The 132,181-nt window shown below is 40.5% G+C and overlaps 4 protein-coding genes and 1 long non-coding RNA gene across 9 annotated transcripts; 3 read left to right on the top strand and 2 right to left on the bottom strand.

Annotated features, from left to right (window-relative positions):
* The first annotated feature begins 21,769 nt into the window (after positions 1-21,769).
* LOC125762537 (lysosome-associated membrane glycoprotein 1-like) lies at positions 21,770-25,965 on the top strand. Its single transcript, XM_049424734.1, has 4 exons — positions 21,770-22,139; positions 24,115-24,423; positions 24,488-24,721; positions 24,801-25,965. Exons 1-4 carry the CDS (start codon positions 22,076-22,078, stop codon positions 25,133-25,135), a joined length of 942 nt encoding a protein of 313 aa, XP_049280691.1. The 5' UTR covers positions 21,770-22,075; the 3' UTR covers positions 25,136-25,965.
* Positions 25,966-26,073: 108 nt separating this feature from the next.
* LOC125762533 (alpha-taxilin) lies at positions 26,074-29,145 on the top strand. Of its 3 annotated transcripts, none has more exons than XM_049424727.1 (5): positions 26,074-26,345; positions 27,477-27,996; positions 28,077-28,223; positions 28,296-28,476; positions 28,553-29,145. In XM_049424727.1, exons 1-5 carry the CDS (start codon positions 26,339-26,341, stop codon positions 28,943-28,945), a joined length of 1,248 nt encoding a protein of 415 aa, XP_049280684.1. In that variant the 5' UTR covers positions 26,074-26,338; the 3' UTR covers positions 28,946-29,145. The 3 variants fall into 3 exon arrangements, with proteins under 3 accessions (XP_049280684.1, XP_049280686.1, XP_049280685.1); XM_049424729.1 differs by lacking the exon at positions 26,074-26,345 and adding an exon at positions 27,030-27,053; XM_049424728.1 differs by lacking the exon at positions 26,074-26,345 and adding an exon at positions 27,049-27,165.
* A 40-nt stretch (positions 29,146-29,185) lies between these two features.
* LOC125762525 (probable serine/threonine-protein kinase clkA) lies at positions 29,186-128,364 on the bottom strand. 3 transcript variants are annotated; one of them, XM_049424715.1, is made up of 8 exons: positions 127,636-128,364; positions 120,861-122,554; positions 38,280-38,386; positions 37,882-37,978; positions 31,949-32,648; positions 31,576-31,867; positions 30,982-31,484; positions 29,186-30,899 (listed from the first exon to the last, which is right to left on the bottom strand). In XM_049424715.1, the coding sequence occupies exons 2-8, from the start codon at positions 121,038-121,040 to the stop codon at positions 30,787-30,789; spliced, it is 1,992 nt and encodes a 663-aa protein (XP_049280672.1). In that variant the 5' UTR covers positions 121,041-122,554; positions 127,636-128,364; the 3' UTR covers positions 29,186-30,786. The 3 variants fall into 3 exon arrangements, with proteins under 3 accessions (XP_049280672.1, XP_049280673.1, XP_049280674.1); XM_049424716.1 differs by having other exon boundaries at positions 128,044-128,364; XM_049424717.1 differs by lacking the exon at positions 127,636-128,364 and adding an exon at positions 62,806-62,854 and having other exon boundaries at positions 120,861-120,975.
* LOC125762549 (uncharacterized) lies at positions 67,347-68,530 on the bottom strand. Its single transcript, XR_007418229.1, has 3 exons — positions 68,049-68,530; positions 67,513-67,616; positions 67,347-67,395 (listed from the first exon to the last, which is right to left on the bottom strand). It is a non-coding gene; the product is annotated as an uncharacterized LOC125762549 (long non-coding RNA).
* Positions 128,365-129,554: 1,190 nt separating the features above from the next.
* On the top strand, positions 129,555-130,821 carry LOC125761629 (coiled-coil domain-containing protein 43). Its single transcript, XM_049422952.1, has 3 exons — positions 129,555-129,885; positions 130,079-130,288; positions 130,353-130,821. The coding sequence occupies exons 1-3, from the start codon at positions 129,724-129,726 to the stop codon at positions 130,590-130,592; spliced, it is 612 nt and encodes a 203-aa protein (XP_049278909.1). The 5' UTR covers positions 129,555-129,723; the 3' UTR covers positions 130,593-130,821.
* The last annotated feature ends 1,360 nt before the right edge of the window (positions 130,822-132,181 follow it).

Below are 132,181 nucleotides of genomic sequence, written 5' to 3'. Positions count from 1 at the left end.
TGGATAGTGTTTCGTGCATCTTTTATAGAATCGATGAGAATACCTTTCATTTTGACGAAAACAAGTTAAACTACTTTCTCCCATCTTGGAGCAATGTTGACGAGCATGAAACAAATATTTTAACCGGTGTATAGGTTAACATAAAAATTGTTGGTCCATCCAACCTGCATTAAAACGGTGTCGTTAACTGACCTTAGCGATGAAATCAAAGTGAGTGCTAAAACTCAGTAGCTGCAGTATCAAGTGTGGTTAATGGGTGCGTTAATATGAAGGATGATCAAAACGCATGATAAATCCGCATAAATGACTTTAAGTTATGTTAGTGGTTTGTTACATTTTATCTTATTTATTTATTTTGTTTCATCGACATAATCAAGGTGTATAATCTATTCTCTAAAAGGTGTTATTTTAAATAGCTAATAACGTATGTTGAAATCTGACATAAATTTTAATTGGAGCTTACTTGAAGTACAAAAACCTGTTTCGTATTGTTTAGCTTGAATTACTATTATGCTTGAAATGACCATGATCAATAAAATTACTGACCTACCTTAATCAAAATCCAGGAAGGATTGACAAGCGTACGTAAGCAGGACGAAACACATGCAGATAGAAATATAAAGCAGTAATAAAAGTTGCATTCGCTGACAAGAGCATTACAAATTGATTAAACATGAATGCGTGTTTTCATCATCATCGTAAAGAGCTTAATGCGCTACATTTATCGTGCCGTGCGTGTTGATTGCAATATTGAATTGCAGAAAGTGAAATTAAAGATTCCCATTCTATTCTCGTTTACAATGTGAAAAGTATTAAACATTATAATTACGTAACGGTTTCACAGCATGCATTTGTTGGAACACTATCGCGAATCTAATATCTATTGTCAGTCGAGTTTAGTTTGCACATGACCAAATAATGTTCGATGCACAGCAATAATTCATAAATGATGCAGGTTCGCGAGACAGATAACTCTGTAATAAACATATCGCCAGAAATAGCTCTGTAATAAAAAGAGACAGCAGTGATACGGTTTATATAAATAGATTTTGTAAAATTCTTGCCCATGCCTTTCACCCTATATGAAACTCATGAACCCGCTTTCTCTTCAATGTAAATTGTCAGCAGCTACACCTTGAATGAATAAAATGAATGGAAGAAAAATGGTTCGGTCATGTTCGGTTTTGTATTCTTTTCAATACGAATCTGGATGATAAAACTATGTGTAAAGATACGGTCATTTTATGAAAACGGCAAGTGTATTACCTTGGTCAAGCAGTTTTTGTTACTAACAGTGGATTTGAGGGTTTGTGTAGTTCAGTTCATATTTTTGTACGTCGCTATCTATTTATGTTATCCCTGTTGTCTGCAGATTTATTGTGTACTTCTTGAATTTGCTAACCATGATAACCATGTTTTATACTTTACCAAAACTTCAGAAGATTTAAGTTTTAGTCAAGTTACATACAACAATGATGTACAATGATGTAAAATTGTAGCCACTCTGCTACATATAAATTGATTTATAGTGTTATTATGTAATTTTAAACCACCATTGCGAATGCCTGGACCTCCAGAGCGGTTTTGAGTCATTGCTAAGGGCATTTGTATTTGTATTTATTTATTTAAAATTGTACGCCTGAAGAGGTTTAACAAAATGACTTATAAACTGAACTTATAAATTAAAAGCATGACTAAAGCTCCTATTAACGCGGAAGCAAGGAAATGGGAGGATCAGATAACTGATAGGATAGGGATAGGAGAATAGGGAATGAAAGGATGTAAAGGAGGAGTTAAAATCGAAGAGTCAAACATAAGCCTTGTTCTAAAAACACGGTCCTGTTGTACGGAACCGACGCCGTTTATCACATACATCACCGGCCCGTACCCTGCGGCAAAGGAATTATCTAAACCGTTATTTAAGTTTAATCAAAATGAAAGAACAATTTCATACCTTAATTAGGCGACGACAAGGTTAATGCAGGATACCAATGCGGAATTCTTTTAAGATCGTTTTTTGTTTTAGTCTGTTTAGTGTAAAGATTAAAGTGCTTAAAATTGTTTGAAGATGGTTTGACAAAGAAGAATGGAAACACAATTTGTGGCTTTGTACGCTGTGGGTTAAAATCCGAAAAAAAGTTAGGTTTTTTTGTCGCATTTGCAAATGCTATAAATCCTGGCGCTAAAATTGGATTTGGTTTATGATGAACGAAGGGTTTCGTTAAGGAATTGTAGCTGTTAAAACTGTTTTGAACGAAAAGCCCAGGCAGGGCTGAGGTGGAGCTATTCTTCTGATTCACTAACGTTTCAGGTTTTCTTGAGGAAGTAGAACCTGTTGTTGTTCGCAGAGTCGATGTGCGAATCGAAACTGTAAAGCCAGGTGTAGTAGGATGTGCTGTTGTTGAAATAGTGGTAAAGGTTTGTTCGCTGGAAGACGATGCCGTAGTAGACTCGGTAGATGAAGATGTTTCTGTAGGTGCTGCGCTAGAGGACATAGTGGTGGTTGATTCGCTGGAAGACGATGCCGTTGTAGACTCGGTAGATGAAGATGTTTCTGTAGGTGCTGCGCTAGAGGACATCGTGGTGGTTGATTCGCTGGAAGACGATGCCGTGGTAGACTCTGTAGATGAAGATGTTTCTATAGGTGCTCCGCTAGAGGACATCGTGGTGGTTGATTCGCTGGAAGACGATGCCGCGGTAGACTCTGTAGATGAAGATGTTTCTGTGGGTGCTGCGCTAGAGGACATAGTGGTGGTTGATTCGCTCGATGATGATGCCGTGGTAGACTCGGTAGATGAAGATGTTTCTGTGGGTGCTGCGCTAGAGGACATAGTGGTGGTTGATTCGCTCGATGATGCCGTGGTAGACTCGGTAGATGAAGATGTTTCTGTAGGTGCTGCGCTAGAGGACATAGTGGTGGTTGATTCGCTGGAAGACGATGCCGTGGTAGACTCGGTAGATGAAGATGTTTCTGTAGGTGCTCCGCTAGAGGTCATAGTGGTGGTTGATTCGCTGGAAGACGATGCTGTGGTAGACTCGGTAGATGAAGATGTTTCTGTGGGTGCTGCGCTAGAGGACATAGTGGTGGTTGATTCGCTGGAAGACGATGCCGTGGTAGACTCGGTAGATGAAGATGTTTCTGTAGGTGCTCCGCTAGAGGACATAGTGGTGGTTGATTCGCTGGAAGACGATGCTGTGGTAGACTCGGTAGATGAAGATGTTTCTGTAGGTGCTGCGCTAGAGGACATAGTGGTGGTTGATTCGCTCGAAGATGATGCCGTGGTAGACTCGGTAGATGAAGATGTTTCTGTAGGTGCTGCGCTAGAGGACATCGTGGTGGTTGATTCGCAGGAAGACGATGCCGTGGTAGACTCTGTAGATGAAGATGTTTCTATAGGTGCTCCGCTAGAGGACATCGTGGTGGTTGATTCGCTGGAAGACGATGCCGTGGTAGACTCTGTAGATGAAGATGTTTCTGTGGGTGCTGCGCTAGAGGACATAGTGGTGGTTGATTCGCTCGATGATGATGCCGTGGTAGACTCGGTAGATGAAGATGTTTCTGTGGGTGCTGCGCTAGAGCACATAGTGGAGGTTGATTCGCTCGAAGATGATGCCGTAGTAGACTCGGTAGATGAAGATGTTTCTGTAGGTGCTCCGCTAGAGGACATAGTGGTGGTTGATTCGCTGGAAGACGATGCCGTGGTAGACTCGGTAGATGAAGATGTTTCTGTAGGTGCTCCGCTAGAGGACATAGTGGTGGTTGATTCGCTGGAAGACGATGCCGTGGTAGACTCGGTAGATGAAGATGTTTCAGTGGGTGCTGCGCTAGAGGACATAGTGGTGGTTGATTCGCTCGATGATGCCGTGGTAGACTCGGTAGATGAAGATGTTTCTGTAGGTGCTGCGCTAGAGGACATAGTGGTGGTTGATTCGCTGGAAGACGATGCCGTAGTAGACTCGGTAGATGAAGATGTTTCTGTGGGTGCTGCGCTAGAGGACATCGTGGTGGTTGATTCGCTGGAAGACGATGCTGTGGTAGACTCGGTTGATGAAGATGTTTCTGTAGGTGCTCCGCTAGAGGGCATAGTGGTGGTTGATTCGCTCGATGATGATGCCGTAGTAAACTCGGTAGATGAAGATGTTTCTGTAGGTGCTCCGCTAGAGGACATAGTGGTGGTTGATTCGCTCGATGATGATGCCGTGGTAGACTCGGTAGATGAAGATGTTTCTGTGGGTGCTGCGCTAGAGGACATAGTGGAGGTTGATTCGCTCGAAGATGATGCCGTAGTAGACTCGGTAGATGAAGATGTTTCTGTAGGTGCTCCGCTAGAGGACATAGTGGTGGTTGATTCGCTGGAAGACGATGCCGTGGTAGACTCGGTAGATGAAGATGTTTCTGTAGGTGCTGCGCTAGAGGACATCGTGGTGGTTGATTCGCTGGAAGACGATGCCGTGGTAGACTCGGTAGATGAAGATGTTTCTGTAGGTGCTGCGCTAGAGGACATAGTGGTGGTTGATTCGCTCGAAGATGATGCCGTAGTAGACTCGGTAGATGAAGATGTTTCTGTAGGTGCTGCGCTAGAGGACATAGTGGTGGTTGATTCGCTGGAAGACGATGCCGTGGTAGACTCGGTAGATGAAGATGTTTCTGTAGGTGCTGAGCTAGAGGACATAGTGGTGGTAGATTCGCTCGAAGACGATGCCGTGGTAGACTCGGTAGATGAAGATGTTTCTGTAGGTGCTCCGCTAGAGGACATAGTGGTGGTTGATTCGCTCGAAGATGATGCCGTGGTAGACTCGGTAGATGAAGATGTTTCTGTAGGTGCTGCGCTAGAGGACATCGTGGTGGTTGATTCGCTGGAAGACGATGCCGTGGTAGACTCGGTAGATGAAGATGTTTCTGTAGGTGCTGCGCTAGAAGACATAGTGGTGGTTGATTCGCTGGAAGACAATGCCGTAGTAGACTCGGTAGATGAAGATGTTTCTGTGGGTGCTGCGCTAGAGGACATAGTGGTGGTTGGTTCGCTCGAAGACGATGCCGTGGTAGACTCGGTAGATGAAGATGTTTCTGTAGGTGCTTCGCTAGAGGACATAGTGGTGGTTGATTCGCTGGAAGACGATGCCGTGGTAGACTCGGTAGATGAAGATGTTTCTGTAGGTGCTGCGCTAGAGGACATAGTGGTGGTTGATTCGCTGGAAGACGATGCCGTGGTAGACTCGGTAGATGAAGATGTTTCTGTAGGTGTTGCGCTAGAGGACATCGTGGTGGTTGATTCGCTGGAAGACGATGCTGTGGTAGACTCGGTAGATGAAGATGTTTCTGTAGGTGCTCCGCTAGAGGACATAGTGGTGGTTGATTCGCTCGATGATGATGCCGTAGTAGACTCGGTAGATGAAGATGTTTCTGTAGGTGCTCCGCTAGAGGGCATAGTGGTGGTTGATTCGCTCGATGATGATGCCGTGGTAGACTCGGTAGATGAAGATGTTTCTGTAGGTGCTCCGCTAGAGGACATAGTGGTGGTTGATTCGCTCGAAGATGATGCCGTAGTAGACTCGGTAGATGAAGATGTTTCTGTAGGTGCTGCGCTAGAGGACATCGTGGTGGTTGATTCGCTGGAAGACGATGCCGTGGTAGACTCGGTAGATGAAGATGTTTCTGTAGGTGCTGCGCTAGAGGACATAGTGGTGGTTGGTTCGCTGGAAGACAATGCCGTAGTAGACTCGGTAGATGAAGATGTTTCTGTGGGTGCTGCGCTAGAGGACATAGTGGTGGTTGATTCGCTTGATGATGATGCCGTAGTAGACTCGGTAGATGAAGATGTTTCTGTGGGTGCTGCGCTAGAGGACATAGTGGTGGTTGATTCGCTGGAAGACGATGCCGTAGTAGACTCGGTAGATGAAGATGTTTCTGTGGGTGCTGCGCTAGAGGACATAGTGGTGGTTGATTCGCTGGAAGACGATGCCGTGGTAGACTCGGTAGATGAAGATGTTTCTGTAGGTGCTGCGCTAGAGGACATAGTGGTGGTTGATTCGCTGGAAGACGATGCTGTGGTAGACTCGGTAGATGAAGATGTTTCTGTAGGTGCTCCGCTAGAGGGCATAGTGGTGGTTGATTCGCTCGATGATGATGCCGTAGTAGACTCGGTAGATGAAGATGTTTCTGTAGGTGCTCCGCTAGAGGACATAGTGGTGGTTGATTCGCTCGATGATGATGCCGTAGTAGACTCGGTAGATGAAGATGTTTCTGTAGGTGCTGCGCTAGAGGACATCGTGGTGGTTGATTCGCTGGAAGACGATGCCGTAGTAGACTCGGTAGATGAAGATGTTTCTGTGGGTGCTGCGCTAGAGGACATCGTGGTGGTTGATTCGCTCGATGATGATGCCGTGGTAGACTCGGTAGATGAAGATGTTTCTGTAGGTGCTGCGCTAGAGGACATCGTGGTGGTTGATTCGCTGGAAGACGATGCCGTGGTAGACTCGGTAGATGAAGATGTTTCTGTAGGTGCTGCGCTAGAGGACATCGTGGTGGTTGATTCGCTCGAAGATGATGCCGTGGTAGACTCGATAGATGAAGATGTTTCTGTGGGTGCTGCGCTAGAGGTCATAGTGGTGGTTGATTCGCTCGATGATGATGCCGTAGTAGACTCGGTAGATGAAGATGTTTCTGTGGGTGCTGCGCTAGAGGACATAGTGGTGGTTGATTCGCTCGAAGATGATGCCGTGGTAGACTCGGTAGATGAAGATGTTTCTGTAGGTGCTGCGCTAGAGGACATAGTGGTGGTTGATTCGCTCGAAGATGATGCCGTGGTAGACTCGGTAGATGAAGATGTTTCTGTGGGTGCTGCGCTAGAGGACATAGTGGTGGTTGATTCGCTGGAAGACGATGCCGTGGTAGACTCGGTAGATGAAGATGTTTCTGTAGGTGCTCCGCTTGAGGACATAGTGGTGGTTGATTCGCTCGAAGATGATGCTGTGGTAGACTCGGTAGATGAAGATGTTTCTGTAGGTGCTGCGCTAGAGGACATAGTGGTGGTTGATTCGCTGGAAGACGATGCCGTGGTAGACTCGGTAGATGAAGATGTTTCTGTAGGTGCTGCGCTAGAGGACATAGTGGTGGTTGATTCGCTGGAAGACGATGCTGTGGTAGACTCGGTAGATGAAGATGTTTCTGTAGGTGCTCCGCTAGAGGGCATAGTGGTGGTTGATTCGCTCGATGATGATGCCGTAGTAGACTCGGTAGATGAAGATGTTTCTGTAGGTGCTCCGCTAGAGGACATAGTGGTGGTTGATTCGCTCGAAGATGATGCCGTGGTAGACTCGGTAGATGAAGATGTTTCTGTAGGTGCTGCGCTAGAGGACATCGTGGTGGTTGATTCGCTGGAAGACGATGCCGTGGTAGACTCGGTAGATGAAGATGTTTCTGTAGGTGCTGCGCTAGAGGACATAGTGGTGGTTGATTCGCTGGAAGACGATGCTGTGGTAGACTCGGTAGATGAAGATGTTTCTGTAGGTGCTCCGCTAGAGGGCATAGTGGTGGTTGATTCGCTCGATGATGATGCCGTAGTAGACTCGGTAGATGAAGATGTTTCTGTAGGTGCTCCGCTAGAGGACATCGTGGTGGTTGATTCGCTCGAAGACGATGCCGTGGTAGACTCGGTAGATGAAGATGTTTCAGTGGGTGCTGCGCTAGAGGTCATAGTGGTGGTTGATTCGCTCGAAGATGATGCCGTAGTAGACTCGGTAGATGAAGATGTTTCTGTAGGTGCTCCGCTAGAGGACATAGTGGTGGTTGATTCGCTCGAAGACGATGCCGTGGTAGACTCGGTAGATGAAGATGTTTCTGTAGGTGCTGCGCTAGAGGACATCGTGGTGGTTGATTCGCTGGAAGACGATGCCGTGGTAGACTCGGTAGATGAAGATGTTTCTGTAGGTGCTGCGCTAGAGGACATAGTGGTGGTTGATTCGCTGGAAGACGATGCTGTGGTAGACTCGGTAGATGAAGATGTTTCTGTAGGTGCTCCGCTAGAGGGCATAGTGGTGGTTGATTCGCTCGATGATGATGCCGTAGTAGACTCGGTAGATGAAGATGTTTCTGTAGGTGCTCCGCTAGAGGACATCGTGGTGGTTGATTCGCTCGAAGACGATGCCGTGGTAGACTCGGTAGATGAAGATGTTTCAGTGGGTGCTGCGCTAGAGGTCATAGTGGTGGTTGATTCGCTCGAAGATGATGCCGTAGTAGACTCGGTAGATGAAGATGTTTCTGTAGGTGTTGCGCTAGAGGACATAGTGGTGGTTGATTCGCTCGATGATGATGCCGTGGTAGACTCGATAGATGAAGATGTTTCTGTGGGTGCTGCGCTAGAGGACATAGTGGTGGTTGATTCGCTCGAAGATGATGCCGTGGTAGACTCGGTAGATGAAGATGTTTCTGTGGGTGCTGCGCTAGAGGACATAGTGGTGGTTGATTCGCTCGATGATGATGCCGTAGTAGACTCGGTAGATGAAGATGTTTCTGTGGGTGCTGCGCTAGAGGACATAGTGGTGGTTGATTCGCTCGATGATGATGCCGTAGTAGACTCGGTAGATGAAGATGTTTCTGTAGGTGCTGCGCTGGAAGACGATGCCGTGGTAGACTCGGTAGATGAAGATGTTTCTGTAGGTGCTCCGCTAGAGGACATAGTGGTGGTTGATTCGCTCGATGATGATGCCGTGGTAGACTCGATAGATGAAAATGTTTCTGTGGGTGCTGCGCTAGAGGACATAGTGGTGGTTGATTCGCTCGATGATGATGCCGTGGTAGACTCGGTAGATGAAGATGTTTCTGTGGGTGCTGCGCTAGAGGACATAGTGGTGGTTGATTCGCTCGATGATGATGCCGTAGTAGACTCGGTAGATGAAGATGTTTCTGTAGGTGCTGCGCTGGAAGACGATGCCGTGGTAGACTCGGTAGATGAAGATGTTTCTGTGGGTGCTCCGCTAGAGGGCATAGTGGTGGTTGATTCGCTGGAAGACGATGCCGTGGTAGACTCGGTAGATGAAGATGTTTCAGTGGGTGCTGCGCTAGAGGGCATAGTGGTGGTTGATTCGCTCGATGATGATGCCGTGGTAGACTCGGTAGATGAAGATGTTTCTGTAGGTGCTGCGCTAGAGGACATCGTGGTGGTTGATTCGCTGGAAGACGATGCCGTGGTAGACTCGGTAGATGAAGATGTTTCTGTAGGTGCTGCGCTAGAGGACATAGTGGTGGTTGATTCGCTCGATGATGATGCCGTAGTAGACTCGGTAGATGAAGATGTTTCTGTAGGTGCTCCGCTAGAGGACATAGTGGTGGTTGATTCGCTAGATGATGATGCCGTGGTAGACTCGATAGATGAAGATGTTTCTGTGGGTGCTGCGCTAGAGGACATAGTGGTGGTTGATTCGCTCGATGATGATGCCGTAGTAGACTCGGTAGATGAAGATGTTTCTGTAGGTGCTCCGCTAGAGGACATAGTGGTGGTTGATTCGCTCGATGATGATGCCGTGGTAGACTCGGTAGATGAAGATGTTTCTGTAGGTGCTGCGCTAGAGGACATCGTGGTGGTTGATTCGCTGGAAGACGATGCTGTGGTAGACTCGATAGATGAAGATGTTTCTGTAGGTGCTCCGCTAGAGGGCATAGTGGTGGTTGATTCGCTCGATGATGATGCCGTAGTAGACTCGGTAGATGAAGATGTTTCTGTAGGTGCTCCGCTAGAGGACATCGTGGTGGTTGATTCGCTCGAAGATGATGCCGTGGTAGACTCGATAGATGAAGATGTTTCTGTGGGTGCTGCGCTAGAGGTCATAGTGGTGGTTGATTCGCTCGAAGATGATGCCGTAGTAGACTCGGTAGATGAAGATGTTTCTGTAGGTGCTCCGCTAGAGGACATAGTGGTGGTTGATTCGCTGGAAGACGATGCCGTAGTAGACTCGGTAGATGAAGATGTTTCTGTAGATGCTGCGCTAGAGGACATAGTGGTGGTTGATTCGCTGGAAGACGATGCCGTAGTAGACTCGGTAGATGAAGATGTTTCTGTAGGTGCTCCGCTAGAGGACATAGTGGTGGTTGATTCGCTCGATGATGATGCCGTAGTAGACTCGGTAGAGGAAGATGTTTCTGTAGGCGTTCCGTTAGAGGACATAGTGGTGGTTGCTTCGCTAGAGGACATAGTAATTGTGGTTTGGGTGTTTGGTGGTAGAGTTGTTACAGCGTTGGGTGGGATTGTTTGAGTGCCTATGGTTGATGGCGTTGTTGTTTGTGTTATCGGTGTTGTTGTCAGTATGTTACAATATCCTGAAACTTCCGCTCCGTTTCGAAACCTTCTTGTTGTTTTATCATATATTTTTATTGTTATATCTGATTCCCGCAAAGCTCCAGTGACATCTACTGCAGTTGTTACTCCTTGTGCATTGACCATTAGGAATGCTATTCCTTTATTGGAATCCTGTACTTGGCAGATATTAAATTTGTAAAACATAAATGAAGAACAATTATGTTAAAATTTTAATGTTTGCTTTATTCGTGTTTTGCTATTGGTTTAACTTAAGAATGAGGCAAATTTTATTGTATCAATTTTGTGAAGGTACTAGGAATTTGTATAGGTAGATTATTTCGCTTACATAATTCAGATAACTTTAGCTTGGTTTGAATCTCCTTTTTGTCTCATTATTTTTGGTTTTACTTTTTGGGTCGTTGTTGAATAGTCAGTCTTGCTTTCGGAAAATATGCTCAAAGTGGATTTTGTTTGGCAACAAAATTTGCTTGGAACCAAGTGAATTTATTTGCTAGAAACAAATCACTTTTACAAAATGATCAAAGCTCTTTGGTAAAGCATCTGGCAGTTTTAAATTTCTAACAAACGAAAAAATAATTTATGTAACCAAATCGCTTCTATTTTAATGTGTGATTCTATCAAAACTAACATCAATACTATAGCACCCAATTTCTGTTGTTTTGTGGCCAAAAATGTATAAATAAACAAAAGTATTTCGCTGGCAACGAATTCATCTCTTCTATTCGTATAGCATATGTTGTATTGCTAACTTTTTTTTGATAATAATTTTAATTTTTTATCTGTTTTGGAACGGCCAAGACATTAATTTTACGACGTAGCAAGGTAGTCAAAGCTTTCCTACGGAGGGACGGTCCAGATGAGATTTGATATCCGGTTCTGTCTTGTGGAACAGGCGCTGTTCGGCTATATGGCTACTGACTGTCCGGCTATATGGGAAAAGCAAGTCTAGTAAGCCAGAAATGACCGGCATGACCTTAGGGGTCGTTGAGTCAAGAAGAAGAAGATAGTCCTCTGGTACATGGGCTTTGTGGAAAACTGACGAAAACCCTCTTAGCCACGTTCGAGAGGAAGATGCTCGGAAGGAGTTTTTGGCTCAGTATGTGTTTAAGGATAACGAAGGAAGGAACAGGAAGGAGCCGCTATAATGACGACCGTTCGTGTCAAAACAGCATTACATTTCATTCCGATTATACGATCATAGGGATTTTTCGATGGTTATAGAATAAGCACTATAGTTTCTTTACACATGTTGGTATCAAAACATTTCCATTAGAATGTTGAATAAATTGAAAAGAAAAAAACAATTTTAACTATTATGTAAACGCTTCCAGTATGATACATGATTTCTTTTTTTAATGCAGCATAGCATTTCAAACACTTTGCTGTAACAGCAATTTATATTAGGTTCTTCTTTGTCGAATTTAAGCTTACATGACTGGACCTGTATCAAATCCATACAGTACCTTCATCAGCAGGACTGACTGCTCTGCTATGGATACATAAAGTCAAGGAAAGCCAGAAATGGCAGGCTTGAATAGCTTTGAAGCGTATTACATATTTCACAATAGGCCGCACTACACCTATATAATGAGGCAACGCAGGGTGCGATAAGTTCGGTTCACCACGATCACATTTTACTCATTTTGCTTTCAGCTTGTAAAACTATTAATAGCTACTTGCACTCATATCACTGTACATATATTTTCATCTTTTGCGTACCTTTTTTATTTGTACGACTTCCGGGCTAATAGCTCCAGCAAATATTCTATTGTAGTAGCACATAACTAATTCCGTATCATATACACCGAACGTAAACACTTCAGAGGCCACCAATCGCAAACAACAAACTGTAACAAAAATCGCTGTAAGCATATGCTGCATGATTCGTTGCTACTTTACACATTGAATTTTCACGCTTAACTGATATTCCGAAAACATTTCATCGGTCTTATAAAGCTTTCTTGCGTCCTACGCCTTTCTAAGGCTAAGGATTCGTTTGCAATCTAGAATTCGTCGCCAGAAAATGAAATATGCCATAAAACGATTTTTTTTCTGCCACAACTGGATAAAATTATTAAACGTTCTTTCTTTTCATACGTACATTTTTACAGATCCTCAAGAAAGCGTTGAAGAAAGTCAAAAATAATTATTCCACCATTCCTTTCACCTTTGGCTGGGAATTAAAACAGCAAACGCAAACTAAGTACTATGACATATTTTAAAGTATTAAAACTGCAATATTAACATTATGCTTTGTAGAGATTTACCTTAATTTTCATATTTAAACTGCTCGAATTATCAACCGTCCAATTGCTTCGTTCTCAATACATATTTCGTTGTAACGCTATTGGATTCCAGCCTCACACATGGCTGCCCCTTCGGTATTGCCGAAACGTTACTTTAATTACAATTATTTTATTGATCGCGACACGGTAACAGATTCTGATTTTCAGATTGTTCTTTTTATTGTTTTCTGCATATTCTGAATGCACGTGTTTCGGGCGGCAGCATAAAAATGTAGAACGATATAGTCTGAAACGAGTAAGGTTATGCTTGAGTCGTTAAGGGTTTTTAAAATCAGTTATAATTTTGTTTATGTCTCATTAATTTCTTACAGTACGGTTATGAGCCTTTCGACTCATTTCGAAAGATTGAGCGAATTTAGGAGAAAAGTCAGTTGGGAGAAATGAAAATTAACTGCAATATTCACCGCATTAACCAGTTTACTTGTTCTTTATTTTGAATTGTATACATTTTTTGTGAGAAAAAGTTGTCCAAAGATTTGTTTTATGTTCTATTTTTTATTTTGGTAACTAAAATTTTTATCAGTGCTAAATATCTAGGAAACTTAATTTAATAACTTTGAATAATTAAATATGTTTTGCTACATTTCATGGGTTTTAAAATTCACAACGTTCACTGCAAAAGTAAACATTTTCTCGATCGTTTAATGTTTTATTGATTGTACTTATTTGGTTCTACCATGTGTCCATACATGTGAGACAGAATACAGCCAAAGGAAAACACGAAAATCAGGTTGAAAAACATATGAAAGACCTGCCAATAAGATAGATGCGAACGATGGAACAATACATTGCAATGGAATAAAGCAATTGAATTAATTGTTCAGTGAATGCTTGGCTACAAGAATCATAAAATTTAAAGCAGAAAACTAACAAAAATGTATTCGGTCGTACAAAAGCGAAAATTCGCAAAGAAAAACTGATAATGGATGTGGGAAACATACTTCGGAACTGCGTTACGCAATCTGCTGATCTCGTGGCAAGGCGTTCGATATGATACAGCGATGATCAGGGAAATATTATAAGAGTGAATTGTCCCTGAAACCTGTGAATATTTTACAACTTTCAACGTATCAAATGGCCCAAATAAGGATAGATATCTTTGAAGGAGATCCTAGAGAAGATCATAAGAACGAGGAATCTTTTATGTATCCTATCAGCACGAGAGTAATATTTCCAATGGTGTTAGTATTTCGTTTAGTGTTGGGTCAAGTAGCTCTTTTGCAAGAGCAGAGCGCACCGCTCTCGCTCTCTGAAGTGTGCGGTGCGCTTGAGTTAGCTCCACACGGAGCGCTGCACGCAGGAGCGATTGTGGGATCCGCTCCCAGGAGCGAAGTTTAGCATCACAAGGAGCATTGCACGCAGGAGCGATTTTCCGATGAATTCTTAGGAAATTTTCAATTTTTTTTTTTTATTTTTTTATAATTTTTTATTCTTTTTTTATTTAAAGCTTTATTTGAGTGAAAAAAAAACTTATTTCTACCAATTCGCTTTAAAATAAATCAATTTATAAAATTTAGGTAAATTTCCCCAAAAAACGTAAGGCCTTAAGAAATTTTCAAATTTTTAGAATTTTTTATTGTTTTATTTTTTTTATTTTTTTTTTATTGAAAGCATTATTTGAGTTAAAAGAAATTTATTCGACCAACTTCCAAAATTCCCTAAATTTCCCAAAAAAAAGCTAAGGCTATAGCTAGTGTTGGGTGAAGTAGCTCTACGAAAAAACGTTGTTGTCATTTAGAAAAAGTCGAAAAAAGCAATAATAAACAAGTCAGAAAACAAAGAAAACTAATGTATGTAGTGTGTACTAAACTAAAAAAAATAATATTCACTACAGCCTGAGTTATTACAGTTTTAAGGCGAAAAAGTTCCATTCGCCATACAAATTGTATGGCATACCGGGTATGCCGGTCGTAGACTTGAGGATGTAAATTTGGTCGTAGACATTACGGTTAAGCATCACTCCAGGCATGCTAACAGATTGAAAACACAGGTAGCTTTGAGAAAAACTGTTCTCGACTGCTTAAGCGCTGAACTGAGCCAAGGCTGATCTTGTGAAGACTGGTCTTGTAGATGTTGGTCTCGTATATCAGTGGTCCCCAACCTATGGTCCGCGGACCACTTGTCCGTACGAGTCCGTTCATAGGCGGCACATGTGGGCCGCGATATACTTACGTCGAACAAAAAGTGGTCCGCGGTACTAAAAAGGTTGGAGAGCACTGTCGTAGATGATCACACGATGAACTGAAGCTGTTAACTAAGTTTTGGACGCAGGATGATCTCCTTTTATACGGGAAATCTGGAATTTCCGGAATCCTTTTCGGATCAAGCTCGCATAGTTTTTTCTGTTTTCCTCTTAATATTTTACAGTACTTATTTATAGGTTTTAAGAATTGTAAGAAAAAACTACGTTATCTTTCGTCGTTTTTTGCTAGGATTACATCTATGTTATTACGTATTTTGTACAAAATTCTGTCCTCATTGTAGTCTTCGCAGTCTGCTAGGAGATGCCATATTGTTATTATTTTCCTTCACTAGTGTAGCGACCGTGGCCGCAACGACTTGTCGCTACGTGTAGACGCGACATAATTTGCTATACACGAATGAGCGATCGGGACGACGGAAGGCGGCTGATAGGCGAACGAGCGATCGGGACGACGGAAGGCGGCTGATAGGCGAACGATCGATCGGGATGATGGAAGAAGGATGATGGAGATTTATTCTGGTGTAGGCATAGCATGCGTGTAGAGGTATCCGAGTAAAGAAAATAAAGTAAAGTTGTGTAGTGGCCTATTCATATGGTGACAGCGGTAAAGCGCAGAAATTTAGCGCATATTGCATTTCTGGCTGGTGTTAAAACTAATAATTGGTGGAGGTGTAAATTTATTAATTATAAACGTAAGTAAGTGGTGAAGGTAATCGCAGCGTCATACACAGTGGTAACGGACAAGTGAAATTTGGTATATAATATTTTTTTTTATTTTTTATTAATATTGGTTGCATGTTAGTTTTCAATTCATTAAATAGTGTCTTATAAGATAGAATATAAAATACGTAAATAAGGATATATAGGTATACGTTTAAATTGATATATTTTTTTATAATCCTCCATTTGTTCTTGACCTCGGGGTAAAAGGGTAATGAACGACAGGGTGTTGGCACTTAGAAACAGAGCTGTTCAGATTAACACTGGTAGCAACAGTCTTAACAATATTCGTGAAATTTCTAAGGAACCAAATTTTAATTCAACCGCACACAGCGAATCTGCCTTAATCAAAGAATATAATTACAAGGAACGACTGGAAATACTTAAGGCAGAATTTTTTAATCAAAGTATTGAAATAGATAGAGCCTTAAACGCTACAAACTTCAAAATGGCGTATGAATTTCCACTGAAAAAGGCTATGCTTGGCATTCCGGAGTATAATGGGAAGAGTAAAAATTTAGACGGATTTCTTTACCAAGTGGAATACTTTGCGAGACAAATTCCTGTAGGAGAATCTGAAGAGGATTTAATTCGGGTCGTGCTATTAAAATTAAAAGGCGATGCTGCGGGATTTTTTAATCGCATAGTGAGTGACACGTGGGAAAATGTAAAATCAAATTTAATAAAGCAATTCGGTGAAAAGATATATTTGGAAGATATTTTCCATAAAGTGGAAACGTTGAAACAGGGAATAAATGAAACGTTTTTAAAATACAAAGAGCGAGCGTTGGAGCTTAGGGATCACATAATAGAGAATGATTCGAAAAATGAGGATGATTCCTATGCGATTAAAAATCTAAAAATACATTTTCTAGCCGGTTTGAAGAATACACAATTGAAAACTCTAGCAAGAACAAACAAGCACTTGGAATTCATTGATCTCTTAGAATATCTCGAAGAAGAAGTCGTCCACATAGAGCACATGCAGAAAATCGAGGAACGATTGAAAGATACGGATACATCTAACAGTGTGGAAAATCAGAATTTGGAATTAAGCAATAAGGCAAATAACCAAAATGCATGTACAAATATTGCAAATTCGACTAACAAACACGTGCAAAACGCGGAATATGGAACAAGTTGTCCGAATGAAAGTTTAAGTGATAACGGTAGAACGCGCTGCGATAATGGGATAGGTAGAATTAACACTTTAGATACTAGTAATTTTGGTCCACCACAGCACAATAGCACTACATTTAATCCAAATAATACTAACTTTAATAACAATTTTTCTCGGCCACGAAGATATTACACTTATAGAAACAATTACGCACAACAGTCACCACATTTTGTAAATAATTCTTCACAAAGGCCTTCACAACAAAACACTTATAATCAACAAAATTCACAACAAAACACATACAGCTCGTACAGAAAAAACTAATAAATGGAACACTGGCTAAGACAAATAAAAATGCTAGTGTTCCCACGCAGTATAAAAATTTATATCATTTCAACCAACTTGAAGCAGAGGTAAAGAAAAACCAACCTATGGGCATTAGTGAAAGTATAGAAGGTTTTGAAACCTTGGAGATACATTCAACCAAAGACGGTAAATTAATGGTTCAAATATTATCGGGAAATTCAAACAAAAAGTGGTTGAATTATTTGATCGATTCGGGAGCCTGCTTCAATGCCTTGAGTTGGGGTGCAGTAAAAGAGCTTGGGGTCTCTTCAATTAATTACAACGAAAAATTAACATTATGTAGTTTTGATGGGAAATTGTCAAAAACAATGGGATCTGTTCTCATTAACATGTATGTTGGAAAAACGGTTTACAGGACAAAGTTCCATATAGTAGAAACTCTTTTCGTCCCAGGTATAATTGGTGCAGAATTTTTAAGGGAATATACGAGTCGGATTGGTGAAAGATTCCAAAGCATAACTCTAAAGGTACCATCAAATGAAAAAGAAGAGGAAGTTAAAGAAGGAAATGAAAGCGTGTTGACTGAAAATTGCGAATTACAAGAAAATTTGGAATTGCTTCCACACATGGAGAAACAATACACTGATTGTGATTTGATAGAAAGAAGATTGGAAAGAGAATTGATAGGAGATGAGAGATATATGGAGCTAGTTAGCAAAATAAAGATGAAGCATTTAAATACGGAAAAGTCGAATAATATGAAAAAAATTATCTCTGACTTTAAAGATATTTTTTACTTGCCAGGTGATAAACTGACGTACACTCCTGTGGCATCACATGAAATAGAGACGACTTCGAATATTCCCATTTACAAAAGACAGTACAGATTTCCGGCAGCATTAAATCAAATCATGGAAGAACAGATAGAGGAAATGCTTAAACAACATATAATCAGACCAAGCAAAAGCCCATGGAATGCACCTGTAATGTGTATACCAAAAAAATCAGATCAGGATGGGGAACGAAAATATAGAATTGTGGTTGATTTCCGTGCACTTAACCAAATAACTAAGCCATTTATCTATCCCATTCCTAGGATAGATGATATAATGGATAACATTGGAAATAGCAAATATTTTTCCACGATAGACCTCAAGTCAGGTTTTTTTCAAATACCCATAGCTGAGAAAGACGCAGATAAAACAGCATTTTCGACGTCGAAAGGGCATTATGAATTTTTACGCATGCCCATGGGACTTAAAAATAGTCCATCTACTTTCCAGAAGCTTATGAATACGGTTTTGTATACAATTCAACCGGTTAATGCATTCGTATATTTAGACGACATTGTGGTATTTGGGGAATCTGAGGAAGAGCACAATGAAAATTTGGAAAAAGTACTAAAGGGCTTAAAGGAATATAATCTTAAAATAGAACCATTAAAATGCAAGCTTCTACATACGGAGATAAACTATTTGGGACACACTATTAATGAACACGGTATAAAACCAACACAGGCAAACGTAAAGGCAATATTAGATATGCCAACACCACAAAACTTAAAAGAGCTACGTTCATTTTTAGGAACAATAAATTTTTATGGAAAATTTATTCCAAATGTTTCGGAAATTCGTAAACCACTTCATGATTTATTGAAGAAAAACGCTACGTTCGTTTGGAACAAAAATTGCGATCAGGCATTAAGTACATTGAAAAACATTCTAATTTCTGAACCAGTACTAGTCCGCCCAAACTACAAAGAAGTTTTTGTAATTACCACAGATGCAAGCGATTACGCTCTTGGTGCAGTGTTGACAAATGAAACATCAATGGAAAGACCAATCGCCTATGCTAGTAGGTCACTTGTAGGAGCAGAAAAGCGATATCATCCAATTGAAAAGGAACTATTAGCGATCGTGTGGGCAGTAGAATATTTCAAGCATTATATATATGGAAAAAAATTTATAATATACTCCGATCATAGGCCTTTAGTTTCAATATGGCGCCTTAAAGAAAATTCACCAATTTTATCTCGATTAAGGCTAAGATTGCAAGGTATAGAATGTGAAATAAGATATAAGAAAGGAAAAGAAAATGTAGTTGCTGATTTTTTATCACGCCTTCCAGAGGTGAAACAAAGCAAAACAGAAGATAAAATAAACAATACAGTCGCAGTAGTTACACGCCAACAAAAGAAAACTTTTGAAAAGGAGAGGATAGAAGAAAATACGAAGAATACTACACAAGAAGATCACTGGGGAGATTTATTAAACATAGACGTTGTGAATGAAGCAAGCGAAAAAGAAGTAAAAAGAAGAGAACATTTAGAACGTATGAAACAAGAAACAAAGAATAAATTCAAGAACTGTGAGTCAGATTCTGAAAAAGTTGAAGTTGATAAAAACGAAGTAGAAAGAGTGTTACAAGAATTTCACGATGCCCCTTTAGGAGGTCATGTGGGAGTAAGAAGAATGAAAAAACGAATCAAAGAGCTATTCTTTTGGAAAGCAATGGACAGGGATATAGAAAGATATGTAAAAGGATGCACATCGTGCCAACTAAATAAGATTGGACGATATAACAAGATACCTATGAAAATAACGACAACCTCAAAAAGTCCATTCGAAAAAATCTACATGGATATTGTCATTTTACCCGAATCAGAATCAGGGAATAAATATGGACTTGTTATGCAAGATGATTTAACGAGGTATTTAATAGTTACACCAATGGAGAATCAAGAGTCCGCAACTGTAGCCAAAGCGTTTGTTCAGGAATTGGTCTGTCTTGTAGGTGCCCCTATGGAAGTAGTAACGGATCAGGGTACTAACTTCATGAGCGAAGTTATGAAGGAAACATGCAAATTGTTGAAAATAAAAAAAATTAACACATCTGCTTATCATCCTCAAGCAAACGTAGTAGAAAGGGCAAATAGGGAACTGAAAATATATTTAAGACAGTTTGTTGGAAAAAACTACTGCACATGGGACAGTGTATTAAAATATTTCACTTTTGGCTACAACACAACGGTAAACTCCTCGACGGGATACACTCCATACGAGTTGATTTTTGGTAGGAAAGCGAGGATACCGACTTCGGTATATAATCAAAACGGCAAACGGACGTATAGCGATTTTTGCGAGGAATTAAAACATAAACTAACGGAAATGCACATAGTAACAAAAAGAAATCAAATAAAAGCCAAAGAGAAAAGAAAAGATAATTATGACAAAAACGCAAACGAATGGCAACCCATGTGGGGAGAAATGGTGTTAGTAAGAAATGTTCAAACAGGGATAGGACAGAAATTACAAAGTATTTGGAGAGGGCCGTACGAAGTAGTAGAAATACCCAGTGAGCAAACTTGCGTAATTAAAAATGGAAGAAAGTTGGAAAAAATTCATAATAATAGATTGAAGAAATTTGTAGAGTAAGTGAAGTATGGTAAAAACAAAAAAAAATAGTATGTAAGTTCTAATGTGAATTTATAGATTTAAGGAAAGATTAGTATGTAAGTTTCTCATGCGAATTTATAGATTTTAAGGAAAGATTAGTATGTAAGTTCTTAATGTGAATTTATAGATTTAAGGAAAGATGAAAAAAAAAAAAAAAAAAAAAAAAAAATGAAAGGCGACTTCACGATAATCCAATGTAATACGGATGTTACACTAAAACACTATGCACTAACACTAGGATGAATACGCTCCACCATACACAAAACAAAGCTGCAAACACGACATTGTACCGAAGAGTTGATGATAGCAGGGGGTTGAATTGAAGAAACAATTGAATGATGATGAGAGACGGACCCATAAATAGATATAGCCGAAAACATCGTTGAATGTAGACGAAGGTGGCATGACCACATCCACACGATAATGACGGAGTTCAGGCGGAAAGTACACGCATCGCAAACGCCTGGTTACCAGCCGCTACAGCTGAAATCTGCAATTATATAAAGGCAGTTAAGGGCGACTGATACTATTGTTGCAAGACGGAATCGGAGTGTACAGACGGTGTTGATTACAAACCAAGACACGATAGTGCTCCGGCGGAGGTAGAACCTTATGATGTAATTCAGGTAGAAGGACACAATTGTAAACCTGCGGAAGTGAGTTTATATGCGCGTGTGATGGAATATTCTCTCTTGAAAAAGAGAGGCATGATGCGACTTGCTTGCAGCAGATCAATAGAAACGAATAGGCAGTTGAAAAAAAAAAAAAAAAAAGTAAAAGGAGATGTAGCGACCGTGGCCGCAACGACTTGTCGCTACGTGTAGACGCGACATAATTTGCTATACACGAATGAGCGATCGGGACGACGGAAGGCGGCTGATAGGCGAACGAGCGATCGGGACGACGGAAGGCGGCTGATAGGCGAACGATCGATCGGGATGATGGAAGAAGGATGATGGAGATTTATTCTGGTGTAGGCATAGCATGCGTGTAGAGGTATCCGAGTAAAGAAAATAAAGTAAAGTTGTGTAGTGGCCTATTCACTAGGCACATCTTACAGGATCTGGTTCTGGTATCCGATAGCTGTGTACAATTCGTGAATGACTAATTCTAATCCTGGTGAGAATCGTTTGCTCATTACTATTGGATTCTTTAACCTTCAAAAGAGCTTATAGGTATGTAAGAAATTTGGCGAACATCTCCTTTGCCGCTACAATAATTAATACCGGGCATTTCAAATAGCGGTATGACAGACATCGACACCGAATAATGACAACCCGGTCCCGCTGTCAATAGTAAAAGATGTATGTGTGTGTTGGTGATTTCAAACCTCCGATTCCTTTGTTGTAGATGTGCATTCTGCATGGTGAATAGAAGCTCATTTATTTTATTTGGATTACAGTCAGAACCAGCATCGAGTAGTGCGTACGGCTACAATCAGCATCTTCACTTTGATAAGAAGCTACTGGTCATCCCTCTGTGAGACAGAGCAGAATAGAAATAAGAAGCCTGACTAAAACACTTGTTTGTGAACCGCGCTCGCAGCGATACTGCAGTGAAGATTTTTCCGCGATTGATTGTGATAGAGGCAACGCAGCGTTGCGCAGTGCATAGTGCAATATTTGTTCTCATAGAAACAGGTCTACAAAATGCATTTGCTTCGAAATACTGTCACCATTTGCCTGCTGCTGCAGGGACTAGCGATGTGCAGCGGTAAGTACGCCCATCACTGACTCATCCGACTTGAGCTACCGTGCCGCTACCGAAGTAGGGAAAACATTTCACGATGGCGTATTGAAATTGTGTAATCAAATGCGGAACTACAACGCAAGTACGCAATATGTCCGAGCTGAATCCCTTCAACTGCAAAATTCCCTGTAAAATATGTTTCGCCTGTTCGCCCGTTGGTTGGTGTTTCAAATAAATATGGCTACCACAATTATCACTCGTATGCATCTCATCTCAACACAATCCAATGATGATCCGTATAAGCAAACAGCAGCTAGTAGGCTGGGTTGAACAAAGAACATGTTCAGCACTATCTCGCTAATATCGCGAGAAGCTAAACAGTGAGCCACGTTAAGCGAAATCATACTACAATGTTGCGATTAAAACAACTTTGCCTTTCTGTATCGCGTACAGACCGTAGAAAATGTTTTTCTTAATCCTTTTTTTTTGCAGTACAAATGGTGGATAATGGGTCATGTTTGATGAAGTCCCCGAAGCGGTTTCACGCGCACTACGACGTACAAGTGTGCGTCAGCTGATTTTTGTTTTGTATACGCTGACAATACGAACCATTAGCAAGGGCGTTAAATGCGTTGAATCGCAAATATGTTTTCTTTTACATTTTTACATTGTGAAGGTTGCAAGTAAACGCAACAAGCATTAGCTCTACCTATGCTTTCTATCAATCGAATCACACGGACACATTGACAGATTTCATGGCATTATTCACTCTATAATGCTTTACACATGAAACATGCTTACAAGCAAGCATCGTTATGTGATGATTCAGGAAAAATGAATGAAATGTTTGCACACAAAGAACCGTTGAGTAAGCTTGCAGCATAGAACAAGTGCTGCATTGTTTTAATATCAGCTAATTGCAGTTGTAAACACCCACTTGGTGAACGTTCGGAGAGCACTGAACGCATGCAAGCTGTTTTTTACTGATAGTGGATATACAGGGTTTCGAATCATATAAGGGAACAGTTCAATCGGTAAGGAGAAAGATTCAACCGCTCAGGGGATGTTTGCAACGCTGTGGTGGAACTTTTCACTCGCTTAGGAGAATTTTGCAAGCATATAGGGGAATGTGTCAAGCAGTTAAGGGAATCGTGCAATCATAGCAGGGAATTTTGCAACCGCTGAGGAGAGCAATCTGTCAACCTCTAAAATGTCATCGTTGGCCGTCCGTTGTTTGTTTATATTGAGCAATTATCCGTAATCAAAACGTTTGCGAAAGCAGTTTATTTTATTAAGCTTAATATTTTGTGTAAATTTATGAAAGTAATTCGTTCATTTTTTCGTAATGCAGCTGCTCAATGTAAACAAACAACGGACGGCTAAAGATGACATTTGAGCGGGTGACAGATTGCTCTCCTCAGCGGTTGCAAAATTCCCTACTATGATTGCACGATTCCCCTAACTGCTTGACACATTCCCCTATATGCTTGCAAAATTCTCCTAAGCGAGTGAAAAGTTCCACCAAAGCGTTGCAAACATCCCCTAAGCGGTTGAATCTTTCTCCATACCGATTGAACTGTTCCCTTATATGATTCGAAACCCTGTAATACATTACTAACATGCTCTTAATTAAATTAGCACATTTCTTTCCAAAAGCGCACCATTTGCTTCAAAATGAATGAAACTCCAAGCAACTTCAAGCTATATGCTCGTAGAAGTATTACAAACGCATTTTTAATCGCATCATTTAACATTCCACATCACTTCGCAGAATGTGCAAAAAAACAACACTCCAATGTTGTTCTTTGTGACAATTTGACATGGCGGTCATATGGCATATGATAATTTCAATCCAAGTATGTCGCTTATCAGTACAGTAATGCGATAGATGATGCTATACTTTCCGAGTAATGCGGCGATGAACATTGCCTTAATGATTCGGTGTTTATTTTCTTTTCCTTTATTGTATACCGTTTAAAACCTTCTTTTTTCAATACAGCGCAATCGGATCCGAATCCAACGGATTCCATTCCATCCCAAACTAATACGACAACCACAACGACAACAGCAGTTACTACGACGACGACGACGACAACAACAACAACCACTACAACAACACCAAAACCGACTACTACAGCCCCTTCAACTACTACGGAACCAGCCCCATCTACCACGACCGTTGCACCAAGCCCGAAACCCATGCCGGAACCGGACATGGGCACCTGGAGCTACACCAACACGACCAAGAACGAAACATGTGTCATTGCTCAGATGGCCATGCAGTTTAACCTGAGCTACTTCGATGCAAGTGAGTAATACCATGTCCATAGCGAAGGCTTTGGAATATTTATTTTCATTCTTCCGTCTTCCAGATGACAAGCTTGTGAACGTTTTGTACAATCTGCCGAAAGATGCGATTGTAAAGTCCGGCCAATGTCAGAACTTTACCGATTACATCGAGCTTAGCTGGGCCATGGACAAGCAGAGTAACAATTACAGCTCACTGCGTATCGATTTCGCACTAAATGCAACGGAGCACGAGTTTGCTTTCACCGGTTTGCTGCTACAATTGCCTGTTGTTGGAGAATCATTCCCAAATGCTAAACGTAAGTGGTGTACACACGGAACCGAAGCATGAGTGCAAAAGAATTTAGTAATCTTATCATCTTAATCCCTGCGTTACAGCGCTGCAGCAGCTTGTGCTAAGCAACAACCAAACACTGTTTAAAACTCCGATGGAAATGTCCTACCACTGTAATAAGGCTCAGCTGTTGAATCTGACCTCAGCTACCGCTGGACTCGGTCAGCCAACCGTGACCGTTACCAAGCTACAGCTGGAAGCGTTCCATAAAAAGATCAATAACAAATTTTCGATCGCCAAGGACTGCGAGGCTATCGATACACCGGACATTGTGCCGATCGCGGTCGGATGCGCCCTGGTAACGCTGATCATTATCATGCTGATTGCCTATCTAGTCGGACGTAACGCCGCTACCAATAGTGGATATCTGAGCATGTAAGCGTATTTTCGGATCGTCCTGGCGTCTTGGCGGTATCTTGTGAAGTGGATTACCATCTTCAGAATCGTTCCACAGTGGAAACCCCCAAACGATGAACCATCCCGACATGTGCACCGTTTGCAAAGGGGGGTCTCTAATTTTTTCTTCTTTTTTTTGGTTACAATCCTGTCCTCACAATCTCTGTTTTCCTTTCTTTTTCCCCTTTGTCGGAATGTCTGTGGTATGTGGAGGAGGCGCAAGAATAGTTTGGTAATCGACTTGAGTTGATAGAAAACAACGTGATAAAAGGCCAATTGAAGCATATGCTAATCGCTACATCCGCAACTTGCTGGATCATTTTTCTTTTGTGTGTGTTTTTCGGTGTGTGTAAGTTGTTGGTTCTGTTGGGAATCTATTGATTTTCCAACCTTATCAAGGGAGAGACAGCACGCTTATGTGTCCGTACCACTGAAACGATAAACATGTGAATTATTTTCTAAACGGAAATGTGGCATTTTGCTTAAAGTATCCGTCGACTGGCTAATATGCAACTAGAATGATAAATAATAAAAAAAATAACAACAAAAACACAGTACAACAGAACACATACTTGCACGATAACATGGCGGTAATATACTGGATTCGGGAGATATGCATATTGGAAAAAGCGCATTTGTGCAATGGGTCTCATCGATTGGAAGACGAAACAATGTAAACAAAAACAACACACATCCAAAAGTTACAACACAATTCACGTCAAATTTCGCCTATTACAAGTATAGTAGAGTAATTTTTATGAAACAATAAAATCGTATTGAAACGAACGTTGACGAATTGGAACAAAAACAAAACATGCACGTCGTTATAGGTAGTTCTTTCTTAACTATTTTGTAGTGTTTATTAGCGTGGAATGGTGGTTGACCACGGAAAAAACATAGCATGCTGCAAGACAGAAACGACCGGGCGATGTTATCTATTTTTAACGCACAAAATACGAGAGTCTTTTCAAGAGCGCCGGCATATGGAGCTAAGCGAAGTCAGATTCTACACATTCTCGCACACTTTCGGGCTGAACAGAGCGCAGCAGAACGGAACTGTTGTGCGTGACACGGTGCAAACTCGGTCGGTCGTGTCAAAAACCGCGTGAGAAAAAATCAATCGGGAAAATTGTGAAAGAGTTTGTATGAAAATCAATCTACTGAAGGGATAAGAGGTGATATTAATATGGCAGGTAAGTATCGTTCTAATTTCAACTGTTTTTAATAAGGCAAAATCTGACGATTTGTATTTGCACTTTCGTGAATACCTCGTGCGTTTAGTGGAACCTCCATGGTTGTGTGATAATCAGTTTTCACTGCTCGTCCACACAGCGCAATTAGTCTTTGAGTTAATTTACATTTCAAACGTAATGTGAATGAAATGATATTGCAATTTCGATGAGTATGGATAATTACACAGAATGTTTCTAAGAAAATGCGGAACTAGAATGTTGAGCACTGTTTAGTTAGAAGTTGTTTAAAAATAGAATGAAATTTATGTCTTCAAGCGGTCTAATGCACATTTTGTCACAAAAACAAAAGAACCACCCATAAGCAACTGATCGTATTTAGGTGATCGTCTGATGTAACTTCGATCAATTGACGTTATGGTGTTTCCATACGCTTTGAAGGAAAATTATGAAAACGGGGTGGGCAGATTGTGGCAAGTGCATAAAATATCTGAGCGTAATTTAATGTTTAGTGAATTCTGTTTTGTAATTTTGAATCCATCTGGATAAATTATGAATTCTTCCAACTTTGAACCATGCATCATACACACGAAGGCTTGTAATGTCACGAACTGTCAAAATCGTGTTGTTTGTAAACATTGCTGCCGCAGGCGAGTGGATTACGTTCAACAAAAAAGCAAAAAAACTTTCGGCTAGTAAAATTTGTGCAATGTTCGAATGAGTTTTATTCGAGTGCAACATAATTTAGGGAAAACATTTGTATAATAATTTATCTTCATCTACAGTAGGCCATTGCCAACTCTGTGCCTCGTGTTTAAATAAGGTTTGTTTGTCTTTATTTTGCTTTAGTATATTTTCATTAGAACGGCCGGGTCGAGTAGTTCAGGGCTTTTTGCTTGTTACATACAAAATAAATTGAGCCTTTTCTTTATTACTTTAGCTCATATTAACAAATACAACCTGTATTACAAGAACGAAGGAACTATAACAAGAAAGTTACATTCGGTTCGAAGTAAACCTGCTCGTTACCGGGTGTGGGTTATTCTTTTCCTGGGTTATTGATTAAATAGTATCCTGCTGGTGGAATGAGGGAGTAGACAAAATATATCTATATTGGTGTTTTATGATTTTTAGACGTTACTTCCAATAACCCCACCATGGATGTGCAAACTAGTAACGGAGAACCGCGAACCCATGCGGAAGCGAAGAAACTTATGCGGGAAGACAAGCAGCGAGAGGCAAAAATCGAAGAGCAGCTGTCCAAAGCACTCAGTGGCATGACAGTGGAGGAAAAGTATGCTGCCGTTCACAAACGGTTGGTCGATTCGGAGAAAGAAAACCGTCGCCTGGTAGCACTGCACAAGCAGTACGATCGTACGCTGGAAGCGTCCAAGCGTGAGAAGGAAAATCTCATCCTGGAGCACGATAAAATGGCCATGACCAAGACGAAACTGGAAGGGCTATGCAGAGAGTTGCAGCGCCAGAACAAAACGATCAAGGATGAAAGTTTGGCACAGATTCATCAGGAGGAAGAAAAGCGGAAGCAGACGCAAGAAAAGTTCCAACAGTCGCTTAACGAAATACAGGCAGTGATGAATGAGAACAATGACAAGAACATGAAGTTGAAGGAAGACAACATGGAAATGGCCAAAAAGTATGGAAAACTGTGCTTTAAGATGATATTACCAAATGATTAACATAAGATGTTTCGTTTTTCCTCCCTCCTTCGCATAGGTTTAAGTTCATTCTCGAGCAGTACGAACTTCGCGATCAGCAGATGGATAAAATGAACAAACAGATGGAACTGGTAACGCAGCTGAACGATGCCAAACTAGCCAAGCTACAAATGCAGGCAAACAGTGAAAAGGAACAATTTCTTGCGTAATATAAATTAACACTCAGCTTAGCAAAAATGTAAAAATCGTGCTATATTGTATGTATCCCATTCCGCAGAGAGAAGCTAGTGCTGATGACTGAGCTGCAGAAGGTGAAAAAACAGTTGGCCGATATACAGACAGTTGAGACGCATCTACGTGGCCAGGTCACCATGTATTCCGACAAGTACGGAGAGTTTCAAGACTCGTTGAAGAAAAGCCGAAGCATTTACGAAGGATATCAGGAGGACATGAAAAAGGTTTGAAGCATTTCCGTTTACAACCGATAGGTGGATGTTTGCGCGCATAACATAACGACTGCTATCGCCATTTTAGATGTCGAAGAAAATGAAAACCCTCGAGAAGGAAACCATGGCATGGAAATCGAGATGGGAAACTAGTAATGCCACCGTGCAGAAGATGCTGGATGAACAGATCGATCGCGAAAAGCATCTAACCAAAACGACCCGCCAGCTGAATAACTTGCAAAAGCTTTGCCGCACGCTACAGGCCGAAAGGGCTACGTACTTGGCTGCGCTAAAGGAAGGTAACATACCGATACCGTCCGAAGTGCCAGACCAAACACAGGAACAGGAGAAACCGGTCGAGAAGAACGAAAGCGTTCCGGAGGTAGCGAAAAAGCAGCAGCAAACCAATGACAATCAAGTGAATGGGCATGCGACAGACGCACCCGTAACGGAGATGGAGAAAACACCCACGTCAACGTAGTCTAGGCACGGTTTGCCTGTGTACAAGTTGCCAGCGCTCCTTTACAATCCTTCTTGTCATTGAAATGTTTTAATTTATCGCACACCATTTCGTGTTTCATTTTTGCAATTTAATCTACTATTGAATGTGGAAATTTTGTATTTCTTTCTTCAAAAACCATATACGATAATGGAATAAATCTTAATCCTCACCAAAACAAACATCACAACAATGTAATAACGCCAAAAAGGATGATAACGATTGTTCTACATACATTTCTCCATCGATTTAGTTTATTTTCCTATAGTTTTATTTTTCTGAACACGTACTTTTACGAAATGGTTTTGTTCATTTACAAATACAATGTCGTACGCACTTAATCTTTAAATAGTTTCTTGCTACCACTGCTGCTACCAGCTATTACTACTTTCGTATATACTTCGTTTAGCTTCGTCGTGCCTAAGAGCAAGCGTTTGTAAACTAAATCACTAAGCCAAATGTGCGCTAGTTTTGCATATAAAATCGTTTAATAAGTTTATACGGGATGCTACTGTTGGTTACGATATACGATTTTCGAAAAAGGAGTTTTGTTAATCGCTTTCAACAGTGTATTTATACTACAGCCACCGCGCGCGAGTGGCAAGTACATGGGTTCGATGTGTTGGGTATAAAATTTTGCTAACATCGAAACATATATTTTTGTTTATCACTGTAAGCTTTTGCGCTTAAGAAAGATTTAATTTATCGTTTATAATGAGTCGAGTCGTACCGAGCATGATAATTAATTATCGCAGTTAACATATAAAACAAAACAGGTGGCTATCGTGTGTTTTTTTTTATTATTACGCTAAGCTTAAACCACATACAGCCATGTACAGCGAGCGCCAGTGTTGTGTTTCGATATAAATTAAGGCTCGGTTTTTCGTTTTGGAACTATTGTTGAGAACGCCAACGTTTGGATTGTTCCTAATTGTCCAAAAGTTTCAAATATTCTAAATAGCCCTTTTTCCTCTACATGTTTACTTGTATTGAAGGCTAATTCGATAATGCCCGATTTATGGGATAAATTAAGCCAAACGAGCTACACCCTAACACAGCTTGCTACTCAATCGTTCCACACACGCAAAGTACTACAATCAATACTAATGCTACTATTTGGATATTCGTAAGAGCTCATTACACGCATTATACACTAGCAAACAAACGATGCACTATTCCGAAACGTTCTACGTCTAACGGACCGAAGAAGGGAGATTTGTTACTAGTCGAAATCTAAACGATCTAAACATGCAAGCTAAAGCTCTACACGCATGCACTACAACGCAACGCAACGCAACAACAACAGATGAACGCAGATGAGGATTCGAAATTTTAGCAACAACAAAAAAAACAGTTTACTACCGGGAAACCACCCCCCCTACTTACAATACTACTGGATGCTCGCGCTTGCTTCGGAGATAAAGCCACAGTCACTTGCAGAACTGTGCACGGAAACAGAAACTAGTGCTAGACAACAGCCAGCCGGATACACAGTGCATTTGTGGCCAGTGTTGTACTAAGATAGATGTTCGAGCATTGCCTTCACATGTGCCATTACATACATGCATGCTTGCTTCTCTCGTAAAATAATCTTCGTGCACGAAGAAAGAGAAACACGTCACTACTAATTGCTTGTTACGGATGATGAGGGAAGGAATTTGGAAAAAAAGGTAAGGAATTAAACTATGATCTACTGTGTCGTTGTCGTTCGCTCTGTCGTTGCATCTTGCCTAACACGCGTAAGCCCTCTCCTTTCGCTCGGTGGATTGATCGAGTTTCGTTGCTAAATTGCTAACCACGTGTGGAAGAAGGGTGGAACATCATTACACCCTGGTCGGTGGAGTGCCCAAAAACGGGATACGCTTCGGGCTTGGTGTATTGCTGGTCCATTGGCGAGCACGGGGAGCCGCCTGCTGACAGTCGGAATAGGAACGATCTACAAAACAAAACCAAAGATTAAATACTCTGTTAAAGTGATCCATCTCTTCCTCTTCTCCTTCTCCTCCCGTTCTACGTACCTCTGAATTTCATTCCCTGCGATTCGTTGATGATAGCAGCCAGGGCCGGATGTTGCTGATAGCGATCGCGCTGCGAACCGGTCCCATTGCCATTAGCAGACAGAAACGGGGCGGCACGATCGTTAAGGGTACCGATCCCACCTCCTCCACCACCATTACCATTGTTGTTGTTGCTGTGGTTGTTGTTGTTGCTGCTGCTACTGTTGCTGCTAGTGCTGTGAATGTTGTTGTTCAGCCCATTGAAATGCTGATGAATGTTGCCATTGCTACCAACACCGTTCGGATGCTGCGCCACATGTTGATGATGATGTGGATGATAGTGTGCCGCATGGTGGCCACTACCATTGTTATTGATGTTGTTATTGTTGTTGGCAATAGCACTGTTGCTACCGTTGCTGTTATATTTGCTTTGCTCGAAGAATTCCGCCCGTACGGAACGGATCGAATTTTTGTTCTCCTCGGTATTGCGAGCACGGAGAATCTTCTGCTCCTGTACGCTGTAACTGTAATGGGAAGGGACCGATTAATACGTAAGGTTGATACGTAAGTGTTGTTGATACAAACAATTTAATAATTATTTACGAGCTTTCTTACCGAGATCCATAGCTATTCAGATGGTTGTTGTTGTTCGTGGTGTTGTTACCGTTGAAGTTCTGTACATTGACGTACCCATGCCGAATGCTGCTGGCCGGTGAGACAAGCGTTCCACGGGACGAACTGATACCGGTGTCGGTTGTCTTATCCTTGCCCAGGAATCCGGAACCGTGACCGTGATTGTTGTAGGCCGAACCGAAGTAAATATTATCCCGGCAGCTCGATGGACGGTGCGTTGATGGTGGCGTATCGAGTCCACTATCACAACCAGTGTAATCCAAATCTGTGAGAACTGTGTAAGCGAGCAGTGTTGGTGAGGTCAATTTGGTCACTCTTGCGAAATCAATGATGTTCTGTTGTAGTAAATACTTACACGAATGACGACTACTATCGTTCCCACCCGGACCGAGCGGTCTTCTGTACAGATCGTCATTCTCCCGGTAGCGTCCACCGCGGCGTAATTCAACCTCCTCCTCGAGATCGTCGTGCAGCGTGTAGCTATGGTTACCATTGACAAAGTTGTCCGCCAGCTTCTTCAGCGGTGAGTACGGGAACCCATTGTACAGGCTACCGTTGTGGCTGCTGTACCCATTGCTCGATCCACCGCCGCCCGATAGATTGTGGCGTGCATTCGGCACCTTTTTCGGGGTCGAATGGTTCGTCAACAAACCGCTACACAGCCCATTCTCGTTGATGGAACTCAGGTCGGGCACCGAGTCCGACAGCAGGATGTGGTTGAAGCGCTGTCCGCCCGGTTTCTGATGCCGTGACATTAGCCAGTCCTCGATCGCACCCGAGTAGGTACCGCCGAGCCCGAGGTGGTTGTTCTGCAGTGAAGCCGCCGATACTGGGGCCGCTAGCGAGGCGCGCGATCGTGGCCCTTGCGTCAGCCGAAGAGCACGACGCCGCTCCTTGCTGCTCAGCGTACACTCCTCTAGCAGCTCGAACCAATCCTCCAGGCCCTGGTCGCTGCGCAACAGGACGCGTCCTTCTCGTGAACCGAGAAGCAGGCCTATCGCGCTGTACGACCGCCGATTCAGCCATTCCACCTTTTCCACATCGACTAGTTTGATCTGTGGAAGACGGAATAAGGGCGCAAGGGGTTAATTTGGATAAGTAAAGCTTTTCATTACAAGTAAAGCTGATCGTTTGCGAATATTTGTTCCCCACAATAAACCCCACAACGAAGGAACACAGTGGTGGATCTAATGGTAGGGGAAGTAGGTAGCCGCCTGGGGTCTCTTCGGCCAGGGACGGCCTCGAAGAACGGAATTGTGAATGAAAATTGGTAGCAGAAGTAAACCTTTCTTCTACCCACGGCACACTCATCAACCAACCTGATTAAACCAATGTCCTTTTAAAAAGTTTTCCCACTAATCACAACAACAGTGTTTTATTTTATTAAAAAGTATGTAATGTAAAAAATTAAGAACGAATTTGATCGACAGGAGCAAAGAGTTTTTGTTCAATTGTTTTTTTACGAGGCGTTTTGCATTCGTCTTTCAACGAGGAGCGAAGTGTGTGTGAAAGATGAAATCGGGCGCGTCCGTTTCGTCAATTACAGGTGTGTAGGTGTGTCGTGATAACCAAGCAGAAGAGCTTATGATCATGAGATAACGGGAAATTGTGATCAGTAGCGATCGGACATTAAAACGCGTGAGTTGTGGAAAAAAAGCTCTCGGGATATAGGAAATTTAGCAAAAGTAGTTATTTTTGTAGTTATTCATTGTATTCATTTGTAGTTATAGAAATATTGTAGTTATTCAATACATAGTTACAATGTATGGTTAGTACAATAATTCGTTATCTTAAACAGTAAAGATTTTGGCTTGCACGTGTATAAATTGTTGCCAGCATCCGCTTGGTTTGTGTCAGCGTCACCCGTTGACACCTGTTAGTAAGTGTAAGTGAAAGAAGAATACCAGTGTTACTCCAACGTTTGTCCTACTCCAACGTTCAAGATACATTGTGGTCAGCACAGTTTGCCGCACGCTAACGCCGGAGGGTACGTGTGTGAGAGTAAGTAAATTAACAATGCGTAAGTGCGTTTACTAATCAGGCAAATTATTTGCATTTGTGTCTGTGCAGTGCATTTTGGAAATGTGTTTTATCATAAAACCTTGCCATAAACGTGTGGTGTACGGTTTTTCTCCGTGCTAGCTTAGGCTAGTTAATAAAATTTGGAATAAACGAAATAAAAACTTTTGGTACGTGGGATAATCCAATTATTAGTTTTTTTTTTTGTGAAAAAGTGTCTATTGTGTAGACGGCTTATGAGCGTGCAGATGACTTATTGCTTATTGCGTGAATTTGTGTATTTTAAAATGTGCCCATTGTACGCAAGTGTGATGTTTTAAAATGTTGTCAAAGCGCAAGTGTGTATGTGCCTTTGGGCACAGAAAAAAATGCAAGTGTTGGATGCTTTTTGAAGAAAAAAGTAATGTCCTTTTCTCAAGGAGCTAATTGCTTATTACGTGAATTCGTCTATTTTAAAATGTGGCCATTGTAGGCGAGTGTGGTTTTTTTAAATGGGCCAAATGGGCATTTATGAAAGTAAAGTGTCCTGCGTACGAAGTATCGTTTATCTCGGTAAGTAAACCACATTCAATCACAAATGTCTGAAAAAAATATTTTACTATTTACGGCGTTGCAAAATGTCCTGCATTTCGTGTAAGCGTCAAAAACCAAAATTTGCCTCAAAGCTCGAGCCCCCTCCCGGTTAGCAGTTTTTTATTGATAGGGCTGGCCCTTCATATACTATTCCGCCTAGAGGCCTCCTAGCGGCTTGATCCGCCAACGGGTTTGCACAAGCAAAATCAATTACGCCATTCAGTCAGAATCGGTTCGACGGCTAGCTGTGGATAATTCTGGAGGCTAGATTTTTGTAGCCCTATGTTCTCATTTTTGCTTCCTGTTCGAACACAATGGATGACACGATTAATTAGGCCTGGAATTAAATTCCATTGTTGGCAGCAATTGATGGTGTTTTGGCTATCTCTTGTCTAATTCTCCAGTCTGTATAGACACAGAAAGAATTGGATTTTGTTTGTTTTAACTGTGAATTGAAGCATCGAATCGACGAATGTCAAAACGACAAATGGAGTACAATTAACAACGACCAGGCATGATTCGAACAATAGTAGAAACAATGCCAATTATTTATGTTGTGTTTGATCTATTTTCCTACCACAATTGACTCTATTTTTAGATATTGATGATTTTTCATTCAGTTTAAAACTTGACTAAAGGAAAAAGTCATTTTTAAAACAAAAGTGTAGAAAGTGGTGCAAAATATAAGAAAGAGTTATTTTAAAAAATACTCTTCTTATATTTAACATTAAACTATCTGGTTTCCGATTATTCCTGTAGAAATGTAGCATTTTCGGGCAAATTATTTCCCTATTGCGTATTTTTCAATCTATTCTCAGGACTTTTTGTAAGTAGGAATTTTTAAATAGTTTTGCATTTTGAAATAAATACAGCTTTCTTTATATCAGGCAATTTGAAGTAGAGTCTACGATTAAAAAAACTAATCAAAGTACATACATTCAACATACATGAGAAAAAAAAAATAGAAATAAAAATAATAAATATCAAACAATAACAATAACATCAGTTAAGAAATCGGGATGAAAATAAAATTAAGCAAATTCTGATAACATCATTTCCTCAAACATTAAGTAGCGAAGTACCGAAAGCGTCTAGTATTGAAAAATAAACAAACAAAAAAGCAAAAAAGTCCATCAATAGAATGTTCAAAACAAATTTTAAGAAATGTGGAAACCATGATCAAACTACGGGGGCGATCCGGTGGTGCATGTGATAAACGGGGCCGGTCCACCCGGCAGGACCGGGTTCAAATCCCATCCGGATCGTTCCCCCGTAGCAAGGACTGACTATCCGGCTACGTGGTAAATATAAGTCTAGTAAGCCAGAAATGACCGGCGTGACCTGTAAGGTCGTTAAAAGCCAAGAAGAAGAAGAAGATGATCAAACAGCAAAAGGTAATGTTTATTCAATTTTTGAAATTAAAAACTCATAAGAAACGTGAAAGGTTACATGTAAAATAGAAAATACTTTTTCGTATGAAAAAAAACAGTCACGGAAATCCAATTTAATCGTTGAGAAGATTGCTTCAGAATGGAATCAGCATGTCACAAAAATCCTTCGAGGTTTTGGGTAACACGCGATTCGGATAATCGTTAGAATTATGTTCGAAACGGAACTTTCAGCAGTTATCATACAAAAATACTAACAACGATGTCGTTAATAAACCCCATCTGCTACGTGTTTGATTAACGAAGGCGTGGAATCGAATATGGACACAGGCCCCGGCGAGAGTTCATTGGATTTGCTGATTGAGTTTAAGCGTTTATCCGCTTTGGTTTAGTTCCGTCCATATTCTACACTACTTGCGACTTGCTGACCTATGTAAGGACGCAGGTAAGCACCCGTTTTTTGAATCCCACTTTTTTTCACGGTTCACTTCTTACAACGACTCATTGCCTGCCGTAAGCTTACCTGCTGTTAAATGGTTTAACCAGCCCTTAATCCATTCTTTGTGTCGGCAGTACGAGGACGAGCCTCTCTCTCAGACGGCTTGTAAAAGAAGTGCTCGATTATAGTAACGACGCTCCATTCTGCAGACTCGCTTACCATATGCACTTGAGAAGTCAACCCTAGCGTGCCCCTAGAGTGCAGACTGGGTGAATCAATTAAAAGCAATTTATATGCACTCCATTGAACAAACATTTGATTTTTGCAAAGTGCAAAGCGCACTTAATTGCATTTCCACTCCTTCGGAGAACGATTTTTCCACATACTCTGGGACTAATTCTTTTTTTTGTGTGCACCTTTCTCACCATCATAGCCATCCAAAGCATCCTCAGGCATAGAGCAGAGCTGTACTTTCCAATCCACTGGCAGACTTTCTTCGATGCAGTTTTGCAAATGCAACGGTTCATTGTTTACATATCGCGCGTAGCACAACCGAGGAAAGCCTTCGGCATACGCAGCACAACACGTTTCACTTAACGTGGCATTCGTCGGCTGTTTCCGCTTCCGCTTCTTGAGCTGACATACGCACACACGCATAAAGCAAGTCGATCGTGAAAATGTGCGAAAATGAAATTTTTCCAACTCACCTCCCGCCCTGTTAGCTAAGGCATGCCACACAGTCTGTGTCTTTAGTGAGGAACCACTTTCTCTGACTCGGAAGCTGCTGATAGGCGTTTCAGCGAATATATTTTGTTCTCTTTTTACCACCCCGTACGTGATGCAGTTCTTTGCCTCGTGGGGTTCTGATGCATTGATTCTGTTGGACCAACCACAGAACCAGGCCGGATGATGACAGTGAACCACCGCATTTGCCAGGATAACAAACGCACGGCGACAGAACGTGGTGTAAAGTCCTTAGTAGACGACGATGCCGAACGATCGTCATACAACAATTGTGTGTGCAACCGTTCTTTCGCATCGACAGACGGAGTTCGACGTTCTGGGCAAAGATGCCAAAACAGCACGCACTATGGACGCTCATTTCGGTTTCCGTACGATTTGTGTGGAATTTCATTAATTACGGAAATGCTTTTAGGTGGTAAAATTTATTTACAATCCATGTTTAAGAAGATTCACGTCCACAAAGAGTGTGTAGACGTTTTAAAAATATTATTATTTTCAAATATTTTGATTGCAATGGATTGTAATTTTTCATTCCATTGTGCACTAAGGGGATGGACTTCTGTTCAATGGTCACATTCGAACGATCATTCCAGTTCCAACCATTAACTCCCGGCTGCATTCTGATGCGTTTTTAGAGCAAAAATCGGATTCCGAGAGAATGCTAACCATCGTACGGCACGGACAAATATTTAGCCTTTCTGCTTTCTGGACCGATTGCTGATCGAAGTGAGTAAACAAGGGACTGTGAAGTTCCCTACCTTTTGGAAGTGCATTTTTGAGGCTCATGCTCACTTGTTAGGGAAATACGGATGTCGATTTACATTTTGCCAGTTAACATTAACTGCCCAAGTAGTGCAGAAATGTTCACTCTTGCAGCAAAAAAGCCAACGGCTAAAGGCAGTTTTATATTCTACGCCTTTTATTATGTTACGCTTCTCGTCCTGTTCATTCCATCGGTTTTGGTGTAACCATAATGTTGCACATTTCGCACCTGACACCGAAATCCGGTCCGGTTAGTCTCGTTCTAGCGGCCATTAAAAAAGGTTTAAACACACCGACAACGTGTTGCTACATCCCGAACAAAAAACCATCGCGTTGACTGACACGGTGGACGATCGTACTTACCTTAAATATAAACTGTCCCATGTCGGAAATCTTCTCCGACGCAGATCCGGTGGCTCGTTTGAAACAATTGAGATAATCACGTGTTAGGATGAAGTATCTGAAAATAAGTATCAAAGTTAACGTCCCATCATTAGTATCGCATGGCAAAAAAGCATTGGAAAATGGAAACCGGAACCTAATGTGCCGGCCTCAGAACTTGCCATAAAAGCGGAGTGGTGTTTTTCTAGGGGGGAAATTAATAAAAAGGAATCTAGCGAAACAAGTGGCTGTCTGGGTAGGAAAGGATTAGAACGCAAAGTGACATTGGTCACGGGATTTGTCTATGGATCGCTTAAATTTGTACCGACATTTATCGTATCAATAAATTGAGGAAGGTTTTCTAGAGCGTGTTTACGTACCTTTCTTTCCAGCGGGAGAATAGCCGATCACGCTGCTGCCAGAGCAGTCCTCGCTTAATTGGACCAGTCATTTGTGCTACTGGAATTCGCCCAATTAGTAGAGATTTCTGAAAAAGAAGAAAAAAACAGTAAGAAAACTATTTATTAGTTACACAAAAATATATAATGACATATTTAAAAGTAATTTTGTAACATTTTTTAAAATTTTTGGTGAATTTTATTTAAATTTATTCTATAAATATTTAATTGCTTATAATTAATATGACTTCCTTATATGATGTTGAAAAATTCAAATAGATAAAAATAACTGTAGAAATAAAAGCATCGGATCGTAAAGAAATAATTTCTTAATTAATATCTTAACTTAATGAATAAAAAAAATATGTATACATCTTCTAAAAAACAACTTTGTCCTGCCCGAAAAACTACACGAAAAAGTTGCATTCTACAGTGATTGTTTCATCACCGCAAAGCCCATCCTCCACCCTCTGACCACGTCGTTAGTCGTTACAAAACATTAGCAAAAGCTTAACACAGACACTCCGTTTGTTGTGATAAGTGGAGGAGAAAAAAAACACACACACAGTTGCAAGTGCTTCCACCCAAAAAAGGGCACAGCGAATCACGTCCTTTTTGGGGTTTGGGGAACTCTCGAATGAATCCATCCGCCGTTCCTGGCCACCGAAAACCGAAAGTAAATATTGAAATCAAGGTTAATTTGCACATTCATTTGGGTGTAAAATTTAAGCAAAGACGCCACTGAAGATACCACGATAACGTGCGCAAAGTGGAAAAGTTCGTCCGTCCCTGTGAGGATTTTATGTTTGCCGGTGGGTGGGAACCACATCGCCTTCCCTTTCGTCTTCCCCACCGGTACAAATGCCTCTCGATTAGACCGGCGGATACTATCAGTTGACAAGGGTGGGTTTGCGATCTCTTGGTTCATTATTTTAATTTAAATTACTTTTTCTCGCTTGGACGATGATTGGAGTGAATTAAATCATGTCGACGAGTAGTATTTTTTTCTTGCTGCTGTACAATCTTCCTAACGCCACGTTTAGGTGTAAAACCATCGTGGTGATGTAAAATTATGATGATTAATGTGTAACTTTTTCTGGTGCCGGCAAAACTTTGATAGGATTTCATTCCATTGAAGCCTTTGGAATGAAGTAGCTCATCCTCATAATAGCTGCTAACTATGGGGATGCGAGGGAATCAACCATGGGAAATGTAAATATTTTACATACAAAAAAAAACATACGTACATTCAAATTAGTAATATTAAATATTAAATTTAAATGATGGAGAGAAAAAAATCTTTAGTGAAAAAAATAAATATTTTCGTTGATGGAGACGCATGGTGTTTTGTAAAGACAACTTGTTCATTGAACAGAAAAACTATACAGAGCGCTAAATATATATAAAATAGCGCTAAACAGAGAAAATCAAACCAAAAACAACAAACTTGCGCTTTTGGTTCGTTATTGCGTATCACCAAATGGCTTCATGTTTTCCACGGCTATACCGTTTAAAGTTCCCAGCCAAAGGCATTGGGATTCAAACACGAAATGGAAATTCACACACATGTCCAAAAACCAGACAGAGAGAGAGAGAGAGAGCCGAAGGGTCTGGTTCGGTGTTTCTAGCCTTCGAAAATGTGTAAACGACACCGTCCATACGTTGCCCATTACGACGATGTAAACATCGCCATGCTCCATTAATAACGGACCGTTGTCGGGGTGAGAAAAAGGTGCTCAAGTCCACCCCCGGCCTTAACCCTCAAGCCGGCCGTGTGCAAAAAGTCAACGTTTTACAAAAGCGCCAAAGATACTGACGCACGGTAAGGATCGCATGGAGCAAAACGTTGGTGTTGGATGTTGGAAAGTGATAATGTTGTAACATGCCACACGCATGACACTGGGATGACACACGGTGTTTTTGTTACAACACGACAAAGTGATACTAGAAAAATGGCATAAAGAAGAGAAGAGAGAAAGAGAGAGAGAGCGAGAGAGAGAGAGAGAAGGTGAGTTCATTGCCAATTCATTCACCGGTGGTATGGTGAACGCGTCATTCCCTAAATGTAGCCAACCACGTGGGAGAGAGGAAAATCCTTTTTGTTCTACCTTTCAGACGAGAAGCTTTGACGTAGGGAATTTTCTACGAAAACACAAACGATTCAATGAGATTTACGCGATCAAAATAGCAACATCTCACAAACATGCGATTAGTTAAATATTAACCCAAAAAGAACATTACATTGATGCGCTGTAACGACATTGTTAACGGGCCTATTTCCCTGGTGCACCTAGGGACACGCAATCAATTTGCCACTTAGCACTTCCTACGAACAAACAAAACAACAAACCACTCGATTGAATTGTTCTAAGGGTATGATCTGCAATATTTTTCGACAAAAAGTTAAGCAGCATTCATCTTTCAATAATGCCTTGATGTGATGAGAAAATGCTATTTTTTCTTCCATTCTCCATCATTGTGGGTTAGCCCATCGTACAGGCTCTCCCTCTCTCATGGTAAGTAGATTAACTTCCGGAAAATAAACAAAATTCTATTCTCTACCTTCCATCCCATTTACGTACAGTCGATTCAATTGATGGAATGATGTCCTATCAGTTTCCGCTGAATGGTGCGCGTAATCGTATCAGGACATGGAAAAATAATCACCTACAGAATACGGAAATACGGTACAAACAACCTTCGGTACAATCGATCTACCTGTTTTCCCATTGCTGTGATTGTTATGTACAAATGTATGTGTGTTTCTTTTTTTTGTTAAGAAATCTTGGCCATAAATTTTACTCCACTGAAGTGATCCACTTTTTTCCCGCCCGCCGTTTCTCGCAGACAGATTAATATCAGAGACTTTAATCTCGTACCAGGCCGATGAAGAAGACATCGCTTCAAACACAAGTGGCGAACGAAAAACGGCTGTTCTGGTTCGATTTGCTATATATTTTATATTTCCAGCGCATCCATTTTCTATGAAGCTTTGCCACCATTCCAATGCGCAGTAAGTCTAGGCTTGATGTGACGGAGAAGATTTTCTCCTTCAATTTGTTTTTCGTCTAGGAATGTAGTAGAAAAAAAGCTACAAACACACACACGTTTAACGAGCCAAGGAAAGTAAGCGGAAAATATTAAACATCCAATCATGTTCTTCATCATTATCATCATCATCATCGTCGTCGTCGTCCTCAAACGGTTTCGTCTTGTCGTTTTATCCTTTACGGCCGTAGTACGTCTTTTTTCTCTTTTTTGGTCGAATGGAATCGGTAATGAATGATAAAAATGATTCGCTTTTATTATCTTTTTTTTTTCATAAGAAAAAGCTAACAATTTTCTCTTTCAATCATGCATGCGCCTTTGGATGGAAGGTAACATCCATTACACGAAATTCATCCCTCTACAAAACAAGTGAAAACGATGAGAATGGATGAAAGAATTGTTTCTAGCCCTTCTAGGGTCCCCGTTCCTCCGTCAGCCTTTAAGATGTAAGCAAACTTCTTGTCGGTTTCGGCTACAATTCGATCGGTAGTAAGTTCAACTCTCTCATCGTCCTTCTGCCGGGGTGTGGGCAATGCAGCGGAATTGTAATACATTTTACCAAAAGCATGGAACGAAAACTTCCACTCACGGAATCGGTGCAAAACATGCAATTTGCTGCCGGAGGTAATGTTTCGGTATAGTTTGTGTTGGTGCTACGTGCAGATGAAGTGGCCGTTGTAAGTAACAAGGGAGAAGTTTACATCCGGTTCTACACCACACGGTGGGCACAACTTACGGTGCATGGAAATGATGCCATTGTTTAATGGAAATTATCGATTGCAATTTATAACCGAGCAGACATTTAATTTCAAACGTTTGTGGTTGGAGCTCAATACTAATAAAATGGAGTTTCTTTATTGGATTTTTTTATAAACAATAATTTTTACACCCAAAAAATAACTATTGTAAGTATTGTCGCTAGTTAAATAAGTATTTATCTGAATATGTAATATGTTGTAAGCTTTTTATTAATTTAACTACTCGCACTTTTAGTTGTGAAACTCAATGTTACAACTCAATGGACGCGATGTGGCAAAATGTAATCAATATTGCCAGGATAAACGGGGTTGACAATAGGAACGAAAATTTATCCATAATTTAAGCAAAAATATTAACAAATATAACGCACTATTTCATATTAAAGTTTAAAAAATAAATAACCCTTTTTTGTTTCATATTTTCTTTTTTGTTGCCTTTTCATATCTTGTAATATTTTGTCTTGTAAAGAGAATAAATAAAAATTTTAAGGAGAAAGAATTAAGAAAAAGAATTATTATTTTTTTTATTCATAAAGAACGGCCTAGCCGTATTGGTAGAAAAAGAATTATTATGAATATCGAAATGATATTATCAAAATTGCAAGCAATGTTAACGTCGTTTAAACACAAGTTTTAGTTTCAATTGATTGAATTCAATTTTTGTCTTTTAAATGTAGGTATAGCATTTAGTATTAAATGTCCCAGTAAGAAAAAATCAGCTTTAGTGGTGAAACAGCGGCTTATTGTCTCTAAAATACCTCCTCCGAGCAGAATACAAGCTTACCTACTCTAAAACTTCTCCTCCGATTCTAACTCTAGCATCTGAAAGCTTGTGTTATACTTTGAGTTCTACCTAAAAGCATTCAGTTGCTAGTGCGCTACTGCAGCGCATCCCGTTAGCGCCTTTAAGCTTTTGTTATACTTTGAGTTCTACCTAACAGCATTCAGTTGCTAGTGCGCTACTGCAGAGCATCACGTTAGCGCCTTTAAGCTTGTGTTATACTTTGAGTTCTACCCAACGGCATCCAGTTGCTAGTGCGCTACTGCAGAGCATCCCGTTAGCGCCTTTAAGCTTGTGTTATACTTGGAGTTCTAGCTAATATGTAGCAATCAACAGATTGAACTAGCCGTCCATTTCACTTATTGGTCCTTTAGCAAAGGTCTTCCATCATAGTTTAATAGCTCATACCGTTAGACCATCTAGAGTTTAACATTTGGATTAGATAGACAGAGTTCAATTCTCGATAGCCTCCAATAGTGTAAATCTGTTAGTCTCTCAAAGTATAATACTGAAATGAAGAGATAAGGCGCAGTTAGTCATAATTGTTATGAAGAGAGCAGATTCATCAAAGAAAAAGAGAGAAGAGAGATTAGAGAGAGGAGAGGGAAAAAGAAGAAATAAACTTTTATTTCTCCAATTCTACTTTCTGCTTAAACAGCGCTTAAGTAGCGCTCTTTTAGCATGACACTTGGCTCTAAACATCGCCGTATAAGAGAATCTAAATTCTGTTAAGCTGCGCTGTATAATTACTGAAATTATACCGCTAAGGAACTTCGATTTAAGCGATGCTTAAAGAAAAAATCCTTCATATTTTCTTACTGGGGTAGAGCAATCGTATCCAATATATTTATTTTTATATTACGATATAAATATTATATTATATTATATTATATTATATTATTATTTATATATTTATTTTGATAATCTACCGCAATTTTGTTTATATTTTTTTTGTTTTCTAATAATGTTGAATTTTAGATTTAAAATGTTAAACGTAAAAATATATTTTCTTCTCTTTTCGATTTAAATCACCCTAAAACCACAATTAATTTTTCTAGCCCATTCTAGCATTTATCTTTGTTAAGTCAACATTTGTTCAATCCTTAAAATAACTGTTCATATAATAAAGTAACCCACTGTAGAAATTACCACCCTAGAACTACAATTTTCCCGCTCTTTAATAATGAATTAAATTTGATTGCTTACCAACGATGGTACGTCTAATCAAAAGTAGCGAAGTCTAAAATTACCTCCTCGAAGAAACACAATTTCCTGCTGGAAGCAATAAATGACAGAACGCAAACACTTCCATAAACTTCGCACCCGCCATCAAGGACAACGTCGTGATGCTGTTTACCGACCCGACGAGGACAATTGTGCTTTGGATACTATTTATAAATCAAAGTTTTCCAATATATCACTCCACCAGGGTTCCGGACCTGGTAGTGCAACTTTTTGTAAGATGACACCCGGTGCATGATGGTGCAAGACCATCGAACGGATTGTTTTCCTGTTGAGGCGTCTTCAACCATTGAGAAAACCGATCTGCCAGCATCTTCCGGTGCCATCTTTAACTTTCTGCGACTACAAGGCACAAGCTTTTCATTCATTCAGTTTTTCGAACGGATTGATCGGAGCGAATTGGGTATTCGATTGGGAGGGAAAAGTGACCCGATGAAACCCCTTTGGCCGTACGTACGTAACCCTTTCAAATGGTGATTGTTTTCTGGTGTCGAGGTTGGTGTTAAATTTGTCATAATTGAAAAAGTTGCCCAGCTCAATCCGAATGAATGGAAGTGAATCGGGTAAGCACTGTCAACCGTTCATAGTACTCCCACAAAACTCCAACCCCCAACAAAAGACAAAAGCCACGGAGGGGATGAAAGAGGGCGTGAATCCGTTTTCACAGTTCCTATGTGTGTGCGATTGGAATTCTTCTTCAAATATTTACAAACGTCTTGTGGTTTAATGCGCCACGACTGAAGCACTTTATTGAATTAGTATAAGTTGTTTTGGGGCTTCGATTCTGGAAACCGGAACACTACACCATTGATCGAACGTTGGGCGAATGGAACAATAAAGCTAGAGAGAGAGAGAGAGAAAAGAGAGATAGAGTACGGGAAATTTTGTTTCCTTTCCATCCGTACATCCGGGAAAACGCACGACTCTCCATAAGCCCATACATAACAATCCCAAAAGCTAAATTCCCACTGCACTTCACACACTCGGGGCTTGCTCGAGTAGTTTTCGGTAGGAAATACACAAGACAAAGATTTACGTAACTCGTTCGACTTTCGATGCTTTAGCGTTGGGAAGGAACGAATACATCTCCGCCCAGGAATTATCAGCGAATATGGAGAAAGCTCGCTAGGCGGTGAGTGTTTTCCTATTTCCGTCCCGTGCTCCGTTTGTCAATGTGCAGCTGTACCGTTGGTTTTGTGTGTAAAGTGGCGGCTGTTTAGTGAAAAGTCGTCCTGAAATTAAAGTGTGTAATCGTGTCGGCAAACGGTGCCACCGCAAGCAGAATGCACAAGCCGACGGTCTCAAGGTAATTGAGTTTCGGCGCTTCTAGCAAGCACACGACGACGGGACACGAGATAAATCTCACCCAACCGCCGAATGAATTTGGTGGATCGAAACTGGAGATAAATATCAACACAACAGCGGCCCCATCATCCTTCCGAATCCGACGGGAGGCCCGTGCTTGACGTGCTACCGAAGCAAAACCTCCTGCTCGCGCTGTATTCGTTTTCTAAATTAGTTAATATCAAATCATGCGGCTGTCTCCTTGCCTTGTCGTTGTTGGGTTGTGCCTACGAAGAGCAAAACCATTTTTGACATAATTTATGCATGCTGGTCGCATTCTGCTCGCTGTTCCATTTCCGGCATACCCCGTAGACTATGCCGTCTGACTCATCAGAATCCACTAGTATTTGCCCTTTCCAGTTTTTTTTTGGTGAAGAGTTTGAGGGAGTATCCTACGCTCCGTCAGATCCGGCAACACGGAAAAGCGCACCTTGTTATCAGGCAGGCAAGGACGCTTTAGACAGCTTCAATCAGGACCAACGTGTCTAACTTTTAGTTCAACCGATGTCTCCCGCCCGTTGCCTTCATATCTTAGCCCCCTCCAAAAAGGACAAGCATGGCCGTTCGTGTTCAGCCGTTGTTTCTACCTAGAAAATGTAGATCCCGAGATTGAATTGGATGATATACATACGTTTCGTTTTGTGTTAGCATCCGGTTAGCTCCTAGCCCACCAAGGTACGAGCTAAGAGGCAAGTGGCAAAAAGGATGTGGTTTGGCAAAGTGTCACAGTTCCGCGCCGTTAAAGGTGACAAAGAGGATGACGACGGCCAACGGTGTTGCGAACACAACACCAACCTGACTGACAACGTTTAATATAGATTTGTGCGGTTAAGACCAGCATTAAGACGAGGAATATTGGAACAGGCTGTGTAGACCTTCGCTTTGATCGTAACTATAACTTCATTTCGTTTCTTCCTCTTTTTGCACCTTGGCGAGCAGTCTATAAAAGTTTTATAAACTTCCTTTGCCGGCCCGTTCCCGGAACAACAACATCTTATTTAGGGAGTTCCGGGATTGAGAGGAGTAAAGTTACGCTTTTTTCCTATGTCAAGAGACAATTTGGAGGATAATAGTTAGGGAAGCGGACTCCGAAATTGACCAACGGATGACAACGGCAACGGCTATGACAAACAAGAGTCAAAAACTGACAAGCATATTTTTTCGCTAACGAAAACTTTGCTACTTTGGTGGTGATAACCCAAACGGAGCAGATTGGAAAAATAGGAAAATGATGACATAAACAAACCTTCAAAGAATTCCACATAAATGTGTATGCGTTTTAGCTTTGCCGGGGGAGAATGGCGCAAGGATTGGGAAACTAATTTGGAAAAAGACGTTTGCTGGAACCTGGACTAGCAACGGACTTCCGGAAAGCATAACATGTTAACGACATGACAAACAGGGTGACACGCAATCAGCAAGACGAGGCGTGATAATGTTGGAAGGAATCATTTTCCGCCCCGTAACCGGTAGTTTGGTAGTTTCTTTTTCTTGTGTCTCTTATACATTTTGCTGTTGAGCTTGCATTTAATTCAAGCGCTCTTGCTTCCGAATAAAGTTGGGGGGAAGAATCGTTGTTTTTCACGGCCCATTCTGAGCTAAACATGTTTTATGAACCATCACGGCACTTTGGTGCCGATCTGTCACATAAACCCGATCAATAACCATTAAGCTTCATATATGTATCCTGTGCTTTTTGACTCTGTTTTTCTTTGTCACACGCTGTCGCAGGTGCAAAAAAAGTGCTTAAAATAGCCGCTTATCAAAAATAAAAAATCGAACTTTAAATAAAATAAGCAAACGTTTTCCTGCCCGGTAAATAAGCTTTTCCTCTAATCACAAAGAAAGCAGCCAACACGAAACGCGCGTATTAAAGCTTCCGAATTAAAACACGCGCGCGCCTTCTTCAAGGAATTCACTAATTCGATTCATGCTCAATTTCGCTTCTCTTCCTTCTCCTTTTCCATTTCCAGATCTCGACACATACGAAACGGAGAGTGGGATTTTCTTTCGTTTCTAATCTAAATTTTATTGTGTCAAGATTAAGGCTCGGAATAAGGAATTTTTGTGGCAAAATCTTGCTGACCACGGTTTGGGTCAACCGAGCAAATGTCATTCCTCCCTCACAACATTCCCTCGAAGGTAGGGCGAATTAAGTTAGTTCCACCAATGCTCTTTCGCCCCACATTCCAAGACTCTGTTGCACAGTCGTTCATGGTCTCACACAGAAAAAAAGCCACGACGACAACATCGTTTCGGTGTTTCCAACCTAATCCTTCGGAATTCAATAGCAGCAAATGGTCAACTTGCCTTCCAGCTACTAACACACTAAAAATGGCCACACAATGGTCTAACCTCCAGTTCGTTACAAATTCCAAATGAAAGACGAAACATTTACAACACAACTGCAAACGTGTTCTTGGGAGTTACTTTCTGTGTGTCTCTTTGTTTTGTGGCGACCTGATGATGTTCGGTTGGTGAGCAGGAAAAGCCTTCCACCTTAACTTAAATGGGATAAATTTTCCAAAAACCCCAAATGTCTGTGGTCTTCAAGCGAGAAGAGGGTACAAGGGGGCATGAGTATCCTCATGAATATACGCTTAATAAACGTAACAAGCGAGTCGATTGTGGTTTACATCTCATGAATCAGAATTCTACGCTTAGTTTCAAACCTCATACTTCAACGGAGAGTTCTTATCGAGAGGACACACCGCTCGTACATTTCTCAGTTGCCAATATGTAGCTGGCCCTCGAAGTCATTGGTGCCGGAAATTCCAAAGGGGAAGAATACACTGTCACACTAAAAATCTTTCCCCTCCCCAAACAAGCACACACACACTGAAAAGAGAAAAAGTCAACCAGTTACTGAAACGTCCCCAGGTATTTGACAGGAAACCACGTAAGATGGCCACTTCGCCCTTTTGGGGAACCTTCTGCACAAAGCGTGCCTTACCCATTGTGCATTGTGATTTATTATGTGAAAGGTAAATTTAAGACACAAAATGAATTGATCCTAAAATTTAATCCCCAAAAGTACCATGACGGTTCGGAACGAATCAGATCCAACTGGGACAGTGTTGCCCACAAACTGTGAAGTCGTATTCGATCGTGGTCGCTTCCATTCTACAACCTTGTCACGTGCGGTAACTTTTACCATAAGATGGCCTTAGCTACAGGCACTACACACACTGCAATTTGCTACTTGCAGTTCGGGTTTAATCTGTTTGCAGTCTCTGGAAGGTTCGATGTGCATTAGTGTGATGTATGTGTGACCATTGTTTAAAGTGACGTAACACAGGTAAGCTATGCCATATTCCGATATTTTTTATTTTTGAACAAAAATTTAAGTTCATAATTTATAGTAATTAAATTTACCTTTAATTAGTATTGAACATTGAGAAGCGATAATCGAATGTAGAATGAGATAAGTTTTTAAAAGTATAATTTTTCATCCTCAAATTACAAACATTGGAATCTATATCCTGATCACCTTCCGCCAACACCTTCCGACACATCCTCTTGTGTGCCTTGGCATCATATGTCACCAATGGAAATTAAACTTTAGTTAAAGAAAAGCCACCGATTAGACAAATGACATTCCGGTGAAAAATTACCTTCCCATTGGGAAATGGCTTTCCAATCGGGAACGGCACTTCGGAACACTTCAACGTTTAATTCCGAAGTAGCATACAGATATAAACCCTCCTCACCGTACGTTACGTATGCTGTGAATGTATGCAGTAAAATCGTGACAGCTAGTCGGATTGGAAAACGTGTCGTTTAATCGAACAATTCGTAGTACCTCTTGTTGCTACCGGTGCAAACACACGCGGTAAACCGCAGCAGAGAGTTCATGTATGGTGAGGGCTGCGCAAAAACGGCTGTAGAACAGAAATTTTGCCGTGCAATTGCACACGCTGATGGTACGCACGGATTTCAGGCACGTAAATGTTCTCGGTTCTAACCATCGCGAGTTTTATTGAGTGGAGAGATGGGTGCTGGGCGATGGGTGATGGAAAACAAAACAATTATTGTGCAACTATTGGCTAATGAGCATGGCAAAACTTCCTATGGTCGCCGATGTGCAAATTATTGTAATATGAATCTGCTGCTCCTGTATTGTGGGTTGTGTGTTGTGGATTTGCGAAGGTGTACCACAAAAGCTGTTTGCAAAGTGCATCAGAAGAGATGCGCTTGGTGCAATTTTACACCACCATGATGCGAAAATGGATATAATAGAAGTACTAACTGCAAGCCTTGGCAAACATTATCTTTCACAACGATGGTGTTCCAGGATGAATATGCGGGTTGTATGGCTTCCAGCGGAAACCATAACTATATCCGTACGCCTCCGGACATAAGTGACAGGTGGACATAGTACGGGTTAGTGTCAACCATCCCATCAGGCCGGTTTGAAGTCCTTTGGGACTTTCAACCAGATAGCACAATGGAACTAATTTTGTTTGATCGACAGGTTTGAAGGTGTGTGGTCAACCTCCATGAGGTTGCGTGATAATTGACGTAAAAGCGATAAAAGATGGATGCCGTTTCTACTACACATTTAAATGTCATTAATTACAAATGTAGTAAATTTGGAACAATTTTTATTTTATGATAAGAATTTAATAATGCAAATGAATAGAAAAAACATTTTTTTTTATTTTGAAAAATAAAAAAATGAAAATAAACAAAGTATAAAAGACTTCTGAGGAAAATACATTGATATGATAGTTCTTTTAGTTTCAGTATATTTTATCATAACAAATTACTGTTATAAAATTAATCCAATGAATGAACTAAATAGTACTTGCATCTACTTCCCAAATGTATACTACTCACAAAAATAATGTACTATAAATTTAATTACATAATCAGGTCAAAAATTGTCTTTATAATTCTCTCCCACAGTGCATATGAAAAAACATTATAAACAAATGTAAAAACATATAATTCCCATTTACTCAGCATTAAGCGTGCGTGTGCGCAAGTGTGTTTACCACACAAAACTTGAAACATTTCAAACACATGCACGATTTGTCTTAGTCAACAATTCAAAAAGGAGGCTAAAAACTTTCGCCCAATACTTCATTGGAACCGCTCACTTTTAGGCACACCATCAGGGTTGGGTTTCGGATTTACCAAACCCCTCTTGCCGAAGAGCCCTACACGTAAAACCTCCCCTATTGTTGATTGATGTAAGACGGATGATTGATGTAAGAACGCACGATTTCGCATCGATGTGCGTGCGTTGGCATATGAATTGATAATTAGCATTAATGATTACTTTGTAGTAATTTGCATTTATCGCTCCGGAGGCATCGGTTGGTATCGGTGCTGGGGATGCGTGCCGATCGTGAGAGGCAGCACGATAGAATAATGTTTGTGCATGCACCACAGATTGAGTGGAGTTAATGTGCCCAAGATGTATTGCATATATCGAGCTTGCCATGTGAAAAGCGACCACCCTTAAATCATGCATGAACACACAGATCACGTTTCCCAACAAAATTTTCTATGTTGTGATCGATATTTTTACAAGCAGCAGTATTATGAAAACGAAAACAATGGAATGTACAAACTGAAGATTGATCTTAACGAAAGAAAGAAAAACCAAAACTCTTCGATATGAAAAAATTATTCATGATTGGACAATCGCAAAAAGAACCATCCTTTCGGGGTTTTTTTTTGTGTGTTTTCCATCGTGTTCTTCTCCAAACCGTCTCTCCTTAACTGTTTCGCATCAGTCGATATCACGATGGACGCGTCCTGTCAGTCTAGCACTAATCAAACGATTTGCCGCCGACGACACGCATCCGAGACCTGATAAGACTGTCAATTTTCTTCTCCGATCTGAGATTTTCTGCGGGAAAAACCAAATACTTACTGCACACTGCCACAAACACACGCAAAAAGCTCACACACTAGCCGAATGTTGACAGACAAAGTCGTGCACGATGATGAGAACTGAGGTGCCACAGCATAACAAACAGATCAGTTGTCTATTGCTTGCTTTCATGCGCGGGGGGACTGAGGGACTGAGCGTTTGTGTAAAGGAAACATCCCTCCGCACGGGGAACAAACGCTGACAAACGGAAGCGATAGAGTTGATTAACCGGAGACGGTGGTGAGAAAGAGTTTTTTGTTTGTTCCTATAAGATTGTCGGGTCTGGAGGATGGAACTTTTTCATGAATCCCCCATCCCAACAAACCCAAGTCTCCGGAGATTGAAGAAATCGAAAATTCAGAACATTCTCAGCCGAGCTCATTATATGCTGCCTGGATACCTTTGCTTCAGCTCGGCACAGCGGTGTAGAAGAAAGAAAACTTCGATTAACTCCGATCAGGCCCGAGCAGAACCCAAGCATTTCGGTGGAAATTCTCTAGACACTTACGCTTCATTTCTCACCCGCTATTTCCTGTTCTCCACCGAATGGCTTTATATTCCATGCTCCGCCAGGGGAAATATCACTCTATTGTGTGTTTGCACATCCAAAAGTGGGTAGCAACAAACGAAAGGGGAAAAATTTTCCGCAAATATATGGGTAAAAATATTATCATCTCGCAAAACTCGGTTCAAACCATCTTCAAACAGTGCTAAGAGCACTACAAACAACAAACATACCGTTAATGTTGCGCTTCCAAGGCACACATTGGGGGTGCGTTATGGGAAACAAAAAGATCCCCATGTTTGCCGATAATAACGTGTAACGCACGATAAGTATATCTTGCAGGATGTGAATTCGTGGCATAAATGATATGGAAATAGGCGAAGAAAAAGCTTAACCATTCACGGAAACCCCGATTTCCCGAAGAGTTGGTCTAGTGGAAACAAATGAAACTTATCCATTTTTGGAGAGACGATTTACGGCAGCGGGAAAGGCAAGTTGGCGCCAAGATTCTGCTGCCACATACTACCTCTTCTGTCCATTCTCAGTTCACGACGGGTTTTTTTTCCATTCGGCCCCATGCCCTCCTGTCACGCATTATGTTATCGGGAATGGCGCGTAAACTTTGCTCTGTCCGGTGTTTTTGTGAACAGTTTTCCCCCTTGACTAATTTTTTGGAACACTAGGTCCATTAGTCGGTACACCATTGGAGCACTGAAACCGGATCCAATATTGTTGTCCCGACAAAGGACAAAAGGTGAATAGATCTGGAACCCTTGGAACGGTTGAATGGAGAGACAATTTTATTTGTACTACGAAAAATAAGCCTTTCTTTAGGTCTTCAAAAGCAATGAGCCACTTTTTTTTTGTTTTCGTTCTCCGGATCTATCGTCTCAAATTTTCTGAGACATTTCCATTCCTCCAAAAATCGGCCTGGTCTATGTGTTGTAATCGTACCGTAGCGCGTAGAAAAGAAAAACTCCTATCACAAGTAAACAATAATAAAGAAAACTACTTAACACTTCAGCACTTCATCTTGGGTGTACTATGAGAATCCCTTTGGCGATGCGAAACGATTATCATCTGCACTCCTGAGCTAGATCTCTTTTGTCCGGATCAAACGATGCTTGACGGTGCTCGGAATCAACCGGGCACAATCTATTGGAAGTCATACCCACGGAGATGACACAAAACGAACGAAATGATCCCAAGGGACACGATTATGGCACTGTCAGCGTAGGAAGAAATGGCACTTTGTACTAGCGAAATGACTCGAGATTAAACTTATTTTCTTCACGAGTTGTCTTGCTGCGGTGCAGAAAGTCTGAATGGAGCGTTAGATATTTTTATCGTTTATTTTTACATTGGAAAAAGTCTGTAGTCACACAAAATGCTCAACCATTTTGGGTCAAGAAAACAAATTGAACCGAGAGCTAGAGTTCTCGGTAGTTTTATGTCTTGGTATATATCAACATATAGAATATGATTCAAGTTGAATTATTTCCAACTGCAACAGAACGCCCAAGCAAATGCAAATGCAATCAACTTTCTGCATCATCGCGTCAAGAACGGATAGCATTCGAATGATCAGAGCGATGGAACGCAAGGAACGTACTTGAATGCTCATTTGCTTAGTTCTACTTCAATGTGCAGCAAGCTGTCACCTGCATACATCAAGTATCCAGATCAAAGAAAGAGTCTTGTGTACCGTTCCGTTCGTCTTTTCTGTTGGATTCAGTTTGGGGAAGCATTTGGGGAGAAAGGCGGAACCCTCACCGGTTATTACAATTTATCAATTTTCTTCCCACTCTCCTTCAGGATGGCCAAAATGTCTTCTTCGGTTTAGAACTGGTAGCAATCCAATGCAAAGCTATACCCGTTGGTGGTACACCTCAATGACAAATGAACCATCCTAACTCTATCTTCGGACCGTTAACTCGTGGCAGTAATTTATCGTACTGGCTTGGGTTACCAGCTTCGTTAAGGCACACCGTACCCGGCAAAGTCCCCGGTGTGCTAGAGCTTGGGGCTTTCTCAGCCATTGCTCTCGGACACGACCCTCTGTCCATCAAAATCAATGACCTCACGCGAGAAGAAAGGATCCGTTGGAGAAGTTGAGAATGGCTATGTGAACTGGAGCATTACTCATCCTCTCCCCTATTACCAGGAAGGCCTACGAGTTGTTCGCTTTATTGATATGAACATCGAAAAGCACTCCTTCTGTTCATATTCATCATCATATCGAAAGCTGTCCGCATATTTATGCGTTTCAGGAAGGTTTTCGGCTTGAGGTGAGGGACCGAGTCACAACGCGCAACACTCTGACGCAAAACGTTAGTGTTGGAGTACAGTACGTGTGTTTGTCGATGACTACCCCACCCCCTACCTCATGTGTGTCCTTTGATGTGCTCCAAATCATAAATAAACATGCACAAATGGTTCGCCGACGCCGGACGGCAGTAATAACTCGATGACTTGTTGGCGGCATCCGTCTGTCTCTGTCGATTTCGTCCTGATGCCGGGACACGATAATCGGATAACTGATGACGGTCTGCATCGGGTGAGCCTTAAGATAGACCTTGCGGAATTGAAAATTTGCGTCAGCGATAAGGATGGGGCGCTCGATGGTGAAGTCAACCATTTTCTCGCAATGGTAATGAGTTTTTGAAACAACGCGTCGAGATGTGGAAACGATGCGTAGTTTTCCATCGTACAACTTCATGGAAAATTCTAGTAATATCTGATAAAATACATGAGTTTTTAAAATTATAAATAATTTGATTAGGCAAAATCAAGGCATCTTCATAAGGCACTTTCATAGGCCAAATAGTTTAATAAATTTCAAGCGTTTGGTAGACTTTTAATTTATCCTTTTTATAGTTAATGTTTTCATCTTCGTTTGATCGTTTCTCATTTTCATTTATTGTATGATAAGCTTTATGAATAAAATCTTCTCTCTCTCTCTCTCTCTCTTTTTCTCTCTCTATTCTTGGTTTAACAACATCTAAGTTGACGCCTGACATTTCTGGTTTACTAGATATAATGTTCTCTGTTAGTTTTTCGTGGTAATTGACTTCTCTGTTCTATATTTTATAACAATAGAATCAATATAAATAATAATTTTCTTTATTTTCGTTGTTCAGCCCATTTACTTTATTTATTTGTTTATTTATTTCAATTTCATTTCAAGTATCACACGTGCACTTGCGGCTATACGAAATCTAAATGCATTACTTTAAACAAGAATACCCTTGTATCATAAAACACTATTGAACATAAAAAAGCTACAAAATCTATATATCGCATAGCATACCATTTATTTATGCATTTAAAAATGTGTTTCAGTGCACTCATCGCGTATAATTCTATTGAGAGATCAAAAATCAATTTGCGAAAATAAACACTTGGCCTAATTGTTAGTTGCGTTGCGTTTGCGTCAACACCATTCGATTTGCAATTCACCCACAAATCGTGAATGCAGAAATCTTTAGTCACGAATTTGGACACCCAATCGGTCGGTTCCATTTTGTTTCCCATTCCCGGTCTTGTTTGTTCCCGCGCATTCGTCGACGAGAGTCGAATGATTGTTTGAGGTCATGTACTGTACACCACACGACTCCACCAAAATGGCTCCAATTTCAAATGTCACACAACACAGAAAAAAAACAAAACTTATTCAAATGATACACCGCACACTAACGAATTATGCAATAAACAGAATGCAGGTTGTTTTTAAACGTTCGAACGTGCTGAATGATACAGCGAGCATTCGAAAGTGATTAGAATTTCCGACAAATAAATGGTAAGCGAATCAATTGATAAAATGAATGGTAGATTGCTAATTGCTTCTGCACAGTGTGCTCCCGGTACCACGGGTTCGGTTCATTAAGTTTAATTAGAATCATCAAGAGCATCAATATGGTCCCACAATATCAGCATCCAGCGACAACAAGGTTTTGAGCAGTTTAGCTAAATTAGTTGCCAATTTCTGATTCACTCATCCTCGATTATAGCGCAAAATGTGGGAGAAATGGTTGCTCATGTCATACGTTATTGTTTACTGATAAAACATTCATAATTGCAAATGCTTCTGGTCATTGTCTGGCATCTGACCCTCTGTCGCTCATCTTTCCAATCGTTGTATCGTTTTGGTAGTAGCCAGTAAAGAATTATGACAGGCTTCAATGTAGTGATGGGAACTCCGGAGTGAAATTATGATTCCACTCCGGCACCGGAGGTGGGAAACCATTTTCGACTTCAACAAAATCCGGATTCGACTCCGAATTACTCTGGAGTCTGCAGCCAACTCCCGTATTTCTCCGGAGTTCTCAAAGCCGGAGTTGAATGCGATATCGACTCCAATTTCCGGATTCCAGAAAAATGCTGAATTTTTCAGCAGTTTACATACGGATTTCCAAACTTCTTTCGAAATAAGTTTTTCCCAGTTTTATTGAAAATTTCTTCTAATTTTCCTCATATTTTGTGGCATTCTTCCACATGTTTTCCCAAAGTTATTTATTTATTTTTTTATTTTTCCAATTGCAGTTCTTCATAGTTTTCTTCTAGGTCTCAAATAGGTTTCTTCTGGATTTTCCACAATTTTCATTGGAATTTTTCCTACTTTTCAATTGGTATTGGAATGGAGTACCAATGTTTTGAAAGTCTCGTTGCAATCGATGAGTTTAATAAAATAATTTTCTTACAGCCGCTCATACATCGAAATGAGTCGGTAGTCGACTCCGGAATGGTCAGGAGTTGGATTACACCGACTCCGAAAAAAAATTGAGTTTTACCCATCACTACTTCAATGCAAACGGTGCATATACATGATTTCGGACAGCTGCTGTCCACAGTTTAAACGTTCGCGTCTACTAGCGTACGTATCACACACACACAAAGAGCATTAAACATTCATATTGTGCCGGGTCACTTCAGCTGCTGGGTCGCGCATTTAAGCTTTTGACCCGCTGCTGCTACTGGTCAGGCACGAGTGTGATGCAGGTGCATTGATGCGAACGAAATATGGATAAACAAATCATTAATTCGCAACGAACGTCACCCTCCAGGCTAGTTTCGCCGCGCTTGTGTGCATTATATGTTCATGCATCAAATTGCATCACGTATCCATTTCATTTCAAGTAGTTTTTTTGTTGTTGGTGTATTTACTTTTCCTACCGTATTGTCCACTTGTATGATGAAAATCGTCCCCCCGGGGGGTTTACTGGTTTTCCACCAAAAGCAAACGCGCGCGTGTGTGAGTTTAATTGTACCTTGTGGATTTTATTTTAATACATTTTTCTGATGGTGACTACTGACGGGTGAAAGGTTTCGGCCCCTATCGGTACCACATCAAACATATTTCACAGACATCTGGCCACCGACTGGGGTGTGGAAACAAAAATTGATTAAATATTCACAAAATTAATAAATCATACCCCCTTTCGGGGGCCTTTTTGATGAAGAGAGTGAGATATTCAATTCGCAATATTTATTTCAACCAAAAAGTGATAAGAGACAAGTGGGTTGAAAATTGAAAAGTGCTTCATTTACCATGTGTAGCAGCTGTTTAATTTCTCATTAAGTCTTTTTTTACATAACATACATATTACTAAGGGAAAATCCATAGTGAATCCATTTTATCAAATTGCACCCGTTTAGTCGCATAAACATCAATACCTTATGCTACGCTATCAACAGATTTCATATTGCAATCAAAGCACCACTTTAGATGATCACAGTCACAGGATCATAAAGGATCGAAAAAGGGAGATCAGCTTGCTTGAAAATCGGAAAATCAATCATCAAATCCCATTACGATACGTAAATCTAAAACTTACTCCCGGTAAGCATCTGGTTGCTCATAACGAAAGGTAAATCCAGGACAATATACTATGCAAAACACAGGCAGGCAATATGTAGATTGGTCACATGAAATGGGGTCGTGTACCGTACGGTGAACGTTTATTTTTCCTAAGGGTTAGATTGATTATTCCCCACGTTAGTCCTGCCTAGGTGCACTTTACTTTAAAATACAATCGAAAACAGGATGAATCTGTTTTTGTCCCAACCGGATCGTTGGTCGGGATCGCCCGAAAAATCGCCCGGAAAACTGCTCCAGCAATCCAAAAGCTGCCACGTTCGTGTGTTTTTTTGGGCTCCAGGCGGGAACACCAAAATACTTTGATTACATTTTTATTCAATTTATGCAAAACCGGCACCAACTGTCAAGCGCTGCTTCACATCAAAGCGAAGGACACACAAAGTGCATAAAGTATGCTCTTCCCTTTTTTTTTATTCAATGTGAGAATCTCCTTTCGAGTAAGCTTCTATCCAGCTATCGACACTGACGCTAGCAAAGTTTATGTGTTGCATGGTGCAGTTGCACAAAATTTGAATATCTCTTCGCCAATATGGTCCACCCGCACACGGACCGTAACATGCAGTTCCGGTTGTCGCGCTTATGGGCAGACGCGCGCATCATGCTAAATTGTCTCCGAAATGTGTCCCGAACGCATCAACAGTAGTGAAACATCAACCCCACAAAACCTGGTTCCGGGTGAGGGGGGTTTTACCCGGTTTAAAGCGATTCACTTGTGAAAACAAACCAAACTACCCGAAAAACCTGGAAAGCACGCGACCAACGGCGTAACGTTCGGTTCTAAAAGTGCCCCAAAGCTATCCGTCGACATTTGGGGAGGGAGTTCACCAAAAAGCAAAAGCTTGTTCCCACACCGATAGATACCAGGAATGGAAACCATCGTACCGGGGTAAAGTAAAATCTACTCCTGATCTTTCCAATTCCCTTTCGCTACGTCATAAGGCGACAAAATGGGTCTTTTTTTTGTTAGATAGTTTCCTTCCAGATAGGTTTTTTTGTGTATTAAAGTTAGATACAATTTTCAGGACAATAGTTCTACCCGGTACACTCACTCGGAAGCACATCAGCACCACAGACAATGTTGTTACTTTTCAGTGAAGCAAAAGCATAAGAATGGTACCGGTTCGTACAAATTTTGCATACAAACTTTTACCTCTCTGTACCTTGGGCATTAAAATGGCAACAAAAATAGCATCGTTTTCTTTAATCATTCACGCAACCCCCGCAACATGACATGAACGTAATGTCATATGCGTTGAAATTCTTTATTATGTTCTAGTCTCGTATCTTTTAGCTGTGTCTAAGCGCATTCTTACTGACTTTCTACCAACATCACACACACATGTTTTATTACCTTACGGGTAGAATTTTTATGTGCACGTTAATTGCGGTGTCACAAGATCGTGAAGAATGGTACCGGTGCTACGCGCGAACCACAATCAAACGAAAACCAATTAAATGTGGGGAACGTTTTGACAATTTTTGGCGAGATCCGAGTAAGTGAGGATCATGGTTAACCATCTTTATTTGTCGCTTAAGAGCAAACGCCTTTTAATTAAAAACAGTCCCATGTTCATCATTTGTTTTTAACAGTATCATAATAATTATTTTTAACAAATTAGCTCAATAACAAAAAATATTGTATATCAAATTTTTAAAACATCAAAACTCTAAAGTAAAAGAAAAAATCGAAATATTAATATTTACAAACAATCGTAAACCAAATGCTTAAAAATAGTGATCATGCCTAATTTTTTGATAAAATTCGATGACCCAAATGATGAACATTTGTCGTTAGTGTTGCGCTTATTGAATCTTTTGAAAAGAGTCATTCATATGAATCTTTTAAAAAGAATCATTCATATGAATCTTCAGAGAAAATGCATTCATGTCAATTTTTTAAAAAGAGTCATTCATGTGAATCTTAAGTGAAGAGTCGTTCATATGAATCTTCAATGAGGAATCATTGATATGAATCTTCAGTGAAGAGTCATTCATATTAAATTTTTGACAAGGGTCACTCATATGAATTTCCAGTGAAGAGTCATTCATGGAGGAGTGGGATTTATTCCAAAATTGCTGACCGGCGGTGGAGGGGCAACCACGTACATCATTGAACTGTACAGAAACTCTAAGCATTCAAGAATCTTCAGAATAGTGATTCAGAGTCAATTCAATCGTTTCGAAGATTCGTTCAGATTCATGAATCAGTTCCACCCAACACTAAACAGTATCATAAAATTGTTATTTTTTTGAACATGTTCTTAGAAAATTCAATAAAAAAGAACTTTAAAAACATCGTACATAATATGTTTAAAGTACAATTTTTAAACTGTCGAAACACCAAAGAAAAATAAAAACTCGAAACATTGGTATTTACAAACAATCGTAAACCTAAAGCTTAAAAACAGTGACCATTCCTAAAGTTAAAAAAAAAATCGGAGGCTACAAAACATTACAACGACAACGATTCGCAGGCGTGACATGAATTTCCGGAAACTTTTTTCCAGCGACGTTCCAAAACGCTGGCTAAAATAAAACAGCACCCTCCCCAGAACAGACCAATCTGCAAGACTCGCCAGAGCTTACGAGATGCAGTTCTAGGGCAGCTTTCGAACAGCATAAGCTATTGCTCACTTCACCACATCAACGCCCCCTTCCCCCCACGGTTACCGGAGTTTGTTTTCCGTCACAATGTTTCCAGTTTTCCACGGAGCTTATGGTCTGCTCGTGCCCCGTACGAAGCAAAACTTCACAATGAACAGGGAAAATCTACAGCTTTTAAGACTCTCTTAATCTTGTTTAACCCTCAAAACCGCTTATCGCATCATCTTCTTTGTTGCTCAGACGAACGAACGTTTGTCTTAGCAGGGGTGAGGTATCGAAGAATGGCGGAGGGATGGGTAAAATCCGATGGTCGGAAAATCCGGTGAAAATTCAACCATCGTACTGTGGCGTTCACAGTAGATGAAACTTGAGCTAATTAGTAAGCATGTATATTTTCCGGATTGTGCCGTAACTTTCCGTCCATTCTCCCAGCACGCAACCGCGCCTTAATCTCGTCCAAGCGTCTTACAAACAGGATGCGACCATCGATGGGGTGTGAGACTAGCGAAAGTAAGTCATCTAAAAATATGTGCATGTGATTAACGTTCGACAGCGAAATTTACGACACTAGCGCTCGTAAAACGGCGGGCACGCGTAACGGAAACGTTGCAGTCGCGCCTCGAGACACCACGCCTCAACAAATTGGGAACCAGCGCGGAAAAGTTGAGGAAGAGGAGGAAGGATCGGAGGGAAAATGGAGCGTCACGAAATGTGCCGGAAAAGCATATTTTCGCGACACAAGACACTCGGTGATAGAGACCCGATCCTGACCTCTAGTCGGAATCGCTTTTCTTCGCCCATAAGCTAAACTCGCGAACACTCCCCCTTCCGGCATTGAAAAACAACTGCAGCGGAAAATGTGTGGGCCCCGAAAAACTTTAAGCGTTCCGAATGCTTCCGGGCACTAAGCCTGCTTTACGGGGTGAGGGATACACTTTACGATGTCCGTGTGTCCTTTCTTGGTGCTTCGCACGGTAACCTTTTGTACTGACACGAGGCATGGTAAAGTCGGTTGGTCGGTACTTTAGTTCACTGCTCACGCTTCGGTCTGGCAATAAAATCCTTGTTCTTGGGATTTAAATCGTTGTCGCTGGAGGGTGCGCTCCAGCTTTTTGGTAAGTGTGCTTCCCAGGTAAAGGTGAAGGATCGGATCGGTTTCGGGTAGCTTCCCTAGGACGGCATTGGACTTTGATGTTGATGAGTTTTTATGTTTACCTCTCATCAGAGAATTTGTTTAATGAAATGGAATAGAGCTTGTTTCAGCAATTGGATTGGAAGCTTTGCAGCCAATTAGGATCATAATTTCAAGAACGTATGATACATGAATGATTAGATTTTTTACAATTTTTTTAAATAATTTTCAATGGGGCTAATTGGTAATTAAAATAAATTTTTAATTTTTTGAATTTATTTGAAGGAAAAATTCAAAACAGAAGAAGAAAAAAAAACCTTAATTCGTAGGTGGTTAAATTTTAATAAAAAAAATAATGTCTATTCCTATTACTGACGAATTAAAAAAGACTTCAATGCTATGCAAAAACTTCAGTAAAAGTAAAATCTTTTCACTAAACAATCACCGAATGACTGGCATGAACAAACATTGTTTGCTTGGCATTCCACAAGCTCATCCACCGTGAATTCTACGATACCAAATACGCTGATGGCATTTGCACTCCGAACTCTTTCTTCCGTCCATTCACCCGCTCGAATGTCAGCAAAATTTCCTCGAAACAAGATTAAAACAGATTGCTTTCAATTTGACCATCAACACAACGGTAAAGAAAATGATTAGTCATTCTCCCCTTGCTGTGGGGGTGTTGGGGGGTGGCGAAGTGCGCATCTTCTTCTTCGCAATACAGTTGAAAATTTTCAAAATATGCGTACAAAACATATGGTGTGCGAGTGTGTGAGAGCGTGTCGATGAAATCATAAAACGTATTTGTTGACATTCCTGTTCGGTGACAACAGCTACCAACTGTACCGGTCGGAACACGACACTATTTCAGCCCTTTCGGTTGGTGCTACCGAAACAACAGAGGTCATTTATTGTGCTTTCAACATTCATCCCGCCTCCTTTCAACACGCACAATGTATCAACAGCAGCTTCCACCCCCGGGAGACCATGCTTTGTGTGTCGATCGTATGTGAATTGCGAATGAGAAGAGATTGGTCTGATGTTTGATAAATGAGTCAAAACGAATCGAGCTCGCAGACAACGTCCCATTTACGAAAACCAGCTGATGCCAACGTAGTCCAATGCATGTTTCGTGTGGGGGGGATGTGTTAATTTCTTACGTCATTTTAATACCGCTCATTAAACATGGAGACACAGCGAATGCCATCCGCACAACGTGTATGTAATGCAATAGAATATCCATCGTATCTGAATGAAATCTTTCGTCAAACGATCCTCTAGATGGTCATTCGCAAATTGAGTTTGTTGTATTATTTCCATTTCACAAACCTGTTCACCAGAGTTCGGCACAAACGGTACACCATTCGCCCAGCATTACCTGCAAAAGAACAAGAGCAACGAAAAAAGAGTTTAATATTAACGTCATAATCGTAAAGCGCAAAACGATCCACACCAGCCAGGCGGGGCCAAGTGATGTGAGCATTCGAATAATAAAACCAGAACAGTCGAATCAACCGGAAAAAAAACCCCATCTGCCTCCTCAACAAAGCACCCATGTTCATACACTCGTACAAACTTCAAGCGTAAACCAGAGACCTGGGCAGCGGATGGCCAAAACTGCCAAATAAAATAAAAAGAAAAACTAAAAACCAATCTTTGGAAGCTCTTAATTTTACCATGAATTTTAAAATAAAATCTTCAACGATCACCAGCGGAACCAGACCCACCAGAGCACACGAGTGTATGCTCAAAAGCACAACTCTTCGCTCGTTTATGGTTTGAGAATTCAGCTGCCGAGCTTGAAACGGAACAACGGTTCGCCAACAAGCAATGGGGAGGTAGTATCCGTATTTAGATCTTTTTTTTTTAATATTCAAAGAACATGACCACCTCCTTATCACGTGCTCCGAACGGATCTGGATTTCTTTTCCTTGATTTCCGGACTATCCACCAACAAACGGTAAGCGTATCGCCCGATCGTGTCCTTTTCCTGGGTGCAGATGTGCAGAACCAGCAGCAAAGGAATAGCCATTCAATTGCAGCTCAAGCAGCCGTACTCATATTCACATAAGCATGCAGTGTATCGAAAGAACGGCACAAGAATGCGATTCCCGCTTTTCACATAAGGATGCCTCCCGAAGAAAGGCTTCCAGCAGGATCGTAACTTCTTCAAGTGTGCTCAACCGTACCGGTGCTGTGTTTGGGAAATAATTCAACGAACCAGGGAGAGAGCTATCATCGGGCAGAAAGAAAGATATATGCCAGTGTGGTAAATTTCGTGCACATTGAGCGTCTTCTGTGTGTGGCTTTAAGTTAACACTATTCTCGACAAAAGTGTCACGCCGCAGAAGCGAAGGAAATCGAATCGAAACGAAGCAGTTGCATCGATGATGTATTTGCATCATCGCTAGAAGGGATGCTTTGTGCATACAGAAAAACGTGACGAAGTATTTAATTTCTTCACAACATCTTTCATGTATTTTTGTTTCAAAATTGTTATGCTTTGTGTTATATTAAAAAAAAAAATTGTAGAAACAAAAATGAATGCGACTACAGCTTTGTAGTAAAAGGAATAACTTTACTGGTGAAATTTCTTTTTCACCAGTAAAGATTTTTATTGTTCATCGTTATAAATCGTTCATCGTTCGTTATAAAGAAATTTTTATTGTTCATCTACATCGAAAAATAATTGAACTGAAATACTTTTTCATAACTAGAGTTTAACTTAATTAAACCAATATAACAAATTACGAAAAGACGAGAAAAGAGAAAAGAGTTCTCTTCGTAAATTCATTCTTCTTCTCTCCGAGGTAATTGCACAGTACGGCTGAAGAATCTAGCTTCCTGGTCCTTTCTTGGTTAATCTGCGGGTTTGTAATTGTCTTAGTGGTCTTTACTAAGAACAGCGAAGTCACAACAGATCGCGACTAAACTACCTAGATGTTACTATTCCTAATAATATAATTTACAATTGTCATTCTCAACTCTTCAATAATTCAGTATCTCAACTCTTCAATCCTCCCATATGTAACTCATTTGACATTCCATATCAGTTGCACGCCATTCTATATCATTTTTGGGTGATTCGCTAACGTATTGGGTGCACTCCATCTTTTCCGTTTCCCTGTATAAAACATGTTACTAATCACTATTTATTCACGATCAAATAGTTATTTAAAGCAATGCAATGTTATTTGTTACCCCTAGCAGGTACACATCAACAAAGCGTAAAATTAAAATGACTAACGGTCTTGTTCATTTACTAGTTTCATGAGCAGACTCCATCATAAATGTTGTTTGATGGCACAAAAATGAACCCTAAACGAGGAGCAGCGGTGAAATAGGTGAAATAAAATCCATATGATGTGGCCTTTCTCCAGTGTGACAAACATCAGTGCCATCCTCGTTCGTTCTGAGTTGGACTTTGTTTTTTTTTTTGTTCTCTACCAAATGGAGTTGACATAGCCTTTTCGGCCGAGCGGCAAACATTTTACTCGACAATTTTACGATGCACTTTTACTGCTACCCATCACTCGGCTCAGCACAACAGCGCCAGCAATGGTTGAAATCGGCTTAACGTATTCTCGATATTTTACGAAGGTCGCTACTCAAACTGCAAATATCCACTACCCTTTGTAGATATCCCCATACCAAAGAAGACGCAAAAAAACTATCCTCATTGGATGCATTCCAAACTACTTCACTGCAGCGGTGGGTGCTTCTTAAGCATTCGCGAAAGATTTACAATGCGCTCCAATTTCCCAATCCACTCGCACGATGGTATTCCAGCGCTCGTGATGTTTTCCTATAAATGGTGTAAAATTTGTTTTTCCTATTCCAAATTTTACGATCTTAGCACATTGGCTTGGCGAACAAGACTCCAATACTCGTGTCTCGAGTGAATTTTATGTCTCGCGGTATCGAAACCATCGAATGGGTCGGTACATATAGTCACAAATGGCACAACACTCGCACACATCAATACGCGGGGAGATGGCATATTTATTTGAAAAGGCGGCAGACAACGAATACGACCCAACACTTTCATAATTCCCCAAAAATTCAATAACAGTAAACAAGTCGATCATGAGCTTATGGTTCTAAAAACACCGAACCGAATCCGGCGAAAGCGAATCACCAATATGAATTAGGGGTGGAAATTTTCGTGCATCCAAAAAATTAAAACATCACACTTCTATCGCACAAAAAAGGGTCACTCTTTTCGCTCTCGTGCGTCGTCGAAAGACAAACGATGTTGCGCTATCATTTCGGTGTAGAGATCCTCAATTTTCACCATTGAGCAAACGAATGTTTCATTTCTTTAACTTCAAGAAACGACGGGCCATAAATTCTTCTCGACTGCCCCGCACCACCCTCCCCCACCATTACCATCCGACGAGACCTTCTTCCATACACAATCAAACAAATGAAGATCGTACCGCCGTAGGCCGTGGCTTGGGTGTGCGTCTGGGTGATTTATGCACACTACAGGGCATATAGTGTTTCCGGGCCCGAAAACGGAAATGAAGAAAAAAAAACTTCTACCAAAATGCGGCAACCAGTGGTTGGCAATCAGGCTACCGGGCGCGTATGTGTGTTGACACACTGGCTCGTGCTACACCCAATGGATTAATTTGGTCGTATGTCTGTTGCAGCCTGGGTTTTGTGCGTTAATGTAACGTGATAGCTGTGACACAAATGTGATGCAAAAGATAGTTTCGAAAAGTATGCTACTGTAATGTGGATCAGATTGTGAAACGTAAGGCACTAAAAATAATTTCCGAAAATCATGGTGGGTTAAATGGGTGAGTCCCAGAAGATGGATAACTTAATAAGGTTTCTTCTATAAAGCCATGTTTTTGGTTGCCAATTGTTAATTGCTATTAATACTAATAGATACGAAGTACTTGAAATATCTACAGTTTTAAATAATGAAAATGTTTAATAGTTGAATTAGAATTGTAAAATTACGATATAATATATTTAAATTAGCTTTTTTGCCTTTCTAATTCAGCGCTATTGAATGGTCTTTGTCTGAAGGAATGTCATCTAAACCTGCTTTTAGCAGGATCAATGGCTTCAATAATTGTTAGTTGCTTCAAAAGTTAGTAGCACCAATAGCACTTTTCTTTTTTTGCTTTTCTCCTGTTCTTTCAATTGTAAAAAGTAGCAAAAATATTAAAAAAGAATATTTCCGGTAAAAATTAAATTAATGCTCCCGGTATACACTTGAACGAGCTTTGCTGCACTCGGAATATCTGCTGTTAACAGCAATATTTAAAAAAAAAATAAAAAAATATGCAACGTATCATTATTTCCACCCCGTTGCTATCGATTAATTGATGGTGAAAATTATACCTTCATCGAGCAAAGCACACGTGCTTTAATGGATATTTTTATGCATGAGATCTGCCAACCCGCTTTTTGGGGCGGTCTTTAATCGCTACTCAACCAGAGAAACTGAATAACAAAATCGAAACGTTCGTAAAAAAAAAATTTTGAATTCTTCTGAACAGATTACCATAGTGGAGTTGAATTAATTGAACTATACGTACAGCCATTCTGGCCGGAGGTTTTTTTTGCTCTCCTTCCTCCTGATCCAACTGTGGTTGTGTGAATCCACACACTAATGAAATTAGTCCGCGAGCATGGAAACTCTTCTGCATGCACAGCGTATATTGAAATTGGTAACAACATAAAAATAAAACCAACCAACCTCAGCTGGTCGGTAGCGAAAGTTTTGCTGATTCCTGTGCTACGTGCTGCTGACCATCGTGTGCCACACAACCTATCCGATAGAGGAGCAATAGCACGAAAGCTTTCGGGAAAAGTAAAAACCCACTCGCCTTAAGTAAGTGTTGGCAATTAACAGGGCTATTATGAAACGCAAACATCTTTTCAAACGTCACACAAAGTTGCCTTTCGTATTATGACTTTCCGTTTGGCTCTCCGTTTGGCACATCAGACGTTTCAAAAATCAATGATACAGGGCTATTATGAAACGCAAACATCTTTTCAAACGTCACACAAAGTTACCTTTCGTATTATGACTTTCCGTTTGGCTCTCCGTTTGGCACATCAGACGTTTCAAAAATCAATGATAACTTGATGACAAACGGAAAGTAAAAAATTTGCATTACCTGCGCCAAACGGAAACCCCGTTAGAGAGAAAATTTTCCGTCAGCCGAAAGCAACGGAAAGTACAATTTTCTTGAGAATTGATTATAAAAAAGTGAATACGGAGGTGTTCACTTCTTTTGTAACTCATTATTCACACGAAATACAACAGTGGTGATGAGATTTGCGACTTCAAAACTCAAATTTTGTTAAAAAATCATACAGTTGCTTCTCTCGACGAACTGCTATTTTGAATTTTGTTTATGGTTTTCATCTTGACAGATTGATTGATCCAAGAAAAAAGTCGATGAAGCTTTCATAAACTCCAACGAGCAACCATAATGCAAATTTGCTTTCCGTTTGAATTGTGACTTTCCGTTTGCGAAATTTCCGTTTGCGTTTCATAATAGCCCTGATAACTTGATGACAAACGGAAAGTAAAAAATTTGCATTACCTGTGCCAAACGGAAACCCCGTTAGAGAGAAAATTTTCCGTCAGCCGAAAGCAACGGAAAGTACAATTTTCTTGAGAATTGATTATAAAAAAGTGAATACGGAGGTGTCCACTTCTTTTGTAACTCATTATTCACACGAAATACAACAGTGGTGATGAGATTTGCGACTTCAAAACTCAAATTTTGTTAAAAAAATCATACAGTTGCTTCTCTCGACGAACTGCTATTTTGAATTTTGTTTATGGTTTTCATCTTGACAGATTGATTGATCCAAGAAAAAAGTCGATGAAGCTTTCATAAACTCCAACGAGCAACCATAATGCAAATTTGCTTTCCGTTTGAATTGTGACTTTCCGTTTGCGAAATTTCCGTTTGCGTTTCGTAATAGCCCTGTAAGTTTTATGAAATTTGCCAGACATTATGCTAACAAAGAACGTACGGAAAATGGTTTGCCTGGAGCTCAACAAAAATCTAATTCATTCTTCAACTAAAGATGGATACAAATTAAACTACTCATAGAATAGAATAATTACCATAACAGTAATATGAACATTGAGAACTGTCAATATTTCGTGATAAGTGACATAATACGAACAAAACATCTCGGGAAACAACCTTCACGATATTCTCTTAATAACACACCACGGTATTAAAATAAGAAATTGAATTCCGGCATTTTTGGACATACAATTTCACGCTGATAAAAGATAATCCTTTAGAGATTACACAAAACACCATCCGTAACGAAGCGGTAAGCCTAATGTTTCCTAATTGAGGTGGCTACACCAATTATGAACCGTTTAGTATTACATCTTATACCTACTCGGTCGAAACCATCCCATCCAACTGGAACGCATCTTCTATCCCTTGGTAAACCTTCATCACAGTCCAACAACACGAACGAAGCCGTTTGCACGTGGCAAATGCTACAATGTGTATCTTTATCGTTGACTTTAATCGCTAACATGCATCCGAACCTTAGTTACGATAGCAAATCTTACAGCCAAAAGAAGGCACACACATAAAACCACCCTTTTTACCAAACCAAATTTCTTTCGAGCGCATCGTGAAGCCTGATGACGCTTGGCTCACTTCATACCATCCGTATCTTATCGCACTCGGGCACGATGGCGCATTGTTTGTGGTACTGTTGCGTGTCTATCCCACAAGATGAAGGCCCACAGAATTGCATCAGAGACGGCAAGCTTCACATCTACCGCACTATCGCACACATTCTGCCCCCATACGCTGAGTTGCAACAGACACTCACTATGTGACGAGATCCAGTCCGGATATCTGTGGTGAGGTTGTTATGTGGAAATTCTCTTAATATCCCAACCAGCATCTATTAGAAAGCTTCATCAGAGGGGTTTTTTATAGTTGAAGAGATAGTTTGAAACCTTTCCTCAGTGATTTTGTGTAAGTGAAGTATTCTAATGGACTTTTTTTTGAGTCCTTACTCAAAATATCACAGATATCGAAAGAGACCGATGGTTGGTTGGTTATAACATTAATGAGACTTTGAAACACTTTCAGTTTCTGAAAAAAAATGAAATAAAAACAAAAAAAATAATACTACAATAATAATTCTAATAATAATAATAATACTAATGAAAGCAAAATAATGAAACAAAAATTAAAATAAACCTAAATAACTAACAAGGAGACGTAAGAAGCTCACAGCTGGAAAACATCGAACTGCTGCCCAGGTGCCAGCTTATAGAATTGTGAGGAAACTCTGGAACTCCGACCATTATCCTGTGATTGACAGACTAAAGTAAACTTCAGTCAAGCCGTCACTAAAGTTACTAAAGTTGATTCAATCACAAGTTTTATATTTTTCATCTCTGTTATACCTAAGTTATTGTTATATCTAAGTAATATCTAAATTGTTCATTATTATATGCATTTAGGACATATTGAAGGAGGATCTTTACTTAAGCGATAACTGTATGTCAGTTTAGTGTGTCCAATTCCAATCCAATTTTGTGAGAAGGGTGGATCATCCCAGGGAAGAATTGATAACTTGTTAGCTCTTAAAAATCTGTCAAATTCATTTTGCCAAGACTTTGACCACGATTTTAAACACAGGAGTTTGCATAATTTGGCAGCGTATTTTTTAGATATTAGTTTTCTTGGACCTGGTGCCTTCGTTTGCTAATCTGTCGGTCACCTCAAGTTTATTGCTTGTATTAAGGGGTCTTTTTTTAATTTTTGATGTTCTAACGCTGTAATACTAGCTCTGTCGGATAAAAAATACATTTAAGGTGTTTTCTTCTGTATACTCCTCAATAGCTAGATCCACGGCAAATGCTTCCGCTGAACCACCGAGAGCTTAATGGCACTGTTTGATTTTAAGGAATGAATTCCGCTCCCAGAAAGGGACCAACGGGAACAATTAAGGAGACTCGTATTTGAGTTCTTAAACTAAAAAAAATACTATCGCGTTTAAGTTGCTACACCTTGGCAATATCACACAAGCAATAAACTATTTGCTGTCCACCTTTTAGTAATGTATGTCTTGTACACATTTTATATTGATTGACTGTGAAACGAGCGCAAGATAAATGGCACACCGAAAGACGTATCACAACCAAACAGCTACCCGGTTGGCATTCGGGAAACTCGCGTCCATTTTTACTTCATCTTTTGTACGACACCAAATTTTCTTCCAATCGCCCAAGGAACGGAACAAAGCTGAACAACACCAACAACACTTCGCTCGCACGATAAACGTGACTCGAGCAGGGCTTTCCGCCCGGTGAAAGATGAGCAGCTGGCCATTTTTTATTACACTTGCTTATTGTCCCTTGTTGGCGCCCTTTCCCTCTTTTTTTTTGGGCGAATGTGCATTCATTATTGTAGCCGCGTTACATCAACCGGTGTACACGGACGGCTATCGTACGGTCAGGATCAAAAAGCTCGCCAGCTTCACGGTCGCTGGCCACACTCAATGGTCATGTGCGCTCATAATGCTCCACTCACGTTCCACGGTCAGTCACACCGTACCGAGTGGGGAAGTCACGTAGTGAATTTTTATTTCACTCACAAAATGCTGCTCGCGCCGAGTACGTACGTACGAAAATCCTTGCCGATGGTGGAAAAAGCGGATGTTGGAGTGTACGCTAGCGACGAATGTGCCAAGCACCCAGCAAACCCTGAAGTCAGCGTCATCGTCCCACGATACAGGATCGGTTGTGAAAATCCGCGTGGCCAACGGGGGGAAGCTAAGATATAAATTGCCAACATTAAATAGCACTCAATTTTCATTATCAGTTTCAACAACCATCAAACGTGGCAGCCGTGAAATCGTTCAAGCAGCCACCTAGACGGACTCGGCAGTTTTCTGTGCAAAACCGGTCAGCGAACAGAACAGATCCACAGCCCTGCTACCTTCCTTATCGTCGGGTACGGTTTGTTTATGGTAGAAGTGTTGGTAGCAGTTTCGAGAAAATAATCACACCGAAGACTTTAGCGACAGGCAACATATTGAAGACGGCCATTCAGTGTTCTTCCCCTGACGCGAACCGGCAAAAAGGCGCTCTCGCACAATTAAGTAATCCTGACCGACGATGCGAACGCTGCACGGACGCAGGAAATAAAGATGTAAGCGTAAACACGGGTTAAAATGATAAATTGCGATTAATTAATTATTAACGTCCTTCTGCCAAGCGAAAGCTCTCTACCAAGCGCGCTTCTTTATGACTGCAGATGCGTATCCGGCCACCGGTCTAGACGCTCGTTCACGTTCATAGAGAACGAACTCAAAGTTGTAGTATCAGCAGCAGCACCAGCAGCAGTAGCATCGGCAAGCATCAAATTCAGTAGACCGTGGAGGAGAACGCTAGACACGGATGCGTGGAAAACGCTTCAAAACGTTATGATTATGAAGGCACTTTATCAAGTCTTGTACTGATTTACTGCACGACCTATTCTATATGATACAAATAGTAAACGCTGACTTTACATGAGAACGAATTAATATGCACATCTTCAAATTTTATACAAGATGTATTAATCAATAAGTGACCTGGAATATTTTTGAATAACTCCTGTCTATTTACTTGACCCTCAATGAAGTTGTTGAACTAGTTTTGTGTAGCATAAAAGCTAACGAATATGCGTATTCCAGGAACAGTAATTCAAATTTTCATTCATTGCACTAATAAAATGCTTGTAAACCCCAAAATCCATTACTTTCCCGACCACTTTATGGCTGATCAAACTGCTCCAAAAGCATCAACCCACCGTTGATCCACTACACGGTAGAAACCCGGGCACGACGTTACTATCGCGAAAGTCCTTCCGACACCGGATGCAACGCGGATTCCTGTGTATTATCCTTCGATCTATCATGCCGTCCCATCGAATCGGCGTAGCGTAAAATTTATTTCCTTGCCATTCTCGTACGACTGCTCGCATAACCGACGTACTCACCACATCACCATTGTCATAACGTGGCGCTGGGTAATATCAAAAACCTCCCACCAGACAACCACCACCGGTCCGTACGCGGGCGCTCTCGCGTAATGTGGTACCGGAATTCCATTATCTGTCGATAAAAAGACACTCTGACACGCGAGAGTCAGACAACGATCCAGGCCCTGTACGGCCCTGGTTCGGCGGTGGGCAACGACGACCGCGAAAGGCCAAACCGCGTAAACAGCAACGATACCCAGCCTCATCGATTACAGTAAATTGGTTAGCATAATGCTTCAATTTTGCATCCAATACTATCCTTATCCCTGGCGCCAAATTCAGTGGTCCGTGGTGAGGCGTCTACGGTTTTATATTTTTGTGTTTCCTCTTTTTTTTTTTGCTTTGGTTTCGAACTCCGCGAACGAACGGAACCACCCAACCCAATGTTGAATGGTGCAAAATTACATTCCCAACGACGATATCGTCGTGACAATCGAATCAAATTACGCAATGAAGGAAAATATATTATCCACTGCCAGCGAGCGATGTGCCGGCACTTTAACAATCAAGTACGAGTGCTTAGTTAGCTTCTAATGCCCACAACACGGCAGTAGTCTGCTTCTGCTGTTAAGCTTCCTTAGTGTGATGTAAAAGGATTCTGCTCTTTTTCTGTTTCAGATAAGAAAAGCGATGGAAACTGGATTTTCTGACCGTGCATAAAACGTTAAGGGAGGGAGTGCAAGCAGGGAATAACAAATCTACTGTCAAGTATTGTCTGCTGACAGACTTCTTTTATTATGAGATAGAAGACTGATAACCAAAGTTGTACTTTTGCAATTGTTTTTTTTATTGTTTAATCCTTCATTTATTCTGTAAGATGTTTCTTTTTTGCTGAAACGAATAAAAAAGTGGCTAACATAATGAAAAAAAGGGCGGCCCGGTGGTGCATGTGATAAACGGCGCCAGTCCACACGGCCGGACCGGGTTCAAATCCCATCCGGACCGTCCCCCCGTAGCAAGGACTGACTATTCGGCTACGTGGTAAAATAAGTCTAGTAAGCCAGAAATGGCCGGCGTGACCTGTAAGGTCGTTAAGCCAAGAAGAAGAAGAAGATAATGAAAAACTGTACAACTACAATAAATAAGAAAGGAAGCAACTGAACAATAGTAGACTAAAAACAACTGCAATAGGCAAATTCAATGTTTAACATTAGAGTTACCCAACGTTTTAAGCGTTTTAAGCGTTTTCCGATCGTGGTTAATTTTTAAACAATTTCGAAAATTTTGAGTATATTTTATTGTTTATTACAGATCGTATTATATAATATATATGTATAAAATTCATGGTTCAACTACCATGAATCGTTTCAGTCAAAATGACTGGTCTGGTAGTTCTAGAGTTAAGATTGAAATTAAAATTATTTCTCATGAAAAATCCGTGGTTTAACACTAATTGATTTATTCATTTTAGGATCTTCTATGAATATAACAAATTTCAAATACTCTTTGATATTTTGTCTTTTGTACATATAAATAATTTTATATGAAACAAAAAACACAAAACTACAACTAAAAATTTCAGTTGTGAAGAAAAAGCGCATTTATTGCGTTACTACAAATACGCGAAATAAATACAATTTAATTTCTGAAACAAACCGTTTCAACATTCGCCAAATTTTCAGTGTAATTATTTCATGTTTCGTTTGTTTTTTTAAATAACGTTTGATCCACCAAACACCTTTATCTGTGATCCTTATTTGATTTTGTCAAAAGCAATATGCAATAAAAACGCAATATGCAACTCGCCGGCATGCTCAACACGAGTATGCATTTTTGTTCCCAAAAAACCAAAATAACCTCCCATAGAAAACATACAAAAAGGACTTTTTCGTTCCCGAGCCGAATATTGGTTTGCTTTCAGTTGTATCACGACCATAAGGACCATGCTGGTAGTTGTGAATAATTTAAAATCACAAATAGACCACGAAATCCGGCACGTTTCGCTGTGCGACATCATGCACATACGGTTGTTAACGTTCTGTTTGTGCTTGCAGTTTCTTTTTTTTCAATATGATGAATTTGAAAGCAAATAATTGGACTAACCATTAAACGACACGTTCCCACCGTCAGTTTTGAGTTCGACTCAAAGTCGACTTAAATTCATCGATTCGTTGAGGATGAGCTGACGATACGCTATTATGTTTGATGATCGCTGATAAGCGAGCTCCCGACAATGGCCACACATCCTTTTCAAAACAAAACAAAAAAGGGTACGCCATATCGTACCGTAGGAGAATGGAAATGTGGAAAAAATGCATGCATTCGTGAAAAATGGTTGAAAATTGTTCTACGGAAAATTGTTCTGCGGAACAAATCCGTATCCATCTGACGATCGATGAGGAAACGATTATGTTTTATTTGTTGTGTTGGAATATTTTTAAACGTTTCGTACCCATGTTCAATATGCCGCCCGATGATGATATTCTTTCTTCCCATTGTGGTTGGAATTTCTTGTTTTTTCTGTTTGATTTTTTATTCTATTTTAAATCATAACGCCCACAGAAGCATCATTTGTTTGCACATGAATTGGTACGATTTTTAATCCCGTCGTGATTGCTTTTTGACTGCACATGCTAAAACTAATTCAAATCGCATATGTTTCCGTTTTTTATTCCAATAGGAAGGGAACAAATGGGATTAATTTCACCGAAGCTTACCCATGTGTGCTAACCGAGTACGTTTGTGACATCTACATTTATTGAATTGGAATCATAATTGATTGAGTAAAAAGTGTAGGTTTTTGCGGGAAATGAACGCTTGTCAGCAGTTGTAATCCACCAGGATTTGTTGAATTCTAAAATAATCATTATACAGCGGAACTCCGATTATCCGGGTATCTTTTATCCGGCTGAACCATTATCCGTGCAGCTCGGAAATGACAGTTTCAAAAGCGAATTGACATATTGACTGCAAAACTAATGATAGCGAGAAATAAACCCCTCAAGAGGCAATTATACAATTTGATCCAGTTCGACTAAACAGAATAGATTTATTTTGCAAAGTGCAACAAAAATTAACATCTTCCTTTAGACAAAGAAAGTCCACACATTACACACTAAACACTAACATTTATAAATAAAAAAAGTTGTGCCTCTCATCCGTGATATTCGCTTATCCGGCAAGGGCTGAGTCCCGATGAGCACGGTTAATCGGCGTTCCACTGTATTGTGTTTTACTTATCTAAATTGAAGTCTGTTTATGTTATTGTTTTGATGCTTTGAATCAAAAGTCGTGACAATTTATTATTTTTTTATTAAATCATTTTTTAATCAAATTGCTATATAGAAAACACATAAAACAAATATCAAATCAATATAATTAACATATCATTTTGATCGACATAAATTCGATGTTTGATAAATTGACACGAATAATGGTAGAACATTCCAAAAAGCTTCAAGATAAACAGAATAGCAATACATTGTAAAGTTTTCCATCTCGTTCGCAACAAAGCATCAACGTGGCTTGAACGTGACCCGCAAAAAAAGACGATGTCCGACAGGCGTCATCACAGAGAAACGAAATGGTGGGAACTAATTTGATCCACTTACGTCGGTATGTCTATGTTATTTTGTATGTTGTACCACTCTCGGGGCAACACCTCCACCACACAAGAACCGGTTTTCGCGTCGTGGTTGAATTCTATGATGGATGCACACCACCACCGAATAGGCATAAAGACAAACATTAAAGCACCACCAGCACTTCTCCGAAGACCGACCGAGCTGTGCATCACTTTTATGTGGCTGGGATGAAAACATGTTCGCCACAGTATCGAAACGATCTGTTAATATCTCACACAAAAGAACAAAACCTACCCACGAAATGAACACCACAATTAGACCACCCGAGATCATCGGAATTCTTTCGAAAGATAAGAGCTTGGCCTTTTCTTTCTTTTTTTTTGTTTGCCCCAAAAACCGACCTCTGTCTGCCACGTCCGAACTGGTAGTGTTTTTGGTCAAGCGGAAAAATGTTGTGACCACAATCTGTTTCTCTTTCCTTCTCAACCACATCCGCACACTTGGCGGTGGCCGGAAGTTTGTTTCATTTTTCCAGCATGCTCCACATTCCGTGGTCATCAACGTCCGACGACGATTATGATCAGACTCATTTGGAGCTAAAGTTTTAGAAAGAACTAATTTGACACCATTTTTTGTTTCGTTTCAAGACTAAACATTTCATGCTGTGTTGATGTCAAGTTTTAAGTGTTTTACATTTGCCGTAATAAATTGTAAAGATTTTAATTAATCCACGCGATGTAAAATTTATGTACATGTTATAAATACAAAAAAAAACTAGAGAAAGGTTTAGATTATTTATGTATGCATTTGACTGAAAAATCACGCACGCAAGTGTTTAGCAGAATGATTGATGAACGTTTTTTTTCGTTGTTGTACAGGATAACACTATTAATTGAAATGCTTAATTAATGTAATTTAAAAGCCACTTGTACAACAATGCATTAATGCATATTACCCCTAAAATACCAAACGGATGGCAATTAATAATAGTTTCATAATTAATTAACCTTTCCAAAAAACCAACACGATACCGTTACATAACTCTATCATTTTCAACCAAAAAGAATCAATCATTTTCAAATCAACTTATGGCACACTACTCTAATAGACCTCCAGCTGACTTGAGACGGAAACGATGAATCCGTTGTAATACTTTAATGATTTCCCGCCAGGGGCGCTAAAGTATGTTATTCGCCTTAACTAATCCCTTTCCCAAAAAGCTCACAAACACCTTACGCTCGTAGACTAACGGCTAGAAAGCCATTACGGTGTACGGTTTTCTAAATTTACTACAAGAAAGGTACGTAATATGCAAAGCTAAAACTGTCGTCAAAACATTCGCGAAACGGTGTACGGTTTATCGCCCGGCACCTCTATTACCTTTATCGGTCATTAGACGGTCGAAACGAAAGTGGTTTCCTCATTTTCATAAACACATCAAATCAATCGCTCCCGGCCGTTGGGGCGAATGCAAAGCAAAAAATAAGGATTGTTACCAACCGCTTCGCTAGGTGGAAAGGATTTACTGTTGGCGCCAATGGACGCGTAAGGTTCACCATGTTGTGCCAACCTTGGGCATTAGGCACAGTGGGGATGTCGTTAAAAAAGAAAGGGTTCCCACCGTAAGCTAAAAACAGCCGTGGAAACAATCGTCACTCACCCTTAATGGGAGGGTTAGCTATACACGCCGCCCAAGATTAGGGACGATAAGAGTCGATAGCACGCAAAATTATTGACCCCGTACAACCACGACCCAGGGGGTAAGTCTGCTGGCATAAAGCAGTAGGTCGTGTTGGCTATTCGCGGCTAGCCGCATGACACTTGAAGCGTTCCATGGGGAAGGCAAAGGACAAGAAAATTTGGTTGAGAGCTAATATTACATCGATCGTCTAAGGTATGGTCCGTTCCAAAAATCATCACCCCGGAACCGGCTGGTAACAAGAATTTCTTTAAAGTCTTTACTCTGCTAAGATGGGCTTCGATCGAAACGACCGCAGCAACCCGTTAGCTGCAGCTGACTCAATCAAGCTTGTCCGTGTCGGTGGAGAAGGTACCAACTGTGTGGTTGCGATTGGAAATCTCTGGGGGTGGAGAATTCTCCTTCTAACACTCGTCCATTCACCTCCCCGAATTGCTAAGTGTCGATTTCCTTCTGCGTTAACGTCACACTGCTGCAGTGCAGTTGCACCATCCACGATATCTTTCCACTTTAACCGAAGAACCGAAGACGACCGCACAAGCCCAGACTTGGCCGGGCGAGTTCCAATGATTCACTCAACCATATCGAACCAGCACGTAAGACTCACACATGCCTTTCGCCCGTCTGTTCGGCTGCTTGTGGTGGTTTGTGGAGCCAAACCTGTCTGGTGGCATTATTCGCAATTGGCTAGCTATTAACGCCGTAATTGCATCTTTGGCCACCACAACAGCCACCACACGGTTGGGTTCCTCCTAGGAGGGTGTGTAAATGTGGGTATGGGGAGGGGGCGTGATTTCGTCAAGCTAATCCGTCCGGGGCAAGGGTGGTCGAAACCTATTTTGCAATTATACACAACCAAGCGTAACGATACGGGACAGTTCCGACCGGTGGTTTAATGTTGGTAATAGTTGAACAAATAATTGAAAAACTAAATCCATTCTGAAAGCAACAAAATGCTTTCAAAGTCATACAAATTAGTTCTGTTTTTAATAAAAATTAGGACTATCCTTAAAACATAAACTTCTGTTGATTACTTATTCATTTTTTTAAGATGTACGCAATCAACGTTCATTCATTTCAATTGACAATGAAATTCTTTGGCATTCCCCATAAATCATAGTCACAAACCATCGAGGCACAATCAGCTACAGCCTATCAAGCAACTGATAACGTGTAGCCTGGAGGTACTGATAAAATGTCGTTGACTAGATGCATCGCGACGGGCATAACGATTGCATTGCTACTTATCAGCTTTGTGTGGTCCATTCATCCGCTACCGTTGGCCAATGCACTCCGTTGCACAACAGAAGCAGCAGCAGCATAATGAAATCAATTGTACGCATCATGCCATCGTACGATCGGGCAAAAAGGGGGAATTGTGGGTGGATGATTTTATGCATGTGATTAATTCGTCCGGTCCGGTTGGACGAAGCAACCCTAAAGGCAAAAACACCGGACGAGGGATGTGTACGTCAGACGGACGTTCGTCGGATTCCTTTGAACTCGCGAAACTCACCAGCAAAATACTCGTGTCTGACTCGTTATCAAACTTCCTTTTCCCTATCGACTGGGTGGTTGATTCATGCCACCGGAGTCGCAAGCCTGGTCGGCCTGCCAAAGAGAGCACAACGATGTTTAAGCCGCTGTCACACAAACGCATCACCGAGGAGGTCAACGTTTGTGAAAGGAGATAAACGATCCCACGTCAAGTGAGATTGAAACAAAAACTTTTGATACACTTTCCATCAAGCTCTTGTTATATAATCTTGTGATTTTATGGTTCTTCAATATGCGTGGTGTCACTTTCGACAATCGCTATAAATTAATGAACATTGTGATTAGAGAACGTATAAAGAAATATAAAGATATTTAAATAAACCTTTTTTAATCCTAAATTTGACCTTACATCCTCATGGAATTAGAGGCATTTTGTTAGAAATCTTTGTTCCTGTTTTTTATAGCTTGCATATGCGACTACTACAAGGATGTCCAAAGATTTTTTCCTACGAATCTGAGCACGTGATCTACGCACAGTTCGTTTAGAAAAAAAGTAGTAGAGCCACAAGGATTTCATAAGTCTTGCGTATAGCTTTCCTCTCATATGCACGTGTCTGGATATCTAGTGAAGTTTTTTAGCCATCATGTCCACGTCAAAAGACAACATAAGCCATCCACAGTTTGTGGTTGTTTTCCCAAATGTATCGTTACATAATACAACTGACAGTGGAATACATCATCAAAGCGTCTCAATCTCCTTTGATGACTTGCCCCGAAATGATGCATTCGTACTGTGCTCACTCATGATAGACAGACCCATTATTAAACCAGAATTCTTGTTCGTTTTTATTTATTGACTGATTTGAATACTATAACTTAGGGCAATGATCGTTCCTGGTGGGAATTCGACAACTTCAAACAAGATATTTATTTTCCATGGAATATTGTAACTTCTTGAAGAGATGGAATTTTTGTCTTTACTTAATACTGTTGTATAAAAAAATTGTTATTCCAACTTCAGGACCCATTAAGGGTATTTCTATTTCTTCTTGACTTTATTTATCCGTAGATATTTCGTATGAGGATATCTCTGATTTAGTGGATTAGTGGAATTAAGGACAATGCTCACGGACTTCAATTTTGAAGTCGGACTCCCTGTACGAGAACTCTGGTAAGTAAAACTGACTTTAAAGCAACGGGAAAATAAAAAAAAGTCCAAGGAAATCTAGAAATGGAACTCCAAGTCCTCAGGAGATTAAAGCTCCACATATTACGTCCTTGGCAAGTTACCCAACAGCACTATAGCAATAAATAGACTTTATATTAGCTTCCTTGTGCTCTTTCAAAACATGTCGCCATCCGATTATTTGTTTTGGATAGTTTCAAATTGTTATTTGTCGATAAATAAACGGTGTGGAAAAGTAATTACTAACGCCACGGTCAACCGGTTTCTGATGGTCAGCTTGCAAACGTTACCAATGTGAAAGGAAACGCGATTGGTGGGTAGAACAAATAAACACCTTAAGCATTTATATTTCATTCGTGCAAAAAATTAATCTTTTTAAAAGCTTTTGAAGAAACAAATCGCGTTAAAAAGCAACCGACAGAACATACCATACTGTTTTTTTTTAAATAAAATGGCAAATTAATGTATACTTGCAATTGTGTGATGAATGTGCAAAAATGTATTAAATCGCTCGGGGCAATCTTAACCTGACGAACAGTGCATGAAAGCATAATTTTCCTATAAACCAGACGCGTCTCATCGTCACCATCATAATTCAAACAGATCTCGTATTATCATTCCTTTTTTACCTCCTTCCAATTCCAAGTTCACGTCAACAAATAAACTGCTATTTTTTTCAAACTTGTTCACGTCATGGCAGCCAGCTGTACACCGGCCACCGGTCACAAACTGGATGGCCGTCGACGACACCACAGAGTCTGCAGCACTGGAATGGAATGGGATAAATATCGAACTTTTATTATGCTGCTTGTTTTGCACCACAAAACCCCTTTTGCGTGTCCGACAACTGTCGACTGCAATTGGTGCGGCCCTCCCGAGGATTTTTGGGAATTCGTTGCCAAAACAGCCGAAGGCAGTTTGCCAACTTGCCTGGCAGATTTTATGTGCAGTTCGCGCTTGAAAGCCAGCAAGCATGATTTAGCGTTAGCCAAAAAGGGAAAATTTATCGAAACCTTTCCGTAGCCTTGAAACGGTTAGCCAACCTTGCACTGCGAGAGGGAAAAAACTACCGTTGGGGCAAACCTTGAAGTGTGCATTTAAAACGATAATTTTGTTTTTGGTTCTTCGCCCTGAGGTCAAACGGAGAGTGCTTGCGACTAAGCATACGATCGATTTCTACCGAAAAGCCCGTGTACTGCAGTGACTTGCTGGTGAAGTAGCTTCGTTTCCGAAGATTCTACCGCTGCGATTGCAATGCAGTTTTCTTCTGCTATTTGATGCAGTTCAATTTGCTGCAATTCATCCCAGCTAAGCGAAAGGTTTGTGCTGATCAAACCAACTGTCAGTTGCAATAAAGATTAGCAATATAAATCGAAACATTAGATGCCAATATGCAGTTACTTCAATATAACTGTTATTAACTGTGTGTTTGTTTTATGTCTAAAATGTTTTACGTCTCAAAACATCAGATTTTTTAAGCTGCTCAAATAATTCTGTACAAGAGTACTCGTCGTGTTGGAAAAACTATCAAAAGAAAATTTAGAAAATGGGTCGCAAAACTTGCATCTTATTTACCTCTTTAAGAGATTTCATTTCTGATAACTCTTGCTCGTATTTAAATGTTACGCACTGTACATGTATTCATTAAGCCAAAATGTATGTTTGGAAAATACTGTTTTTCTTTTGCCAGCAAATATTACTTTTGCAAGAAACTGTACATTGACATCAGAATATTTTCCAAGAAGAATTCGACAAATTTATTCTTAACATGTAGTCGTTGTAATCATACAAAATACACGCAACCGTACGTAAAATCAGAGGCGTAAAAATCGTTCCTATTTACAAAACTTTTAATATGCACAAAATAAAAAAGCGCAGTACATACCTGGCAATTTCCATTTTATTCAATCTCAGCCCCCTATCTTTAGTATTACACACAAAAAAACCCTCCTTAACCACTGCCGGTGCACGTTCCGGCACATTTCGTCAGTTTAAAGAAATCGTGTCCACATTGAAGCTGGCCGACTGCTTTGCATACACAGCAAAACATTCTAAAGCCCCGTAGCCCAGAGCATAGGAACGCAAACGGAAACTCGTTAGCCTAACCATACGGTCGGGTGTGTGCGTTGCCACCGGAAGTGGTACATAATCGCATTCAATATCGACTGAACCGAGGCGAAACCTGAATAGTTGTTATTTCCATATCGACCTGTGTTATTATGTTGATGCTACGGATGGCTCCGCTAGTGGCTGCTTTTCGAGCAACCTTTTTTTTCCTTTTCCTTACCAATTCCAATTCCCCAATTGCTTATTGGCACAGGTTAAAGCAACCGTGTCGGTTCCCAATTGTCATCATCCACTGTCGGGACGCGTGGAACTTTTGGCAGTTGTTAAAGGCTTGTGTGGTGTGAGAAGGGAGAGATTTTTCAATCGTTTTCTTCAACACACACACACACACACACACATGTACAAAAATAAAAAGAACTTTGGGCCTTACACACCCGCCGTTAGCGAAAGTGGATGGGGCTGTAGAAAAATTGCACAAATACACAAAATGGTAAAGTTTAGCGAACCAATAACGGACGTTCACCGCTGGCGAAAAATATATATATTTTGAACTTCCTTTCATCGGGAAAAATGTTCAACATTTGACAGCCCTACATGGATTCCGTGTTTCTCTGTATCCCCCCGGCCCGTGTGCGTGCTACTGCCGCGTGGAAAGTTAACCCGACCCCGACACAACAATCCGTCCCATATTGATGGTTACTGCGCTATGAAAAATGCATAAAAGAAACAATTGCAATGACGGCAAGCGCAGGAAAAACGGCCACATTTTCATGGCATGAAGGAAAAAAGGCTCCTGGGAGGTAGCTACTTCGCCTGAACAAGAAAAACCCTGGCAAAACTTTAAATGGATGAGTTCTTTCCACCGACTAAAAGTGGGGAGGGATCTAGTAGCTCGATACCACCACTTAGTCCTTCATCTGGTTCGCCTGCGAGGATACACACACACACACAAGCCACATAGGGCTTTACCGCGTTCTGCTCTACCAAACCCGGACCCGGGATCGGGTAAAACTCCGTGAAAACTTAGTCGACCGAACGAATTTTCCACTGAGTGAAGTTTGACAAGTTATAAAGGGAGATGGAAAAAACTAAAAGGAAATACCGCCAAACTGTCGTTCACGATTCGATCGAGAAAATCGGCAGGAAAAAGGCAAATAGTAGGTGCACAAATACTTTAAAGGGGAAAATAGCTTTATCACGAACGGGGTGTGGTGCGAGAAGTGTGAAAATCCCAGAGACCCAGAATGGAGAAATGGTATTGGCATCTAATTGATCAAATTTCCACAAAATGTATACCGCCTGCCTATCGGTTTGAGTCCTATCCACTTGTCAATGAAACTTGTCGACATTTCACAAAACCATGAAGGATGAAGTTGAAGATGAAGAAGCTAAAAATTGGAAAGCAAAGTATGGCGGTTATTTGACAGATACGTCAAACGTCAACCGTGAATGATTGAACCATGTAGCAGAACCGTGTAGTGTATTTAAGTAAAATAAAAGAATGAGCCTAATACGGTTAATTTAGTTTGCATTTACATATAAAAAGCTAAAAAATCTTTTAGATAACATTTTCTTGAAAAGGTGAATGAAGCAGTTGAGTTGAATTATTTTTATTGCAAGACTTAAATTTTTCAAGTTGATAGAAACCAGTTAGGCGCGGAGTACAAGAATATATTCAAAATATTATTTACTAAATTCAAAGTCTTCAAGACTGTATGAAAATTGGAGAAGCTTATAATCGTGGAATGAATTAAAATGATTAGACTGATGTGAGCTGGTTATGTCGCTAAAATGATACCGTACAACTCAGTTTGAAAATTCTTGTAGTCCAAATGTCTTGAAAGCCCAAATTGAGAATAAAGTTCTGCCAAAAGTAGAGGCACAGGAGGTCACAAGGACTCCTACAGCAGGTCTGGATTAAATAAGTTTATTGTACGGATTATATAATTTTCACATTTCGTGAAAATTAGGTGAACATTTAAATTTGGTAAGATGGATTACAGCAGGCATGAGCAACCTGTGGCCCGCGGGCCGCATGCGGCCCTCGAAGTGGTTTTATGCGGCCCGCGAATAGCCAATAGCAAATTTTATATCAACTGTTATTATGAATTAAAAGAGCAAATTACCCGGTTAAAACAACACTCAAACCTAAAAAAAAAGATTTTTAATCCTAATTCACTTTTCAAAAACACAGCAATGCATCTAGTCCGCAAAAATCCGGATAAAAGTAGCTGTACTACATTCATTATAATATCAATGCATCCTGCAATGTGGTCCGCCAACTAGTTTTTGATTTTGAATGTGGCCCGAAGCTCTAAAAGGTTGCTCATCCCTGGATTACAGAAATAATTCTTGATAGAAACGGAAAGCTGTTTTTTTAAAGCTTTCATATTTACAATCTTTCTCAAGACCACCAAAAATCCTTCTTTTCTGCGAGACAAATTAAGTAGCAACGTACATCGAGCAGCTGCAAAATGGGTAATTGCATAGCAAGCCCTTTTGGGACCACAGAATCATGTACGTAAACAGCAGCTGAGCGTGCCTTGTTGCAATCATTTTCACTTGACGCAAAACGTTGTTCCATCCGCAAAAAAAAACAAGTTTTTATCAAGTGAAGGAAACACCGACGGAATTGCTCAGGTGATGGATGGACAATACGACATCTTAAAACACATTTTGTCTTTCATTGTATCCTGCTTCACCAGGTGATGACAAAACCACGCCTCCATTTCGCTCACCATAAAACGTGGGCAAAATGCAAGAAGATCAACCGAACATCTGTGAACTATAACCATAATACATATACATAAAAGAAAAGCCAGCTCCACAACACAGTTTCTTTTATTTCACCTAACGGGACCGTTTGTTCATGCCATGCAACACATAATTAGCCCTTTTAGACGAAAAATACTTCTTGCGCGGCAATGCATGAGACCAGCGTGACGCTCGGTATGCACAGAAGCTTTCACGTGGCCAGTGCCCTATAGAGAGTTCGTTGGACCCGGTGTGAGGGGGTGGTGCGGGTTGGAATGACCGCACATAAACGGCACGGTTGGTTGATTTATGCTGGGCAACGCACACAAACACACACATACGCATGTAAGCTGCATACAATTTTTTTTGTGGACCGGTAAATGACCTTCCGAGGAAGGATGGACGTGCTTATTTCGACTCGAGCAGTGCTACAATTATTTATTTACTCGCACATACATATATTCAAGCAACGTGTGCATATTGCAGACATTAAAATATTTTTTTTGTATTAATTAAATGTCTTTAACCTTAAAGAAATTACCAAGCAATAATATTCCTTAAGGAACTGTGCTACAAATTGGTGAAGGCGCAAATGAACATTTACGATCCAACTAATGCGTTTATAAAGCTTGCCAGCTTGAAGTTCATCACGCCTGATACTCTGGTGGCAATTGCAATAAAGTACACGCGAATTGAGAAAACCGTTTAAATTACTGGCGCAATTAAAAGTGCTTCCTGTCCAGAGCTTTCGTCTGTGGTGGTCGTTCACTCGCTGAAAATCATCCCGACCGGCTCACTATTACAGTGCATCACGTCAAATTGCATCATCGTGTTCGGAGCCCATATATTACGTGCCTCGTTTGATGTGTTTGCGTACATTTTTTTTTTTGCTTCATCCTTTTTTTCTCGCAAAACCTTCACCCAACGCCTACCTTAAACGCCAGGGCACAAAAATGGGACAGTTCTATCATCCGTTGATAGATTCTTTTTTTTCTTTCAGCAAAGCGTGAGCGAAAAAAAAACAACCAGCGTGTTGGTTGGAAAAATTATTTAAGCACCGTATCGCATGCAGTGGAAAGTGTGTAACAGAGCCATGATTTTTCCCATGCTTAGCACACAAACGGCACACCGTGTCACCGGGCGTCAGGGAGCATATAAAAAAGGGAAGGCAGAAAATTGTTCGCGAGCTTTACTCGCGTATCTTTTGCACCGACCGTTCATCGAGTTTTCCGGGTGTCGCTTATGGTTTCGATTTGGACAAGTGCTGCACTTGCCTGGATGCTGGCTGTTACCGTGTCATGAAATGGTGAGGGTTTGTGTGGTTGACAAGCATTAAGCCCTTCCAGTACCGTACCGGTGCAACAGGCCCTATTCAGTCACATGATGCTCTGGTGCTGCATGGAATCAAAACCATTCCATCCGCACCACGAGATGATGTTCATGGTGATGGAAAACAACCACTAAACTGCAAACAAGCCGAGAAGGGGAAAAAGTGGCCCCCCAAAGGAGTGGTACATAGAGGGGAGGTTTCAACAACCCGTAAACTTATTTCAACTTTCACCCGGCATGTACATCGTTGCCGGTACCGTACGGACAGGAGTTCAACAAATTCCGAAACAAGACGCTTAACGAGTTTCGAACTCGCGCCGCACACGGGAAGCACTTAATCATCGTTTCTGGATGCGCTCGATGGTTCCTTGATGTCCATCCAGTGGTAAAGTTTTCGTTTTTTTTTGTTGTGGTATGAGTTGTTATTTTGCTACTTTTACGTTTGCGTTCAAATTTTAAACCCCAACAACTGAGCGAAAGCAATTCCACCAACGTCCACACCTGTCGTTAATGAGCATCTCTCGTAATCTGCATAAACCGATCAGCCCGAGCATAAATCGCACACCTCACCAACGAACCTGTGGACGAGAGAGATGAAAAAAATAACATTAGTGCGATTAGTGGAAAGTTTAACGTTGAGGAAGAATACAAAAAAATACCAAAAATAAAAAGAAACGACAAAAAAGCGCTACCTTAAATTAACGTGATGAACTGAAAATTTTCTTTCCCCATGTATGGGAGTGTTTGAAAAATGGTTTCGGCGGAAGGAGAAGGAAGAAAAAAGGAACATAATCAAAACCGCAAAAAACAACAACAACCGTTTGGCAAACAAGCGGTTTAATGATGTGCCAAGGAAGGAATGAACCACACCGTATGGAAGTGGCAAAACGGTGTAACCAAAAAGTTGACAAGCTGATGACGAAAGTTTTACATTGCGTTACCGCTTTCGGCATGATTTCGCATTTGTCGCTCACCGCAATGTGCGAGGGAAGAACTTTCCTTGTGTCATTTTAATGATGATACGCTTAAAACCTCCCGAACCGCATAGAACTCATCCGGGTGGACAAACCCGGTGCGTCTGTTAAAGCTACTTCAAACTGGTGACAGTAATTCAGCAAAAAAAAACCGCATCATCTCACATACTGACACGGATTCAACAATGAGGATGATGACCCATCATTCGATGGAATTCATGTTAAAAGCGTCCCTCGGAAAGCGGTTCTCATCCGCCGGGGGGTGGTTTTGGAATGTCACTTCCTCCCGGAAGCCAGCAGAAAATCTCATTTTTTTGTACATCGCAAACCCAATTTAAACTCAACCAGCCTCCACTGGTGACACTTTCCGCACTCTACAGACAGAACACCTTCCCACCTTGCCCTAGAGGGGAAAAACTCAGTAACCGGAAGCGGAAGGACAACCTTGGCAACAGTGGCAACATTTCGTGTAACACATGTTTTACAAAATCCTGCTGTTCTACGCTTCCTGTGGATTTTGTTCCGACCAGAGGGCGTAATATCAGCACGAAAATCGCCTGCGTAGCCCACAAGTTATCGTTTTTTATCCTTGCTGTGTGACTTGCTTGGGTTTGGAAAACACTATCACTCCAGTAGTGTTCAGTTGTGTTTGTGTTCGCTTTTCTGGGCTCCTTTTTAGAACCGGATGTATTCTGGCTTTTCTTTAGTTACAGACACAACCACACACGGACACGCCACAGGGACTCGTCACTTTATCTTTCTTGATCGTCCCGAAGTGCCCAGCTGGTCCCATAAACAGTACGTTATCATTGCATAAGTCCTAGGCGTTAGAATGGGACTACCTTTGGCCGTATTTCTTCGTGTTCACTTTGCTTTCCATTTGCAGATAGCTCTACAAATAGGCACGATACAAGGTGAATAGGAAAGGCAGAAAATTTAAGAACAAACAATAAGCCTTTTATTTAAGCAAGATATACAACCGTTGGAAATAGGTTTTTTTTGGGTGCTTTAGATAAGTTTGTTTTGTAATACGTGTTTTTTTTTATTGGTCATTTTTTCTCAACTTGGGGTATTAGTGCTTACGGATTCTAGTGTTTGAAATATAACTATCTTAATTTAATATTTGAGAATAAAAATAATAAATATAATTAAAAAAATATTTTTGACAGTTTATTTATTAATATAAAAAAGGCCTATTTTTTGCCTTTTTTTGGACATTTTATCTGAACGTCTGATAATCCATATTAAGCAATGAGCATGCTCTCGTTTTAAAACTGTGTTTGTCGTTCTCTCTTTTTAATAAGAACTTTTAGTAAAAAAGGTTAAATTTATCATAAATTGTTAAAAATATAAAAATACCATTATTTTTTACCAACTTCTTATATTATTTTTCATCTTTTCCATGTTTTTATTTAAAATAAAAAAAAATCATATAATTAGGTTACAACATCAAGAGAGCAAGAAAAATACAACAGCTACAAAAATACTTCAAGAAACATATCACGTAAATAGGCCGTAAACCATCGTGCGCCCGATCGATTTCGACGAAACATCTATAATTCATTTTGCGACAAATGGGATAATCGTATGATTTGTAGCATAATAGGACAACATTACTAACGCCTCAAGCAAGCTTGTGATCTGGGATACAAAAGCAGAAAAAAACGGTTCCCGTTCCAAAGTAAAAGCTTGAATTTTCCATTCCAGACACGCTGAAAGCACAATTAAAACGTTTCCCGGGACATTTTTGTTAACGGGCAACACAATGTAACCTGTTTCTGTGCCGGTACCAGTTCCTTCTTGAAGAAACATTTGTGAATTCTTTGCACTCTTCCGGCACGTCCTTTATTTTCTAGTCCCGGTTAATCTTCGCTCGCCAGCAGCAGCAGCAGCAGCAGCAGTCAGTCCTCTTTGTTCTAGCCGTAATTTTTGGCATGGAGAAAGGTCCGTCACTCGAGAGTCCAATAGCAAGAGGTCCCAAGTCCTAATGTAAGATGTCTCAATTTCATATTCCGACACGCCGGAAGCGACTCGTGTTCATGCATGCGGTGTGCCATTAGACACTAGCAATGAGCTAACGAGAACGAGGGAGCGACTTTTTCTGATACTTCGACGGCGGGGTCCCTCTTAACCGTCTATATTCCAATGAATGAACGAATGAATAAGACGTTACCAGCCACAGCCTCGTTCGGCACATTTTCTACCGGTAACTGGGGCGACAAGACTCGTAACACTCTCGAAAGTAGCCAAGGTTTCGAGATCGCGGCAGAAGGATGCGTCGCGTAAAAGATTGTGCGTTTGTTTTGCTCTCAGCTCACGTTCTACGCCTTTTGCGTCTACAACGAATGGCCAGAGTTTGGAGCAGCTCCGGTGGGGACAAAATAGCTCCGAGACACAGGACATTACACTGCTGGTGGCAAGGAACCAACATCACGCTGCTGCGTAACACACACACACTGTTCTTGGGGTTGGGAAAATTTCACTCTATCGATCGTACCTCGTACTTCTCGCTCCTACCAAAACGGAACCACTCAACTTGTTCAACCCCTGGTGGATGCTTGGAGTGTGGCGAAGCACTCCCCAAACGCATCACAGAGAAGGACCACGCCGGTCAGCCTTGGGTATCAGTCTCTACGATGAAAAAAGTGATAATAGCACATCAAGATTAAATAAAAAGAAGCACACGCACAAAAAAACTGTCCCCTTTGATGGTGCAAGGTACGAGAGGAATAAGCAACAACAAAAAAAACCTCGAAACACGCACCTTCTAGTGTTTTTTTTCTGTAACCTTCCAAGCCTCCTTCAGATAGAGGCGTACACTTGACGGAGATGGTGACGCTAACGCTTGTGCTGTGTGCGGGTTAGCCGAAGGAAGCCTACGCACGTGAATACGCGACTAGCGGGCGCAAAAAGGAACCGAAACGAACGATGAACCCGGGGGCCGCATTCAACAAGATCAAAGAACTGAGTGTTGCAATGCTGCAGAGAAGCTCCGGCAAAGCGAGCGATAGTGGCGGATATCGACGGTTGCGAAGGAAAGGATGGGTTTTTTTGTTGGTTTCCTTTTCTTTCCCTGTGCAGAAATTTGATAACATCCCCTTGACACTTGAGCCGTTTCGATTGGCAGCTGGGTTTTCCCTGGTCGCTTCGAGCCGGATGCTCATCCACCCGTACGCCGATAGAACTCGATTAGCTGGGTGTCAATTTCCTGCAGTGGTGCGCAATTAATTTCATCTACTTTTTACACGACTATCATGAGTATAAAATAAGTTTTGTGGTGCTTTTGATAATCGATGGTCGCAGGTAATTTACCATATCAAATAACACATTTTTTGCAAGCTGTTATTGTTTACAAAATTTACAATGCACATTTCCTGAAGCTGAAGGATAATTTATTACGGCAACTTATGGCGGATTTATAGCCAGAAGAAAATATTTTATATTTAGTGAGACCAGCTCTTTGTTAAGCATTATGAGCTGATAGAATCAAAAATTGAGACCACTAAAGAGGTATAAAGACAATAAGAAAACAAACTTTTTAATTTTAATTTGCTTGAAATTTGTGCTAAAAATTAACTGTGCTGTCAATTTTCAGAATTTGTAAAAAAAACACTGTAATTTTGGCTAGCGACGGACAGTACAATAAACATGTTATATATAACCAAAAAGCATACCGAAAATAAATTTCAACTTAGAAAAAAATCACACGAACTTTTCTATATTAGTTTTGAATTGACAATTTTATGTATTAAGATTTATAAATTAAACAAAATTAATGTTGTGATTAATGAATCTTATGAAAAGAGTACTTCATATGAATCTTTCGTGAAGAGTCATTCATATGAATCTTCAGTGAAGAATCATTCAAATCATGAGTCGACTCCAAAATGATTCATGAATCCTCAAAGAGTCTTTATGAAGTTTTTTGTTGCATGATCCGCCAAGAAAACCAACCTTTTGGTTTGATGCGATAGTGTAACTGCGCCTTGTGTATACCTTAAAAACAGTATGAAAGTATAATGTTTTACAATGCTTTGCGCTTCACGCAATGTGAAGGGTATGAAACTTAAATTTGGAAAAAACAGGGATTTTTTTTACCTTTGTCAAGTCGCTATGAACAACACGAGCTGGTTAAAATTAATGTCAAGATGTGTAAACAATACGTTAAATTAATATGATCTTCATAATCTTCGATAATTCATGAATGTTTGACATTCAGATTCAGAATCATTCATTTGGCTAATCTTATCAGGCGAAAAAGATTGCCCAACTCTGCTTGAATGCACCAATGCATACAAAGAAGATTCGCAAAATGTAAAAAATCGGCAGGAATCGTATCGTGTAGACGCGCCTATTCAGATTCATGAATCTGAATCAGATTTACCCAACATTAATAAAAATATATGATAACATTCATAGATACCACGGTTTAATTTTTAGTGAATAATTTTATTTTTAACAAATTCTTATTTGTTAATTCTTTTAACTTATTTGAGAAGTCGCTTATTTTAGCATTCAGTATGGCGGTATCTGCCATGTAAATTTGAGTTGCTTATTATTTTATTTTTAATTCAAGAATATCGTCCTGATAGTAGCATTTATTCGTATCTTGGGATAGAAGGTATTAAAACAAAATCAAAATTCCTTACCGATTTGTTTAAAGCACCAATCTAAAAAATGCGTAAGCGTAAAACCTGATGATATCACGTATATTTAATTACCCATATTGCGTTCTCAATTTCTGTTGAATATGTGCAAAGCATATTTTAATACTATTTACATATAAAATAATTTACATTTGCTACTCACACTCAGATGTAACTGTGGTTTGGAAATGACGCAAATGAAAATAATGCTGTACCATTCCAACAGAGAACTGTCTCAGGTTTATTGCAAATGGAAAACCTTCCACAAAATTGGATACACATTGGAACTGGAATTGGTTTGGTAGAAGAAGGTAATACGCAACGTGGCGTACACGTTTGCAAACACGAACCATCCAAGTGTTATTGCCTTGTTTGCACTGAATAATTGAAAAACAATCACAAAAATATGAAACACCTACAATTCCAGTACGAAAGATCCTGGAAACGGTTTATCTTGAGAGATTGTTTTCGCACAGTGATCCAAAAAGGTAACGTTAGAAGGTAAAAAAGATAAGAAACATTCAAATATCAATTTATCACTTCTCGGAAACACTGAAACGTGCAATCATTTATGGAAAAGATTTGCGAAAAAATTGCCACTTACATGCATTTGTAACAATAATCAATATGATTGGTAATGACGATAAATCCTATCAGCACTTTAGATTTGATTGTAGCAAAAATCTTCGATGGTTGTTCGGCATCGTACGATGTGTGCTAGGAACCGGTAAAGCTTTACATATTTCATGATGAACCTGCTCATTCAACACCTCGTTCGAGTGAGCATTAAACCATTTCTCCGCATGGAGCAAATATTTATCAATTTCTATAAGGTGTGAACCCCGGGTATGCCGATGCTCTGCAGCACCACTGCAAGGTGGTATGTAGATTTAGAGGCGAATCAACAAAAGCAACACCAAAAACCCCCTGGCAGCTCATTGCATATTGATATCATCCAATCCAATTCCGGTTGACTCTAGCCCGGCTGTTCAGTGGGTTCCTATTTTCGTTCTGCTGCGGTAAAAACGAATCATAAATTTTGAGTCAATTCGAATGTCAAAATGCCACCAGGTTTATTGTACATCGCTCTCCAACGAAAAAAAAAACACCCCCAAATCACCCCCAACAAAACGACCGTGACCATGGGTGCCACCTGGGGGGGGGGGGGGGGGGGGGAGGGTGGTTAGCGTAGGTAGAAGTAAGGTTAGCTACGATATGAAATTTATCAACAAAAAGCAACAACCCTTCACCGGCCAACAAAAGTCGTTCGCCTTTCACCTGTGTCCTGACCATTTTTCTGTCTATTTTATTTAGCTTAGCACTTGATTTTATTTATTTTACTTTTTTTTTTATCAAAACTGACTCACGCATCGGGAGTCGCTTGAGAGCCTTTTGCCTCCACCCGCGTAACACACACGATCGGCAACTCAATTATGAGTGTATGATTTATGCTGTATGCCTTCCCCAAACCCTGCTGTAGCGTAAACTTATTGCATTATTTATGAAGCTAAATATTTCACCAGTTTAGCTTATGCGGTGCGCAATGTCGGCTGCCCCATTACCTGGTGGAGTATATTTTGACCTGCCCAAAAAAAACACTTTTTGCTGCAAGTACTGAAACAGCGGGACGAACAAATCGCCCAATGGATGGATAAATGTTTCGACCCTATTTATCCATGCCAAGGGTTCCATTAGTCAACGAGATTTTGGGGCCGATAATTTTCGCACAAAACCCAAATATGAAAATGCAAATATGCATTCTTCGTCGTAACCGATGTGGGTGTTTATTTACTCCTGCATGACTCGAACGAGAGTTCTAGTGAGCAAAGAGCAGATTTGGAAATTGATGCAAAATCGATACAATATAAATCCACTGGAATGGTAAGGAAAATTAGCTTATTACGAGCAAAATTAACAGCATGATTATAAACACATCCCCCTTTACAACCACAGAAAAACGATAAACCATCCTCGAGGGACATTTGGTCGACAACACTCGGCAACAGTGGTGGAAAACTGGTATGAAAAAGCCATTTCACAAAAATTCTCCGAAATTCAATTGCGACGATTCCCATCTTTTACCACCCCCATTGGGGCATATTTCAATACGAGCCCTACAAAACTGCCCCCCCGATTAAATGTACCCCCACCCAACATACCCTTAGCAGTCCAGTGGAAAACCACCCCTGAAGCCTTACCATTGACCGAGTCATCAGTATGCGTTTGGTACGTGCGAAAATAAAATTGAGAAAATTTAACGAAAAACACAGTGAAAACAAAACCCCAAATTTTACCTCCCTTTTTGTGCGTCACCCCAGACAGTGGAGAGATGAAGGAGGGGTGAGTATTTTGTTTTTTTTTTTTATTCTTTGCACCGGTTTGAAAGGCTTCCCGAATCGAGACTTAAGAGAGTTGTAGGTGTAAGACAAAATCGAATGGGGGAAAAAACGGGAACAAATTCGACATTTTCGGAAGTTTGCTTTCGTAGCTAATCAAAATTTTATTAGGCCAATTTTCGAACATCCGTAACGAACGAAACCGAACCGCGCGCACGGTGGACGATGACTTCGGTGTGCGCGGAATTGAGGCAAAAAAAACCCACCCTTGATTGGTAATGAATGTGGGGCGCAAGTAATTGCGTGGCGTGATTGGGTAGTAGTGGGCGCCATTTTGGGGGCGCACATAGTGCAGCCAACTTGCCCTTCGCGATTACAATGCACCTGTCGATGTTGAGTTTTCCATTGAGAAAGCATGCCATTTTCCGCTTTTGTTTTTTGGCAACTTGGCACGTGTCTTAAGGTGGGTGCTATTTTTTTGTCCATTTTGGAAACGAAATTTAAATTTGATTTAATTGAAGAATGGAAGGAGCCGTGTGGTACAATGAGTTTTTCTTCTACCGAAAGGAAAATGGACATAATAACAAAATTAAATCTTCTTCGTCTTCTGCCTATCTCTCGCAACTTTCGTCTTTAATTTGAAGTTCTTCTCTTCAAATCAACATTAAAAGGGCTTTGCTCTTATGCTCCAAAGAATGTCTTCCCATTCATATGCTGCGCTGACCTAGGGAAAACCTGTTTTTGCTATTTTTAGCACACGACCAACTCGTAAATTCAACCCCTACACAATTCGTTTGCCCTTACCTGCAAAAGTGCCTTCCATCTCATTAGCATACAATACCGTAACGGCAAGATGGAAAAGAAAATGCAACGCGCGAATCGATAAACGAACCACCCGGGCGCCATTCGTTGTGTAGCATCATGATGCATAAGCTTCTTACGCAAATGCAATCACGTGCATTTTAAAACTTGCTGCTGGAATAAATTCAAACATTGATGAAACACACAAAACATAGCATTGTTTTTTGTGTTTTGTTTCGCATTTATAAAAGCTTTATTTTTACTCTTTCTTCTCCATTTCATTCATGCAATGTACTTTCGAAGACAAATGTCTTCCATTCCATGTTACTTCTTGCATCTTGCTGTTCGGTTTCACACACACACATTTGATCATTTTGGTGAAACAAAAACAAACGATCATGTGGCATTAGAATAACAAAAACAATATCTTTGCAAATGTTTACGCCATCGGCAGGGTCAGCTTCTTTGCCAGTTTAAACGAAACATCCGAAGACACTCCAACAACTCTAGAACCGGCCGGGCTAAAGGCTTGTCTGTACATACGGTATGTGTTTCGTATGGTCATTTCGTATTGCTTCTTGTTCTTTGTGTGTGTATTTTTTTTTGCTGTTCAACACATCGCTTCTCATCTCACTAGCTATCGCAAACACTTCCCAGCTGGTTTGCATCATAACAAATTCCGTCACAAAAGCATATGCCACTCCGTCGAGTCATCACGCTGTATGCCTTCAACGAAAGAGTTTCTTCAGCTGGGGAAAACTCCTCGTCGTTTTTTTTATCATTTCATCGCACCAAACAAATGCGAACAACGACTGACAGTATGAGCATAGATTTTTTGGCATGTTGGTTGGGTCGGTCTGTACAACTCAAAACTCAACAACACTTAAATCAACAAACTCCCCTGGCCCGGTATGATCTGAAGAGGGTGACGAAGATAGGCCTCTAATCGACGGGTCGTTCTTATCGATCGTGGCTATGTTGTTCGAGGGAAGAAAAAAGGGCTACGATAGTTATGCTGTGAAAACGAAAAAGCCCCATCTATCTTTTAGCAAGAATGTTAATTGAGGCTGATGTTGTTATGCTCTCCTTCTGCTTCTGCAGATTAGAACTAAAGAATATTTCGTTCTTTTATGCTTGCAGCAAGATAAAGATTGATTAATGTATTTAATGATGTTTTTTTGTTTGTACATACATTATTCAAATGAAAAATTAAATAAAAATATTTTTCTAACAAACAAAATTAAAAAAAAGTTACTTTTGCTTAGCAAACAAGCAGCTTATCCTATTTTCAATATGGTATTCCAATAAAAAAATAAATATAACGCTCGATTTTTCAACTTAACAATGATTTTCACACTTTGGCAGCTCATCAACACTTACCATATCGAAAAGAAAAGAAAAACAGTAACACGTCTCTACTTTGTGGTTAATATTAGCACAATCACCCAAATCCGTGCCATACGAATGGCATGATTTTGCGTTGATGATGCTTCGCGATTATTAACACTCACTTAACCAACTATCGTTTCGTCGTTAAACAGGCATCAGAGCACACGGTAAAGGCAAAAGATCTGAAGCACGGGGTTTTTTGGGGGGTTAAAGGTGTGTTTTCAGTCACTCACTGCTAACGTTACATCGGTTGCAACGCGTTAGATATTAGCTTCACATGCTCTTCTTTTCGATTATCCCCTTCGAGCGATGGACGGAAGTGTTGGGTGAGTCTGGCAAAAAGGGTAGCGATCATAACAATCTCAGTACACCATCATGTTGTTTCCGGGCGAAATGGATCCAAACATTCATTGTGAACCTTTTTACCGGTCCGACGCTAAGACGCTAAAAACATCACGCCCGGTATGTCTCTCCTACTCTTTCACTTGGGATACACTTAAAAGAAGAGACCTTTAAAAGTATTCTTTGTTCCCGTTCTCGTTGCTCGTTCGCGAGGATTTGAGTAAAATTTAAATTTCCATTAACAATCTAATCACACTTCACCAAACAACCATCGGCACAACGTGTCTTGTCGCTACCCGGTTTGGCTTTGAAGGAGAAATTACACGCAACCTTCGACAGCAAATGCAGCCAATCTGTCCCCCCGGATGCCTTTTCAACGTCGTCAGATGTGCCAGGAAAATGTTCCACTTATGACAAGGGATATGATATTATGGTAAAATGAAAAGCCATAAGTTTGTACCACGTTCAATGGATTCTGATGTGAATCGGTGCTTTCCTCCCTATTGCACATACGGCTTTACTGCTCGGATGAAATTTTCGTAATTGGGTCGCTGTTAACCCACTGGCAGTAAAAATTACTTCTATGTGCCCGCTATGTTCAGGCATTTGCTTTGTGCACACCACGAGCGTCATAAAATGCTTCACTGATGATCTCATAGCATTATGGGGAGGAGAGAAAAAATATAAGCTTGATTTTATTAAAGCTTTATTTCATTTTTGAATGTATCTGTCCAACAAAAGCGTCTTGCAACCTGAATTCAGCTACAAAAAGGCTAAAAACAAGCTGAGAAAACAAGATCTTTTATGAATCATCGAACTGATCATATAAACTCTTGAGGAATTAATTGAATATTTTTTTCTTTTTTATATTTAAACAAGAAACAATATTGTTGAGCTCATCTGCAATCATTTCTAACGATAAATTTCTAAAGAAACCGGTAAAAGATGAATGAATTTACTGTGGATCAAAGGTGACTAATACGTTCATTACGTTAAACCATAAATATTCCTGTCAATCTTCTATGTACGAGAGCACGTATTAACAATATTCAAACATTACCCAAACCTAATACACACACTAAACAGACGCAGAATATTAAAGTGGCACACTGGTGAACGTCATTGGGAGGTGAATTCCCAAAATAGTACGCCCATCTAGATGAAGTGTCCAGTTTTCACATGTATCGACATTTTACATCTCACGAGACGTTGTATGCAGTGATTCATCGATGTGCACATTCATCGAGCGAGCCTCCCTCAACCAGAGGCCTGAGATGACGCATAGGGGCTGGTTTTATGAATACAAATGTTGTTTCGAAAATATACACAGTGAACCGTGCCTAATCCGCAATTTTTTTTCAACTTCATTTACATTCGATCAAGAAAAAAAAACTTTCTTTTTGTGTTTTAGAAAAAAATGGGTCAGTTATTTTTATAAGAGAATGTATTTTCACGTAAAATTAGAATAGTAAATGTATCTATCCAGCATAGAGATATGCACCCTGAGTAAGAGTGAGTGAGTGAGTTTAATCGTGTGAAGGAGTTTATGGTTTCAACTCACCATAAGGAGTTTTTAGGACTCTTTTACTGACTCCTTTACGTTTTTACTCATTCACTCTCTGTGGCGACTAATGACTCACTCCTTGGTGTTTTTACTCACTCACTCTCTGCGCCGACTAATGACTCACTCTGTTGCGTTTCAACTCGCAAGCATTAGTTTAGAATAATATTTTTATGACTCTCACAAGAGTTAAAGAGTAAAAATTTCAACTCCTTATAGCCAATCCTTCAATATGTTTCAACTCTCTGAAAAGAGTGAGTATTCTCATTCTTCTCTCTAATAAAGTAGGTAGCAATTGGAGCAGGTTTTAAATATAATTATAGTAAGTAAGGTTTTATATACAATTATAGCTAAAGTATCAACCATGTTTCTTTATTCGTTTTTAAGTTGGTGATCTTCATTTAATTAATGTACAAGAACAAATAATTATAAATATTTTAACCAAAGTAAACAAATACCTTCAAACATGATGCATCTACCATCTATAGTGATGCAAAACACCAGTGAGCATATTTCCATTTCGGCAACAAAACGTCCAAACATACCGCAATGAAAAACACATTCTCTTGTCCGTAGATAATTGCATAGCACTTATAGCATAGCACATAGCAAATGGAATATAGCCGTAAAATATTCGGTTTTCATTCCATTGTTTTTCAACAAATCAACTGAACAGTAAGAGTTCCCATCCGTTTGTAACAAATATTTTGTTGTTGGTGTCTAATACACCAAGAATAAAGCAAGTTTTTAGTCGATGTTTCTGGTTTTTGTGAAAAAAAAATGTTTCCAGTGCTGCAAATTGTCTTAAGTTATAATTAATACACTTCTGTGAAGTACGCGCGGAAAACCATTTGTTATAACATCACACAGCCCAAAGGAAAAACACAGTCGACTGCATATCAAACGCAAAACTAAAAACGTTCGAAATGCCACCAAAAAACGAGCCACAAAAGACTTAATGCAGCAAGCGATTTACGTCTAGACATGAAGGAATATAAATGAGCTTTGTTATTACTTAATATTTTTCACATTTCTTTTCAGCTCCACCCTTAAAATGATTGCCTGTTACCAACCAAAAAGTAAAAAAAAAAAAAGATTCTGAAACGATATGGTTAGATGTTTTTTTGGAAAGTATTTTGCTCTTTTTAGAAATTTGCTTCCTTAGCAACAAAGATACCACATGTATACCTGTTTCCTACGTGTACAACCTTTCCAACCAAACCCGAAGGAATAGGGCAATGGGCTTTCCGATTTGTACTGAACCTACACGGATAACAAATTGCAAAACCAGTGTAAGAAGCTCGATCATGATGGTTTTTTTTTCTCTTCTTACAATTTTATAACATCCTTTGAAGTGAAATATAATCGACTATACGTCATCGTCGCTTACTCATCGAAGGCAACTCCATGGCGAAAAAAAACTATCTTTACGGGGTAACTCCATGAACTCTATCGCGAATGTTAGGAAAAGATTTATGAGTACCCAGAAGCACTACAGATTATATGCTCTAATGGTATGTATATCGTATTCTCTGGAAGAATGAGGAAGAAGTAAGCATACCTTAAAGAATTCTACCAAACTCAGAATTTCACATTGTTGAATGATACTTCAGCTTGGAATATTTATAATATTTATTATTCCAATATCAGATATTTGTTTATCACTCAGTGGTCATTATCATCGCTTTTAACATACCTGTAAAGAAAGGAAAAAAAAACAAAACAAATATTTTAGTTTTATTACCAAAGGGTACAGAAATATTACAACATTTTCTAAAGAACACAAAGCTAACGACAAACACAGCCTAGCAATACAAGTTTTTATTGGCTCTTTGGCTCAGCCTATTCCAGCTCCTTTCCGTTTTGGCAGTTGGCTTAAAGTTTATTTCATACTCATATCTGTTTATTTCCCTTAGATCCAGACCGACATCCGCTTCCGTAAATTGATTGTGCCCAGCCATGGGTTTAACCTAAAGCGGAACACCAAATGCAGCCAACACAGCGTCAAATGGCAGTAGAATCGTCTATTTAATAATTGAGATCATAACGAGAAATAAACAAATCCCCAACATATGCTGCACTGCCGTTACGTTGTTTACTACGTCACGCATCAAGCCCGTTGCGCCCGTTGCGCCCGTTACAGTGCGTCTACTAACATACGAGAGCAAATCTTTTCTTTCTGTGTGGTTGTTGTTTTTTTTCTTCTGTCTCTATTTTGTCTTGCCTTATACTTCTTCTTCGGTTGGTGGTGCATCTAACTGTAATCATTGCAATTGCACTCACCACACTGTAACACACAAGCCGGAAACCGAATACAGACGATGGCGGAAGAAGATGCGCCCGGCGACGGCAATGGAGAAAAAAATGAAAATAAGCAAAAGACAAAGTAACAATCAAACAACAGCACCATCACCCACAGCAACAACGGCTGGAAACGTACGATCCCCCTTATCCCAACCCTCCACCCTCCATACCTCCTACTCTTCACCTTACATTCCGTTCCGCTTTTCTGGGTACGGGTTGGGGGTGGTAAAGCGGGAGACAAAAACACACCCCCACCAAACCACCCATGACAAACGCAAACAGACACACAAAACTCTCTTCCAAACACGTGTGCACAAGGCGGACAACACAGGCAATTTGTGTACCGTTCATTTCTCCCGCCCTTGCAACACATCCACCGGCAACGTATAATCCCACACGATGCGTTGTAAAACAATAATTCTCTGATTTTTATGCGCGACTTTCCTGCCGTGACTGCATTTATGCTTCATGCATTTTGCGCTAATGCACCCCGGCTCTCCCTAACGTACCCTTCACCCTTACCTTGCCACCCCATTTGTTGTGAAACGGAACTCGGATGGGCTCTTCATCGTTCGCATTATGCTGGAAGCCGGCTGTAACTGCTTCAGTTTATGAATCTCACCTTCCTTTCTGCAGCTTTCATAAACTCCATCCATTTGCCATGTTTCTCTCTCTCTCTCTATCTCTCGACCCGATTCCATTTTCCCATTGTCGGTTATGAAAAATGTGATCCACGGAAAAAGCTCTCCAGGAAGGATAGGGAAGGAAAGGGAAACGATGTGGGTGGACGTGCGAGAAAAGATTTTTGTCTGTAGTGGAAAAACGCGCCCCTCCCCGGCTTCGTTAACGGGTGCCACAATGCGTCTCATTTAGTGACTGTTAATGTTGGGCAGGTAGGTAGGTTGGTGGGCTGCATAATGATTCCGGAGTTGGTGCGACTTACAGTTTACCAGCCTACCAGCCCTACTGGCGACCTTTGATTTGTTTGCACTTTTCACTTCCTACGACAGCTGGGTTTGATCTCGTGTTCGTACCGATAGGGTGTCCCATTGTGATAAGATTGCCCAAGACAGCTGTTCCCAAGCGGTGGAGTGGACAAACAGCATAAAATAGTGATATTAAAAGCAACGGTTTATCATCATCCGAAGCAATCAAGGTAATGGGAAAACATGTTTAGTATTAATAATAATAACGTTTGTTTTGTTGAAAACAACGTTTTTCCTGTTAGACATGAATGAAGTGTGTGCCATCCTCATATACCGTAATTTATAGAAAGTTTAAAGTGTATATTCTAATTTATAAGGCACAAAATAAGATTTACTTCTTTTAGACTAATTCTCGTTTTCGACCCAATAATTATACTATGTTTATCTCTTATTTATATGATCTATTTGATAAAGACATTTTTTTATTTAATTATTTATGATTTAAGTATTTAAGTTATGGGACTCTTTCAAAAACATTAGGTTGAATGGATAGGACAACTACAGCGGAGCGCCGATTATCCGGGTACCTTTTATCCGGCTGTCCCATTATCCGTGCAGCTCGGAAATGACAGTTCCAAAGACGACTTGACATATTAACTGCAAACCGGTGATGACAAGAAATAAAAGTCTCAATAGGAAATGGTACAATTTGTTCAAGTTCGATCAAATAGAACAGATTTATTTCGCAAAGTGCACCTAAGCAAATTAACATCTAGCTTTTGGAAAAAAATCCACCCATTACACACTAATCACATATATTTATCAATAAAAAGAGCTGTGTCCATTATCCGTAGTATTCGCTTATCCGGCAGGGGCCGAGTCCCGATGAGCACGGATAATCAGTCTCCACTGTACTTTAGTTTTCGGGTAGCTTGGTGCATCTGTTATGCAAAAACCGAAAAAACACCTATTACTTATGTTTGAAAGAGTTATTATTTCGGTTGATAAACTTACTTAGTATCTTTCTGCATACTCGTTTTTGTGATTCTAATGCGTTTTATGTGCAATATTCATGAAAATGTAAACATTGGTTTTGTTGGAAACAACGCTGTTATTGCATAAAAATTACACAGTTTTTTACTGGCAAACGTCATCTTTCGGCATGTACCTATTTTCGGCCGTCTTTAAAGTGAAAAATCCATAAAATATTTACCAAAGTTTTGAAAATATTAAAAAATGGTATTCGTTTTAGAACCATAAAAAAGTGCTTCACTCATTTTTTTATGCACTGGCTTCTTATTTCTACTGCCAGCTGAATTATCGACTTATAACAAATTGAACGAAAAAAAAATTTGTACCCAATGTTAAATTAAAAACATTAAATTTTCCAACCGCTTCGCCACTGAACCAATGCGCAAAATAATTACTCCGAAATTTTGGAGAGTATTTTGCATCGAGAGTAAGATGTCTAAAAATACAAAATAAAAACACGAAAGTAGAAAGCACATGAAAGATACACTGCGCAAAACGAACATCAAAATCTCCAGCTCTCCAATGCTTACTTATCGCAAATAGTGTCACTAACATTTGTTCCCTTCAGGGAGCACGCAGCAAATGCATTCTGTTCACGAATTTGATCATCACTGATGACACTGATGATAGTGACGTTAAAAAGACATTCTTGCTAAATATCTCCACCCGGGGGAGCGTACATAAAGTTCTGGCTGCTTTCTTCTTTAAATTTCTTTTCTTTGTCTTTCTCATCATTTTATGATTAGCAAAGCGTTGCACTTTATGCAATTTTTTCCCATGCATGCGTTTGTTTTCTTTCTCTCCTTATATTTTTTTTGTCATTCTTTCCATCCGCTACATTCCTTGGCTGTATCTATTTTCTGCACACAAAGTTTGTCCTTCTTCGTTCGCGTTACTTTTTCGCAGATGCATTAAAAGCCATCCCGCAAAATCCCACGGTACACCCCATCGATGGTTGGCGAAAGAACTTCGTTGACAGCGGCCGTTGTTGTTGTGCATGCAAAAGATGGCAACGGTACGCGAAATGCGAAAATAGAATAGCAATAAAGCGTGGGGACAAATGGGTTTCCAAAAGGGCGGTGACACAGCATCGCGAATGTAAACTTTGAGCACTGTTCGCGAGACAGCAGCAGCAACAGACGCCACTAGTTCTAGCGTTTGCCACACAGCCGCTCTGTTTGACGTGATTTTTCCTCCGTTGGAAAGTTGCACAGATGAGTTAGACCCGGGGACTGAAGTTTTGAACAGCTTCAGCTGAGAAAATGTACTTTGGTGGAGCTTCTTCCCGAGCGAATAGCGTATGTCCAACATATGATTACTTGGCTGGGATCTTCTAGCGAACTGTTGACATTCTGCGTTGCGCTCGACGAATCATTCCAGATTGGTTCGTTCATATTGCTGCTTTGGAGTTGTGTACAAAAAAAAACGAACATCAACAAACAAAGGAGAAAGTTTGTTTTAAAATGTTTTGCCAGCGAAAAGAAGCACTTAGCACCTTCAAGTAGAATGATGCTGAAGCAATAGTTGGAAAGTTATAATCCAATATCTATCTAAAGAAAAAATACTCTTGATTCAAGTACCAATTATGGGATGAGCAGCAAAATTGATTTGATCTGGTTTCATAATGCAACAAATAAAACCTAAGCAATATGTAAGATCTAGACACTATTTTAATAAAATAAATTTCTCTCTCTATTCTATAGATTTCTTCTAATATGAACAAAACCTTGAATTATTTTGCACACTGAACTCATAGTCTCAATTCATCGCAACTTACTATTTCATCCATTGTTCGTCGAGCCATTGTCGCTTGTATTTTTTTTAACTCGTTCATATTCATTAATGTCGTTCATAATTATTCCAAGTACACTACCCATGGTATTGCGGATGAGCTGACGACTGCTTTCTTGATTTTATAATAAGAAAATAATGTTAATGAAGTGCCTGATGCTTTTGGAAAAAAAATACACATTGTTGAAATATTTCTTCATCATTACTTTCCCACTTCTTCTTCACCAGTGAACCAGTGAGCTTTTTGGTAATGCGGTGTGGAAAATAGAAAGCCAAAACCTGCTTGTACAACACTTAGAAAGGTAGAACATCCGAGCCGAGACGAATGTGAATCCAACACAGAAAAAAAATCCCCCGGAAGTTTGTCCACTGTGACGTTGTGATATGCTCACCGAAAACCACAGACGACAGCCGGAAGACATATTTTTAATTAAAATTGTCGCTTCTCTGTCGATTGTGAAGGTGTTGGATGTGGAACGGAAGTTGGAAGGAAATGAGGAACGGATAAAGTCGACAAATTTACTACAAAAAGGAATTATTTAAGTTAAAAGTAATATAAAAAAAATGCTTAACACATTTAAATCATTGGTAGATTGCACTGATTGCACTCTAAAGTATTAATATTTATCGTTTGTTGGAAATTGTTCTCGTATTGAGCAAATCGGCTTTAAAAAAATGATACCCCAATATGTTCTTGTTCAGGCTGGACAACAAATCTAAACAATAAATCCTTGATTTTTATATGCAGTACAGCAAAAACAAAGGGCCCCAACAATTTATACCCATTGAAACCCCTTTTTGTTTTTACTTGTTTTTTTTGTGTGTTTGTGGGTACCATCGTAATGTTAATGTTCCGAACATACTTAGGCATTTTCTGAAAATAAACCCAACCCTCTAAAAATAACTTTACAATCAAAAGTTATGAGCTACGGCAAATCTCTGTCCCAAGAATGGCTGCTGAAAAGTGCCTTTACGGAGGGGGTAAGCCCCCTTTTGCATATCACCGAAAGCTCCTTTTAAATCCTAATGAGATAATGTGACTCTATTATCAAAATCTGACCAAAGGGACCTCACGCAACTAAACGCGGGGTTCTTGCCTTCACCCGCCACATCCCACAGCGCATCCCAGAAACAGGGCGACCAGAGATTTGAATTGGGTCCGTACAGACACAACCCCTAAACACGAAAGCCCATCAATTTATAAATTCCTACGCAAAAGCACCCTTCCATTAAAATACGAAACCCTTGTCCGTGTGCCGTTCTTTTCGGTGGTTCCGGCAGACCCATAGCTTCGAATGTTGTTCACGCATTCACTGTAAAAAAAAGATGTAAAACAGACAACAAAATCCTTCGGTTTTCCCACCGTAGGCAATCCCGACAGGCAGTACAGGTCAAGCTTGTTTTCTTTCTGGGTTCATTCCGAAAGCGAGCCTCCTATACGCCGGGAAGCATGCTATCGCGCTACATGACGTGAGGCCTGTTGGACCGGTTTCTAGGAAGAATGAAGGCTTCTGGAGGACGAGTCCCATACATAATAAACAGGTACCGGAGTGAGATGCAGGTCTGTGAAGCAAGCGGCCCAACATTCACTGTGTAGATGCTTTTTAAGTCAGAAGGACTCAACACAAAACCCCATAACAGGCTCTACCTGTTATAATACGTTCTCGCTATGTACAGTAACATCATCACCCGAATTGGCAGCTGCAGCACCAGCTTCTTTGTCGACTGAACCAAAATCGAGTCGAAAAGAAGAAGGCAAAAAAATCAAGCTACAATATGTAATTTGCATTCACATCCTGTCCGAAGTTGCAACGGTTGCAATGGGCTTCTCTTTTTTGTGACTTCCGTTCCTTGCGCCTTCATATTGCATTGCGACTAAACCGGTCCCGAAACCGGACACGGGCCTCAGACATAAAGCGATGCCGACACCGTACATGCTAAATACATGCACAGGAAGGAAAATTGGTTTATTTGCAGCTCCGGATAGTGGACTACCCTCGGAGCCTCCGGATGGTAGACGAGTTACTGTTAGGAATCGCTTCAAGAAACTTAGCAACCCGGCAACCATCGCTTTGTACCAAAATCCAATTGCCAGTCTCGGGGGCTAGGTTCAGGCATAGAGTGCGTGTTTCGCGCCAGGCTATAAATGGTGTTTTCGCGAAAAACTTACCACGAAAGCTTGTAACGTAACCATCGTTAGGCACAGACGAAATCACAGATAGTGGAATTAGTTTGCACAATAATCCCTTGCCGCGGGTAATCGCGTAATACCGCTAAGTTATCGGAGAGCATCGCTAGGAGGAGAAATAGAGTTACGCTAGAGGTTTGTGTCTATCGGAAGACACAGTGTTCCGGTGCATGTGGTGCAATAGCTACAAAACAAAAGTCACACGTTTATGGTACTCGATCGTAAAAGTAACGCGCACACGAAAACGCCCCTAGAAAACACTGATCGAAAATTGGTAACAATACCTCCGTACGATTTCCAAATAAACTTTTACCAACTTCAGCGCCGTGTATCTCAGTGAAAGGAATTTCCATTCCATTTTCCAAGGATCGCCGTCTGGATCCAGTATGGATGAGTAATACCAATAAAGGAGTATTACCATTCAACATTGGAGCACGTGTGTTCACCACAGGATTGGTTTAATTTTGTGGCAGCACGATAAGAAACCGATTCATTACCGTATTTGGAGTTCAATTTCACGGATTCACGGACAGGCTGGAAGTTATTCAGGCCGGCTGTGGAATTTTGCTGCGGCAAGACATTTAATCACACGTTTACATGAGACTCTTGCACGTGCATGTATTACGAACCATCCATACTTGTTTGCTCGTTGAAGGTCCAATCAGTTGACGGAGATAACAAATTATTGCTTGATGTATTAAGCTTCTGGACAAACAGATGGATAAGTTTTTATCGTGTATCTTAACTCAATATTTACCAAACATGAATATCACCAATCAATAAGAGATAAACTTCAGTTTGCTTTTAAGTAAATACAAAATATTTACGATAATTGCTTACTAATCAAACATCATTGGGAAAAATGTAAAAATTTCAACAAAAAACTTGAAAGAGTCAGAGTTACTAAAAACAAACAAATATTTTTCTTTGAACATTGTTATATGTATGCGGTAATGTGTGTCTTATCAACTACTAATGCTTGCTTATATTATACTGTTTGTGCAATTTCTCTAGCTAGCCATAGCTCATTTCTAAGGAACGAAAAGATGGGCAATCTGTTCCCATCAAATAGCAAATACCGCCTGAAGCAAATGGAACTGGAACGAAGTGACACCTGCTAGCATCTCTTCGCCCTGTCGACTCCGTATCTGCCGAGCGAATCTGCAATAAAATCGAGATCAATTTAATGATGCGGCTCACCCAAAAACCGGTCCGCAATAAAAATTACATCGACAGACCGTCACCAGGCCCAGGCCCAGTTTTCCCGAACGATCACCCGCCCCCTGAGGTGGTTGCTTTCCTCTGATTGACTATTCCGTCCCTCTTCTGGTGCACCGGCAACCACTGACGCTGGTGAAATTGCCGGTTTTGCTCCAATCGAAAGCTTCCCCGTTTTACGGTTGCTAACTACCCGCTGCAACCAAGCCACAATTTTCCCAGCATCCAAACGAAAGGAAAAACCGGAAAACCATCCACGTTGAATCATGTTTGCCGTAACATGACCAACTTGTTATTCGTTCACAACCGCCATTGATGCCGGTGCTGCATGCCCTCCGAATGGCCGCGTGACGAGCGTTCGAGTTAAACGCTTCCGAAACGATCACTCAACAACCGGTTTCCTGTGTGCTCTCGTCTTTAACCGAACGACGACTGGTTTTAATCGTTCTTCCGATCTGGCGACACTACCCGACGGCCTGGCCAACACAACATTGGCATTGGCCAACGTTGCACCGTAGTAGTGAAAGTGAATGTAATGAGAGAGAATTTGCTAGCGACATTAAATTGCTTTTCCATCGTGCTGCAGTGGTTCGATGTGTCGATGGTGAGCTTATTTTCAATTTTCGTGTTACAATTTGACAGTTTATGCCTGGAACACTAAATATACGAATTATATGGTTCTCCTTTTTTTAAAAAAGGAGAAAGTAGAAATAGGTAACTTAAAAAAGCCAACTGCACAATTCACACTTGTACATTTTCGAATAAAATGTACTCGAAAAACTTATCATTATGAGAACCCTCATTAAATATTGAAACTATGGAGAAACCTTCTCAAAATAATCTTCATCTCGTGCACAATTTTCATTCGTCTATTTTAATCTTTTTGGACGAATTTTATATTGTTTATCTCTAAGGCCACTTAGCAACTGGATGATACCCAAGTATTTACCATCCAACATGCTTTATTTGACGTTCCTTTAGCGCAACAACAGTCGAAATACATACTTTTATTTTCCGCACGACCTCTTCGACAGCATTCGGTCGCTTGCAAACAGCATTCATTTACATTCCCAATTAAGTAATTAAACATTTAATTTCCCCCCAACAACCGAAACCAGGGAAGGATTCTCTCGGAGCGCGAACAACAACGTAAAAGGTCAACGGGGTTTGAAGTTTGTCTTTCCACTTTACACAGCCCGTACACTCATTCGCACTGTACTACGGAATTTACACTGCACCATTAAAAGAACATTAATTTCAATTTCTGTTGACAGATTGCTCTCGACTCGCTTACGTCCATTATGTGTGTGTGTGTGTGTGTGTGTCTTCGTACCATCCGGATGATGGACGGCCGAAGAAGATGGAACCAGATTGAAGATGAGGGTTTTTGAACAATCCCGAGTTTATGTTCCCCGTGTAGAACATTAGCAGTAATCAGACAAATAACCGATGGTTTTTGGATTCAATAAGGTACAATGAACCTTATGACGCACAGCATTTTTTCCTCTAAAGCAACATACCACACAAAAAGGACTATCCACGACCCTTGTCCTAAAGGCAAAACTCATCGAATAATTCAAAAAATGATTGATGGATTTGCAATCAGTTGTCAGCTTGATTTGATAGTCTCGCAGTTGAGCGCTTAGCGAAGATTTTCCAAACCATTTGCCGAGTTTCCATGAAACACGATCGTCATGGCCCATAATTAGGTACAACGGATGGTGGCGACACCGAACGACTCGTACAAAGTAATGAAACAAAACTCATCCAAACGGTAAACGAATATGATTGATTAGTGTTTAATTCTAGTGAAGGATTAGTTCTGAAGAATTCGATGGTGACCTTCATGTAGATGGTTTAGTTATAACGACTAGCAGCGATTTGGAACCGTGTAGGTGGTTATTTTTTAAAAACGCACGCTATCGGCCTCATTCATGCCAACTTTAAGCCCCTGGTGGCAGGATAGTAGGACGCATTTGTCGAGTACGACATTACCTTCAAAACTAAAACCAACACTGCAACTTGTTTGTATACATCTCGCATCATATGGTGGCATTGGACATTTAAAATATATAGCAAATCTACCGGTCTACCTTCGACGGAAGACACACCAATTTAATAAATACCTTTCCGCTCACTAAAGTTGCCCTCCTGTTACGCTTTCGAGATAACGATGTAGGCGTTTGTGGGATAGTTTCTTCATCGCCCGCACCCACGCTGGTCGACACCCAGGTGATACCGAACCGAAAAAACTGCACAACCCAGCACCGGATGGACGAAAGAATACAAAACAAACCTAAACCTGGCATCTAATGCTAACAAGCGACGCCATTAGTGCTCCCGGTCCCGGCTTTTGCCACAAGTGCTAATTATGTTATTAAAGTAAGGAGTTCGTACGATGTGGAGATCTTGTGGCAGTTTTATCACCATGACGCACACACGCCCACTGTGTGCCCCTACCGTAGCGGACGAGAGAGGGTGTTGTAGCCTTGACATTTAGCAGCTCCTCGCTTTAAGCCTTCCCTGTTTATTGGGTTTGGGGTTAGTTTTTGGACACACATTATCTGGCGCCCGGATTCAGGGTGTGTCTACGTTGTAACAATGGTGAGCGAACAGGGATGGTCAAAAACTGGGGTGCGAAATTCCTCAAGAACTTGCCTTACAAGATCGTCTCAACTTTCTTGGATATTGATATAGCTTGGAGTTGCGGTTAAACAGATCCCAAGGAGTTTAGCTACTAGACAACTGAGACTGAAATAGACACTTGCTAAATATAGGCGCATTCCGAACAACTGTGGCATATCGTACAAAGATCTACCACTAGTTCAATATCTTCCAAAAATGCAGACATCTGTTGGTAGTAGTACGTCGACTCACCTGGACGACCGGATAACAGGAACATTTGAATTTCAAATCACTAGTTGACGTCCCACACATAGTCACATTACGCTACCACTAAAATTGAGGTACAAATGCAATCACCAGACATCCAGACATCCACAGTTCTTTGCTAACAGCAGCTGCTTCAGGTGTTCCCCTATAGTGGACTTGGAGTGTATGACACTATCATCATCAGTAGTCCATTACCGTCATGCAATTAGAACCGTAAGTGGTTTTCAACCGCTCTATTGAGTGTTAGTGATGAAAGGGAGGTTTTTAAGCTGTTCAACTTCCACGATTGAAGTGCGAAAAGAGCTCTCAGTATGACTGGGCAACACGGAGTTCTCAGTCCTAAGATTGCATATATTCTATTTGGAGAAGAGAATGCATACATGGATGGTAATTGCAATAAATTTATAATTTATCCAACGAGCTGTACCCACCAATATATCATTTTTAAATAATTAATTAGTCTGTTTTAAACAAACAACCCTTCGTGTTAAAAATATAAACAACAACAGTTTTCACACCACACCTCTTTTAGCCTGTTCATCTTCATTCTTGGAAGTAATAAACATGTAGCATCATGGAGCTTTTAAATTGGTGCGAAATAAAAAAAAACCCCCACACCACCGGTAGAACAATTTGACCCAGATGCCAGCATTCCAAAATGGCACACCAGTATGGTTAAAGCTTCATTTCATAATTTAACAGCAAATTTAAGCCCCAAGAACAAACCCCTTTAACGAGAACCCCACCGTATTTCCGCATGGTGAAAATGGCGCATAAATTTGGGCATCCTTCTGTCTACGGCCAGGATACAACAGGAATGAATGGGATTCAAACCCCTTCAAATTTGCTGTGCCTGAGGTTGCTTCCGTTGCGGATGTGTTCGGGTGTTGGGGGTTGAAGGAGGTGAGTTCTCTCTGCCCCGCAACCAAACCATAGACTTCAGGGACAGAAAGTGCGTTCACGCGCCAAATTAAAGCTAATGGGCTTCAACCGCTGCTGGCGCAAGTGCTAATGCGTGCTATTCCCCCGAGCGGTTACCTTCCGACGGCATTTTACTTCAATCATCTCCATGCGACCGTCCCACCCACCGAACGACCGAGAGACATGCAAAAGCGACCGCGAATGTGAATGCTATTTGCGTACGTACTGCGGAAAGGAAGTAGACAAGAGTGCGCAGAAATGGCGGCATGCATCCGATCTATTAATTCAGAAACAACGACTTCCGCCGATCGTTACGCGGTGTACTGAAGTTTCGGTTTACTTTTTTTTATACATTTTTGTATACAGCATCGATTGTATGAATTTAATTAATTCACAGTAATCTATGCTAATAAACGGAATATAATTAGAATATTTCCATTACCTCTGTAGCCTGGAGAGTGGAGATACAGGCAGCAACTGGAAAGCTAACTACCGCTGTCATAGGACAAACCACAGAATCTGTTTGAATTGGAGTTTATTAAGAACTAATTACGCCAGGCAAATAAAAAAACACAACATTTTCGCTACAATATTCAAAATCAATTAAACTATTGCACTTGATTATTGTCAGCTTCCGCCACATTGTTACTGAATGACATAAATTAAAGGGAATGCAAATCATTCGTGGACTGGGCCGACGAGACACACACAAAAAGCCGACTTGGATGATGCTACAATCTAACGAGTTGGTGACGAGTGTGCACCGCTAGTGCATCCGGAACGACCATTGAATTGATAATTGCTGCCGGGTTGCAATGGGACACAGTGACGCCATCATTGTCGGACCACGTACCTAAGGTGTGAAGGTACCGATGGTTCATCATCAGCATTAGTCACCGTGTGCCGTGTTTTGGAGGAGTAGCATTCAGCAATTGACACATTCTACATGATGCAGGAATCAGTCAGAGATGCATCTTGACTTGTTGAACTGTAGATATGTGAGGTTTATTCATACCATTAGGGTGATGCTTCACACTAGTGAAATATAAATGCTAACAAAATCTTCCACCAGGCTACGGATTAAAATTCCAAAACTCCCCAAAGAGTCAATGCAACATCGATTGACGGAAGAGATTGAATATTAATTTGCTGACAAAGTGATGCGAGAATGGTCGTCTGCCATCCGTATTAACCTTAAGCGTGGTTCCACCAATCACCATAACGAGCATGAACCCACTACGAGACAAGGTAAGACCTTCAGCAAAGCCCTAAGCCGGCATCAGTTTTATGACAGTTTTAATTGAATTATTACCACATCGTCATCATCTTCAAACCGTTGTCTCTGGTGAGTGCGGTGGCGAAAGGCAATGAGTCAATAACGACAATATGCGGATGGCATATGGCGTAAAAGGCTAAATATGGTAAAGAGACCCACTAGTATGAGAGTTGACGCCCCACGCTTCTTACCGAAGAAACTCATCGTGCGTGGATGCGCTTTACTACTGTACGCATGACAGGCGAAAGGCCTTCCGACGACACCACCCCAGGAGCGTTAAAACTTTTCACTGTTGTTTTGTGCAGAAAATGAGTGGCAGATATCTGTGTCAGCAATTAATATCCATCTACAGCGGCATATCTTGACGGGGTGAAAATTGACGTTTGATGTTCTGAGTATATGTAAAAATTTACCACACGTTCGTAGGGAAGATGGACGATATCTTCGTAACGCTTTTTAAGGAAAGAGGTAATAAAGATCTTACTCGTAATCAAATGTCAAATTATGATTGGTCTGGCTTATGGCTTTTAAAAGACCTAGGGCTAAAAATATAATTATTGGGAGCTTAAAAACTTCACGAAGGAGTTTAAATCCAGCGAAAAAGTTACACATGGACATGTTTTGTGTCCATTTCATCACTAAACATATACAATATTTCTTTGAAATATGTTTCATGTTTTATCAACTTTTAAACGTTCTGCTAGGGCAATAAATAAAATGCTAGCTTTATGTGTTTCATATCGTTTAAAAAATTCTTCCAAAAAGAAGGCTCTAAATATTCACATCGCATTTCCCAACCGTACAAAGTCGAAGCCAATCGCTCTATTAACGCTGGCGACAGGATGTCAGCCAAGAAAACGCGGTGATAAACACACTTCTTAGCGATCTCTTCCCCACCTACAACACCGTGCAGAAGAAACATTCCATATGAGACCTACCGACAGAGGGTTGAAGAGGTTGTAAAGAAAACAAATCCTTCGCTAAAACCCTGGCGTCACGATCCGCTCTGCAACAGTTTTCCCATACCATATCCCATCAAGTTGTAGAAACAACGGACTGTAATGCACGCACAATGTTGCGCGCGAGCTATTATCCTTTATCGCGTCGTCATCTTTAACGGGCAGGACATTCATCACAACGGGCGGGATGCTGCCCGACTTGCTAAACACGACGAAGGGCGAAAGCCATCATCTCCGGCGGGACACTACGCTCCAACAATTGCCGAAACTGGATAATGTTGAAGGGCGAATGGAAGGTACTTATGTAGTGGGGGGGGGGGGATGTTTGTATTCTTGAATTTTTATTTTCCTGCCAATTTCCAGCTAGATGAGGCCATTCTTCTTCTTCCGTCTAGTGAGTTCCGTTTCCTCGAGAGCTTTTTTTTTTATTTTCACTTGTAAACGGGATTTTTGCTCCCTTTGCGTTCTCCTTTGCAAAAGGCCAAAGCTTGGGGGTTGTAATTTTAATGCCATAAATTCAGTTTTATAGCCCCATATCCCCGGCTCCAACAAACCATCGTCTTTGCACCCGCAGGGTGTCGACGATTCCCCCACCGAGAATGCCAAACGTCCCCATGCGAAACAAGCTCTTTCGGGGTTGCTCGGATGGATGACCCATCAGTGGAAGTGATAATAAAGTAACCGAGGGTAGGATCAAAGCAGTTTGCTGGTATACTGTGAAGTAGGCTTTTTCCCGTTTCTTGATAAACTTCCTACAAGGAACAATCAACGTTCGGATGAATTCTTGCGTAGCCCTCCTTCGCTTTGTTTGCGGTCGGTCATTCACCAAACCTTCAGTCGGTCCGTCAGTCGGGTGGATGATAATAAAATTAGATTCAATAAAAAAATATATATATACGACAGCATAATTAATCATTTTTATTACTTTGGACGCACTTTTCACGGATTTTCTACTGTTGAGTTTATGTTCACTGCGTGTACTGGTTCGTGTTAAACAATGATCACCTAAACCCTGGAAAGAGAGGAACGATCTGGAAATTTAGCCTAATGGCCGTATCAGTGAAATCTGTGCTGCAATTATTAGGTTTTCTATCTCCAATACATTTTCCAATGCAAACCATGTAATTCCAAAATTAATCTTCAACACAATTGTTGGTTAATAAGATCATTTGCGAATTATCTCAATTATCTTCCATGTATTGTACAATTTAATTCAAATATTTATTTCTTGTTCGTGTCTATTGCTTGCTATAGTGCTTAGGTTTTTCATACAAATTGCTAAAGCAAACTTGATTTGACCTACGATTATAACCGAGACGAAAAACAAACCATGTACAGTCGTCTTCACGCCACTGCAACACACTTCCGGAAGTGTGCGAGACGAAACTGCACCTTATAGGAGTGACTTCCGTCATTGAGCACACACTACCACGTTCGATTTCCTCGGTTCCGAACCGTCCCCTCGACTTCCACCTCCAAACAGGCCATCTGCGCCATGTACAGCGTGAAATAATCGCACACTTCTATTGTGTAATCTTAGCGCAATATGACTATTACCATCAGACACGAACACACTCTTGCTCGTTGTTCGATGTTCGAGGTTAAGTAAACGCACCATACAGAAATGTGGGGCTACCAGTTAGAATGTTGCCTTATGCGTTATGCTGTTAGCCCACCCAAGCAATCACGCGATATAAAGGCAATGTGTCGGAGTGCAAGTGTCCAACAACAATACCTTTTACGAATAGTGCACCAAACTTAAATGACCGATCCGGGTATCTCTCGCCGTTACACCCGTTAGATGCACGATCGTGTGACTAATTAATTCAAGATCGACCATCCTTGACCACACCAAATGATGGAATGCAGTTTTGCAGAAACCGAGGGCACCATCGGATCGGTCTCACAGTCGGTGCAAGATGTTTGTTGATTTTCGCCGTATCTAGAGCACACCACCATATGGTTATGTTCCAGTTGAACTCACCCCAGACCATCGCACCACGTCCTAGATTACTCTTGTTACTGATATTTTGTTGCTGCAATATTACTGCAGTAACACTCATCAACAACACTTACATATTTAAGCAATCGTTCACACCAAATAAATAATGGAAGAAAAGTTTAATGCACTTTTTGTTTCCTTTTTTAAACGGGGGTAAAATATTGCAACACATAACGTGATAACTTCCGATACGAGATAAGCATTGTCGTATTGCAAGAAACACGTAATCCTCTAGCTTAGATTAGACAACACAGCGTTATAAAAGAAGACGCCGCTTTTGGTGATGTAAACACCGTACCGAGTAGAAGAATCATTGATAAGCTATAAAGCAAAACCTTGTGACGTCTTATCTCTTTCAAATCAAACGTGCAATAAATTCCTAAACATTGATTCACTTGGTTGTGAGAAATACTTTAAATTGTCTTAGATTAATGGGTTTTGTGATACTTAAGAAAATGCCGTGATATCTTACAGGCAACAAAATTAATTACTCACAGACATATTGAGAGAGACATGCTCATAGACATACTCATGGACATTGGGACTTGCCGTCAATCCTATTTCTGATAAGCCCTCATCTTTATCTTGGTTCATCTACCATCTCCGAAACTGACTACTAAGTCATGTCTGGCACAGAATACTAACTTCAAATATTATCCAAAAAGTGTCAAATCAATTTCCTACTAGTAATAAGGCGCGGGGCCATTTGAGACTTTTCCTCAAACTTCCTCACTAACTCAAAACCCCTCAAAAAGCGTCTCAAACCGCGTAAAGGTGAGCCTTTACTTCAAAATTCCTTCGTCACTCAAACACCTCATAAAGCTTCTCAAAACCAAAGTCTCCGTGGTCGTTTGAGGTTTTCTTCAAATTTGATCTCACAAACAATTGCTCATGGTGGAATTTTGAGATTTTTGTAAATAGGCTAGGTTTTCCTCAAAACGTAAATCACTCGTGACTTGCTCTGGTTTTGAGTTTTGAGTTTTGAGGAAATTATCAACCCTCGTAGACAGAACCGACTATCCTGATACGAGTAAATAAAGTCCAGGACATCCAGAAATGGAAGACCAAAACCTTTTAAGTTCTTAATGTCACAATAAAACAAGCAAAAAATAAATATTAGTTATCTTCAACATTGTATACAATTTACTGCAATAAAACAATGTTCTTATTAGCAAAAAAATGCAGTTTAACAGCACAACTTACTCATGTTCCAAGAGTTAAGGATTTCCCTCATACTCGTACTAACTAACTCAATCAGAGTTGCATGAAGTTACTTTCTACCTTGAAACAACCGATGCACGTAAAGCCTTGTCACAGCTCAGAGCCACACCGTCAGCTTTCTTACCGACTACACTAAATCAAAACATTACACCAATTAATTACCCCCACCGATAGTAACATGCGGTTTAATGTAGTAGGTTCTTCGTTGTTTTTTTCCTGTAAATCTTTCCTTGTTTCTCTTCGTTTTTGTTTTCTTTCTTTTTGCGTTTGTTTTGTTTCGCTTTCCCACTTCGAAAGTTAAACCGGCCATAAGGGTGGCTGCTGTGTGTGTGTGTGTGTGTGTGTGTGCATTGTTTTGTATGAACACAACAATTTTTCCACTTTCGCGATCGCGTCCTCTCGCTAGGGGCCGGTTTGATCTACGCCAAACAGGCAACGATGCGAGCAATTAGCAAGTTTAAGTTGACACTTACAGGCTGGCCAAAGATTACTCATTCCCTTTCACCGTGGTGGTGCCGGTTCAGGTGCTGAATGCTCGTCGGACTGAGGCAGAAACCGTGCAACATGTGTAACCGATGCGCAACGGTTTTGTGTGTCCACATTGGAGTATAGTGTCTTCGCCACGGCAAACCTCTAGCCAGGCAAAAGCCGCGTGCACAATCAAGCCAAATATTTACAGGCAACGTTTGGGCTGGACTGGACCATCGTTGAACGTGATGATTGCGTATCGTCGGAGGGCCCACGAGCCGAAACCGTTTATTCACCTTTTAAATGTTCTTGTTTTGGTTGTTGATTATGTGTTTGTTTTTTTTTAACAATTCTACAAAACTATGAAAATTATGACACACATAGCATCATAATAGTGGACGAGATATATAAAACACTGAACTGTACGTGTTTAGAAAAATAAATTTCCAAAATAAACCATTTATAAAAAAATATTTTTGGATAAAACACATGTTTAAGAAAAACACACTAAACAAGACTTCAAGAAACGTGTAAAATAAAACAGTCAGCTTGAGGGTAGTTTTACGATTGATAAACCAACCCCTTGTAGGTCGTTACCCCAAAAGAAGTAAACCATAAACGAATACTTCTCAATAAATCAATGAAGTGCTTCACCAGTAATAACAATGTTTCTTCATTTTTATCAAATTTTCTCTACGACGTACCGTTTTGGTTGGTTAACGACAAGCGAACAACAGATTTTGCACGGCATTTTAAAGCAACGTAGTACAAACTATGGTATCATCTTTTACAATTGTTATCTTAATAATTACTCCAAACAACCCCGCGTAATTGTGCCCGATGACCCTGCCCTGCCATTAAACGCAACAAAATGCCATCACCACTGGTATCATTCCATTTCGTGGAAGGCAATTCATTTTTCTTATTTTTTTGTTTGTTGCCGCTATTCAACCCCCCCCCCCCCCATATCCATTTCCTGTCCCAACACAACGGAAAGGTTGCAGCAGCAGCCAACGGAAATCGCGATTTTTTGTGAGTGTTTTTTGTTGTTGTTTTTGTTAACTCACACCTTCACACTCATCTCCCGGCTGGTGAAGGTGTAATGGCGCACTCGTCGTCATCAGCATGCATCATGCGCTGAAGTTCCACTTCACTTTTATGGAGGCCAGGGCCAATGATGATGCTAGCAGGGGGTGCGAATACACCGCGGTATGATAACGCAGGTTCGCATTATAAGAATAACAGAAAAAATGGCGATGAAATAAACGCGAAATACTTACAAAGGTAGCAATGAGTAACAACCCCCACACCCTTTGGCAACGTGTGTTAAAAGCTATTTACACTCTGCTTAATGCGAGGGGGTGAGTTTTGCAATGAACAAACCCCCGAATGCAATGTTTTTTCTTTTACGTTTCCAAATCCACCGACTCTACGTGATGACAAACGATTGTGGATTACTAATAGCGCCTCGTAAAATTTCTATATTAAACGCATGGCTGAGCAGCACACGAAACGGCTTTTGGTCGTTTCGTTCTGGGGGGTGAGGGCATTTGTTTGTTTGCTGGTACAGGACCGGCGGCTTCCGTCGGCTGATAATGCGTGCGATAGGAAGTGACCCATTTGACCGACCGCGAAGGTCGCTGGATCGATTGGCGGCGGAAACATTCTTGGGCATTGTCAGCGAATCAATTAACAAACAAAAAAACACAAGCACAAAACCAGATTACAAATAATGCAATGCATTCCTGGCTAATGGGGACTAGATTTTTTGGGACCAGAATAATGTTTGATTATATTAATGTAAGCAATTTAACTTCCGGTTTCACAACTGTTAAACAACATTGAGCTTTACGAAACAGTTTTTTTTATATTTTATATTTCATAAATATTTAATTGAGAAGTTCCACACCAGAAGGTTTTGCAACATGAAGGCGTTCTTTAGCTTATTGGAAAATTGATATAAATTTATTGTTTATCTTTTTCTTCCTATTTGGTTCTAAACAACTATAGTTTGGGACTGTGTCTTGGCAGCGTAGAAACAATAAGGGAACATTTATTTTTTGAAAAAAAGATCTAGTATCTTGTTGTCTAAATATTTGCATTACTATCGATCAAAAGTAAGAGTTTGACAGCTTGCGATCATTTTCGTTTCAATTAATTAATAGCTGTGGATTTCATTTAGCTGAGATTTATTTAACTAAAGGATATTTGTCTTTTATAGCTAAACTTACAGTACCATGTTTTTTTAATTATTTGCGAAATCGTAATGGGAAAGGAGCTCTCTCAGTAAGTTAAGAGATCTCCTTCAGAGCTCTCAGAGCAGAGAGATCTTCAGAGAGAAATAGCGGAAAAATCAATGGTATATAATGATGTGAAGAAGGAGACTGAATGAGATTTGAACTCCACTCTCCGCGCATTGCTGAACCGTACATTACCAACTCTACTATTCGAGCGACACCTAAACGACACGCACATAAACAATCATATTCGGTGACATACCATTATTAAGTGAATATTTTCTTTTCTGCAAGACTTCCTTTTTGTGAAAAAGGTATTTTCTTTGTAACATATACGATCGTCTTTAAAGTATAAAAAAACCCTTCCAAAGTAAATATGTTAACCTCGCTTGTCAATTTCAAATCAACTGTATGCAGCACACGACCAACGGACACAACCGTTGGTGATTTGTGTATGATGTAGAAAAATTTACACCATAAAAGATATCCTTGTGCCAGTCACAACATTTCGTCTGCCAGATATGTCCAAAACCTGACTCGTGCCATCTGTAAAGCAAAACCGATCCAAACAGCACGTTCTGTTCTCTCGCTCACACGCGGGAAAACCCCTTTTACTAGCTGCCACCGTACCCCGGTGTAAATGGATAAGGTAGCATAAACAAACTGAACCGATAGTCGGTAAACGTTACCGCCATGACAAGTAAATCCCGCACCTAAATTGGTGAAGGCCTTTTCGGTTATCGTCGTACCGCTTGTCTCATCTTGCATTTCCTTTGCACACGAAAACACTCACCTTCGGATCGAGCAGACAGCGCTCGAGACTGTCCTCGCGTTGGCCGCTACCCGGTCGCTGCCCGTTGCTGTCCGCTTCCTGGCGCAAACGGGCCCGTTCGACGCGTACCAGCGTCGGGCTGTCCATGATGGATGGTGTACGGCTAGGCGGGCCGGAATTCGATTCCGACGTGACCCGCATTTTCCCGTTGAGCGACACCTTGAACGGATTTTCGTCCTGTCCCGGGCCCGGAGAACAACTAAACGGAGCTGCGCGCACGTCAAGATGGGTTACCGCTGCCAAGGTGAAGTAAAAAGAATTCTCTTCCTCTTACGCTTTCACCAGTTTTACGCCACAAGTAAACGCACCTCAAATCTGACACTTCACAAAAACACTACTCTTTCTTCTTTTTTTTCGAGCACTCACTCCCGATTTTTGGCAATTATTTTCCTGTGCCAGATTTCGTTAACTTTGCAGTTGATTATACACCTTTCGCCTCCAGAGGCAAACAAGTTTGTCTGCGACAAACAACCGATCGAGCGGATTCTCTTCACCACTTCTGGATGCACTTCTTCACTTCTTAATTGCACACTTGAACGACACTTGCGCTAACAGTATTAAAGACCCTTTAGTTTTGGGTACGAAAGAACCTCTTCAAATGTTGCTTCGTTTAAGATCTATCACACTTTTTTTTTGCTTGCCATAAAATCCGGCAGCACAACACTTCCGGATCGGAAAGGGAAATTTACTGGACACGATTTGCGATTTTACACTACGACTCTGTGAGATTAACGAGGTGACCACTTATAGGACACTTTGCCAGTCGAACGCTAACAATCTGGTATAACAGTGGTAGGGCACAACTCATCACATCGTCCAGCTTCCGTAAATAGACAGTACCCTTGAAGGCAAATATGTCGACTGTAGAAATGTTGAAAAAGAAGCTTCAATATTTATCTCCTTCTTCGCTAGCTTAGCAACGCGTTTCCAACCCCGCGTGTTGCTTTGATCGCTCTTTTGTTGCCACGCTTTTTTTTCACTTGCTCGTACACTGATAATTTTTCGTTCGAATCGTTATTTAATCATCATTTTCTGATGCCAATTCGCTGATAAGCCGTTGCTGCGAACTGCCCCCAGACAGTACACTTTCGGAGTGGTTTCTTTTCTCCATTTTACCACCATCAATCCAATCAAACCGGGTGGATGATCACACCACTATCTGGTGCGCGTTTCGATTTTCTTCTTTTTTGGGAACTTTTTCCGGGCCTTTCCTTTTTGTCTTTGACTGAAGAGACCGCACTGCGCAACACACCTTTGGGGGTTGGATTTTTTTTTGCTCTGCTCGTTCCGGGGTCTTGGTTGCTTTAATGGTTTTCACTATCCATTTGCATTATTTTCCACCCGGCTCAAGGTATTATAGCTTCGCCTGGCTATCAATGATCGTCACTATCGGTAACGCGCGGTTACTATACAGCTGTGCACGTGCTGCATGCGCTAGCGGTTGCATTCATTCGCGCACCTTATGCATCAACGCCACACGGTTTGCGCTTATGATCACGCGCGGACACCTCTTTCCTTACGTTGGTTTCTTCCGCGAGAATTTAGTTTTTTTTCTTTTATTATTTCGCGTAGCCTTTTTGTTTCGTTAATGCCGATTGCTTGCAGCATCTAATCAACGCCGTCTAATCATACTCTCGGTTTGTCGGTTGCTTGTGCTGGGTGAAGGAAGAGATATAAAAAGAAAAGAAATATGATTGAGTATATCACCCAATGGCGAAGAAAAAAAAAGGCATCAGTGCAATTCAAAAGCGTGGGTGTGTAAATTCGACTTAACTTTTTGGCTAATGGGATGAATTGAAAAGTGTTTGTGGAAGGGCAAAATAAATTCCTTCAAAATATTGTATGATATATTATTGTGATCTTCTCATTTTCAACCATTTTCATGCTGTGAATGAGGAAACTCTTCAGATTTCTGTCGTGATCGTGACTTGGGACATTTGTTGGTTTTCTGTTTATTACTAACTGTCTGGACACATCAGAGAAGGGAGTCTTTGCTTGATATAATTTGACTGTATTTCAGGATTCTGTCAAATCTAAAAGACTCGCTAATTTCTGTGGATAAGTGCATCTCTATGCCCCGCTATAACTTCAATCTTTATATCAGGTAGGCATCTATAGTTCAGGATAATAAAAATTTTAGGTTTATTAGTAAGCAGTCGCCGGATACTCCTCTCCAGACCACAATACTTAATAGTCCAGTTTAAGTCGGGAATTCATTCTGCCTTTAGGATCACCCCGGCGATCAATACTTACTGTGTGGCCTAATAAGCTATGTCTAAAGCCTCTTACTTGGAGGAAAGATCTGTCAAAATACTAATGGAAGATGTGTCAAAATTGTTGACATGTTAAGATTTGTTGGCAATCATTGGAGTTCTAGGAGGTTTAGCAACTATAGATATCTCAGAACTTTTTTTTCTTTATTCGGGTTTCTTGAGGTTCTATTTGTCGACGCTCGTCTATACATCTAAGAACTGGCCAAACAAGTGAAAAACGGATTTTCATTAGGACGAGTCTTTGTCCAATGTTTGTGTAGTCCGTACCTTAAAGTTAATATGAAAACTGAATTGAAAACAGAATGAAAATTGGCCAATCACCATAACATACACAAATATATAAATTCGGTTCATAAATAAGTATTTATATTTTTTGTATATAATTTACTTTTTAATTAATTTTTTACTATAAATCAACTTTGTATGTGTCTATAATTATATCATCTTTTAGAAACCACACTCCAAACAAGACGTGCTCCCAAAAACGTTTCCATCCACCAACCAGAAAAGGGCCTTAGGTCAGGTACATCTTAAGTTTTCCACTACGAGATTTCCAACGCCGTGATTCACCACCATTCCTTTCCGTCCGAATCGTTCGCAGACGATGAAGAGGTGCCTCCTCGCGGTGAAAGAAAAGAAGATAAACACCATTTCTTATGGCCGTTCAGGCAACAACAAAAAAAAAGGTATAGTGTTATACATTTTTCTTTTCTTTCTCTTGTTTGGGCGCCGTATTTTACTGCAAAACCCCACCACACAAAAAGACGCAACATAGATGAATCTTACACCCCTTTCTGGCCACTATACTAACTCACCCAAAAATTCCCCGGTACCGGTAAAGGAAAGAAAAAAATAGTTGGAAAATTTCGCTCATCAGTTTTGTGTGGCAATGTTGCGCTTTTTTGTTTTGTTTGGTACTAGTTTCATCCCGAAAATACCGGACATTCAGTACGCACCGGAGGAAATGCATTCATCGGGCGGGAACAACAAAAAAAACTGCTGCGTTTATACAACAGTTTTTGTCCATCTCTTTGTGGGCCAAAGATGCGAACATTTGGGTTACGATGTATTTTTTTTCTTTTTCGTTTCGTCGTTGTTGGCTGTGTTATGCTTTCCTTAAACCAAACGCTTAATTTCGTGTACGCGCGGCCGCTCTTTATCTTGGCGCTAAAACTTTTCCCCCGAGTGAGGGGGTGTGTTGGGTGTTTTGTGGATCTTTTGGGGATTTTGGTTCTGTGTACTTTTTTTCTTCTTCTTTATTTGAATGATTCCGTTCCGGTCTGCGTTTTATTGTCTTAAACAAAAGTTGGCCAACCATAATCAACACCAAACGCACTTCCATGGCTTTTTAAATAAAAATCCATCATGCTTCTTCGCTTGTGTTTTGCTTTCCATAATATTGTTATCGGGGTTTGACAAAAAAAAAACACACACACACATAAAACTGGGCACACGATAGCTCGACACTCGATTAGATGACCGATGGTCGGAATGGTGTAATGTTATGGCCACGCCACACATCATATCCCCCAAACCCCCGGGAAGCCGGGGTACATAGGGCGGTTGTTGTGTTTTGGTGTCGCGTGCTAAGAACTCGCGTTCTGTAGAACAGCAGTTGCAGTAAGATAAGCCGCAGTCCGTGCTGCGGAATTGCGGTCACTGCGTATAAATTCATTCCGTAGAATGTATTCCTAACTTTTGTTTTTAAAGGCCTGACGACACACTGTGTTTAAAGGGGGCCTGTGTATGATACAAATGCAGCATGTACTGAAGGGAATCTATTTGTCCTTGAATTTATGTACAAAACCCGGAACAAAGTAACGCTAATGGGCAAACGTGTTTCTATTGCCATGTGTCCCCAAGGTGATGCCCAATAGGTTACCTTCCTCATGGCAATATTCTGCGATCGGTCAACTTAAGCCCTAACATGGATTTCGATGACAAGGGTATCTTGCGTACAATATACGATGCTTTTAAAAGTAACAACGACTGATCCATACTGGTGATCGATAAATTGAAAACGTAAAACCTGGAAGGTGTACTACAACAAGATGACTAGGTTTTACAGACTACATTCAGGATTGCTGAAGTGCAGCTTTATTGTTAACAACACTAATTGGATATTGCATTGACTTAGAATATCGCGATCTCGTGAAGTCAAAAATGTTAGGTCGTCTCGTGCTTCAAAACTTTGATCTAAACATCTTGACGTTGTGAATGGAATTCCCCTCTGGACCAGTCTTCTCCGCAGACTACAGGACAGAATACGTTCTATACCATTCTACTTCTTCATATCTTTCTCAAGAACTTCAGGAAGTCTAGAGATGTCCAAGATTTTCAAGCTCCCTAAGATCCATATTAGATTTGATACTAAGTATTAGTATAAGTTGTAAAAGTAAAATAATAACTTATAACCATCTGCACCCAAAATAGTCCGTGTAAAGCTAAAGTTTAAAATTTCCCAATTCCTCATGAGTGGGAAAAAAAGAAAGGATCTTTCTTTGGCGATCAACAGGATTTATCATGTGGAAATTACTGTGTAGTTAACCAGACTACAAAATTAATTTAAAAACGTCACAAAATGTAAGACCAAAAAAGCTGTCCCCAATCAACGAACTTTGCGGCAAAATTGTTTGAAATGCAAAGCAAATCAACAAATCATTGGATTCCAAACAAACTTCTCAAAAAAATCACAATTGTCTGACAAACGACTTGTGACGGTGATATCCACATATGAAACCCAACTAAAAAAACGCAAAGAAAGCAAACGCTTCCCGCGTCGATGGATTAAGTGTCTTTCTTTTCCAATTTTTCCGGAAAGATGGAAATTTCTGATAAGCGCCATTTACGACCAACCATTTTCATTGCTGAATTTTCAGACACACATATGTTTCGTTCGATATTTGGGAAAACAAAACTGAATGATAAAACGACGTAGTACAACAACGCGACGTGCCCATTGCGCATCAAACGATTGCAACAGTAGTATTGGCGGGGCAGATGGAAAAAAGTGGAAACTATAACATTTTTATGGCCTGGCTCTCCCCAAAAAACCCGAACACGATGCGTAAAGTGCATAAAAATGGCCATCGAAAAGAAAAAAAAGGAATAATAAGGAAGCAAAAGGCGTATGGCAGAAAAATATGTACGAAATGTGTATTTCCAAATGTATGAAAACTGGAGACGAGAAAGAGAGAGAAATAAAGAATTACTTTCTTTTGCTTTTCGTTTTCGTGGCCCAGTTCCATATGCGCTTCTTTCCCCGTTTGGTTTTTCTTTTTCCCTTTGGGCTGGTATTTGGCTTTCCTTTCTTTTTTTTTTTGTTCCTTCCATTCTCCAAACCACTCTACTGTTTGATTTTCGGGGCCACGCACAGTCCGGGATCGGGGGTTTTTTTTTGTACGGTTGGCCTTTCATCGAATGCCGAAACATGCGAAATGTGCCTCTTTCGCTTTCTTTAGCCCATCCGAGTTGGCATGGAAACGATGAGATGTATGGTGCAGAAAATTTACCACAGAAGCCCGCCTGAACCTCTCCCGGGACATATTTTCTACTACCGGAAGAAAACAGATGAACGACAAACGAGAAGCGGAAGTAAAATGGCACCAGAGGCACATTCCAGCGCCAGTGCAAACCATGTGTTGTACATTTGTTGAACAGTTGGCGTTCGCAGAAGTCGTTCACAAATCGTTTTGGATTTTGGATAAAACTTTATTGCAACAATTGGATGCAAAAATTACATCTTGTTTCTGTCTTTCTTTTTGGCATGAGTCGTTAAAAATTTAAAATACAGTTCTGCTGATTTTCCTTCGAACTTCGATCAGCATTATACTCTTGAGATTTTAAAGTTCCCAATATGTTGCGATATTCTTTTATGCCGGTTTTATGCCGGCCGAAACACCGAAATGTTAGTGATCGATCTTATGGAGATCGTGTCGTGTCAGATGATAGTTTCGTTTTACTTACTTCACCACTTCAATTCAATTTAAAAAAAAAAACAAATCGAGCAATTTCTCTCCAATCTCCATGGTAACCTCACAGTACGCAGCTCAAGAAATCATCGCAGTAACCATAGCTAATGCAACATCGAAGTGCATCCAACTCCATAAGGCCAGCGTGAAACCGCAATCGAACGGGTCAATTATCACACAATGCATTATTTTCTTTCTCTCGCTTCCCAGTTCCATCGATTCGTCTTGTTTTTAATTTGCACAAATCGATGCTCGATTGAGTTTTCCTTTCCCTTCTTTACTGCACCGCAAGCTGATGTTTGATGTTGGTTTGTTTTGATTATTATTCACCGCGGTTCTTGTTTTCATTCTACCAATTTTTTTTTCTTCGATCACAACACAAAGAAAACACATTCCAGTACGAACGCAGATGGGAAAGGCAGATAGGAAGAAAATCTGTTTTTTTTTTTGTACTCAAGAGAACCCGGACAACGGCAAATAAAGTGAACAAACCTTTTTGATTTATGCTCTCTCCTTCGCCCCGGCCGATGGCAAGCTTTTTTCAAATGTTTGTTGTTGCTTCTTTGCGTCTGGTGGGCCCCAGCGTGGCCCAATGTGGTCACTGACTCGCACGCAACAACGATACAACAATGGAATGTTGAAGAAGATACTACAGCACACGATTAGCACGATTCCGGGGTGTACACGCACTTATTATTATTCGCTGTATATGCTCGAACTGATCGACATAAAATTCAAAATTGAACTGTAACTTCAGCAGCGATCATATACGATTGAGCTTATGCACCGGCTTGGCGGATATTTTCGTTTAAGATTGCCACCACTTCACCGTACACACAGACACACACACTGCACAGAATTATGAATGATTTCTTACTTTTAATTTTTCAACTCACTTACATCTTGATCACACTGCTGTTTAATTCGCGTTTTATTGTTTTAACCAAAACTACAGTACAGTAGTTTGCATTTTTCGACCAATAAAACTCACAAGTAGAGCAGTTTTAATCCCCGGCGCTTTTTTACGAGATCTCCGTTCGACGGCGAGCTTCGAAACGGATGATTTGCGTGATGCGTTCTGCTGCGGCACGTTCACCGGCCGTCGCGCAAAATAAAATAAAACTGACGCACAACTGTTTGTTGTGTTGTAGCGGTGGCCCGACCAGAGAGCCGAGTGGTTCGGCTCAGCGCGATACGAAACCCGAAGCTAGCGACCACGAAACCATTCATTCGGATGGGAGCAAAAGAGAAAGCACGAAAAAGCCGAACGCACTTCAATGATTTTGTGCGTTTCGTGCTTCTTGCAAAACAATGCTGCGCTTGTAATCCCTAGCGCTTAATAACATAATTTTCTTTCCATGATTTTGCAATATTACTTATTTAAATATTATTGGAGATATTGAATAGAGCATAATACAACGCACGCATGTTGTGTTTTACGTACAGGTTTTTCATAATAATAAAATACATAACTCCATTATACATTTTACTCATACTAAAAATGTGAGTTTATGTCCCAACTTAAGGTATGTTTAGACGATGCAAATCAGAATTAATTCGTTTTCTATGTCCTTTGTTTTACTCCCAACTAGCAATATCAACATATCTTCTCGTTCTGTCTTATGAACAATCAAACCTGCCAAAGCGAGAAAGCATGTTGGTTTGGCTGGTATGCCTGCGATATTCTTTCAGCGGTTAGCGAAGATTTGTTGATCTCTGCAATGATTTGATCGGTGTTTTTGTCCTGAAAAAGCCCATCCTTTTATATTTTTAGCCTCTACATAGGTTTGTCTAAAATCATTTGAATATCCTTTCCTTTCCAAAACACTTCTTTATACTGTGTCACTGATCAAAGGATTGGTGAACTGACTTTACCTAGTTAACCATGCATGATCAAGAAACAAAAGATCACAATGACATGATACTGAACCATCGTTCAGCGTGTACTCTGATTAGCGGTAGCAAATTAAGTGGAAGAAGCTCTTATTATGCTACTGTGAATTGTGTTATTTCAGTATGATATGCGTTGCCGAAATTAATCCGATTAATATGCAAAACAAAGCTGGAAATTATGTGATTATTGATTAAGTCACTAAATGTATACAGAAAACTTTAACATGAGATTTTTCTCATAAATTGTGTCGAATTTTTATGATTCAAATTTTGGAATCAAGTCGCTATAATCAGCCATGGTAACAGCATTTTGTGGTCCATACTGAACATTTTGGAAGACAAAATCTGTTGGTTGATTGAAGATTTTATGCAAAATTATGATTAAAATATATTAATTATGAATAAAATAACAATCACCCTGTATTGTTCTCAACAACATCACAACAATGCAGTTATAGGCTGCGGTTCATTACTGAACGTCAAACTTCTGTTCCAAAGTCCCATAGAATAACAAGTTACGAGTACTGAACCGTCATCTATATACGTTTGAAAACTGTCAACGATGTCAACAAAAAGAATGTGTGTGTGAAGCGAGGAGAAATTCTTAATTTTCACGTAAAATTTTTTGGGATACATCAAGACAAATCACCACCAACAATTATAGCCAGACCAAATTCTACAACCGAGATGACTGCGGTGGACGAGTTTAACAGTTGGCTCAGCTCTAAACTGCGGGCTTCGAAGGCAGATGTCAGCGTATTCGGATCATACATTACCGGTATCCTGGAAGGAGATGAAAACAACGAGGAAAAAGTGGAAGCTTTGGAGGGTATCCTTAGCGCAATCATTGTACGTTTTGTTTAACCGAATTTGGTGCATGCCGTAAAGATTGTAAGGGGCGGGGGAAAACGGGTCATCAATCCATCGTGCATGTTAGAATGGTGGTGTGATGAGTATAAAATTAGCAAAACCAACTAACACATCGGCTATTTCTGTCCCAATGGCATCAATGATGGTGCTGGTAAATATCTACCTACGATAGGAAACAGATCTGGAGCCTTTCATCAAAGAGATCCTCGACAAGTGGATGACTTGTCATAGTCAAGAGGCAGAAGCTTCCAAGCCCAAGCTCGACGTGGAAGTGCAGTTAGCCAAATTACTGGAAGGACAAAAGTTAGCTACAAAGGTAGAACGAGAATACACCGAAGAGGAACGAAGAATCAAGGAACAGATTCTGTCACAATACAGCCAGGTAGGCTCATTTTTTTCGATTAAAAGAACAAATTAATATACTATGAGATGTACATTACTTTTAGCTCTCTGAAAGCGAACCAGACGAGGAAGATGAAGAAGGAGCAACCAGTTCCGATCCGAAACTGGTAAAAAATACCAACTTTTCGGACGTTCAAGCACTGGCGCGGGAGAAACGAGAGCAGGCCAAACTGGAAAGTCAGCTGAAAAAAGAAAAGGATAAACAGGATAGAGAAAAACAGCGCCAGCTTCGTGAAGAGAAGAAAGAAAAACGCAAAACCGTCAAAGGCGAACGGCGGCGGTAGCGCCCCATCAATGGAGCTTAGGAATTTGAACAGTTCCTTTTATTTCAATTGCGAGATTGGTCAACTTTTCGAACGGGAACTGTTGTGTGTTTTTGTTCGCTCTTTAAACTAACGTGCAGCATGCAATACGAAGCGAACCATTAGAAGTGCGAATAATCCCCCCGCTCTAAAACTACAACAATCCATCCTACGAATAAACGCACAGCGAAGCGGTGCATGTAAAAATTTAGCTATCGGAAATGTTGCATCCAATTCGTGGTTAAATCGGCGGTAAAAAGTATGAAAATATCACGTTGGAGAGAAGATTGATAACTGCCGATCATTTATTTAAGTTTGATTGGACGATTGAAGTAATTCAGAATGTGTATTATTGTGATAACTCACATCTTATTAAATAAATTAATTATTTTGACCCAGTAAAATTATTTATTATTTCTAACATCGCCATACGAAAGTCAATAAATTGAAAAAGGAGGAAAAAATAAAATATGATTATTCACAATATTATTTCGAACGACCACTGTGCAGCAGTAGAAAATGAGCTATTTTGCTCGAACTGGTACGTCATTTGCTCGATTCGATGTAATCGAGCACGAAAGCTCGACTTTACCGTATTGCTCATTATCGGCCATATTCGTTTTGATTTCGTCGTCGTCGTCGTCGTCGTATTTGTGCTCCGCGTAGATTTTGTGCATTTGACTGGGACAAAATAGTTAATTTACTATCCAACGGTGTGTTTTAACGCGTACAGCACGAACTGTTAACCGTCCCGTTTGATAACAGTGACGAACGCAAGTGCACTTTGCAGATAGTGGAGTGAATCGAACTTTGTTGAATAGTGGAATCGAACAACCAAGAAGCAGCAGCAGCAACAGCAGTGCAGAGTAACGCAAACGCAAAGAAAAGAAAAGAAAAAAAAAACATTGTGTTCCCGTGTTCTGGTGGTTCGTCATCATCGTGTTCAGCTACGGCCTTTTTGGTAGCGACGTTGGTTCGCAATAGTTGCATCCATAGAAGAGCAGTCCACCTTGTACGGGAAAGTTGTGATTACTGCAAAAAAAACACACACACACCTTCACCTTCCCTTCTAGCCCATCCGCGAACGAAGATGCTGCCAGAAACGAGCGATAGCTGATTTTTATTACCAAAACAACAACTCCCCTTGCGTATGCTGCTTGTGCGGTGGAAAGGAAAAATATCCTTTGCTGCGTTTGCGTTTGCATTACCTCATCCTCTGCAGTGCAAAATGTTGTGCACACGCACGCACATACGCCTCTCCGTGCTGTGGTACACTAGTGGTGTAGAGCAATAAAATTGCGCAAGTAGTGACAGAGACCGAACGATCGGTAAACTAGTGTTCTTTTCATCTTGTTCGATACGATGCGTTGGTGAGGAACAAACAAAAAACCCCCCGAAATAACCTCCAAACGGACGTACGCGAACCAAACGTCAGCGGCACAGGCAGGACGGGCAGGGCCAGAGCGTATTGCTACGAAGTATTTGGTGCCGCCCCAGGGGGAGAAGCTTTAGTATATCATTTAATTGCCCGCTGGGTAGCGGAGTGTCGCAAGTACAGGTGGAACAAAGTA

This window comes from Anopheles funestus, chromosome 2RL (assembly GCF_943734845.2).
Source record: "Anopheles funestus chromosome 2RL, idAnoFuneDA-416_04, whole genome shotgun sequence".
In the NCBI taxonomy this organism is placed as follows: domain Eukaryota; kingdom Metazoa; phylum Arthropoda; class Insecta; order Diptera; family Culicidae; genus Anopheles; species Anopheles funestus.
This window is presented reverse-complemented; position numbering and strand designations above follow the sequence as displayed.

Coding starts and splice junctions, on each gene's coding strand:
- LOC125761629 (XM_049422952.1), top strand. CDS start 129,724: ATGACTGCGGTGGACGAGTTTAACAGTTGGCTCAGCTCTAAACTGCGG. Junction 129,886..130,078: donor GTATCCTTAGCGCAATCATT/GTACGTTTTGTT, acceptor TACCTACGATAG/GAAACAGATCTGGAGCCTTT. Junction 130,289..130,352: donor TTCTGTCACAATACAGCCAG/GTAGGCTCATTT, acceptor CATTACTTTTAG/CTCTCTGAAAGCGAACCAGA.
- LOC125762533 (XM_049424727.1), top strand. Junction 27,997..28,076: donor AACATGGAAATGGCCAAAAA/GTATGGAAAACT, acceptor TCCTTCGCATAG/GTTTAAGTTCATTCTCGAGC. Junction 28,224..28,295: donor GAAAAGGAACAATTTCTTGC/GTAATATAAATT, acceptor CCCATTCCGCAG/AGAGAAGCTAGTGCTGATGA.
- LOC125762525 (XM_049424715.1), bottom strand. CDS start 121,040: ATGCGGGTCACGTCGGAATCGAATTCCGGCCCGCCTAGCCGTACACCA. Junction 38,387..120,860: donor GCTGTCTGCTCGATCCGAAG/GTGAGTGTTTTC, acceptor CTTCTTTTTCAG/AAATCTCTACTAATTGGGCG. Junction 37,979..38,279: donor TTCTCCCGCTGGAAAGAAAG/GTACGTAAACAC, acceptor ACTTATTTTCAG/ATACTTCATCCTAACACGTG.
- LOC125762537 (XM_049424734.1), top strand. CDS start 22,076: ATGCATTTGCTTCGAAATACTGTCACCATTTGCCTGCTGCTGCAGGGA. Junction 24,424..24,487: donor CCTGAGCTACTTCGATGCAA/GTGAGTAATACC, acceptor TCCGTCTTCCAG/ATGACAAGCTTGTGAACGTT. Junction 24,722..24,800: donor ATCATTCCCAAATGCTAAAC/GTAAGTGGTGTA, acceptor CCTGCGTTACAG/CGCTGCAGCAGCTTGTGCTA.